The following is a 115,603-nucleotide window of genomic DNA, read 5'->3' as shown; positions in this document are numbered from 1 at the left end:
CCCACCAGTAATTTGAAAGTGTTGTTCACAGGGTTGAAATAAAACCCTCCAATCATAATCATGCCCTGATGGTGCAATGGTGGAAGGGTGAGATATTGCCTGGTTACGGGATTGCACACAAATTTTTTTTTAAAGGTTTCTTGTATAGCACACCATGCCATTGCTGCTGCGACCGAAATCGGTTGTCATGCCATTGCTGCAAGCAAAATCGGTAAAAGGTCCTGATGCAGGTGGCATTACCACTGGAAGGGTTTGATTCGAATATTTCCGAGTGAAATTCTTCTATACCCGAATAAAGGAGAAGCCAAAGAAACCGAAGATAGAGGAATCGATGAGCAATGCAATTGTGTCAGAAGGCAGGGTGGGGGAGAGAAAATGGATATGTGCAAATTCCTTGGTGCTGAGATGTTTTGCCAATGTTTTAAAAAATGCCGAGTCGAACCGGACTCGCCCGGTTCGATTCGGAAATCGTGAAAAGGGGACCGGATCGCCTAAAAAATCGGAAATCGTCCGGTTCTAGAGAGAACCGGACGATTCTGTACAATGAATCGCCGATTCACTGTACGGAATCGGCGAGTCCGAATAGTGAATCGGCGAGTCAGTACGTTTTTTTTTTTTTTTTTTGGTAATCCATGATAGATTTTTTTGTAATACATGATCGATTTTTTTGTAATCCATGATCGAATTGTTTTTGTTTTTTTGTAATCCATGATCGAATTTTTTGGTTTTTTGTAACCCATAATAGAATATTTTGTAATCCATGATCGAAATGTTTGTTTTCTTTTCTTGTAATCCATGATCGATTTTTTTGTTTTTTTTTGTTTTTTGTAACCCATGATAGAATTTTTTGTAATCCATGATCGAATGTTTTGTAATACATGATCGAAATGTTTGCTTTTTTTTTGTAATCCATGATCGAAATGTTTGTTTTTTTTTTTTGTAATCCATGATTGAATTCTTTGTTTTTTGCTTTTTTTGTAACCCATGATAGAGTTTTTTGTAATCCATGATTGAATTTTTTGTAATCCATGATCGAACTGTTTTTTTCTTTTTTTGTAATCCACGATTGAATTTTTTGTTTTTTTTTTTTTGTTTTTTTTTGTAATCCATGATCGAATTTTATGTAATCCATGATCGAATTTTATGTAATCCATGATTGAATTTTTTGAAAATTTTTGATTTTTTTTTTTTAATCCACGATCGAATTTTTTTTTGTAATCCATGATAGAATTTTTTGAAAATTTGTGATTTTTTTTTTAATCCATGATCGATTTTTTTGAAAATTTGTTTTTTTTTTTTTTTAATCCATATTATTCAAAGAGAAAATGAGAGAGATGATGATTCGGAGGCCACCCTATCCCAGCCATATTATTCACATATCGAGTCCCAACAGCAACAGTGTAGGGATGAGCACGAAATACTGTAAATTAAATGCTGAATGGCGGTTCTTGCAGAGAAAGAATATATCAATATTCGCATATTCATTCAAAAACATGAAAATTCTTAATAGAGTACCCTCATTTTTTATTGAATTCCTAAAAAACAATATTTATAATGAATTTTAATAATTTTTTCGAATTTTTTTTAAGCTTTATTCCGACCGATTCACCCGATTCTCAATCTGGATCGCCAATCCGGATCGGTTTTTTGAAGCCCGATCCGGATCACCGATCCTTTTTTTAAACCATTGGTTTTTGCCATGATTTACCCACACAATTTGAACCTCCATATTGATTCGACAGGGAGGGCCGACCGAATGCAGATCAATATCTCGTAAGGAATATGAGAAAAGCAAATTTGAGATGAACTTTTTCTCTTTCTAGATTTTCCTTCTACTTTTCCATGGTTGAAGGCTTACTTCTAGAATTTGCCATAGTTGATCTGGAAATTAATCTCGAAAGCGTAGAATTTACCCGGAGGAAGAAAGAAGAAAGGAAGTCAGAGAAAGAGAAAAGCAAGGTCCTGCTCTTTTGCTTGTGGTTTTCCCCTGGATGCCTGCAGAAATTCTCGGGTTAAGAAATCTCTGGTAGAGAATTTGTGTCTTCTGAAATGTCCTCTATATCAAAATCAAAAGGGGCTAGAATAGCCTGCCAAGGGAAATATTTGTTTTGAAATTAAGATTTTGACATCTTTTACATCTTTAGCTGCTTTACCATATGTTCTTAGTAAGAATTTTAGGTTAAATATATCACTTTCAAATTTCAAAACATACCTTTTTTTTTTTTTGTAGAGTAATTGTTTTAGGCATCTTTCCATGTTTTGGATATAAATCTTACCAATTGTTCTCTTTTTTAATCTTGCATTTTCTGTTTTAAGATTCCTCCAAATCCTATTTCAAGAGGTATCCGTTTCTATTATTTTAAAATATTCAGGGTGAGGAATTGCTAAACATGGTAATTCTTTTGCTTTTATTTTGATTTTTCGAACAGCTAAGGTATGTTCTTCCCCCATTCTTGTAAATTCTTTTTCAAACGATCATAAAGAATAGCACAATCTTTAGCAAGATTTTTGTAAAAATCAGCAATGTAATTAAGACTACCCAAAAATCGTTGAAGTTGAGTTTTGTCTTTGATTTCATCAGGGAAATGTTGGGCAAAGCTTATGGCTCTATCAATGGGAATAATTGACTAGTTGTGAATATTGTGTCCTAAAAATCGGATTTTTGTTTGAAATAATTGGATTTTCTTTCCGGACAGAACCAGTCCAGCGCTTTTTATTGCATGTAAAAAAATCGTTAGATGTTTCCAGTGCTCTTTTATATAAAACTGAATAAACTAATATATAATCAATGTAGACTATCATGAATTGAGTATATGGTGTAAAAATATCATTCATGATATGCTGAAACTCCGAAGGGGCATTTTTTAGCCGAATGTACGGTAAAGGAATAAGTTTGTCTTAATTACATTGTTGAAATATCCCATGTTTGTCTGGGATATTTCGGCTCTGATACCATTTCTAGAGTACGTCAATCCAGCAATCCAGGCAGTAGCTTTAAATATGAGGTTGTTCCTGTAGGTTGGCTAAGACTTGGCAGATTAACCTTAATTTTTATGATTTTAATGGTTTCGGGCACCAAGTCTTTAATATCGAAACTGTCCCACCATTTTATTTGTACAACTGTTTCAATGTGAGGGATAAAATCCCAACTTTCGTCATCCTCAGTTAAAAAATATGACCACCTAAGGATCCAAGGGATCTCCTATAAGGTAGTAAATCGAATTAGGATTTTCATTCTTGACCAATTCCTATTGGCTACTTGGAATTTTGACATATAACATTGTAATGGTTGAGGATAAATATCTGGGGCAGGGCCCCAATACAACATCAATTTTTTAAAACATGTGGGTATTTCTTCAAGGGCTCGATTAAGCCTGAACATAATGAATCAACTATGGGTATTCTGCTTATTTTGTAATAATAAAGCTTTCTCCCATGCTTCAATGTAGTCATAATAATTATAGCTCTTAATTTTAGAGTAGTTTATGAAATATCTGGGTTTGAGATGATTAAATCCCCAATCTTTATAAGTCAGGACTTTTTTAATCCTTATTTTAGAATAAGCAATAATGTCATGTCCTCTATATCTTCGGACAACTTCAACAGATCATGTTTATTTAAGAATTGTTTTGTAAAATATCTGAGATTTGAATTCATCTCTGGGACGCTTATGGTTAACTAAATAGACCTTCGCAATTTCTTCTGGATTAAGACGAAGATGGATACGATCAATTGGCAAAATTGGAAGATATGATTTTTCCCAATATTATGAATTTTCAGTAAACTGAATTAAGTCTTCAGATAAATTATGACTATTTTATCTGATATTGACTTGGCTTGAGGTCTCACAGTGGGATTTTGCTTGTGGTTTTCCCCTGGATGCCCTGCAGAAATTCTCGGGTGGTAGAGAATTAGTGTTTCCTGAACTAGAATAGCCTGCCGTCTGGCAAATATTTGTTTTGAAACTAAGATTTTGACATCTTTTTCTATTACATCTTTAGCTGCTTTGCAATATATTATTATTAAGAATTTTTTGTTAAATATATCACCTTCAAATTTTAAAATATAGCGGACAATAGGGATAATTTCTTTTCTTTATTGTAGAGTAATTTTTTTGAGCATCATTCCATTTTTTGGACATAAGACTTACTAATTGTTCTCTTTTTTAATCTGGCATTTTTTGTTTTAAGATTCCTCCAAATCTTATTTCAGAGGGCATTTGAATTTATAAATAAAAAATAAAAAAATAAAAAAATAAAAATCAAACACTATTGAACATTCGTGATCGTCAGATCGGCCCAGATTCAATCTAGGCCGTTGGGCTCATATGTTCATATGAGCTAGTGGGCTAACCCAGCTTTATATATATATATATATATATATATATATATATATATATATATATATATATATATATATATATATATATATATATATATATATATATATATATATATATATATATATATATATATGAAGGTACTACTGTTAGCCCAAGGGCTAATAGGAAGATATGAGCTTGACGGCCCAGATTCAAGCTGGGCCGATCTGACGTCACGACCTCATTTCGTGTTTGAATTTTAATTTTTTTTTCTACAAATCTAAATCACTTGAAATTTTAGACATAGTGTTCTTTTCATCAAGCCACACCTAATAATAATAAAAACAAATCCACAAAAATAAAATTAACCAAAATACCCTTGAAACTTTATAGGGGTATTTTTTCATGTAAAATATTATTTTGATATTTTTTCGAAGATTCATCTATTTTTTACGAATACACACCTAAAATTTAAAGTGATTTGATTTGTAGAAAAAATATTAAAATTCGAACACTATCAGGCATCAGTGATCATCAGATCAGCACAGATTCAATATGGGCAGTTGGGCTCATATCTTTCAGTTAGCCCTTGGGCTAACAGGAAGATTTTTCATATATATATATATATATATATATATATATATATATATATATATATATATATATATATATATATATATATAAATAAGAGAATCATTTCATGCAACTGTTGTATAATAAGTTTTTGTCATTTGTATAACCCCAAAAATTGCACAAACATTCTTTTCACCATCATAATCAATCCTACAAAGAAAAAAAAATCCAATTTGCATCCTAGATATGATCAACATTAGTACCCTACAACAATGAATTGCGACCGTCCATTTGGTGAATTTCAAGATCTAAGCCTTAACAAATTCAAAATCACTTTTTTTTATTTTTTAGCATTATTAATCTAATGATAATAACACTATATAAAAAATTCGAGAATAAAAGAATCATTTTGAGGCCTATATCTAACCATCTCACTAAAATGGATGGATTATATTAATTGGGCTAAAAACACTCTCTAAGGCTTTTTTTTTTAATTTTTATTTTTGTGATTGTTCTTTAGAATAAAAAGAGTGTACATTTAAAAACTCATGTCAAACAAATGTCTCTAACATGAGTTTTTAAGATTGTTTTATGGTACTATTATACAACTGTTGCATGAGTAATTTATAATTATACTCAACAATTTTAAATACTTCTATACCCTTGTTTTGTACATTGAGTATTTTTTTAATAAGGATATTTTGGTCAGTAGGAATATGTGATGTCATACACTTGAGATGTGGTATCACCTGCGTAAAGTACACTAATGACATTTAATGCTTCATGTGGGTGACGTCACACCTCATATAGATAACGTCACACAACTCTTAATTACAAAAAATGCCTTAACTTAAAAAAAACTACATATACAAAAAAAGGATATACGTGTATCCAAATTTTGTTGAGTATAAATAAACACTTATATTGAAAGAGAACATTGCATGAACACTTCCCTAGTCTAGGTTTAGGTTCACTCTCATCAACGCAATTAACTTTTTTGAGAAGCATTTGGCACGAGAATCTCTTCATCGGTTTAAGGATTAATGACATAAATAAAAGGTTGACGAATACTTTTCCATCTTTTTGCTTCAAATTTGTTAGTGATTGGAAGATAGATGGAGACAGGAGGTTGGGTTGGTTGCACATGCAAAGACACTGTTAGTGAAATGTGGTTTTATCTTCTTTTGTGGAATATTTCCATTTTTTTTAGCAGTATTGTTGTTCTCTTTGAGGTGAAGAATTAAAGTCTCATTTCATTAAATTTGAGAACTTTTGCTTGTTGAAGTTTCACCAATAAGACAGAAATGGTTGCTTCTTGTTTGGTTGGGAATACGATAAAGTGGCTTAGGTAGAGTGTTCTTTAAGTTTCACCATTAAGATATTGATACCTTCATGTTTCTATGGGGAAAAGATAAAAGTGTATAGTGCAGAGGAGCTTTTGTTACTTGCTACTAATGGGTCAAAAGATTAGGGAGATATATATGATCTTTTTCCACTTAAAAGTCGAAAGCCTAGAGAGAGAGTGTGTGAGAGAGATTCACAAAATTTTGATAATTTTGTTATTACATTTTTTGTGAAGTTTAGCTTTATATAAGTGGGATTGGAACTTTTGATGGACAAATGCAATTTTTATAGGAAAAAGTTTATATAAGGTTAACAATTTATATTAAAATTTAATGTGCACTTCAAAAATTTATTGAAAAAGGATATTTGCACATTGAAAACCATCTAATTGATCATTTCAATATCGCGATTTATGGATATAAAAAAAGAAAAAAAAAAAAAATTCAAGTCCTAAAAATAATACATATTGTGGTACATTATCTGAACTGTCTATTTTCAAGATTTTCATGTGTTTATAGATCTGCTTGATTTGAACTATGTTTGGATTTTAAACTTTTATATTTAAAGATAAAAATAGAGTCTCATGCTATCCTAATAATTTTTTACACCAAAATTGCATCTTATAACAAAGTTTGAGTGTGTGCCAATTTTAATTGATTAGGGTTGCAACCTTACCCAAACCACACCCATTTTCATATAAATTTGAGAAATTTACACTAATATATCGTTAAGTAGGATCATTAAAAAAAGGCATTCCCTAATATTTTATGTTTATATCCTTTTTCTCTTTCTTAGTGACCTAAATTAGGTAGTTTGATCTTTAGAAATATCAAACTGCCCATTTTTTTTCATACATATATAATTTTAATATAGCTCAATATTTCAAATATCGGACAACCCCATTTAATTCCACAATATGATAGGACGGTTCCATGTTTCCAATATCGAACTACCTCATACTTGGGTTCATCCAATATCTTGTCATCATACTACCTTGAAAACCACAAAAAATAATGCAGTTCGATATTTGCAACATTGAACCTAAGGAAAAATTGAAAAAACTAAAAAAAAAAAATACAAAAGAATGATCTCATGATAAAATATGTGAAAATATGGACCAAAGGGTATTTTTGTTAATTTTACCTAGCCTGAAGATAAATTTCTCTTGTTGAAATTTAGTTTCCTAGACAATCCATTTTAGTTATTTGTATATCATTAGAAGTGCATTGTTTTTTAACATGCAAAATTATGAATCTATGAAAGAGATGTATCTAGAGTGACTTAAGATGTATTTATCTGAAAGCCATTTGCAGTATGTATTTAATGAACTTGCTCAATCAACCAAATCAATGACCAAACCGGCTTGAGCAGGAGTTCCCTTATAGGGAAAAATTTCTATGTGACCCCAACAACATATAAGTTATATGTGACCCTATTTTTCAGCCGTTCGATTTAGATCGAATGGTTACGATTGTTCATACCACAATGTCACGTCAGTTTTATTTTTTATTTTTTCTATAAAATATTTTTTATGAAAATTTGGATGTCCCAACAGAAAAATAGGGGGAACCTCGAAAAAAATAAAACAAAAATATTTTATGTAAAAATAAATTATCAAAATTCCCCCTGCAATTTTCAATGGTATTTTGGTAATTTTTCATCACCAGAACTATTTTTTAAGTATTTTAATCATATGTGCAGATCTATGCATGTCCCAAATTTTGTTTCAAAATTATTTGTAGAATAAAAACAAAAAATAAAATACTATGATCTGTCTGATTAAGATTTGACGGTTAAGTACTAGCTTGTGACATTGTGACTCAAGTCATCTCAACCATCTCCTCAGATCTAATGGCTGAGGCCAGGGGTCACATATATTATATATGTGGGTGGGGTCACATAAAAAGCCCTCCCTATTTTGCATGGGAAGCATAAAAAAAGCTAAAAATATTTTTAAATGGGGGTGCATCTAAGTAGGATGCACCATGATTTTTCCCAATAAAAAACCTGTGGCGCAGTTAGTAATTGGAAGTTGGGGAATTTTTGGAATTTGGAAGTTGGATACCTAAAAATTCTAAATACTTGTTTGATAACCTATATAACGGTTCTCAGATATATAGAACATGCGTCATAGTGGTTTGTTACAAAGCTTCATAGAGAGAGACATAATAAAATAAGGAAAAAGGACAAAATAGAGAGAAGACAGGGTTAGAGAGGGAAAATAGTTAGAGACATTGACTTTAGATAAAAATGATATAATTGGAGATAAAAGAACTCAGAGCGTGAAATGACCTATTTAAAAAGAGAGTTGAATTTGGAGAAATGGTGTGGTAAGAGAGAGGATACTATTAGAGAAATAATAAAGTTATATATAAAAGTTATGATTAGATATAGAAAAGATTTAGAGAGAGATGATTTAAGAAGAAAGATAGTACGGTTAGAGAGAGAAAATAATTACAGAAAGAGTGCGAGAATGACTAAAGTTGGAGCGATGAGTCAAAGAGAGAGGCATTAGAGAGAGAGCAAACATGGAGAAAGAAAAGAGTTAAAGAGAGAATGGTAGGGAGAGAAAAGTATTAGAGAAATAACACATGAAGCGAAAAAAAAAAAAATACGAGTTACAAACTATAAATAAGACATCTTACGGATTCCATGTGGATGGAAGCTTTTTTTTTTATTCTATGTGGATGGAAGCTACATGCTCTTATTTTTTTTAGGTGAGTCAGTGGGGAGAGCTTTAGGTGAGTCAGTGGGATTGGGGAGAGGGCCCTTGCCTTTGGTAGGAATTGAGCTTAAGTTTCATTGTTGCAAATCTTTAAGAGCAAACCAATTAAGCGCGGGTTCTTTTCCTACATGTTTTTATTGCTCTTTTTTAGTAATGATTTCATGCAATCGTGCAATTTTTTCATACAACCATTGTATAATAATATGATGCAACAACCTTAAAAAACTATCTTATGGTTATTTGTTTGATCCAAATTTTGAAATATACACTATTTTCATTCTAATGAACAATCACAAAAAAAGAAAAAATTGAAAAGATAACCTATAAAGTATTTTTTTAACCCAATTAACATAGGCCGTTTATTTTGGTGAGATGCTCAGATCTAGGCCTTAGAAGGATTTGTTCATTTCTAATTTTTTTGGATGGCCTTATTATCATTAGATGAACAATGTTAAAAAATAAAAAAATGATTTGAATTTATAAAGGTTAATATCTTGAAATTCACAAAATGAATGGTTTAGATTTTTTTTTTGAGGGGACTCGTTTTGACCATATCTAATGTTCAAATTGAACTTTTTTTTTGAGAGATTGATTATTGAGATGAAGAGAGTACGTATATAAAATTTGAGGTCATACAAATACCACAAACATAAGTTTCTAAAAATATTATTGCATTATACTATGATACAACCGTTACATTGGATCAATGTTCTTTTTAATAACCCAAGACTTCCTAGAGCTACTTTTTTTGTAGCAGTTAACAAACAAGAAGCTTCGTCTTACAAGAAAACTCCATGTTAACAAACAAGAAAACGCTAAAGTAACCTAGAGCTTCGACCTATAAACCCTTGTGATCTTTTTATACATAGTCCCCCTAATAGTCATTTGTTCCCACTGTAAACCCTAATGTAACTTATCTTTACACTGGCCCCCTCTATCAAAATTTTAGTCAATTTGGACGGAAAAGAACCCCCCACAGTTAAACACAAAATGCTTTAAATTTAAGGCTGATTCAAACCTTGGGGAAACTTCTTTGAGCCGATGTTAGCCTTGCCCTTCTTGGGCCTTAGGAGCATTTTTTATCGTAAGATAATCTTTTTTTTTTTTAATTTAAATACAAAAAACAAAAGTCAAAGGATTTTCTACTTCAAGTTGGAGCATATTATCCATTTATTTTCTCAGGTAAAATTTATACTAAGAATATATTTTAGATCCCTAAAATTGGGGATATAATCTATAAAACGTAATAACCAACATAAGAATAAGAATAATAATAAATAAATAAATAAATATGACTCTAACTCTAATTCTATTATTACATGGCTTGACGCAACTGTCTTATTATAAAATTGTAAAATAATATGCTCTTCTTTTTTTTATAAATGAAAAATTCGGATACAAGACATTCTCCCCCACTGAATTACCCAAAAAATGGCATCTCAAGATTGCACTAGAACCATCGAATTTTTGGATGGAATAATTTAGATGTTCCAGAACTCAAAATCCAAATGTTTTCCTTTGAAAATAGTTATCTAGTTATAATTTTATGGATCCCAAATTTCAAATAAAAAAACTCTTAAACAAGTATTTTATCCAAGAAAGTAAATATATAGTATGCTCCAAAAGAGTACAATATAGCACTCAATAAAAAAGTAATAAAGTTTATTACGCCAATACACTAAATTATTATTTTTATGTCAATAAAAAATAAAAAGTATATAAAATAATATATTTTATTTTTAATATAAAAAAATCACAATCATCACCCGTCAGATTTTAAATTGAGTGGTTACAAATGTGTCGTTGACTAAATTCTATGTTCAAAAATAAAATTATCAAACTTCACGACATACCCCAAGCATCGAATTTAACATCTAAGGACAAGAAGTAATTATGTAATTATGACCTCTTTACATAAAAAATAAATAGTCTCGCACAATCCAATAAAAATCCGAGGGTTATTTCCACAAATTTTATTTTTCCACAAATTTTGTTTTTCCTTTTTTTTTTCTGTCGTTTTATGTGCGCTTGTGCGGTCATGTGTTCAAAACGAAACGAAGAATCCCTCTCTCTCAGAAACTGAAAAACTGGAAAATTGGATCTCTCATTAAAATAAGGATTCAGGAAAAAAGAAGAATTTTGCCCGGAATTTATTAGAAAGAGAATCAGCAGATTTCAGATCATTCTCTTTCGTTTTCATGAAAATTTGCTTTGACGATCTCATCAATTTACAGATCTTTGAGAAAGGCAGCGCCTTACATACACTCCAAAATATATATAGACTAGTTTTCAGTGTTAGGGTTAAATCTGAATTGTGACCCAAAATAGCAGTTCGGCTTTTTTTATGTGAGGATGCGGAGCTGGAGAGATCAGAGGAAGGTATTTGTACAGGCCCATCATTCTTCTTTTTTTTCTTATTTATTTGAAAAATTCAATCTTTTTTTGTTTTTCCAAAAACGCTGCATCCTTGTTGAAAAGTTCGTTATTGGGTATAGAGTTATTTCACTTTATGATTTTTATTTCCACCTGTTTTCCTTCTTTGGTGAATAATTTTTTGTATTGTCATAATGTTTGTGATCTGTGCGGAAAAGCTTAAATTTGGGTTTATAATTTCAATGTCCAGTGCTTATTTTGCATTATTTTGTTATTTATTGTTTGAAAATTTGGAGCTTAGGAATCGTAGAGCAATGCATATTTCTGGAAATACTGAAGAATATGGTTATGGGTTTGATTTTGTTGAACTTTTATGAGAGGTCTGGTTATAAAGTTGAAAATATGTTTTTTTCCTTATTGTGTATGATTCTTATGACAACCAGAAAATTTAATATTAATTGTCATAGTTGGATTCCTCCAACCTAAACTGTGATACCATATGTTCAGCTCACGAGTTTTGGTTTCAAATTGTTTCATAGTTCGGTAAAATTCATATTCAGTAAAACGGCATTTTTCACATTTTGTATTTTTGTGCAGGTCTTAACTCAAAGGTGAGGAACTGACTATCTATCATTTATGATATCGTCATCTATGTTTGGAGGTCATGTGACAATCTCCACTAATAGCCCCTTTCTCCGGCGGTCTAGTAGTAGACCTGTTGTTTCTGAACCAGGTAAAGATACAGTCATTTCAAATATTTATTTGGCTTGATGCGTATAGTTCACTGGGTGAAATTACAATTCTTTTGCATATTCATTTGGCTTTGATGCATATTCGTTTGGTAATTTAGCATATTCATTTGGCATTGATGCTTGATTTAATTTTGCACGTTATAAGAGCTATGGAACTTACTGAATTCCATATCATTGCTATAGGCTCAACTGAGAGACCTATTGATGTTGATGAAGTATTCTCCTTACCAATAGAAGCAAGTGAAATGAAGACGGGTGATACTTCAAAACACGGCGCAGCTATAATGCCATCTCCAATTTTTCTATGGAGATTCAAGGTTGTACTCTCCGTTCCATGCATTCAGAAAGTACCCTTATTAATTGGTTTACGAGTTTTGCATGTTACTAAATGCATTTTTGGAGAATATGGGAAATAGCTTATCAGAAAAGACAAAAAAAAAAAAAAAAAAAAAAAAAAAGGAATGCGGGAAAATGTGCTTTGCAATATCAAATATTTTTCTGACTGTGTTTTTGCTGTGGTATTGTGCTTAAAGGAACATGCTGCGTATCTTTCTTGCATTTGGCGTGCATGCTTATTTTTCTTGTCTTTCCAAAATTAAATGAGCAGTTATTGTTCACAAACATTTCTGCGTGATGCAAATTTTTTTCAAACTTGGGTTAACTCTACATGATGTAGGTATGCTTTTCTGTGTCCCCCTAATTTGTTGCTTGGATTTTTGGATGGGCCTCTGTCACTTCCCTGAATTTTTAGTTTCCTTTCTAAAATGGAGTGGTAGTAAATCTCTCTGATGGCTTCTTAAAAAGATAAATTGTATGGGCAATTATTTGGTGAGTTGTTAAAATGGCATAGAGGAGTTGGTCTGCACATGGATAAAATGCACACACGGTATCTAAATGAAGTGTACAAGTTCCTTGTTTTCTGTTCTTCATTCTCAAGATAAATAAATAAAACAGAAACTCGATATCCTGTCATTTTAATATTTATGCTCTATAGTATGTTTTCTGCAGGCCAAGAATCATTAGTTATCCCCTCTTGTTAGTATGTGTTAACCTGAAATTACTATGGTTCGTTGTGAATGTTGTTGAAAGGGAAGCACTCAAGTCTAGTTGATAGATTCAACATGTCTTTACATACCAAACTTTTAAAGAGTGTCTCAATTTTCATTTGGCATTTGGCTTTGTCTCCTATCCAAGAATTCGTCAATAAATACACATGATTGTTCCTCAATTTGTCTTTTGTATTTTCGGCAAATACTTACTCTTTTTTGGTTCAAACTGTCTATGGCGGGGAATTGAGATATGTTGGCATGCATATGGATTTTGATTATTTTGAGTAAGATGTGACTTGCATTGGTTACCAATCCAAGAAATTGGCATTCTTGATATATTTAGCATTGATTGTGCTGTAATGCCTCAAGTTGTTCCTTCCAACAGTCCTTCAAACGAATGAATAGATAAGGTATTTTGAGTAAGATGTTACCAATCCAAGAAATTGGCATTCTTGATATATCTAGCATTGATTGTGCTGTAATGCCTCAAGTTGTTCCTTCCAACAGTCCTTCAAACCAATGAATAAATGAGGCATTTTGTACTGCCAATGTCGTGGAGTTGAAGAATTTCTTCGATATGTCGCAGCATCTTTTCTGCTAATCTGCTTTATGTCTGAATATGAGGTTTTTGTTGGTAAGCACTGATCATATCTACCTGATGCTTTTTATTAGGTTCTGCTATTTTCCTTGTGGGGTTTTATCTGCTGCAAGGTGAGTGTCAGTTGTATCATTTCCTGGACTGGGTAGGATGCTTGGATTAATGCTTGAAAGTGTTTTGCGATTATATATGGTACTGCACAATTCATGCTTCCCTGAACTTGCAGATTGGCATCGATTCCGTTCTGCGAATGAATGCAGATTTACGAGATTTGTTTCTGTATGAAGCATTCTTATATTATAATCCTCTACTTCTTGTGGTGAGTTAGTAATTATGTATTGGGTATCATTGCAGTGACCAATTTTGTTGTTTTGTCTCTATTTCGTTGTCTGCTGCTCATTGGGCATACATAATTTTTACATGAAGCGTTGAATAGCATTGTCAAATGTTGCAGACTATGATGGTGTGGCTCTGGGGGATCAATCTTTGGGTTTTTGCACAATCATCTGTTAATTATGCAAAAATATTTGATCTTGATCAGACCCATCTTACTCACAGAGAAACATGGACGGTGAGTAACTCATTTATTACAAATTGTTGAAGCCTTTAATTTTCTCATTTCATGTTCGTTTCTTTTCAAAGGATTATTGTTTCATTTTCAATAGAGGTAGTTTTTACATGCATGTTATTTTGATGATGATATATATTAACCTTCAGTTTCTTATCCCATTCTGCTTTTGCTCGCTTGCAAAGTTCGATGTGTTTTTGGTGTACTAAAAAATATAAGCTGCATCTAGTAGCATGTAGTTATGGTACTCAGTTGGTGGATGTTGTATGGGTGTAGACATCATTATATTATTTACTTCCAGGGTTAGTATTTTATTGGAATATGTGTATATTTTTTATTTTTATCATTCTCTTTAGCACAGAGATAAAATTCCTGATTTTAGAAGAAATGGAGAAACTGGTTTTTCCTGGATCTTAACTATACTAGTTAGGAGTTGGACATTTTTCCATATTAATGGTGTTGCTTGTTCGTGTTTTCTAACGAGTTCTTGTTTTTCCTGTCCAATTCTGTTCATTCTCCTAGCATCATTCTTTTCCTTTCCTAATCTTTATGTTGTATCAATACCAGAACTCAGCATCCATTTAAATCTCGTGCAATCTGTGAGTGTCAAATGAGAAATTGAAGTGTTCATCCGTACAAAATGGAGTATACGATTTCTTATGTGTTGTCCATCTATATTTGGTTACTAGATAATCAGCTATGCTAAGAAACATTATTTATTGGAAGTTGCTGTATGTCTATGTTTAAACTTAGCTTTCTCTTTGCATACTGTTTAGTTTCCTCTCTCTTCATAGGCTGACAGTTACTCTCTTTTCCTACATGACATACATGCAGTGTGCCACATGGATGACTATAGTTGTGCCTTCAAGTATGACAGCATATCTCTATCTGTACTCTCATGGAGAAGTATCGTGGGCTGCATCACAACCAGTGTACTATCTGCCTCCTTTTCCATCAGAATAATTAGAATTAATTGAACAATTCATGCAACTGTGTACTGTTGCTACACTTTTTTGGTTCCTTCAATTTTTGTTTATCGCAGCACTTCCTTTCTCTTCATATTTTTCTTATTTTTTCTGTACATTGTTATCCTATATTTGTTTGTGACTTTTGTGCAAGATAACTTTGACTTGATGCATACCATTTCTATGGAATGCTTGTTGGGTTTTCTTTGGAAAAGTTTTAAATGCTTGTTCAGGTAATCATCAATCTACTGACTGATAGCTTTGAATGCAAGTCATGATGCATAATCGTTTGTTACTAGGTTGATCTCTTCTCAGAAATTCTGGACGGCTGAATAATGCAAACATTCAGATATTTTTATGATGAAAATATTTTGATCCTCAAAATTACAGATGTACTCTGGAGGTCAACAGATCACTAATATTCATACTGTTAATTGTAGTTAGCCATCACAACATTGCATAGTTGGCTATTTTTACTGACATCACTAACAGATTTGGAAGGTGGTGCTTGTTATCACAAGACCGATGCAACTTAAGATCGATCAGTAACCAATCTTCGATTACTAGATCCTAAAACATGTTTTCGAGAGCACTTTAAATTCAAATAAGGTTAAATATCTAAATAATCATCCACAAAACTGAATAACAAACTTGTGTTAATTAACATGCAATTACAAATTTGCTTGAGTGCATGGGCAATGGGTCCGTTATGGATTGACATCTGTCTTCAAATAAAATTAGTTAAATAAAGTTGATTCCAATCAAATTTAAAGCTAGCCTACAGCCCCGGAGAAGAAATGAGGGCATAGACTAACTCGAAATGAATTCCTGAGGATTGCCACAACTAGTTCTAGGGTTCTCAAATTAAGGGCGTGTAAAGAAATTAGGGTTTTGACTTTAGATGCGAAATTAGGGTCAAGGTTTCAAATTCTATTTTAGGTTAATTCTAGGAAGGACATATTGGTTACGTTTAGATTTTGGTGGATTTTAATTGGGGATTGTTTGCTGGTTTGGTGAAGGAGCAAAAAACAAAAATAAAAAAGGAAGAAAACAGGGAAAATAAGGGCAAAAGAAGAAAATTAAGAGAGGAGGAAGAATACTAAAGATTTCAAGGAAAGAAAAGGGAAGAAGGGAAAGAAAGGAAAGGACAAAGGAATTTAGGGGGGGGGGACTAGGATGAAAGGAGATGAAGAGAGTACAGGGGAAAGGAGAGTAGAAGAAATTAGAGATTACCTTTTAAGTGAGGGACCTTGGGATGAGCTATAAACCTTCTCTATGGTCTGCAATCAAAGTCCTCTAGATTTTTTTTCTCTCTTCACAAAGTTTTAAAAAATAAGCATCCTAGAGCCTTGACACCGTCTCTCCCCTTGTATGCAATTTGTCTTGACAATAAGCAATATCCCTAATTAAATAAATTGATCAGCTTCTAAAATACCCCTAAATCCTCCACAACTCTAGAAGGCATATGTACCTTAAGATATCAAAAATGAATTAAAACACCAAATAACCTTAGTTTCAATCTCTAAAACAGGAAAAGAAAAATTTAAAAACCTAATTCCATGATGTCCTCATCAATTCCCTCCGAGTTAAGAAGAACTCGACCCTGTACTACTCCATGGAGCGCTTATAAACATTCTCCTGCTCCATAATGCATGTTCATCAATTTTCAGACAATCAGTGAATGGGCGATTTCCCCAACAAACCAAGTATCTCCTGTATGAACCACAAGTATTGATGGTTCGAAGATCCATCATATCTTCATCCTCATAAGCTCTTGGTAGCTCCAGAGTCCCCAGCAAACCAACATCCAAGTAGGGCTTGCAATGGGCCAGGGAGCCCTGCCTGTTCGGCCCAACCTTCAAAACTAGCGCTTTGGTCCCAAAATATGGGCCGAGGTCCAGTCCTCGGCTTGGGCCATGGCTCTTTCCAGTCCGGTGATTCCCCTTAGTTTTCTTTTTTTTTTTTCTTTTGAAAATAATGTATTCCAGGTTGACCTTGTAGGGACCCAAATTGGGTTAAGTCCATAGCTGGGCCAGCCCGTTACGAGCCCTTGATCCAAGTGTATAAGTGGATCTCTACTTGAAACATGTAGAGATTGACAATTTTAAAGATCAGCTTGGTGTGATGTACTCATGAAAGTCTAGGAGAAACATTATCACCTGACTTCTTGAGAATCTTTTGGAGTACTTCTCCGATGTAACTTAATCGTAAGTACCAATTGGAAACCTCTCAAGCTTCAGATGTACCACGACAGAGTCTCCCACAGAATATAATTGGTCGCCTGGACGCTCATCTGCGGCCTTCTCATTCCTAGGGAGTTGGCTGATTGGCTTTGAACCTGTCAAGGACTTCCTTCTGTATTTCCTTGATGTATTGGGCATATTTGTCAGCTTCAGCACTGCTCCCTCCCACCCAAGGTAATGGAACATGGTCTAGCACGTGCGGAATGGAGTGACTGTACACTGTCTTGAACAGAGACTTCTCGGGCGATTGGTTTACCGAACTGTTACAAGCAAAATCTGCATAGAAAGGACTCAAACCCCACTGGCTCAGCATCTCAAAACCTAACTATGATTGATTGCCTCATTCTGCCCACCAATTTGAGGATGTTATGCATTGCTTAAATATTGAGTTGTACTTAGTTTTGACCATAGTCTTATCCGCAAATGACTCAGGGCTCCAATATCTTGATTCGAGATGATCGACATAGGTAGATGATGAAGGCGAATGACTTCTCTTAAGAAAAGTTTGCAACTTGAGATGCATCCTTTTGACAAATGAAATGGATCATTTTTTAAAATGGTCCATACAAACACAAAATTTTACCTCCTAGCGGTTCTAGGCAAACCTAACACAAAGTCCATGCTCACATCTTCCTAAGGAAAACCTGGGATAGGGAGTGGAGTGGAGCGTAGAGGTCAGTATTCTAAGACTGGCCTTTAAAACTTGACAAACATGGTAGCATTCTACATATCACTTCATGTTGCACCTCAACCTGTGCTGAAAATCTCTCTACTTTCCTGAAGTACTTAGCTCAACCAAATTGCTTGACAAGACCCATGCAATGCAATGTTCTCGTGAAGAGAACTCCCTAGTCGAATATGAATTTGGTGGTATGGTATCCATTCCTTGAGTCAATATTGAAGAAAATCAAGTGCCACTCAATATTTTCAGCATGTCATCAAGCCTAGATATGTGAAATCTATGCTCCATGGTAATCTTATTGAATGTGTGGTTATAAACACATGTTTTCTGTATACCATCGATTTTAGTGTTGAAAGTGTGGGGCCACCTAAGAACTCAAGCTTTATCCAATAAGTCCTCCAAGAGTGAGCTCAGTGTTTCAAAAAGCGGACTGCCCAGCGCTTGAGCGGCCGCCTAGGCGGATCTGGGGGCCTGGACGCATCGCCCAGGCCTAGGTGCCCCAAAAAAAGCGTAGGTTCTTGGGTGCCCAGGAAACCGCCTAGGCGGCTGCCCAGTGCCCAAACCTAGGCGGCCGCCCAGGTACAGCGCCTCGCCCAGAGGCGAAAAAAGGTTTTGGTGGGGGCTATTTTTGTCTATTTTTTTATACTAAGGGGCCAAAAATGAGGGTTTTAGATTCATTTGAAACCTAAAACTCATTACAGCCCATTTTAGAGATAGAAAGCCCCCAAAAAACTTTGTTTTGGTGATTTCTTTAGGATCGAAGGGTTTCTCTAAGTTATGAGAAATTGATCAAAACATCACCCATTGATATTAGATTTAATTTTTGACGTTTTATAAATCTATTGGGTTTTTTTTAAAAGATTTTGATTCTTTAGAAGCATCTATAAGGTGGAAGTTTGGAGATTGAGCAATCAAAGTAAGTGCTTTTTTTTTATTGCTTGTACAAGTTGTATTATTTAAGATGTCTTCTTCGGGAAATAATAGGAGTGGTGATCTCGGTTGGAAATATGGCTACAACCCAGATCCTAATGATAAAACTTGCATAAGATGCAAGTTTTGTGAGAAGGATACAAAAGGGGGCGTAAATCGGTTCAAGAAACATCTTGCCGTTATCAGGGGGATGTTGCCCCATGTAAAAATACTCTTGATGTTGTTAAAGAGGAAATAACCTATTTTTTGAGTATGGTAAAAATGAAAAAAGATGATAGATTTGCCTCCATAGTAGAGATTAAGTCTGGGGTTCAGGTTAATTATATGATGATGATGATAGTGATGAGGATGGTATTGGGGAGGGATGTCAATAGGTAAAACAATCCATTATTAGGGGGAAGGGAAGGGAGTGTAATTGCTTTTGGTTTTGGGAGTAAGAAGCCTCGGGTTAGAGGCCCTATGGATAGTTTTTTGCCTTGGCCTGACCTTGAAGTTGCTGGAGAGAGAACAAAGAAGCAAACCACCGTTGAAAATAGAATGAATAAGGAAGAGAGAGATAGAGCTGCTTATTATGTTGCTACATGATTTTATGAGGCGGGCATTCCATTCAATACTGCTCGCCTAAGCAGCTTCTATGCCGCGATAAAGGCAATTGGCCAATTTGGGCCTGGGATGAAACCCCCAACCCCATATGAGCTTTCAGAGCCTTTTTTGAAAACAGCAGTGAGTGTCACGAAGGAAGCTGTAGAAGTTAAGAAGGATGCATGGGCTCAGTATGTGGTTTCTATTATGACTGATGCTTGGAGTGATAGAAAGAGAAGAAGTCAAATGAATTTGCTTGTGAATTGTCCTTCAAGGACTATTTTTGTAGGTCTATTGATGCCTCTGATCATATCCATGATGCCCATTACATATTCCAAGTTATAGCGAAGGGAATCAAGGAAGCTGGGGAGCATCTTGTTGTACAGGTTGTCCCAGACAATGCTGCTCTTAATGTTGCTGCTTATCTTAGAATCTTTTGGACACCATGTGCAGCACATTGTGTAGACCTCATGCTTGAGGCTCTTGGCGGTTTAACCGAGATATCAGGTACAGTGAAGAACACAAAGTCAATTACTAATTTCATTTATAGCCACCATCTCACCCTCAAGAAGAAAGAGATTGTGAGGCCTGGGGTCACGAGATTTGCGACCTGGTACTTATGCCTAGATAGCATACATTCGAGGAGAGTGCAGTTGAGGCAGATGTTTACCTCGGATGATTGAAGAGCATGTAAGTGGTCCAAGGATCAGGTTGGGAAGAAGGTGAGTGATATTATCCTTTCTAAGGCTTTTTGGCGAGGGGTAAAGGGTGCTCTTAAGGTATTTTTTTCTCTTGTCAAAGTCCTTCGCATGATTGATAGTGACAAGACTTATATGGGCTGCATATATGAGGGTATGGAGAAATGCACAAGAAAGAGAACCCAAAATTTTGATGATGATAAGAACCGCTACAAGCCTGTTTGGGAGATTATTGATGAGAACTGGGATAGGCAGCTACATCGGTTATTGCATGCAGTTGGTTATTATTTGATCGCAGTTTTTTTTTTTATGTTGACAAGGATATACACACAAATGACACAATTATGACTGGATTTAAGAAGTTTGTAGATGTGCTAGTCCTTGATCCTAATATCCAGGATATTATATGCACTGATGAACTGATAAATTGCAAGTGCTCATTAAAGTCTTTTGGGAGTCCAATGGTGATGAGGCAAATGACAAAAAATGATCCATGTAGTAATAATATTCTTAAGTTCATCAAATTCAAGTAATCAAGTTTCATTTTTATAATTCTATCATTTATTTATGATTTTATTAAATATCCTTGCAGTCAATTGGTAGAGCCAACATGGGTGTAGTTCTCCTAATTTACAAAAATTGGCCATTCAGATCTTAAACCTAACCTCTTCTTCATCCGGTTGTGAGTGCAATTGGAGTACTTTTAAAGGGGTAAGGCCGTAAGGGTAATTTATATAATTGTATCAATAAGATATGAACAATAGATTTTAATTAGTTTCATTTGATTTTGTTGGACTCATACAAAGAGAAAGAACATGCTTGAATCAAAGAGGCTCAATGACCTAGTCTATGTCAAGTATAATCGATTCTTAAAGGACAGGTTTGCTAAGAAAGATAAGAGAGACCCCATCAGATCAAAAAATATGGACAATGCTATGGAGTGGTTAGTTGATGATGATGAGGTCGAGGGACATGAATGATTGACATGGGAAATCGTCATGGATGCTTTAGGGACATCAGCTGACCCTCCTAGGGCCACTAGATCTTCTGTACAGAGGACGAGGGTAGAGGAAGAGGAGGAAGAAGAGGCAGATTCAAAAGAGACGAAGGAAGACGACCAATATGTCGAGGAGGTTGAAGACTCCGATGGCAATGAATATGATGCAAATGCAGCTGACCCTACTTTTCCTGATGATGATTGATGGATGATAAATGTTGAATAATGATTAAACTTTGAACATTGATTGAACTATTGAAGATTCTTTTGAATCTTCAAGTATTACTTTCATTTTATTTTCTTCCTCATGGTTGAGTATTGTGGTCTTGTGGATAGTGGATTTGTATTTCTACTGGTTTGGTATTTGATAACTTTGGTTGGTAAAGTTTAAGTTTTAATTGGATATGGATCGACTTATGGTTATGCTTATGGAGTGTGTGCTACTTTGAATTTTGATGTGCCCTAAATACTTAATTATTATATTTTATACAATATATAGCTGTAGAATCCATTTTGGATTCAATTGGGCAGCCCAGGTTCTGGGTGCCCGCTTAGGCGCCGCCTAGCGTTGTTTGAAACTATGAGTGCGCTTTATATAGTGTTGTATATCTGTCATAGGTGGAAGGCTATTAGGAAGATCTTCTAGATGGTCTCCCTAAATTCCTTCAAGAGTAATTGAAACTCCTGTGCAATTGGTGGAGTCTCCTCATCTTTAGCCATAAGAGGTACAACTGTCTGTGTCTTCTTATTGTCCTCCTCAGATGAGGCTCTATTCAATCTAGGGATAGATCTGATCTTCTTTAGGATACTGCTTATTGGATCCCACTGTTTCAAAAAGCGGACCGCCCAGCGCCTAGGCGGATATCCCTGGGCACCCGCCTGAACCCGCCTAGGTTCTGCGCCCCACCAAGGGGTGGAAAAGTGCAGCTCCTTGAGGGCATTTTTGGGTCATTTTTTTAATACTGAAGGGGAAAAATTGTGGGTTTAGGTTCATTTGAAACCTAAAACTCATTAGAGGCTATTTTAAAGAGAGAAAACCCAAAAAAAAAAAAAAGTCCATTGGGCTGCTCAGGTTCTGGGCACCCGCTTAGGCGCTGGGCGGCCTGGACCCCCCCGACCGCCTAGGTTCCGCCTAGCACTTTTTGAAACACTGTTGGATCCTCATAAGAGTCATCTTAATACTCTCCATCTTTCTCATTTACTATTTGACTTCTCTTGAAAGCACACAAACTAACTTCTTCATGAGGCTTCTGTGGAGGATCAGGAGGAAGTGCCACCTTAACACCAACAGCATGCGCAATCTGCGTCAATTGCTTCCTGATTTGCTAGAGGGAGTCATGATGTTGATCAAGTCTTTGTGGGATGGATTGCTGCCAAACAACCTTTACCTGACCACACCCCTGGCTTGGCTACTGCCACAGGCCCTGCCATGAACTTGGATCACGTTGCCTTGAATTGTCATGGAAAGTGAACTAACCTAACCCTAATATGGACCTTTTTCTTTTGGACCTAAGGAAGGACACTTCCTGCACTCTAGATGGCCATTGGAACAACGTTCCTAACTTGGGAACTATATGGTAGCAACCAAAAGGCCTCAAGAACCCTCTATTACAACACCTAAAACACTACAAACACTATATCACCAAATAGAACAGCACCTAAGGGACATAACATCGGAGAGAACACCTTAAAGACCTAAGGGACACGTTAAAACTCTAGGACAAAACCTAAACAAATCAATTTTGGACCCTGATCCCTAGGACAGAACTTGCTTTTATACCAAATGTAACCTAGGATCAACCACTCAACAATCTTTGATTACAAGACCCTAAATGTGTTTGAAGAACATTTTAAATTCAAATAAAGTTAATTATCTACAGTTTCAGTAGATACTCTTCCATAAAACTAACAAACTTGTGTAAATAAAGCAATTTAGGAATTTGCTTCAATGACGGCGACATGGGATTTCAATTCCATAATGAAGTGGAATCTCTCTTTAAACAAAATTAGCTAAATCAAATTAAAAGCTAGCCTACAGTCCGGAGAGGGGAAAAGTTGTAGAATAATTTTCAAATTAATTCCGGACGGTTTCCATGACTAGTTATAGGGTAGTGAAGTTAGTGGTGTATAAGGAAATAAGGCTTTTTTGACATTTGATGTGAAATTACAGTTAAGGTTTTGAGGGATTTTATTTTGGGATAAATCTACGAAGGACAGATGTGGTACTTTTTCAGATTTTAGTGAATTTTTAAATGGGGAGTGTTTACTGGTTTGGAGGGCTGTAAATGAGCAAAAAAAGTTAAAGAAAGACAAGAGAAGAACGCAGAAAAAAAGGAGAAAGAGAAAAATTAAGAAAGAAGGAATAATACTGAGCACTTAAAGGAAAGAAAGGAAAGAAGAAATTGGATATTACCTTAAAGAGAAGGAACTCAGGAGTGCATCAAGCCTTCTCCATGGCCTTCAAACAAAGAATTCAAAAAGCCTGCTTCACAAAGTTCTCAAAAATAAACTTCCTAGGGGCTGGATCTCCCTTTCTCTCCTCATATACAATTTATTTCATCATAATGTCATAAAATACCATTAATTGAATAAATAATAAAAGACTAAACTACACCTGAGTTCTCTACAACTCTGAAAGGCATAAAGACCCTCAATTAACTAAAGTAATTTTAAGGACCAACCTTAGCTTTTACTCTCCAAAAATCAAAAAATTAAAATGCTAATACCTTAATGTCCTCATCAAGGACTCAGTGACCATTTGGAGCCTACAGAAATGATGCGTACATTCAAAGACTGGCATCTATTTAAGTTTGCAAATGTGATGATGTTTTGTTCAATAACAGATTTCAAAATCAATTACTAACGAGGTCTAGTTGTAGAAAGGCCTGACATGAGATATTCTCAATATTTTTTGTAAAGTTAGAGTTTTAGGAGATTCCCAGTTTGTCGTTCTTTATGTGAATTGGTTTGGGCATTCTTAGTTCCTAGTGTTCTAGATCTAGGAAACAAATTTGGATTGATTGTTCAACATTGTATATGGAGAAGTACTATAATGATCATTTTGGGCCTTTTATGTAAGTGCCTTTTCCTTTACGTGTCCATCCTTGGGAACTCCTTTGGGGGTTGGATTAGGAGTGGAACAACAAACAGTTTTTCTGCTAGGAATCACCATTAAGAGATCTTGTTTTATGGGGGTAGATTTAACCACATGCAAGTTTCCTGTAACTCTGCTCCATCCTGGTCTTGTTGTGTGGAGCTTATCTGCAAACGTGTTACATTGCATGTGTCTTTTGAATTGTCTTTGAAGGCTCTTAGCTTTGGAGGATTCAATACATATGGTTTGACAAGAAGGTGCTCAAGTTTGCTCAAGTCTGTGTTTTACTTCCTGATCCTAAAAGTAAGTCTTTCGCAGTGATTCCTTGGAGATTATCACAGAAAATCGTGTGCCCTGATCCCATGAAGATTTCCTCGGCATATTTGGCAGGTCCGAAATGACATTTTATATTGTCACAACATCCGTTTATGAATTATATGGTTGGAAATTCTTTCTTTGTGTTTGGGTGTGCAGATATGTGTTTATAAGTGAATCCTAATACTTGACATTATTTTTCATAAGTTTGATTATTTGTTGAGAAATTTATTTGTGAATTATTGAAGAAAAAATAAGTTGTCTCAACACATGATTGGCAGTAATATTGGGAGAAAATGAATTTATAAGTGTTAGAATATTCAATGTAAATTCATGTAGTGGAATCTTGTTTGTAATGATTGTAGCCATAGTTTAATGTATGTCATTAATCTTTTATCTTTTAGCTGGAATTCATTGGCTGTCTAATTATGAAAAGTTCCTTGGGTTTTGGGGAACTGTCGATTTTCTTTTAGTAGTTGTGAGGGCTATGTCACTGCATCTGTGAGTTTGGGTATGTAAAGCCTTTATCTAAATTGCTTATCAGTTAACAAAACTAAGCAGTAATTGGTGCTTTTAAATTCATTTGGTGATTTCACCATGGTACTTCTCTCCATCAAAATTCATGTGATGTGATCTGAAGGTGACTGTTGTGATCCTGTTAATTATGCTAGTGCTTGTGACTGCCATGGGCTTGTGACCTAGGAGTAACTATCCATAGGTTCTTGATGCTTCAAAATCGTGAATGTCGAAGGACTTAGGTAGGCTTGGAGTTGGCTAATGATGTTTTAAGAGCTTTTTGATACTTGGTATGAAAATTAGGGTTTCACGGAGTCAAGGGCAACACATGTGGAGAATTAGGCTAGCTAGTGTGGAAGCAATTATGGGAGAGTAGAACCTTGGGGGAAGCCAAGTGGCCGTGCTGATTGATTTATATAGCCTTGGACGATGAAAAACTTGAACTTTAGCTTGTGTTTTTTTTAACTACTTATTTTTTCACCAAAATGAATTCTGAGTTTGAACCTCATGGAATTGCAATTGAATCTTGATCTAGTGGACTGGAAGCAAACACCATAAGGCAGTGCCAAAGTTAGTGTCTTATTTGGTGGTATCTTGTTTTTTTATCTATTTCTCTGTTATTTTTGTTTGAGAGAGCATCCTATATATGATCATGTAATTATTGTGTGCGGCACACACATGTGGTGGTTTCTTTAGATTACTTGGATTCATTCACTCATTATGCAAAGTGCAAAATTGAAAGCATATTACATAAAGTATCAGATGCAGAGCTTGGAATGCATCTCCCACATGAAAAGATCTATTATTGTGGGCTTTCCATATACCCATAGGTTATCTTATGAAATTGAGTTCCAGGAACTTTGCCCCAGGCAGGAATCTGACCTTCTGCCACTTTGCATGCAATGAGGATATTTGTAGTACCGTGTTCCCAATATTTCGTTCTCTCAATGTTGCTTTGTTTGTATTTTTTGCTAGTTCTTGATGCTAACTTGAATAAATGGTTGAAATGCCTAATTTTATTAACAGAACAATTTGTTTTACCTCACAATATCTCTATGCTGATTTGGATGATATGGTTGTTTTAACATTTTCTCATCGTTGCAGGTGATTTTGTATGCCGTTGTTTTGATGGTTCTCATTTTCCCTTTTGATATTTTCTATTTATCCTCCCGTTATTACTTGTTAAAGACACTTTGGCGGATAGCATTTCCAATTCAGGTGAGTAGGTGTGGATAATTCAGCGATATGTTTCTATGTATATGCTTGCTGTGAATGCTAAATTTATTTTAGTATTGTTGTTGACTGCAGCCAATTACATTCTCTGACTTCTTTGTGGCTGATATTTTGACCTCAATGGCAAAGGTATGCATTTTATTGAGCCCCATTCGCTTCCGACTTCTTTTTATTGTTGCAACGTGTGAAGGGGTAGAAATTTGCAATGGGAATATATACTATCATCCAATGGAGTTCGCCATACCATTCTCCATGGGATCATGGTATATTTTGTCCTTTATGATTGGTAGGGTCACATGTTAAATCTCTTCTGCTGGATATCTTTCACAAGCATTAGCCATAGGTTCTTAATCCATGCCTTAACAAATGGGCCGCAGATCTCTCCTTTTCCAATTTTGGAGTCCACTTTTTTATTTAGTGATATGTAGCACTTTTTATCAGTTGTATTTTCTATGGAAAATCTGTTGTTATTGAGGTGCATTGTGTCGCACATGGTTTCATGGGCCCTGCTCATAATCCGAGTTGTTACTTTGAGCCATTCTATGTTGTCTACGAGTCTGTTATGACTGTCCTATGAGACTTTGTTGAAATTATTTATGAGTTTCTCTAGAATCTACGATGTACATATACTTAGAAATGGATATCTTATCAAATATCCAGTACTGTACACTTTGTTATCTATGTTTATTCTTCATATTCTAGTGGGGTTTCATTTTATTGGCACACTCCACAAGAATTATTGATTTATAAAGGGACTATTGTGTGTAATTTGCATCAAGTACTTTGCACAGTTTTTGGAAGTTAGGTACAAAGCATCCCATTATTATTGTCAAGCTATCATATTATCAGATTTCCCTATATCGATAGGGGTTAATAGTCTTATCATTACTTGTGCTTGAGATCACTACATTTTGCTTATCATGTGTGCATACCTTTGGTGCTGCTAATAACTAACTGTTTTGTAGGTATTCTCAGATTTGGAGCGCTCAGTCTGTCGTATGGTCCATCGGCAGGTCAGTGTTTGAAAATTGGGATGTATAAATAATGCAAGAACTTCTATTTTCTCAAAAACTAGTGCTAATGTTGCTTGATTCTCATTGGAATGGCTCTATGAAACTTCTCAATTGTAATTTATGTATCTGTCTAATTTATTTATACATATTTGACTCCTGGATCTGCAAATATTGAAACCTGGGAATTCTGATACATGTTTGTTCTTTCTGAGGTTTGGCTAATTTTAAGTATGATGAGTCATGGATTTGTCTCTTTAGTTGCAGTTGGCTGCATTTTCATTTTGTTTATTTTTTTGAAGCTTTTTAGGGTTCTGAGGTTGGTGTTAAGTATTATCTCATGTTAACTTGATCTTATTTTTGGAAATATAGATCATTTACAGTTTTACTTCCGTCAAAAAGAAAAATAAAACATTTGGGTCATCTGGGACCCTGTTGCCCATTCTTGCACTGCTTCTCACATCGCCTCTTTCTTAATCACAGTAACTCCCTCCAGGGTGTCACAATGGTCTCCCATGGAAATTTACAGCTGTTTACGGCCCAAATCCGACCTATCCAGGAGTGCCCTGTGGGAGGAACTTGACGACATATCCGTCCGCCCCCCCTTGAGAATGGTGCCTAGGTGGTGACTTCAACGTCACCAGATGGTATTTCCAAAGAAACTCCAACCTCCGTGTGTCCCAAGCCATGTTAGACTTCTCTAACTTCATCTCCCGTAGTGAAATCATCGATATCCCTACTGAAGGAGCCACCTTCACTTGGTCCAATCACTCCACCTCCTCTCCCTCTCTCTCAAAACTCGATCGCTACCTCTATAGCCCCAAGTGGGACTCCTCTTTCCTTGGCACCCACATATCTGCCCTCCCAAAAACTACCTCCAACCACAAACCCCTTCTCCTCGACACCTTGTCTGCATGTGGTGGGCCCAAGCCTTTCAGATTCGAACTCTCATGGCTCAAAGAACCAGGATTCCACTCCCTGGTCTCCTCAGAGACTCCCTGAAAGTCTGGAGTGGTCAGCTTCCAGGGAACTTCCAAACCTACAAGTCTGAACTCTTACACTCCATCCATGAGCTTGATCGCTCTGAGGACACCCACCCTGTTGACCCCCAGTGAACTTCTCCTTAGAACCCAACTCAAAAGCTGACTTCCACAGCTTGCTTAGGAAAGCAGAAATCTTCTGGGCCCTAAGGTCGAGAATTAAATGGTTGAAACAAGGAGATTTCAACACTGCCTTCTTTCATCGTTTTGCTAATGGTAGAAGAAGTGACAACACCATTACCCAGATCAAGGTCTAGAACTTGATCCTCGATCAACCTCAGTCAGTTGAGAGGGCAAGCTTAGACTTTTGTCAACAACTTTTCCAGGCCTAGGCCAGACCCACTCCCACAATGGCCGATTTATCCTTCCTCTATCCCCCCCTGATTGGGCTCTCTGGCTGGAATGCCCCTTTTCTGAGGATGAGATCCTCAAAGCCATCAATGACCATCGTCAGGACCGTGTCCTGGGTTCCTGACAGTTTCCTTATTGTCTTATTCAAACATTTCTAGGAACTCCTCCATCCTTCTTTGAAGAATTCCACGATAGAGGAGTGGTCCACCAAGGCATAAATGCTACCTTCATAGCCTCATTCCCAAAGTCAAAGGGTCTGATGAACTTAAAGACTTCAGACCCATCAGTCTGATCAACAACTCCCATAAAATCTTACCTGAGGTCCTAGCTCCAGACTCAAAGAAGTCTTACACTGGGTCATCTCCCCCCAACAAGTTGCCTTCTTTAAAGAGTGCCAGATCTTAGACAGCGCCCTCATCACCTACGTGTGTATCCACTCTAGATACATCTCCAAAATCTCTGGCCTCATCATTAACCTGGACTGAGAAAAGGCTTACGACCACGTCAATTGGTTTGTGTTGGAAGAAACCCAAGTCAGAATGGGCTTCAGAGCACATTGGAGGAAATGGATCAACGGAGGCATCCATCATCCTTTTTTCTCCATTCTCTTGAACGTCTCTCTTACCCCTCTTCCAGGGGCCTCCCCCAAGTATACCCCTTTCCCCCTTCCTTTCGCAATAGTGGCCGAGGTTCGCTCTCCAGAATGTGTCACCATGTCTGCTTGAAGGCTTCAGGATTAGCAATACTGGCCCCACTATTTTTCACATTCAATGTGCTGATGACACCCTACTTTTCTGGGTGCCTCAGAGTAGCAGGTGGATTCCCTACTTCTATTCCTAAAATGCTTTTAGTTGGCCACTGGCTTCAAGGTCAATTTGGCTAAATCAAAGATGATCGGCGTTGCCCTCGACCCACTCATCACTTAGAGTTTTGCCAATAGGTGGGGATGCATGGTGAACTCCCTCCCCTCTAAATACCTCAGCCTACCACTTTGTCTTGGCAAACCCAAACTGAGCCAATGGAGCCACATCATCAACAAGTTCGACCTCAAATTGGCCGAGTGGAAGGGGAGATTTCTCTCCTCTGCGAGCAGAATCACCCTTACCAAGGCCAGTATCTCAAACGTTCCCATTTTCCAAATGTCCCTCTTCCATATGCCCCCCTCTGTTGCCCGTCGCCTAGAACAATTGATACGAAACTTTCTTTGGTCGGGCTCAGGGGAATCTAAAAAGTACCACCTCATTTCTTGGCAAAGGGTTTGTCAACCCAAGGTCCAAGGGGGGTTGGGGATTCGGAGCCTCCAATCGAACAACTTGGCCCTACTCGACAAATGGTGGTGGCGCTTGGCCACTCAGTGTGATCACTTATGGCAACAGGTACGATGCCACAAGTACCACCTCCATAGCTCGCCTTGGGTGCCTTGCGCTAGAGCCAACAACAACTCTGGGGTTTGGAGGTCCATCCTTCACGGCCTCGCCCCCTTCAGATCCAGCATCTGCTTTCACCCTCATGTTGGCAACAAAGTCTAGTTCTGGTCCAATCTTTGGATTGGGCACGCCCCTTTAAGGGACTGTTTCTTTAACCTTTTTCACCTCACCAGAGACCCAAAAGCCTCAATTGTGGACCAATTTGAACCAGTCGGCCATGCTCTCTCCTGGACCCATGCCTCCACAGAACTCTGTGATAGCGAGGTTCAATCCTTTCTCGCACGTTCTGCCCTTCTCCACCCTCTCTACCTCCTCCCAAGGAGAGGACAATGATTTGGTCTCTTACTCCTTCCGAGGTATTCGCTGTGGCCTCTTTCTACCACTGTCTAGCCTCCTGACGCCCAGCGATTCCCCTGCCACAACCTATTGTTGCCAAATCGTGGATGACCTTCATTCCCCCCAAAATTCAAATATTCAACTGGATTTATCGGAGAGGGCCTTGACTGTAGACCAAATCCAAAGGAGAGGCATGATCACCCCCAACCTTCGTACCATGTGCAGGGCTAACAAGGAGACCGATTCACACCTCTTCATCCATGGCAGCTTTGTCCACTTGTTATGGGAAGATCTAGTTCGCCTCTTCAACTGGATTTGGGCCACCCCTAAGTCAGTCCCCCACCTTTTTCTGCAGTCACAATTCCTTCTGTGGCCTAAATCAAGCACCATGTTGTGGAGGGCCTCAATGGCAGACCAGTTGGAATGAGCACAATCGCAGAATCTTCCAAGGCCTCTCTTCTCCTGCCCGGGCCCTAAGGGACACCATCAAAACCACAGTGATCTTTTGGGGAAGCTATCACAGCAGGTTCAAGAGCCTCATCCTCAGACTTCCTTCTCAATTGGCAATCCATTCTTATCTTCAAGCCATAGCAAATTCCCCATACTTCTCTCTGGTGCTCCCTGGAACCCGGCCAAATCAAATTGAATTTTGACGGATGCTCCCTCAGCAACCCAGACCCAGCGGGAATAGTGGGTATCTTCAGAAACCACAAAGGCACAACCCTAATCGCCTTTGCCAAACCCACTGGCGGAGCGAACTCCACCTCGGCAGAAGCTCTCACCCTCTTGGAAGGCCTCAAACACTTCAATCCTTCTTGGAGCTCTTCTCTTGTGGTGGAGCTGTGGAGGGCGACTCCAACAATGTCATCACCTGGGCCATCCCCCCTTGGCGACTTGCACTAGTTTTTTACGAGATTTTCAAAGAACCATCAAGTAAAATAAGAGGCCACCCCCCGCCCCTATGAAGCCTTGCCTTACTTTGGGTTTTTTTCGCCTAAATTTTAAAAGAACCATGAAGTAGAATAAGAAGAGGAGCTTGAGTCAAATAGAAGTCATACCAAGCCATGCTTTACTTGTTTGGGTTTTCTTTTACCTAAATTTTGAGAGAACCAAACCAACTCTCCTCTTGATCCTGCGATAAGGTCTGATTTAGTGAAACCGGAACTGGAGTTCCAATGATTAAGAAATCGCCGATCCAACTTGGAGACTAATCCTTTCTTGGCGAGTATCAAGAACAACCCAATCTAGTGTTGGATCATCCCGTTCACTAATAGAACCGGGCAATCCAACTGACAAGAATTGCGGGCTTCGGTCAGAGTTGGACCGATTCCCTCAATTATTGTGATTTTGAACTTTTTTATTTTCAGTTTTCACTTTTATGGCTATATGCTGTTTTCATCGTCGTTTTTGATAAATTGTTGCCAAAATTATTGAGTTTTGGGCAATATTAAGCCCTGTTTTAGATCAAAATCATAGAGATTATCAGTTTTTTGAAAAAAAAAATAACTCAGTTTTTTGCCATTATTTGCCCAATCTGCCAAAAGATTGATTTCTTCCTCATTTCTAAACAAAAATCGCAAAAATGTGGTTTTAAATCACCGTGGCTTAAACCTCTACATAATCCACAAAGCAATTTGTTTGATCAAAATGTATTATTGAAGAGATATGCCCTGAACTATTTCGGATTGGGCATTCGACGTATATTGAATTAAAAATCTTTCAATTTTGCGGCCTTTTTTACCAATTTTGTTGGGGATATTTATTTTCAAAGGGTCGTATTCTACATTAGGTAAATATGTTTCAATTAATATTTTTGTTTTATTTTTTTGCTTGGGGTTGAGTGTTTTCCTGAAAAGTGGCTATGTTTTTTTAAAAAACCTTTTTTAGGGTGTTTGTTTGATAACTTGTTAGGAAGTATATATACTAATTATCTGATATCTTTATTTTTTGTTGCTTGGTTTTTTATTGTTAAAAAAAGCTTGGGTTTTTGAAATGAAACATTTCTTTTGATGATATATCATTACTCTTTTTCAGGGATTTAGTTTTAGAGGCTATTACAAAGGAGGAAGACTATTTTTTGCCGATTTTTCTCTGGTCTATGTTGTTTTTTTATCAGTTGTTTTCTGGAAAATTGTGTTTTTTGATAATAATTTTGTTATGAAGAAAATTAATGTTAATTACAAAAAAATAATTATTATTGATGAGTTATAGTGTATAAATAGAATAAATATCTTAATTGGTTAGCTCTTGACGATTTGCAACACTACGTCCTAGGCTCAATTCCTACTACGGCTAGGGGCCCTCTCTCCCCACTGACTCACCCAAAAAAAAATGGTTTTAAAGTCAGTATGTTTTCTCCTAGCTCTTATATAAATAGGCTTTTTTGTTAGGTTAGAAAGATATTTTTAGATATATTCCATTGTGGTTGTCTTTGTCTGTCTTGTAGCTAATTTGGAAATTAGGTTACATTGGTGCATTAAATCTTTGTGAGTGTCGAGTAATTTTATCATTGTGTGATTGCACAAGGACTCATTTGACATTCTAGCTTTGTGGCTTACTAACCTAATAATTGGCATGCAAATTTACCTTACTAGTTTGTTCTTGACATTCAAAGGTTGCAACTATCGCATGGTTTGAAGCTGACTCTATCTGTGGTAGTCATTCCGCTGCAATTCCTTTAGTGCTTGTATTACCTTATGTTTGGCGCTTCTTCCAATGCCTTCGGCAATATAAGGATACCAGGGAGAGAACATGCCTTTTGAATGGTGAGATATCTCAAACAATAGTTTTCTTTCTGAAAAATTGGTTTGCTTTAAGGAATTTGCATGATGGCATGGGAGCAAACAAATGCACAGGTTTTCATATACGCCTTAGCCTCTCCATTCTCATGTATGAGACTTTAATAGTGTTGCATTCTTCTTAAAAGGTTTCTTAGGCATGTAATGTATGTGATCATATCATTGTAAAAGGCTTCGGTCCTATTAGTATTTTTCCTGACTATTGTCAAATTTATTCAATCTGTTTTTGCAATGACCATTGTAGAAGGCTTTGGCTCTATCGCTAGTCCTAAATGTAAGCAAGTGTATTTTACTTACTCTGCTAGCTGCTTCGACCTTTTCCTGTCCCTATTTGCTACAAAGTTCAAGTCCTTGCATAAGTTGACAACCCAACTCGAGCAACATTAAAGAAGTATAAGAATCACATTGTTAGGAGAAGAATGTCAATCAGGATAGTCCCATAACAGAACAGTTACCGCCCAGAAACATGTATAAGATGCATCCTTCAGCAAGTCATCTTCACAACTTGTTCACATTTTCCCTTGTGAAGAGATGAGTTGTATTTTATACGTTTGCGTTGTTTCATCTGTTTTTGAATCAGGCTCTCTGTCTTAAACATGTGTGTGTGTGTGTCTGTGAACACTCTTTGGGACTTCTACATGGCTGTTCCTTTTTAGACCATATAATTTCGCACATTGATTGGAGGGAAAGCTCTTCCCTCAGATAGCCAGAGTTTCTATAAGCTTAGATGTGTTATCTACCACTTAACCATATCTTGTAATACACTCTGTTGTTTCTACCAGAATTGGAGCATGGGTGTAACTACTGCATTCAAGAATATTTCTAAACAATTATATGTGATAATGCATAGAAAAATCAGTCTTGTAGACCACTGTGCTACAAATGTGTGGTACATGATGAATTGTTGCACTAGATTTTGTGGTTATTGGGTCGAACCACATTTCTAGAGATTGACATATCCTTTTCTTTCAAATTCCAGCTTTAAAGTACTCAACTGCAGTCCCTGTTATTTTTCTTTCGGCATTGAAATACCATGTATTCCCCGATCAGTGGACCAACATCTATCGCCCTCTCTGGCTCCTCTCAAGTGTTGCGAATTCATTGTATTCATTTTATTGGGATGTCACCAGGGACTGGGACTTGAGGTATTCATTTTACTTGATAGAATTTGATATCTTTTTATCAGAAAAAAGGAAGCATAAAAGTTTTTGGATTTGACGTTTCATCTTCTTATAAAGATGAGAGAACTTATGTTCCATCCATTTTGCCTTTCCAGTGTTTTCTCCAGAATATTCAAATTCAAAACTCCACATCTATGCTCCAATGTGTTGTATGGACGACAATGGGTAAGATTCCTCAGTCTTGTGTTATTTTCTTTTGATTGGTTTCGGTTTTACACACTTCATTATGTCTTGCTGGGGAGCAAGCATTCTAGTCTGAGGTTTGGGATGAACTTTTTCTGGTAGTAACAAATATCTCTATTCTAATCTGCAAATTTCCTGAAAATGTTATAAAATTTTGAACAAAGAAAAGATGCTTTTGTTATCAGCAGATCCTTTTTTGAATGTCGGTATAAGTTTCTTATATAAGTTTGCAAGATTAATACAAATAAATTTCTGAAGACCACAAAAGAAGTTCGAGAAAGGGAAGTTTGCAATATGTTTATGAGCATGTGGTTTTGCACCCAAAGTCTTTTAAAAATATTTACCCGTTTTGAGCTTAGCAATGAAGCTCCCCAACAGTCAATTGTTGACAATGGACGGTCTTAACCCCTCCTCATATCCATGCATGATCTAAGAGGTACTATAATTTATATTACCTTAATAAAGATTAGCAGTAAAGTATGAGTAGAAGACTTTTTTTTGTCTTTTTGGTATATAGAAATTTACAATTACTAAGTTATAAAGAACAGTAATTTCTCAGCTGTTTCAGGTTTTCACATGTTTCGTATGTTCTTCCTTTTCTTTGAGGGTGTGGTTTGTATAAGGCCTCAGCCCTAAACTATCAAAATGAGGCACACCTTGAGTATTGAAATTATTTGTGATGGCCTGAAAAGTCATTTTCATCTCTAATTATAAAATTTAAAGCTTCTAAACTAGTGTAGATCAAGCAGATATATGCACTATTTCCAAAACTTTATATCCTTTTTTTCTAATTTTCATACATCTTGAGGCCGAGATGATCGATTTGAGGATTTTTGGACATCGAAACAACCTTTTCAGTGAATTTTTGAGGTGCGCCTTAATTTGATTGTTTAGGGCCTCACCTTATATAAGCTTTTTCCTTTCTTCAATATTTCCCGATGATTTCCCATGAATTCTCCCTCGAGAAAGAAAAAGTTTAAAAAGCTCTGAAGAAATTACCTCGCTGATAAACTTCAAAGACAATATTTTTGGGTACAGTCTTTCTTCGTCACACCATCAAAATATCTTTATTCCTTTCAACTTGCACCAAGCAAAGGATGCCATTCATCACAAGAATTTGTCTCGGCCAATCTATCACATTTTATATTTCACCATTATCATCATATCACCGCCATTCATTATCACCATCCTCTTGTCGTTCATCACAAGAATTTGTCTCGGCCAATCTATCACCATTTATATTTCACCATTATCATCATATTACCGCCATTCATTATCACCAGCCTCCTCACTCTCATTACTATTATTTGATAATTTGGTGTTTGCAGGTTTATTATTGGGCAATAGGAAGCAACTTGGTCCTCAGGTGCACATGGACATACAAGCTTTCAGCTCATCTCCGCCATAATTACCTTACTGTGTTTACAATTACGGCTCTTGAAATGCTTCGAAGGTTTCAGTGGATATTCTTCAGAGTAGAGAATGAATGGAACAAGATGACTCTTAAGCCAAGCTTGCAGGTCTCCATGAATGATATACCCCATGAAGAAGACAGATTACTACCCCCTATGAACAATGACCATGATGTATGATGATGATACCATGAGCTTCTTCTATCATTAAGCTTTTGAAACTTTTTTTTTCATTCGTTGAGGGATTTCATTTTTGATATAGAATGCTTCTTGGTATCATCTCAGACCTAATTTTCAGGTTTCCCATTTCATTTTGGGGATATAGTGAAGTTACAGCTGCAATTTTTAGAAAGAGAAAATGTCTGATGCAAATGAGATGCGCATTCCTGGAGGAGCAGATTTCGATCTGTTGTTATGAGAATGTTAATGGTTTGCTGTCTAAAATGTGAACGGTTTTAAACCATTCAAAAAATCCGAACTATGTTTCGATTTTATTGGTAAACTATTTCATAGGGCCAATAAAGAGCAGCACATATGCTGTGCTCCTTCAGGAGTATATCAGTTATTCCCTTGGGAACGAGACCTACTTGGGAGGGTTTCTTTCGATATGGAGTTTTTGTAACTGCCTAATAATGACTAGATGAATTATTTTCAAAATAAAAAAAATTAGGACTTGTGTTCTCTAATATTTGGATCTCAATGTCTAAAAATTGGATGATCTCTATTCAATCTTGAGATATTATATCTCTCAAGCTAATGGAATGCAATTGGGAAGTGTATTTTATTGAGATTAATCTATAAGTTGAAGGTTACATGAGCATATTTTGAAGTTCTAAAAGTACTTCTAGATTGAATTGTAACTGAGAGAGTAAATAGACAATATGCCCTTGCAGGAGCATAAAATCTTTTTGACTATACAAACATAAAATCTTTTAGGCCTGAATGTTATGTTTGGTATATGTTATGTTTGGTATATGTGAAAATATTTTCATATGAAAGAATTTAAGTGAAGTAGTTTTTTCGACATTAAATAGCTATGACTAGATAGGGGAGTTTTTTCACATCAAATGGCTTTAAATGGTGTGAAAAATGTGTTGGGATGTGAAAAATGTGTTGGGATCAGAAAAAACTTTACTTAGTAGCATGATGGAGTTTTTTCAAGTGAAAATATTTTCACATAAGCATTTTCACTCGTACCAAATGTGAAAATAAAATGGAAGTAATAAACCAACTGGAAGGATTCAAGAGCCCTTTATAATAAAAATTCCATTAACAATAAAAAACAGCCTAACAAAAACCTTGTTGAGAATATTAATTCTGTCAACATCTCCTCGTTAAAGAGCAGTAGTGTCCTCCAACTTCACTTCATCGGCAATAAAAGAAACTTGAATGAGACCATTTAATTTTGAATGGTGCGATCTTAGTGTTCTGACATTCAAAATTTAATTTTCCTTTTAAGAATAATAATGTGACTATCAAAATTATATATGTAAAAGAAAATGCTTTTATATATAAAGAAAAAAATATTGATCATTTTCTAATTGATCCTTTTCACCACAAGATGTATAGATAGAAAGAAAAAGAATGATGCCATGTCATAGAAATAATGCATCTTGTGATACGTTCGTTAGACCATTTATTTTTAAGATTTTTTAGTGTTTATAGATCTGCTTTATGTGTACTATTTTTAGATATTTAAATTTTATAATTAGATGTTCCGTTCAAAAAAAAATTCTAAAATTAGATGTAGCAATATATTTTTGGGCTAATTGTAGGAGTTTTCAGCACATGTATTATATTTGGAGCAATTAATCTTGACCATTGGATGTGAAATTTGATGGTTGCATTTATTCCATTGACCAAGCTCAAAGCTCAAAAGAAGTTTTTTTAAACTTTGTGATATACCCAACAATCAAACTGATGTAACTATGAATTCAATATAGAATCTATAATTAAAAGTAGGACCCGATTTCTATGTAGCCAAGCCCAAGCCCGAGAATGTAGAAATGCAAGCCTATTAATAAATCTATTTTTAAGATGGATTTAAAGACTTTATTTTTACGGACATATAAACTCTTAAGATGGAGATCATGAATATAAAAAAATAAATAAATTTTTAAAACTAAAAATAACAATTTTAAGAAAAAAACATTTGGACGGTTAGTTCCTATGCTTGCATCATCTTTAAGAGAGACGCTTTACACTTTTTGGACTGCATATGTAGAAATACGGTCTAGCTCGCATGAAACAATTTTCCTTAAAAGTATCACTCACTTTGATGGTATAAGGTTGAAGCACTGCATAATCTACACCCAAAAAAAACCAAAAGTCCATGCTTCTTACAGCAGAGATGGTAAATGTACAATATGATATCGTGGGAGCATAACCGCGCTCTTTTAATACTTTGTGTAAAAATAGCCCCCGGTCTTCTCACTTGCCACAAACCCTACGAAGCCAATAAAGGTGTGCCCTAATTTCCCCAAACCTGAAAACTCGAAACCTAAGCAATGGCTCAGAAGCGGGGCCCTGCGGCTTTACCAGGATCCGAATCTAACCCTAGCGATGGCATCGTGGCTAGGGTTTCGAACTCCATTGTTCAGTCTTCCCTCTTCAAGATGACGAAATCCGCAGCCTCAAAATCACAAGACGTTTCATGGAAGGTCTTGAAAAAGACCGGGAGCGCAATGTGGTTTGCGAGCACTGTGCTTTTGGTTCTCGTTGTTCCTTTGATTGTTGAGATAGATAAAGAGCAACAGATCAATGAGCAAGAGGCACAGAATGCTACGGTTTTTGGTACCCCTATGATGGCGCCCGCGAAATGAAATCGAGAAAGAGAGATTAGGGTTTTGATCTGGTGAATTCCGAGGTTGGCTCTGTTTTCCTTTCCTTTTTTTTGGGCTGACCATATCTGAAGATTAGGGTTTAGCAAGAGTTTAAGGGTAGGTTTGGGTTGTTTCTAGGTTTTTATTGTCTTGGTTGTATTTTGGAATTAGGTCTTGATTGTATTGATCTGGGTCTTAGATGTTCTGTGGCAGCTTGATTAATACAAAAGAAAATTAGGATTATGATATCGGAATGATGTCTATATATATATATATATATATTCCTGAGATATGAAATGAGGTTATGGATCGTTGGAATTTCTGTTTTGTTTTATTTTATTTTGAGGGAATGGATCTAATAGATTTATATCAGAAGATTTTATCCGTTTTACTTGAATTTCTTGTTCTTTTTTTGTAATGGTTTGAATCATTCAAAACAAAAATTGTTAGATGCTTTACAAAACTTCCCAGAAGAGAGCTCTGAAATTGAAAAGTAAGATTATCTTTCATGAATTAAGCTAAAATAATTCGTTTATAGAAGTTTATTGCATCAATTATACCAGTGAAATACTGACAATCTATGTAAAACTCATGTCACGACAATGAAAGTCGAAAACAATTATCAAAACTGATTGCTATCAAAGAAACTATTATGGTTACTGGTTTATTAAATATCACAGATTATTATAATCCTACAATCTAGAGAAAAGAACATTTTAATAGTTTATCTTGTTGTCTCTTTTTAACCCCAAAATCATCATTGCCTTCACTTGCATTGTGCAAGTGCAAATGCTTCTTTTATAACTTAAAACAAATTCTACATAAAAGTAAAATCCAATTTTATTATGTAGCAAAAGATTATAACAACCAAGTATTCACTAAGACTGTCTATGATTGGCACCCCAAAGTTTGTAGGGTAATTTACAGCCTCAGTGGTTTCATTAAGTACATAGCCACTAGATAAAGTAGCAATGAAGTCATTGACACCACAAAGTATTAAAGAGGTAGTTAGCTGAGTTTCGAACCTCCCTCTGGGATGAATAGTTACCATCCATTGTTGGTCTTGAGCCCAAGTGATGGTGTTAAGAAAACCATTCTCAACTATTGTTCATGGGTAGCAAAATCTCCAGTCTTGTCTCTCATCTCCTTTGTTTCCCTATTCTCTGTATTTCTCACCCCTCTTAACTGTACATTTTTGTATACTGAGCACCCAACTTATGGGATGCCGTCTTTTGTTCTCTGATGTAATACATTATTTTTATATATTTAGAGTTAACCATTTCCTCAAAAAAAGAGAACTTAATGGTTTGTCGATGTGCCATAGTGATTGTTTCAATGGGTATTGGCCTACTTACCTGCTCACAAGTTGCATTGTTGCTTCAAGCTTGCTCAAGCTCTGGCATGGTTTGGCTTGATTCTGATCATGCATTCCGTCTTTTGTTCTCTGATGTAATACATTATTTTTATATATGCAGAGTTAACCATTTCCTCAAAAAAAGAGAACCTAATGGTTTGTCGACATGCCATAGTGATTGTGTCAATGGGTATTGGCCTACTTACCTGCTCACAAGTTGCATTGTTGCTTCAAGCTCTGGCATGGCTTGGCTTGATTCTGATCATGCATTTAGAGTTCCTTCCACTCTCCCCTTAATGGCAGAAGATACTAATTTATGGTATTTATCTTGGTGAGTTTGATCGTTGTCGTCACTTTTCTCCGGAAGTCAATAATCTACGTTTAGGCATTTTTTTTAAGGCTTATTCAGATAAGACTTGTTTTTTTGCTATTTTCAAAAAAAAAAAAGACAGCTTTTTTGCATGGCATTGACTGAAGTACTTATTTCTCGGAAAAATTAAGTGAAATAGTTCTAGAGAAATGCACATTTATTGTCATTTTTTAAATTTTTCATGTTTCATGTGATGATAAGTTCTTGCCTAGAATACTCTTGAATCAAATGTGGTAGTAAGATAATAAGCTCAAAAGTGTAGAATATTGAGTATAATATTTTTTTACTGATGAATAACACCTAATTATTGAAATAAAAGAAAAAGTATTCCAAATTTGCTAATTTGATATTTTGGACAATGGACTTTAGAACTTGTTAAAAACGTGGGTAGTTTAGTCATTAGGATGAAGATGAATGCCATTTGCTTGTCTTTGTTTCCCAATTGGAATAAGGCTTCCTTATATAAGAATATCTGTTGATTTTTTTAACCCAAAAGACGTGAACGGTAGTTATGCCGTCCGAATTACTGCAAATTTTACCAAAATACTTTTGCTTGTTCAAGATTTTGGACCTAAAACAAAGATATTTTGGTTATTTGTTAAGAACATTTTGGGTATTTCGTAAGTTACGGTTTGAGAGGTTCTTTGTGCAATGATTTTTTTAAAGTAACTACTACTGCTGTGATAAATTAATTACAATGATTTTTTTAAGTGAATACGTTGGTGATAAATTGATTGTTTTAGACCACTGGAGTCATTTTCTTCAGGCCAAAAAGCTCCATTCTCCCAAGGGAGCATACTATCTATTTACTCCCTCAGGTAAAATCTAATCATGGCCTTATTTAAGGATACCAAAAAGTGGTGATGTGACATCGTCAATAGAAAAGTTCGACGCACACTCTCTATGTATTTTTTTTTTTTTTTTTTTTTTTTTTGTATTATCAAACTACACCTAGCTTTCAACTATTTAACATTTTACATTTTCTCTACTATTCCGACCCATTGATGCGCATTCTGAAATTAAATCAAAACGTATAGGTAGTTAATACCTTAAGGTGTATTTTGACAAACTTTCTAAAAAAAAATAACGTTTTGTGATTGATATGAGAGACTAAGGGTGAGATTTAAGTGTTAGAAACTTAAAATTCAAATTTTCTCTTTTGAAAATAAGAATCTAGTGATTCTTAGGTAGTTTCCAAAATTTTTAATTAAAAAAATACTCCCAACTAGGTTATCTGCCCGAGGGAGTAGATGGAAAGTGTGATCCTGCAAGAGAATATCGTATACACGATCTTTTGTAAGTTTGATGATTTCACATATAAACTTTGCCTTTATACATGCTAAATTTCTATTAATTTTGGGGGATTAGCTTGGTCAAATTACCGGTCATGCTTTTAAAGTTAAAATTGAGATTGGTTAAAAACTGATTAAAATTTAATCAGTTTTAGATTGGTTTAACTGGCACATTTTAACAGCTCAATCAGTATTACGAAATTTAGAAGGAAACCTACATAAGGTGCAATCTTAAACTAAATTGAAAAGGAAATCTACATCTTTACCTAAGACAATTTTCAATCATTTCCTCTCTCTTTCTCTTATGCTTTCTTTATATATTTATCTCCTTCTTCCTCCCCTAAATATGGAAACCTATCTCTTTGATTTGTTCCTCTCTCGTATGCTTTCTCTATACATGTATCTCCTTCTTCCTCACCCTAAATATGGAAACCTATCTCATTGATTTGTTCTTCACCTCTCTCAATTTCTGTCCTTCCGCCCCCTAAATATGGAAACCTATCTCTTTGATTTGTTCTTCATCTCTCTCAATTTCCTCTCCATGTACTAAATAATGCATAATTTTATTCTCTTTTCTCTTAAATATGGGAAATATGTCCTAAAATCGCAATATAAAAAGAACCCCTTCTTATTTTTGCGATACATGTCCATACCGTAACTCAGACAAAGCTTCAATGATTTTCTCTCTTATCTCCTTCTCTATTGTGCTCTCTCTATGTCTTCATCTCCTTCTTCCTCTCCCTAAATATGGAAACATGTTTATTTGATTTACTCTTCATCTCCTTCTTCCTCTCCCTAAATATGGAAACATGTTTATTTGATTTACTCTTCATCTCTCTCAATTTTGTCTCCACCTACTAAATGGGTGTCTCTCTCCTCCCCTAGAGATAAACAACGTGCCCTCCATTCTTTATAGAATTAGGGTCCCATCTTACTTTTGTCTGTTCATCCTTTAATTCTGGCTTAATATATGGAAAAATAAAGTCTAATAAATCAGAAACAATTACATCGATACATATCCAAAATTGCCCATATGCACGTCTCTTCTATAATATGTACTTCTACAAAAAAATAAAATAAAAATTGCTATTTCTTTAATCCGTTAAAGAAATAAAAAATACCTACAATTTTTAAGTAATATTTTCCTAACTAAAGTTAGTACCCAAAATGTTATGATGATTCCTAAGCAATATTTTCCTAACTAAAGTTAGTACCCAAAATGTTAGGATGATTCCTAAGCAATATTTTCCTAACTAAAGTTAGTACCCAAAATGTTATGATGATTCCTATCTTTCCCTACATGCTACTCCTCCCTTAGAACCAATTGCCATGAAATCTATTTATAACTTCTATCATGGGAGCTCCTACAAATGTGGCCCTTCAAAATACATTTATTTTCCTATTATTATGAAAACGCATGTCATCTTCTATTTTAATTGGAGTTCTCATGTCTCCTGATATACTAAAATTAGTATGGGCTAGGAATTAGATCCTCACATTAATTCTATTTTTTTAATTAAGGAAAAAGTTTAAGGGCAATGCTCTAAATAATCAAATTAAGACGAACCTCAAAAATTCATTATAAGAGGTTGTTTCAATGCTCAAAAACCCTCAAATCGATTATCTCAACCTCAAAATGTAGGGACATGTGAAAAATAGACTTTAAGTCTTGGAGTAGTGCATTATGTAATACATTTTTTGGACCGTTAATTTTTCAAGATTTTCAAGTGCTCATAGATCTACTCAATCTACACTATTTTTGAAGCTTTAAAGTCTACAATTAGATATAAAAATAAATGTTCAGGCCATCACAAATATTTTCAAAGCTGAAAAAATATATTTCACAAATTATTTGAAGGTGCACCATCCTTTGATGGTTTAGGGCCTCAACCTTATGCAAACCACACCTTAATGTTATGGTAATTTCTTTTTTTTTAATTGTTGCATGCTACTCCTCTCTTAAAACCGATTTGCCATGAATCTAGCTTTTTCTCCTTTCATCATTGGAGCTCGTATATCCTACCCTTCAAAATACATTTCCTTTCCTGTAATTATAGGAACTCGCATCATTTTCTATTTTAATGGGAGCTCCCATGTCTCTCCTAAAATATCTATGTGACCCTCTCTCTAAATCTAGAACCCTGACCTTAATCTTCTATGATGTCATCTTTGTAAGTCCTAAAAAAATGAATTCGATTATGTCATCTTTTTAAGTCCTACAAAATGAATTCGATTATTGAATTAGAGAGATACCTTATTTTAAAATTCCTGTATTTCTAGGGCATTTACCCAACTTTATCTCTTTGTATTGGATTTTATTTTATTCTTGCATCATATGTCCAACCCTTAACTACGGCTTAGTATTGTAGTGTAGATAATAGATAGATAGACAGATATTTTATTTTTAGAATATGTATCAAATTTTAATTTTTAATTATTCTTATAAATTAGATTAGAATACCTTTCCATGCTCCCAGGAGAGCATATTGTGGACTTACTCCCTTGGGAAGAAAACTAAATGGGGAAAATTTCATTTGATCCAAAATTTTGCGAGCCACCTAAAGAGTCAATTACCAAAATTTTGAATTTTAAGTTTTATCATTAAAAAAATTTGAAATTTTAAGTTCTCTAACACTTAGATTCCACCCTTCAAAAATTAGACCGTTTCTATTTAATCTCGAGGCTTTTTCTTTTTTCAAACCCATATAGAATGTAATCTGGAAAACAAAATATTTAATTGAACTTGGGTTGAAGAGAACACATCTCTAATTTGGGGTCTTAAAAGTACTCCTAGCTTGGGTTTTCCCAGAGTAAATATACTCCAGCTTGGGTTTTTCCCAAAGGAGTAAATATGCTCCATCGTGATCATGAAACCTTTCGGGTAAAGCTCAAAATTTGGTTGTTTGTACTTTTCACCAAATGTAAAAATACAAAGAGTAACAATTTAAATAAGGGAAATGTTTATATGGGTTGCAACCTTAAAATCTAGAACTACGGATGCACCTCAACAATCCATTGGAAAATATTATTTTAATGTTGAAGAATCCTCTAATTGAACATCTCGACATTGAGATGTATGATTATGAAAGAAAAAAGGATTTTGATACGAAATTTTGTACCTCTAATCCTCTATTAAACTCACACTAGCGAAAAATATAAAAAAAAATATTTCCAATAAAATAAAATGACTAATACCACGGAAAGTTTTTAGGGGTATTTTTGGTCATTATATTTTATTAAAAAATTATTTTTAATATTTCTTATAGGTGGGCTTCAATGAGAAAATGGCACGTACCAAATTTAATAGTGATCATTTGAGAGTCTTAATCATATGGGTGTGAGAAGGTCTCGTAGTGTCATTACTCTCTATCTCTCTCTCTCTATATATATATATATATATATACACACGAATATACTATCAAATGCCTATAGGCGAAAATGAACAATGATTTTGCCTACTTTCATCACCGTCCAAAGTTTATGGCACGGTCACGATTATCCGATAATATTTCATTTTAATTTTTTTTTTCTACAAATGAAAAATATAACATTACCGAACAATCGTAATCGTGCGATGAATTTTAGATGGTGATGAGGATAAACGAAATCACTGCTCATTTTCGGCTATAGGCGTTGGGAAGTCTTTTATATATATATATATAACAGCCAAATTGAATATGGGTCGATTTGTTTGTCACGATTTCATTTTGAAATATAATTTAAATATTTCTTTTTATAAATCCAAATCGCATGAAATTTTAAGCGTCCATTCTTTTTATTAATGTGTGCTTAATAAAAATATTAAAAAAAAAATCATAAAACAGAAATTGATTAAAATACTCCAAAATTTTTAGGGGTATTTTGATCAATTTATTTTTTTATATATTTTTTTTTAGCTTATCATATTTTAAAAAATAAGCGCTAAAAATTTCAAGTGATTTGAATTTTTATAAAAAATATTAAAATTCAAATACGAAATACAATCATAATCATTGGATCAGCCCAGATTCAATCTAGATTGTTAAAGTAACACTGTAACGTTAATTAGTGAGCTAACCTCAGCTTTTTCAAAAAAAAAATATATATATATATATATATATATATATATATAGATAAAAGCCTCCTAGACAGGTTTTCAGACATACCGTTAAGCAAATTTATACAACGTTAGCTTGCGGCTTAAAAAAACTAACGAAGGAAAAAATCCATGTTCATCTCAAACAACAAGCGCATTAAACAAAAATGATTTCTTTTTAGAGAAAACAATGAATATAATCCCTTTTTTTTTAAGAAAGATGGGCAGTAGATTGAGGCCTTGAGGGATTTGTCTGATGCAAAAAACTTTAAAGATTCTCATCGTCACCATATGAACTTTTAAAATAACCTAAAAAAATTTACAATTTTTTAGTTCTTTTAAAGGCTCAAGTCTTTGATGTTCATCAAAACTTCTTTATGAGAAATTTTAACATTTTAATTGATAGCCAATGATGCTGAAATTCGGAATTCGGACGGTGTTGCAAGGATTTCAACTTTTCAAAGAAAGGTGGTCTACTGAGCCTCGCGTGGAACTCTCTCAATGTGGTCGTCGTAGGCCTCCTCGAGGCTTACTGTCAATATGGGTTGAAATTCAACTTCTTTCTTTTTAGCACGTGTAAATTCTGCTGCGTACGGTCTCGCAAAATGTGGTCCAAGTATAGATGTGCTCTAGGTTTCTGAAGATTTGATTTTATGTTTCTGCTTTTTTTTTAATAAAATAAAGTTCGTCAAAAAAGAAATTCAATTTTGTAAAAAAAAATTAAATTGTTCCCCGCGTTTATGAAACTGTGTTCAGAGTTTCGGATAAAAAAAGTTCCAAGTTCCTTAGAAGTGAGTCTTTCTTAAGTTTTTTTTTTTTCACCCGTAAGCTAGTAATTATATAAATTAGCTCGACTAACAGTGTACAAGTTTGCCTACCCCGAATTTGTGGTGTTGAAAGCACCTTTTTTAGGGTCAGTTTTTGCACAAACATCGTTTGGCCTTTCCAATGAAAAGGTTTTTTCAGAAAAATATGAAAACTTGAATTTTGAAAGAGTGAATATATCTCATACCGTGCATATTTTGGTGTATGCTAGGCACTTAAAACCAATTTTCAAAGAAAATATTCTTTTAATATTTTCAGAATCTTTTGTAAAAAGAAAATGCATAATAAGATCATTGACCTTTCTTAGAAGGTCACTATTACTCTTCATCGTTCACAGGATTTAAAATCCAGAAGCTTTGTCTTGTTGGTCCGGCTCAAAACCCAACAAAAATTTTGAAATTTTGTTGCACCCCCCAAATTGTCAGCTTTTGGGATTGGCAATGGACCAGGAGTCGACCCTTAAAAACTAGGTCCTGCATTTTTACCCCTTTTTTTTTTTGGCCTATTTTTTTGTTTTCTTGAGGTTGGAATCCGTCCAACCCGGACTAGGCCAGAGCTGGACATGATGCAGGGCCACTTCAGCCCGGGAAGAACCTCAAGGGGCCCAGTTCTGCCCTACAGGGACCCAGGCCCAGCTCGGACCACGACTTGCCCAGCCCAGGCCCATTGCCTCACTAAATGCAGAAGATAATTGATCTCGTTGTATATAATCCCTTGAAAGATTACAAGCACCACCCAAAATAGGAAAGCCAGGCAAACTCATACAAGGATAACATACCAGTTAATGTAAGCATTTCGCGCTATAATACACATTTATAAAATCATTCCACCACCTGGATCTCCTGCTTTGTGAAATCAATAGCAGGAACTCTTCGTAGAGTCAAAGCACGGTTAATCATAACATTATCAACCAGGAATAACATAACATCCAAGGTTAGTATAAGCTCTAGGGAAAACAAGGAGAAACCCAACCACACTCTCATTTAAGTCCCAAGTACCCGTGGAGTCTAAAACTTGTGATGTTCCAGCTCATTTCCACCTTAAATACAGTACAAGGGGCAGAACTTGTACGTTCTAAGTCCATAATCGCAGTTGCAAACTACAGGGTGCTCTGCCAAAGTGGGAGAACACGTGAAATTGCTCTGCAAAATTCTAAGTGTACAAGCAATTTACACAAGGAATAATTATAGACTTTAATAACACCGAATGACCAAAAATTCAGATTAGCCAAAATGTATCAAGATGACTTTTTTTATCTCTCCTAAAACTCTGACCTGTGGCCGTATTTGGCATGGAAAGTAGAGAACGGAGCTCAATCAGTCGTTTGTGTCTTCTTCAGTTCCAGCAGGAGGCAAACCAAGTATGCGCAAGTTCCTGTCCTGTGTACCCACGGCCAAGTAGTTTGCGTCGGGACCAAATTTGGCACAGGTAACTTTCCCTGCAGTCACAGAGAACAAATCCCACCTTAAAATTCCTCAGAGTGCAGTGTTTCTCTGGTCCTCTTCACAATGGCCATGCCAATTACAAAATCAAAATATTCTTTGCAAATGTGAGGAGAGAGAGTAAGAGACAATCGGTCCGAAGGCATCAACCTAGTTTGCATGACTGGAGTATTTCATGCAAACCAAGAGAACTAACCTAAATGAGAGAAAGAGAGAGAGAAGCAATGCCCAGTCCAACAGATAAATACATGTGCAAGCATGAATGTGCAAGAATGAGAGAGAGATAGAGAGAGAGAGGCAATGCCAAGTCCAATAGCAAAACACATGTTCAAGCATGAGAGCAAGAGAGATTCAGTCCAGATGTCACGCCTAGTTTGATGAGCAGGGTCGAGAGATTGGACCTTAAATTGTCCCTCATGGAAGCCAAGATAACCTACCACAGTGAGAGAAAGAGAGAGAGAGAGAGACAGAGAGGGGGAGGGAGGGAGGGAGGGAGACCTGTGCCTGACAAATCTGGAAATGTTTTGATAAGCTCCCATTCAAGCTTCACATTTGAAACTTGGTGCACTCTGAAACAAGGTGCACACAGTTCAGCACATCTCAGGATAAAGATAAACCACATAACCTCCATATTTTGCAGCTCAACCCAATGCTCGCATCCAAAGAATACACTATACTAACCTCACATCTGAACCAGCAATAGCAAGGTAACTCCCACTATGATCGAACTCAACTACAAAAGACAAAAAAACCAATCTGATGAAATATCTGCAATTAACTTTGACAGGAAATTGAACATTTCCCATAATCATCTAAAAAGATTACAAAAGCAGTGAGAGATCTCATTCTTGAGAATTTGTCCGACTTCATTCCTCTGAAGATCTCCAAAAACTTCAAGCCAAGCATCCAAAAATATATGGTATTTGTTCAATCTTCGGACATTATTTTTCTCAGGCACATATGCAGGGTGCGTGATTCTTTTTTTGAGGTTGATCGCCAGATTGACAATGTTGTATCCCTATAAGCGGCGGTCCTCAAAATACTCTTATTATTTTTTTAGATGTTGGTCGCTACGTCGAGGAGGTTACATAATAAAATTTTGGGGTCCTAAAAATACTCTCAAGTAGGGTTGCACCTGAGGGAGTGAATAAAGAATATGCTCCAGCAGGAGCAAATCTTTTTGCCAATGCAAACCATCAGGAAACAAGAAGAGAAACAAGGGGAACAATTTACCAAAAATATCTTAAAGTGGATGGGGTTGAAAACAATATTTGCTGACGCTCTATACAAACTTATTTCTTTTTCAAAAATAACACAAAAGCCAAAGAAAGCAACAGTCTCATGGTTTCCTGTAAAACAATTGTTTTAAAAGATCTCATATTGCTGTGCTATTTATGTTGAATAAATGATATTTGTCACGGTGGAACACAAAAAACCAGCTAGATAAATTGAGTAATAATAATATTAATTTAAGATAAAGAATTGAAACCTGAGTTTGTTGGTGTCTGTGAATCATAGGGTGAGATGGATCGGAAGTTCCTTAACTTCCGTAAATCCCAGAGCTTCACGCCATCATCAGCCGCAGTCTGAGTGCCACAAAAAATTTCTTCTACTCGTAAATTTTGAAGCATCAAAAGTTTTGGTTATAACCTCAAATATATTTTCACCCCAAACACCATAAGAACACAGAAATGAACTCACCGCTAGGAAGTACCCATTCTCCGAGAAAGATATGGAATTGACAGGCCCATCGTGTCCAGCAAAGTTTGCAACATTTGACTACATGTGCATAGCATATATCAAGCAAGACAATATTATAGCGAGAGAGAGAGAGAGATGCTGCATGTGTGTGTATCAGAGAGAGAAACCAGCACAAAGGGAAGGTACACCATAGCCGAATGGACTGTAGAACGACAGCCTGGGTCATTACCACCAGATAAAATGATGGATGGTGATGGAGAGCACATGAGACACCAACAACTGGGATCATATAACTGGGTGGATCCTATCCATTCTCCATCACCATCCATCTCTCTGTTGGACTACGGTGGGTTTACTCAGTGTTCCCTTCATTGAGTTAAACAAATGAGATGCATGTCCAATAAGGTGAGATAAGCTCTCTATGGCTATTTCCAATAATTAAAACAAAGATATCCCCATGAAAATGAACTGTATACCTGACTCTTCACATCCCAAATCCTTACACAAGCTTCTAATGTCCCAACCCCTAAGATGAGACCATCAGGATGAAAAGCTGCTGATGTATAGCCACCTTTCTTACCAGAAAACTCATCAGCTGATGCCTGCAAAACTCAGAATCTTAGTCACAAAGCATATTTCATTTCAAGGTAGTTTCTCGAGGGACTTGCCCAAGAAAAAGCCAAAACAAAAATAAGAAGGGCTTCTCGAGGGACTTTCAAAAGCTTGGTTTCATGGGTTTCAAGAGAATCTTAGGGAAAATTCAAAAGAATTACAAGAAGCAAAAAATATGCTAAACATATTTTGAAGAGGAAATAAATTAGAACATTGGTTCCCTTAGAGACTTCACAAAACTAGCAGGGGAAAGTTCTAAAACCAAAGAGAAGTGGCCATGCAATATGAAGCATATCAAATTTGAAAAATCTTGTGGTATGTTTGTGATACCTTCCAAAAACGGAAAGGAGTGATATTTTTCACGATAGTGGGGACTAGTGAGGTGAGGGGAGGAGACAATTTACCTTTGTAAGATCCACCTGGGTAAGACATAACCCAGAAGCGAGATCATAAAAACACCACGTGTCATCCAACGATGCAGTCACAAAATAATTATGTGTGGCATGTATTGTGACAGCTTGCACCTGACAACATAACAGAACCATTATTTCCAGATGATAGGCAATAATAACTTGAATAACTTGAGATGGCATCAAAGGGGGACACGCATGCGCACGCATACAAACACAGAGGTATGCATAGGTGCGTGTGTTTGCGTGCGCTGAAATCAACCTCTGCAGTATGATCCCTCAGTATGTGCCGACAATTGTAGTTCCCATCTTCAGCCCCTTGCCACACACGAACAGTCTGCAGAAGATATGTTAGAAAAATTTAGAGTCAAAACCATAACATTGAGTAACTGAATATGAAAATACGATTATTCTTTTTAGATTCCATAAAACGCAAACAAATAACATATTCACATCATAACCAAGTAAGTCCTCGTGGATGAATTCAACCAAGTATAGCATGGATTTATGAAGTATGAACTTATTAAAATTTTATATAAAATATCTAGCAGCACAATACACTCATAAAATTACCAGCCTAAATCTTCCACCTTGCAGAGAAACACATTGAGGATAACGATGATTGAGTTTATTAGCATTCGGGTGCACTACAGTTAAGCTTAAATTAAAAGAACAATGCCGCAAAAAAGTAACAAACAATTGCAACTATATTAGAATAATGAGAGCACATATGCCTGTCTTGTGTAAATTTAAACAGCTCAAATTCATTGAAGATATGATACATATTTGCATTTTACTGGTGCAATGAATGAAATTGTAAAAACAAAGTAACAAACTATTTCTAAAACTTCTAAAGAAATAAACCAAGGGGGGCCATAAAATAACTCAAAGATTATACATACTTTTCAAGGATGAAAATATCACCTAATCAAAAAAAAAAAAAAAACTCAAAACTAACAAATATTTTGTTCTTGAGTAATCAAAATATTAGTTTACATAAAATTTCAAAAAGTTAGGTTCGATTATGCATAATTAAGAATTTAGTACTTCTAAAAATAATAAAATAGAGGTAATACTCATGATGCCTGATCCAAAAAAAGCCCATGTAAAACAAATAATGAGAAATAAAACTTACAAATTGAAGCTAAGCTCGAGTTTGTTACTGCCTCTAAATACATAAGCTACTTCATCAAAAAATGGCAAATCTCGGTTAACGCCCTCTCAGCTCATCAACTTCAATTATAGTGAGGGAAATATGCTTCTGTATCTAAAACAGTACAATAGACAATAAATCCTACAACCTTGTCGATTAGAAAGTCCTAGACTATCTTCTAGGAGGGATGGGATCTGGGGACAAATTGATGAGACATAAGGTAGTAACTATTGTTCTGGCCTGTTTCTCGCACTTATTGAACTAGAGTGCCAAAGGGTATTTTCGTTGAGGTGATGTGATTGATTTTTTTATTTTTTATTTTACTTTATTTTTTTTTGAGAGAGAGAGAGAAGGCTCAATGTATTTATAGAGTTTTGGTACAAATCCCTAATATGGCAACCCACAAAAGCCGGGTGCTCAATACAAAAAAAGGTTATAGAGATCAAAGAAAATAAGCAATAAACCAGAAAATACAAAATCATTAGTCCACAAGAGGTAAGGTGCAAGAAAACCAATAGGTAGAGCCCTGTAGAGTATAATTTGGGACATGGTGAGAATGGAACACTAGATGTCACGTTGTCACACATAATTCCCTGACCACCTCAGCCTAGCGCCCATTCTCAAGGTAGAGAAATGCACTATATACTTTCCCATTTACAATTATAGTAGACAAATATTTAAAAATTCAGCCGCCTGGCAGCCTAGGCTTCCGAGAAGCCAAAACACCTAGGCAGGTCCCAGGCGGTCCACCTAGGCACTGTGCATTCTCCCAATCCCCAAAACCCCTCTTGTGAATCCTAGAGATAGAAAAACTCAAACAAACTTGGGATTTGAGATTTTTTGCAAGATCGAAAAAAATTCAACTTTTTCGATTTCTTAGTAAAATAAAAGAAATACTTTGAGATAGTTTTTGGAGCTTGGAGTGGTCGCATAAGAGAACTTTTGGTGACCAAAGATCACGGATTTGGGCCAATATCGGTTTCACGTAGAAAGGTTAGTGCATTGCAATATTTGAATTAGAATCATTTGATATTTTTTACTTCTCTTTTTCTTTTATGATATTTTTACACGTTTGTAGTTGAAAGCTTGAATGTTTTGGGAATATTTCACAGTTTAGAACCACATCAAATTCATTTTGAAAAGCTTAGGGCAATACAGAATTTGGATTGGTATTTGATATTTACCTGTTTAAGCTTTTATTTTGTCAATAGTTTGAAACTTTGAATTAAACTGATATTTTGTTAATATATTGCTAAACCAATTCTTATGGAAATTATGTTATATGAAATTATGCGATTATTATTTTAGAATGATATCATATTATGTGATTTTTGATTGGTTTCTAGTTTCCACATATTTTTAGTGGTCCATTTCCTTCATAGTCTTCATGTAAAACTTGAATCTTTTTTCAAGATTTTATTCTTAATAGTTAATACTTACATCTTGCATATTTTTCAGGTTTTTTTATTAGGTGAGTTGTGAGTTGTGTTAAAGTCAGGTTGGAAGTACGGATTTTCTTGAATTAATGTCTCTGCTAGTTGTGTTAAAGTCGCCAGCCGTGACAATGTCTTGAACTAGATGAAGTAAGCAAAGTAATCCGGTTGGAAGTACGGATTTTGTTTAAATCCCTTCGACAAGAATAGGGTGGAGAGTAAGTTATGCAACATATGATGCCCTTTTTTTTTTTGTTTGGGGGGGGGGGAGGGGGTGTGTGTGTCGGAGTGGGGGAGGGGGTGTGTGTGTCGGAGTGGGGGAGGGGGTGTGTGTGTCGAAGTGGGGGAGGGGGGGTGTGTGTCGGAGTGGGGTAGAGGGTACATGTCCTTGTTCATGGGCACCCGCCTAGGCGGCCAGGCCCCCAAACCGCCTTGCATCTGACTTTTTGGACATTAATAGTAGAAATAAAGCTTCATCCAACAACGGATAGAGTCTCCTCTGCTGGTCTACCTGAAGGCCTCCAAGCGAGTGGGCCAGGAGGGGTCATGATAACCCACCTCTACTATGCCTCTAGTATGCTGATGACATATTGGAGTGCCAGAACATCCTTGACTTGGCTTAACAGCAAATACATTAGCAAACAAAAATTGGGTACTAATTCAATTTTCATCCAAAAAATAGTCAATAGAAGGGGTCGAAAAGAAAGCTAGAACCTACTTGAATGAAAATAAAGGCTTTGACTATAAACAAGAGTTTAACAAGTGGTTGTATGTGTGTCTCTGTGCAGGAAGGAAGAAATTTAATGCTCAAGTAAAACAAATAAAATTGGATTCAGTTTTGGCGTGGCCACAGCACTCCAAAACACCATGCATCCCTTCCACAAAAAACCCATCCATGGATTAAGGACCCAAAATTCCTCCTAAACACCCACAAATCCATTTCAGTCCTAAAAAATTGGATTTAGAGCTCCTAAAATGGTGCAAATATGATCCACTTAGGGGGGTGCATTGAATGGACAGTCTGAATCTGATGTTTAGATAGCTCAAGATGGAGCATTTTTATGGGAGCTGCAAATCAAATTTTCTTTCATGATCTTGATCTTGGAGGTCAAGAGGATGGATCTGCAAGATTCTGGGCCCTCCATCCATCTTTTGACTGGATTGCAGGGAGGAGGGGGGAGGGGCCAATGGGGTGGTGCAGCAGGGGAAGGACCAATACTTTTCCAATACAATCTCAGTTGACAGTGTCAGAAATCAAATATTTAACCAATATAAGTATCTTTTTGGTGCTCAAAGGGAGTCGTATAACTTAAGCCTTGATAGAAAGACTAAAATAACAAGGAAGAAAGACTAAAATAACAAGGAAGAAGATTTTAAGGCAAACACTTGTTTCTTTAAATTTTTCTTTCAGATAATAAATGCTGCAGCACTCCGTTTCCTCAAAAAAGAACCAGTTGTTTAAGAATGAAAATCATTCCTTAAAAAAAAGCGAGTTACGGCCTTGCCAACTACAACCAAGATGCTTAACATGTTGGCCACATTCAGTTTTGTGGGAGGTGATCCTAGCAACCCTTTTAGGTGGCACCTTTTTTGGGTATTTGACTCTTAAAAATTCCTTCCCATACCCCTTTAGGTTGTCATGAAACCTAGCTTCCCAATTAATGCTTTCCATGAGAAGACTGAGGGTTTTAGAGGAGCTCTTCTTGCCCAGTTTTGATGACGATTAGAGAGGGTGGAGTTAAGGCAGGTTCTCTAATACATGTTAATGAGTTTGAACCACACAATTTCTCCTGAGCGCCTAGTTTGAGAGGAGCCATCTCCCACAAAAGAACATGCTTTCCACTGGCCTCCCACAAAAGAACATGCTTTCCACTGGTTGGCCTCTGTAGATAAGATTAGTAATATGGACCAGCAAGCACCAAATGCAAATACATATAAAGTGCATCTTAAAAGAAGCAAACAATGGACCACCACCCCATTAATTATACGGCTGATCTTCCATGTGACCACCCCTAAAGGAAAAACTGAATGTCCTAGGCAAAGCCTAGATCTGTGGCTGGCTGATGACTAGACGGAGTTCAGCCCTTACTGAGCAAGGGTGCAAATTTTTTGGAAACTCTACACTTGATATTTCATGCGATGTTTGGAAAGAGAGGAACAAAAAGATTTTTCAAGTGCAGAGGCCTGTGATGGAGTTGTTTACAAAAGGAATCTTTAGAAAGGTGATTTCCTTGCAGTTTATATGTTCATGATCCAGAGCATTAAGATAGCAGATTTAGTGTGCAATTTGAGACTGGTGGTATAATCGAACCATCCTGACCAAGCTCTCCAATGCCAGTTGTTAAAAAGCAAAGACCATCTATCACATACATTAGATATCAATGGGTTTATTTTTTCAATTGGAATATCAATGGGTTATTTCTCCCCTTTTTTTATAGTGAATCTGATTGGTTATTTTAATCTTTTCTTTTATATTGATATTCATGGGTTCTGCAAGGCAATCCGGGTTCGGCAATTGGTGTCCAAGACCCCTCAAGGGCGACATCAATGCCCTTCCACATCAAGTGGGTTTGTGTGATGCAACAGTAGCTGATATTACAGTACTTATGTGTATTAGAATTGCAACATTATATTCCATGTTCACATTCCATTCTTGGATCCTCTCCATGCAAAAAATTCTCCACATGTGAACAACAAGGCCGGAGGAAGCAGGCCTCCAATCTATGGTAGTGTTGTCACATTCACTTTTCTTCGGCCAAAGAGGCCAAAGCCTGTGCATTTTAAGCCCAGACCGAAGCGAAGTGAAGCCTGGTGTTGTCACTTCTGTCAGATTCGAGCCACTTTGATCAGATTCGAGTATACTTCAGGCCAATTCGGTCGAAGCCAGTGTTTCAAAAAGCGGACCTCCAAGTGTCTAGGTGGCTGCCTACGCAGATCTAGGGTCCCAGGCGGATCGCCCAAGCCTAGGCACCCAAAAAAGCAGTGGTTACTGGGCGACCGCTTAGGAAACCGCCTAGGCGGCCGCCCACGTCCAGCGTCACGCCCAGAGGCAGAAATAGCTTTCGGTGGGGGCATTTTTTGTCCATTCTTTTTAATACTAAAGGGCCAAAAATGGGGGTTTTAGGTTCATTTGAAACCTAAAACTTATTGGAGCCCATTTTAGAGAGAGAGCCCCCAAAAAAATAGGTGTTGGTGATTTCTTTAGGATCAAAGGGTGTTATTGAAAAATTGATCAAAACATCACCCATTGACATTAGATTTCACTTTTGATGTTTTATAAATCTAATTGGGGGGCTAGGGGGGGTTTAGAAGATTTTGAGTCCTTAGAAGCATCTTTGAGGTGAAAGTTTGGAGATTGAGCAATCAAACTCAAAGTGATTTTTTTTTATTGCTTGTATAAATTCCATTATCTTGAGATGTCTTCTTCAGGATCTAATAGGAGTGGTCATCCCGGTTGGAAATATGGCTGCAACCCAAATTCTAATAACAAAAATTGCATAAAATGCAAGTTTTGTGAGAAGGATACAAAAGGGGGAATAAACTGGTTCAAGAAACATCTTGCCGGTACCAGGGGGGATGTTGCCCCATGTAAAAAAACTCTTGATGTTGTTAAAGAGAAAATAACCAATTTTTTTAATATGGTAAAAATGAAAAAAGATAAGAGATTTGCCTCCATAGCAGATATTAGGTCTGGGGTTCGGGTCAATTATGATGATGATGATAGTGATGAAGATGGGATTGGGGAGGAATGTCAAGAGGTAGAACAGTCCATTATTAGGGAAAAGGGAAAGGAGTTATAATTGCTTCTGGTTCTGGGCATAAAAAGCCTCGGGTTAGAGGCCCTATGGATAGCTTTTTGCCTCGGCCTGATCCTGAGGTTACAGGAGAGAAAACAAAGAAGCAAACCACCATTGAAAATAGAATGAAGAAGGAAGAGAGAGATAGAGTTACTTATTATGTTGCTACATGGTTTTATGAGGCGACCATTCCTTTCAATACCACTCGCTTAAGCAGCTTCTACACCGCGGTAGAGGCAATTGGCCAATTTGGGCCTAGGATGAAACCCCCAACCCCATATGAGCTTTCAAAGCCTCTTTTGAAAAAGGCGGTGAGTGTCATGAAGGAAGCTATAGAAGTTAAGAAGGATGCATGGGCTCTGTATAAGGTTTCTATTATGACTGATGCTTGGAGTGATAGGAAGAGAAGAAGTCAGATGAATTTGCTTGCGAATTGTCCTTTAGGGACTGTTTTTTTGAGGTCTATTGATGCCTCTGATCATATCCATGATGCCCATTACATATTCCAAGTTATAGAGAAGGGAATCAAGGAGGTTGGGGAGCATCATATTGTACAGGTTGTTACAGACAATGCTGCTTCTAATGTTGTTGCAGCTAATTTGTTGTGCATAGCTTATCCTATAATCTTTTGGACAACATGTGGACCTCATGCTTGAGGTTCTTGGCGGTTAAACCGAAATATCAAGTGCAGTGAATAAGGCAAAATCAGTTACGAATTTCATTTATGGCCACCAACTCACCCTTAGCATGATGCATAAATTTACAAAGAAGAAAGAGATTGTGAGGCATGGGACCACGAGATTTACGACCTAGTACTTATGCCTAGATAGCATACATTCGAGGAGAGTGCAGTTGAGGCAGGTGTTTACCTCGGACGACTAAAAAGCATGCAAGTGGTCTAAGGATCAGGTGGGGAAGAAGGTGAGAGATATTATCTTTTCTAAGGCTTTTTGGCGAGGGGTGAAGGGCGCTCTTAACGTATTTTTTCCTCTTGTCTAAGTCCTTCACATGGTTGATAGTGACAATCCTTCTATGGGCTATATATATGAGGCTATGGAGAAATGCAAAAGAGAGAGCCCAAAATTTTGATGATGATGAGAACCGCTACAAGCCTGTTTGGGAGATTATTGATGAGAAGTGGGATAGGCAGCTACATCGGCTATTGCATGCAGCTGGCTATTATTTGAACCCAGTTTGTTTTATGTTGACAAGGATATACACACAAATGGCACAATTATGAATGGATTTAATAAGTGTGTAGATGTGTTGGTCCCTGATCCTAATATCCAAGATATCATAGGCATTGATGCTCTCATTAAAGTCTTTTGGGAGTCAAATGGCGATGAGGCAAATGACCTAAATTGATCCAAGTAGTAATAATATTCTTAAGTTCATCAAGTTCAAGTAATCAAGTTTCATTTTTATAATTTTATTATTTGTTTATGAATTTATTCTATATCTTTGCATCCAATTGATGGAGCCAACATGAGTGTCGTTCTTCAGATTTACAAAAGTTTTTTTTTTTTTGATAGAAGTTGACTTAACATTAAGAAATAAGTAAGTTACATCGACAGAGTTGGGTCCACTACTCGTGGTCCTCAGTAGAGTCATAGTCCCTGAAATGAGGACCAGACGATACAGGCTCAGACACACAGACAGCCGAAACGGCTAACAAGACTAATAGAAACACCTGTTACTATAGCAAAAAAGAGAAAAGCAAGGAAGGGGCTTATAAATATGGCCCTTTACAACAACTATTACAAGGGGTGAAGAAAACCACACATGTCATCTGTTAGCAGTTAGGAGTGGTGCCGAGTAGCTTCTTTAGTGAGTGCGTCCCCTGTCTCGTTTGCGGTTCTTCGGGTGTGCTCCAAGTGACTTCGAGATCCCTCCAAATGTACAAAAGTTAGACATTCGAATCTTAAACATAAACACTTCCTCATCCGGTTGTGAGCGCAATTGGAGTACTTTTGAAGAGGTAAGGGTAGTTCTAATTTGCATAATTGTATTAATAATACATGAACCATAGATTATAATTAGTGTCATTTGATTTTGTTAGATTCATACAAAGGAAAGGAACAAGCTTGAATCAAAGAGGCTTAATGACCTAGTCAATGTTAGGCATAATCGATTCTTGAAGAATAGGTTTGCTAAGAGAGACCCCATCAGATCAAAAAATATGGACAATACTATGGAGTGGTTAGTTGATGATGATGAGGTCGAGGGGGCATGAAGGACTGTCATGGGACATGGTCATGGATGCTTTAGGGACATCAGCTAACCCTTCTAAGGCCATTAGATCTTCTGCACAGAGAACGAGGGTAGAGGAAGAGGAGGAAGAAGAGGCAGATTCAGAAAAGACGGAGGAGGACGACCAATATGTCGAGGGTGACGACTCTGATGAATATGCGTCAATGCAGCTGACCCTACTTTTTTTTATGATGAATGATGAATGTTGAATACTTATTAAACTTTGAACTTTAATTGAACTATTGAAGATTCTTTTGAGCCTTCAAGTATTACTTTCGTTTTTGTTTTCTTCCTCATGGTGGTGTATTGTGATTTGTGGATAGTGGATTTGTAGTTCTACTGGCTTGGTATTATTCGGTAACTTTGGTTTGGTAATTTGGTTAGTTGGTAAATTTTAAGTTTTAATTGGACATAGACCGACTTATGGCTATGCTTATGGAGTGTGTGCTAATGTGTAGTATACTTTAAATTTTGATGTGCCCTAAATACCTAATTCTTATATTTTATACAATATATAACTGTAGAAACCTTTTTGGATTCAACTAGGCGGTCCAAGTTCTGGGCGCCCGCCTAGGCACCGGGCGACCTGGACCCCCCAGGCCGCTTAGGATCTGCCTAGCGCTTTTTGAAACACCAGTCGAAGCTTCGTCCTAAGCAAAGACATATCTATATAAGTTTTTTTTTTTAAAAAAAAAAAAAAATTAATTTTCATTATTTTTATATATGATTAATATCTAATTTATTTATATTAAATTTAAAAAGAAATCCAAAGTCTTTTGCCAAATCAGCCAAAGCACCGAATTGCTTCATTTTTCTCACCAAACTGAAGAAGACTCTGAAGCAAATCTGACAACATTGATCTATGGTTATTTTATCATCAACATTTGTCATTCCTCGCAGTTGTCCCCTCAATATCTCGATGAGGGTTGCATTTCATCTTATGCTTGTCAATTGCAATCCTATTAAACGCATGTCACAAGTATTTTGGGTTGCTTTTTACGTGAGCCTAGAATATGTGTTCACGGCTTCTATGGAAGCCACTTTTTATGTCCTCTTTAAGGTGACTTGTCCACATAAGTACGGCTGCCACCTTGTTTATGAAAAGAAAAAAGAAATTACAAGTTTTAACACTAAACGCAAAAGCAGCCCTTTCACGGAACTCAAAACAGAAACTGACATAAGCAAGTGCAACAGCCGGATAAGCAATTAATAGTATTTTTTAAAGCATAGCATAAAATAGATACCGAGGCCTGCTGGTCTGTAGATCTAAATCATCAAGGCCTAGCTGCCTGATTGGCTAAGATTTAAGATCAATGTTTTGAAAGGCATCTTCCTCAAGCGCTGCACAGCACTTAAGGAGGGGAGGGGTAACATTTGCCTCACCTAGCCCAAGCAAGCCTGCCTCAAGCAGGCCAGCCTTGGGCGGGCACCCAGCAGCTCATTCCCAGGCACCCACCTTGGCCTCCCTATGCCCGCGGGCATAAAATGTCCTCAGGACATGGGTATTTTCAACATTTCCACAATATTAAAGGGGCGGGGGGGGGGGGGGGGAAGACATTGGAGGGATATCTCAACCCCCCATTGCTCCCTAAACCTATCTTCTATTTTAAAACAATTCAAAATATTCATTTTTTTATGTTTTCCAAGATAGGAAAATGGAAAACTCTTTGAACAATCAAAACAAATCCAAGCTTTTCAGATTTGATTCTTTGTAAAATAGCAAAAGAGGTTACAACTTAGAAAGGGATAATTGGGTCCATTTCTAAATATGTTGGACTATGTAATTGAATCATTGAGGCTACAAACATGCAGCCATTAGTCATATGCCATTGGGAATGATATTTTGTGGTTGTGTTACATGTGTTACGTGAAATGTGACTCAATACCTACCTAACTACTTTTCAATTAGCACTTCAATGGGAATGATATGTTGTGGTTGTGTTACATGTGTTATGTGAAATGTGACTCAATACTTACCTAATTCCTTTTCAATTGGCATTTCGATTAACTACACATATACTTTATAGAAAGTATCTAATTAATTACATGCCTCATGTAACAAGTATATGATTTTCATCACATTGACAAAAGAATATAAATGTCATATATGCACATGTGTGTGCATGTGTGTGCAAGTGCATGCGCCTGTGCCTGTCCCTGCATGCTGTGCGCTGTCTATCGTGTGCGTGTATGTGTCTGCTGGGGCACCTCAAGACTGATGTGTGCCCTTAGGAAGCCTGATCACACCTAAGCAGCCAGCCACCCCAGCCACCTAGGGGCCACCTACAACGTTTTAGTACATTGTTTACAATTTAAATTTAAACTAGCACATTGCCTAAATTTTTATGTCGATGTGAAACAATAGACATAGTTTGAGAAAAAAATAAGGGAAGTTTTGAGTATGGGCACAATTAGAGTTACAATTTTTATTGTGGGCAATCTCGTCCTAAAACCTTACACAGGTACCCCTCCAAACCTGTGCTAAGTAGTAATGGATTACCATTCTTGAGAAAGAAAAAACAATTAGAATATTACGAATATACAATAATAAGATTACATAATTCTTTACATGAACAGAAGGAAAAATAAACTGAACAGTTTTATATCATTATCATATACATTTTGGTAATTTTTTCTTCTTAAAATGTTGAAATACTATTATTATATCTTAATGAATATAACTAGAGCAATAAAATATATTAAGCTTGACCAATATCTATGACTCATTAGGTCACAAAACACAAGGAGAATGGCGATTATCCAAAAACATGTTTAATCTCGACATGCTTTGTTTTATATTTACTCCATCCAATTAAGGATAACAAATATCTGTTGCATATTAAGCGAGAGGATCACCTTGCTTATTATTGTGCCAAGTGTCCTTTTCTCTTCCTATTTCATCCTTTTGTTAGTTAAGTAATTCCTACCTTATTCATCGTCATTTTCTTTAATGAGTCTCACCTATTTATTATTATAACTCTCTCCTATTTCAAGATAACTCACTCTCCTATTAATTAGTACATATCCATCTGTTATCTCCTACTCTCAATGTCCCTCTCAACCTTAAATAACTATTTGTTCTCTCTCGCTCTACTTTGGACTGACCCTTTTTATTGTCCTCCCTTGAAGTCCCTTTCCTATTTCCTTGGTTTAAAAGAATTGACAAAGACTATTAAGTTACGTTAATCTATCTCTTTCCTTTTCTCCCATATCTTAAAGTTTTAAACATATCTAATATGGAAACCATATATATTTAAAGGGAAAATATCTCCGCACCCCTTGTTTTTAGGTTTCATTTATCAATAGACTCAAGGTTTCAAAACATATCTTGGGGCATAGAGATCCCATGTATTATATCTTCTATACCCTGGGCCAACTTTACCCATTTTGACCCTCTTTTTTTAGCCCAAACAAATCTTAAAAAGACATGCCCTTTGTAAATCCCATCCTCTCTCTCTCTTCATGTGATTCTCTCAAGATTCTCTCTTTCTCTCTCTCTCCACACAAGATTGGGTATTGTCCAATGCTAAAAGTCTTTCACAACCCTCAGCACAAGATTCGGTATTGCCAACAGTGCCCAGACAAGGTTCAATGGCCGTCTCGTCTTAGTGACCCACCTTCTCTCTATTTCCATGCCAGTATGTTCATCTTTGAGCCCAGCAAGCTCACCTATGAGCTTACCTATGAAAACCTTCTCCAAACTCTGCAGGTCACTCCACCCACACCATTTGCTAAACAGGTGCCTCTCTTTAAATTCTACAGCTTTTGGGGTGTGTTTCTCTCCCTAAGTTATTCTACAATTTTGGGGTGTGTTTCTCTCTCTAGGTTTGATTGAAGGTGTTAATGGGCTGTGTTGGTATAATTTTTTTTAGGACTTCTTGAACATGTTCTTCAAGGATGTTTAAAGCCGACTCCTTTGGTTTACAATCTGGTCATGGCCATGTTGTGTGGCGCCATCCCAAAAACGTGGAGCTGGAGAAGGTCAAGGTCGTTCACTACTGTGCAGCAATAAGTCTCTCTCTCAATTTGCAAATGCTCAATCCCCCCTCTTCTCTCTAAACGATTGTGGTGTTTGTTGGAACAGGGTTCGAAGCCATGGAGGTACACCGGCAAGGAAGAGAAGAGAGAAGATATAAAGATGCTAGTTAAGAAATGGAGGGACATCTACAACGACGAGTCCCTCGATTTCAAGCGAGAACTCGTCTTGGCCCCAAATTTACAGCAGCCCCAGCAACAAACGGGCTATCCTCTCTATGGGGCAACCATGGTGGAGGCTGCCCCTGTTCAGTTCATCCCAGCCCCCTCGGCTGCGTTCTGAGAGAAAAAGCAAAGACAGAAAGAGACTTGTGTTGTGCATATTGCCGATGTTATATGAAAAGGGGTGGATGCTTGCATGCTTGCAGACATAGTTAAAGAGTTCATCATAGCCCTTTTAATAGTGCGGAGCTGATGGCTGGCTTTTGCATGGAGCGAGATATAGGTTGGGGAAACACAGGGAGGGGGAGAGAGAGAGAGACAGGGGTTTGAGGAAACGGGTTTGAGGAAACACAGGGGGAAAGTGAGTGAGACACGGGGGGAGAGAGAGAGAGAGAGAGAGAGAGAGAGAGAGAGAGAGTTGGGGAAATACGGAGAGAGTGAGAGTTGGGGGAAAACGAAGAGAGAGAGAGAGAGAGAGAGAAAAAGACACTTGGGAAAATACGGAGGGAGCGAGAAGTTTTAGGAGAATCACGTCAAGAGAGAGAGGATAGGGTTTACAAAGGGCATGTCTTTTTAAGATTTGTTAGAGCTGGTCGAAGTGGGTAAAGTTGGTCCAGGGGATTAGAAGATATAATGTATGGTATCTTCATGACCCTAAGAAATATTTTGAAAGCTTGGGTCTATTGAGAAATGAAACCTAAAAACAGAGGGTATGGAGATATTTCACCATATTTAAAACCCATATTAATAACCACATGGAAGGAGATAATTAAAAAGACAAAAGTCTCTCCAATTTGAAACTTATTAAGCAAAACAAATTAGATATATCACATGCTTTATACATCAAATTTATTATGTAATTGAAACAAAACATGAAAACCACTCCCAAAGAGGATCCTTCCGAAGAGGAAACATTAGAGTTCTCCACTCTATCGGCTGCTCTTCACCCGGTGTTCTTACCTTTATCTGGGAGTGATTCTTTGGTATGGACACTATCTCCATCTGGTAACTTTTCAGTAGCATCTTTCTATAAGCTTCTTATCCAGCCTCATACTTTCCCTCTAAATCCCATCGCTCCCTTCTTCAATGTGTTGAATACAATAGCTCCTCCAAAAGTTCAGTCTTTCAATTGGATTGCTGGCTGTCATAGGGCCCTCACTCTTGATCAGCTCCAAACAAGAGGCCTGCCACTCCCAAATAGATGTGTAATGTGTATGACAGAGGAGGAGTCTAACCCCCACCTCTTTCTACACTGCAGTGTGGCTTAAGAGCTTTGGACACTGATCCTAAAATTCTTTAGTCTCAATTGGGTCCTCTCTCATTCGGTAAAAGACTTATTTCTTCTTTATTCTAGAGGTCCTTGGCCCAAAGCAGGTAGAACCTTGTGGAGGGCAGGTATCGCTGCTATAGTATGGGTTTTATGGCTTGAAAGAAATGAGAGGGTCTTTTAAGGGCACAGAAATGAAGTTTCAGGGCTGTTTCATAAGGTTACATCACTTGTAACCTTTTGGGCCTCCACCCATATGACCTTTGGTGGGATTCCTATGAGTTCTTTCCTCAGACATTGGGACAATATTATCCGAATTCAGCCTCTCAAGCTAAGGTGACCTCACAACTGGTTACCTCCTCCAGAAACTACCATTAAACTAAACTTCGATGGTTGTTCCATTGGAAACCCGGGCCCTTTAGGAGTAAGGGGAGTTTTCCATGACCACAATCGAAATGTTCTCTTGACATACTCAGAATTTCTCGGACATGGAGATTCACAATTCGCCAAAGCCTTGGCACTCTTAACAGGCCTAAAAAATTTTAATCCATCTTGGGGCCAATCCTTAGTGGTGGAAGGAGAAGCAAACAACATTCTTTCATGGGCAGCAGGCACCACCACCCCTCCTTGGTACCTTTCTAGAATATTTGATGAAATTTACCACTTATGCAGGGATACCAACGTCTGTTGGAGGCAATCTTGGAGGACGTCGAACGAGTTCGCCGACTTTCTCGCCAAAGATGGTGCGCAACGACGACCACACTTAGAAGACAATGAATGGTCCACCTCCTTTTTTGCACTGGACCTTCAAGATCTCCTAGGACACTAGTTTTTTTATTGTACATTTCTGTAACAGGCATCCCTATAAGCCCAATTTTTTGTATCCTCCTTTTTGGTTACGGCCGCTTCAAAAGGTTATAGATTGTATAGGGTTCTTGGCTTAATTTTTAGACTGAGATACCTGTCTCGTAGGTATTCTCGGTGCTCTCCTCCCTCTTTCTGCTGTATTCTTCAACTTTTATAGTAATACAAGGTTAACATTATAAAAAAAAACAAAAACAAAACATGAAAACCAATTACAAGAAGGTATAATTTACTTTTTTTTGTTTGATATTTTCAAGTTTTTATGTTCTCCTTTATCTTTTCTGCATGGGATGATCTTAAGGTTTAATTTTTGCTATGCCTCATACTTGGAGCAACTGTTTTCTCGTCTTTTTTTCTCATTTTGTTGTGGATAGTATCTTTGCTTTGCTTATCACTTTATATTTCCTAATATTTCATATGTTTAGTGGTGGATTTATCATACGATCAAGGAGGTCAGCTTGGCTTCAATTGCGAAGACCATCTTATTCTAATTTAACTCTTTCACATCATTGTTGTAGTTTGGGTTTCCTTTCTAATGTAAATTTTGGAGTGCAATTGTTATAACTTTCAATATGGCACCCCTACTTTTGTATCTTTAGTAGGACTAGGAAGTAATAGATGTAGTGATACCAACTCACGTTATTTTACTATATTATGTTGGAAGAAGATACAGTGAAAACAATTCAAACATTATTTATATTAGAACGTGTTATAATTTTTTATTTATTTTTTTCTAATTTTAGAACAAGGTTTAGAGTAGTCTAGAACAAGGTTTAGAACAAGGTTTAGAGTAAGTTTAATAATATAGGAAGCTTGCCTTTGGTAAGGTAAGTAGTTATTCCCTAAATCTCATATCATATCAATATTGTTAAAATAAAAAATATAACACACGCTTCGCATGTGCATGATACTAGTCTCCCTTTATATGGATTAAAATCATGATAGGATGGAATTGGAAAGGATCGTAAATTGTTGAAGCTCTACAAAAAAAATAAACTTGTTGATTCGATATATCCTGTCATTTATATAAGTTCATCCCACAAAAAACAAAATGCATACCTATGCCTCATAATAGGAAGTTTAACCCAAATGGAAGATTTATGAACATGGAGTATGGACATCACCTTACAGCATACACCACTATTTTATAACCCAAATACCCATTTCAAATGGAAGACCCAAATGGTTGGTGATAAACTTTCAAGGTAAAGAGCAGAATTTTTTGTTATGGTTTTCAAGATAGAGAAAACACATTCTTACAACAGATATGTGCTTCACTTGGTCTAGTCATGCACAACAGCCCATCGTGATGGTTCATCTCAATACCACAAAATAGTTAATGGTTAATGCCTAACTTGAAAAATACACCAGTTGACAAGGGGACTGTTACATCATATTATCTCACTTTTGCAGACCTAGGTCTCTTTAGAATGGATTTTTGATACTTTAAAGCTACAAAGTTATTGGAAACTGTCATGCCCACTCTTGTCACACAGACATAACATACTGTTAAATCCTTGGAACACACTATTTTTTTGGCCATAGCATATACTTGCCCCTGAATGAGTTGCAAGGCAACCTGGCATGCCCCTGAATGGGTTGCAAGGCAACCTGGCATGCCACTATTCACAGTGCAACTTAAGGATAGGAACCTGCTTATTGGCAAAATGTCACAGATAACAGTGTTTTACCCTCACGATAGAAGGAAAAGAAACATCTTTTATCATATCATCAAAATTTTGGACATTGCTCCACTTAGTAATGGTCATTAAAGCCAACTAAAGGTAGACTTTGGTTATGGCTATCAGGACACAAACAAGGCCTAGGGCCGTGTGTGTAGCTTCTCTCATCTTCAAATACAAATGAAGAGGGGTGGTCGTGATATTGTCAAAAGTGACAAGTTCTCTAAGCTCAGTTTCAATATGACCTCATAAGCTTCAAGGTGCACATCAGATAATATGCCCACTAAAATAAGCAAGAGAGTACCTAAGAACTGGAGCCAATATTCTAGTGAACTTGCCATATACTCCGTAACATGATTTGCGACATATCCATCAAAAATAAATGAATAATAACAAATGGATATCCCAGCTCGTCAATAAGAGAGAAATAGAAGATAGAAATACCACAAGAAAAGATGAAATTGACTGACCTTATCAGCTGAAGCACTCACAAAGAACTCATCTCGAGGAACAAATTTGACACTTGTGACCTTATTAAATGCAATGAATCTCATTAGAAAGGGCTTTCAAACAACTATGCAAAAAAAAACAATAGAAACCCTGCGATCGAACATTCAAAGGGAGAAAAAGAAAAAGAAAAAGAATTCCTTGAAATCCAAATGAAACAAACCTTTTTCGAGTGCCCCGAAAGAGTAGAAAGGATCTGCCCAGATGATCGATCAAAGAGAACAGCATTTGCATCGACCCCTCCAGTTGCAATAACATCCTGTCCAAGAGAATGTCAAAATCATCGCAATTAAAAAGAGACTTCTTTTTAAGCAAACATCCCCACAAACCATGATTAAGCTCATAAAAAAGTTACAATAACTTTCTTATCACAAGAAACTAAAGCAAAATAAATCTAAATGAAACTTAGTACCAAATTGACATCGGTCACACATCTACAGGGTTATAACAAATGAAACAAAACAAGGAACCCAGTAGATGCTCGTACCTTCGAGGGATGGATATCGACTGATAAAATGCCTGGCCTGTTAGTTTTGTGTAATGGATGACTTGAGACCTGAGTGTATCTCTCAAAAGCCTCCTTTGGAGCCAGTGTTGTTGATATCTAAAAATTCACCAAAAGGAAAAGCTGGTAAGGATGAAAATTGGGTATTTCCCTTAAGCAAGCAATCCATACCTCAAGATATGCAGTTGAAACTCCAAAGAAGTCAAAAGTGAAACAGAGAGTGCAACTAAAAAGAATGTGTTGAGCAATACCGTAGTCCATTTGAGAAATAGAAAAACTCTTCTCAGAATTGGATCTTGCTCAGTTTGTAACCATGAACTATTGAAAGGGACCAAATTAAGACAATAAATCAAGTTTCGAGAAATGCCTGCCGTTTCTTGCGTTGCCCAGAAAGTGTTGTATTGCACTCTGTAAGTTCAGCAATGATCTCAGCGGAGATACCTGGACGTATTCTCTTAGCACCATGACCAAACTCCTCATCTTCAGCAACTGCCAGAACAAATAAATCCACAACTGTGTCATGAACAAAGAGAGAAAAAAGGCTCTAACTACAACTTTCTTAATAACCCAATACTAAAAATGAAGGAACCTCTTTTTCCATTGCTGACAACTGCAGTATGCATTGAAGCAGCATCTGAGGCAGTCGTGGGAATCTGTCTCTCTGCCTGGGCTAACAGAGCCCTTGCTTCATCCCTTTCCTTCTTAAGTCTTGCTATGACACGACATGCAGCATCATGCTGGAACCGAAATACCAGCATGGTTAATGCACAAAGCAACAGTGGCTCCCCAATCCTCCACCGCTCCCCAAAAAAAAACACCAAAAAAAAAAATTTGGAAATACAGGCAAATAAAAGCATATTCTCAAGGAAGCGTCCAGCCCCCTACTCCACAATTAATATAGGAAAAATAGAATGATATACATATGCAGTAGGAAATATAGGCACATAACAACAAATTCACAATGAAGCCTAAAGTCCAATATTCAAGGAACAAGATATGGAAACAATATCACAGACTGTTTTTCATGTGAACAAACAGATTCAAAAACATTTGATAGAGCAGCTGAGGAGAACTCCCTTCAATGAAACTGGCAATTCTCAAAGTGACTTTAACTTTCTTTTATTTTGCTTCCTCAAAAAACTGAATTTTCTAATCATAATATTCTACTTATAACTGTTTCCTTTATAAACAAGATTGATTTAGTACCTGATATAGAGCATGACTTAGCTCTTGCCTTGCCGTATGTAGTTGCTGCTCCAATGCAAAATTTGATAACATTAGTGCATCCCACTCCTGGCAAATCGACAATAATAAAATCAGTGTCAAGACTTATAAATTTGAAAGCTTACTAGAAACCATTTGACAAGGGCTTTTCACCCTTTCTAATAATTACATTTGACAAGTTGTCCAAGAACATAAAATACAGTACATATTTCTAAAAGAAATTCAATAACTAAATTTCAATTAGTCAGGAAAAGAGACAGCATGTGACCATTACAGACTGCTGAAGCATAAAATAGTAATAAGAATTTCATTAAAATTAGCAGACCCCAATCAGTTGGGAAAAGGGTATGATGATGATGATGAATAATTTCATTAATATAATATTTACTATTATGATAAGTAAAATATCAATTTATTTAAACATTTCAAAAAAAATATCAAATTATTTAAGCATGGTATAATAAGAAATATGGAACTTGATTAATGTATTATAGGAATTTATTTATCAAGAATAACTACCAAAGGGATATAACAATGAGCCTAGTGTGAATAGGGTTCTAATTTCAAATAAAGTTCACATGACTAACATTTTTGCATAACAGGAGAAAAAAGCCTGAGCCTCCAAAGCGCCTCATGCGCAGTTCATATTCAGGATTATATGATTTTCTCCTACAAGTTCATTAAGCCAGGATCTGATGAAACCCCCTTGGTATGTAAGTTAAATAAATAAAAATTGAAGAGATAGATTGCCTGTTACACTTGAGCACAAGTATAAGAAAGACTAACCAATTCAAAACAATCGATGGGGATGAGTAACACTCCCTCACTTGCTTTCTTCACAAAAATACTAAGATGCTTCTTCATATTTACCTAATCAAACCTACAACCATTATTACTATGCCATCACACACATGTTGAAGTAGTCAACTTCCGAACGAAGTAACCTGCCACCTGTATGTCCTTAATTGATCTGTGATCTATGACTACCATTTCTATTAATTTTTCCTAATATGGATGTTGCAGGATCACAGTCTTAGCACGAAGCCTGGAGGGAAAAAATAGTGATGAACTTTAGGTCCAATTAAGCTTTTAATTTAACTACTAGTCCAAGGTCAATTTTAATGTAAATATTTTAAGTTTATTTATTTTCATGCCTTTGTTGTCCAAGTTTCCTTAATAGGAATGGGAATCTTGGTTTCTTATTTCTGTGAGTATCCTTTATATTATTAGAGCCATGGTCAAGTTTAGGAAGACTTGTAGGCACCCAAAAGCTCTTTAAACACATGTACTAGCCCTCTGGCTAGACTATGAAAAATAAAGATGTCTTTCAAGCCTAGATGGAGTTAAATCCATCTATGAGGCGTTGATGCCTCAGCCTTCCACATGGTGTTCATGCCATGAAATAGTTTTGCATAGTTTCATTGGATGCAAATCTAGCCCTAGCCTTAGATTTGTTTAATGTTGATTCCAAACCAACTGTTACTAACCCAGCAATTACTATGCATAGTAAAATATTTAAAATTGTTTTACATGGGAAAAGATTAGGATACATATGCTGGTTTTGAGTTGAGATTTTTTAAATAGGGGTTGAGTGGGTAGGAAGGACAAGGACGTGGTTCTCCCGATAAATAAGGACTTGAAATTCAAGTGAAGGGCAAATATTTTATTGGGCTAAAAATTATAAACAAGAGAGTTAGATATGTAGACACTGAAAGAACTTGGTTAAGTCTTGATTGGAGGTTGATCAGCCCATTTTTTATGAAAAACTGCCCCCTCAAAGAGGCATATATCTAATAAAACCATTATTTTCAGTACTTTATTATTTTGATATGGGATCATTTGAAGTAGTATCAGAGCAATTTCATGGGATCTCACACGCACAAATTAATAATATAGAACAAGATATATTGAATATCGAGGAGAACTTCGCTAACCAATCAAGTATTATGTCATAAATCCAGTCGATGCTCGTAGCCCTTAATCAAAAGAAGAATCTTATGATGTGAGGGATGGAAGTCTTAGACCTTCCTTGCATGAGGAGATCTCTCCACTTTCTTCTGTAGAGGTCTCTCTCCTTCCCTCGTTTGAGGAAATCGCTCCACTCCCCTCCATGAAGATCTCTCCCCTTCCCTCACTCACCCCACTCCACTACATGACGATCATGTCCCTTCCCTAGCTCACATGAAGAGATCCCTACACTCCCCTCAATGAACATCTCACCCTTCCCTCACATGCAGAAATCTCCTCCTTTCCCTCTCATGAACATGTCTCTCCACTTCCCACCTAGGAGTTTCTTTCCAAAATCTTGAAGAAGAGGGCAGCTTGATCAAAATCGCTTAGAAAAATATAGGCAATGAAGAAGAGGGTAACAAGATCAAAATTGCAGAATAAACAAAGAAGAAGCAAGTGAGGAAGCCCATAGATAGAGTTGGTAAGGATAAGTGGTCAAAAAGCTACAAGGTGCACGAGAAGCCGAAGACCCAACAATCAAAGCAGCTTTTAAAAATGTGAAGATGAGGAGAGAAAAGTGTATCCAAAATTCAACCTCGAAGGAAAAGTTGGTTTCGAGATGGGGTGCAATGTTCCCAACCTAGCAAATAGGATGATATTTTAAATAGGAAAAGAACTGAAAAACTTTTAAAATAGTAAAGATTAGGATAGGCACGTTGTGGTTGAGTTGGGTTTCTATTTTGATTAAGTGTTGATTAGCAATTTTGATTCGGGGTTGATTAGGTAGGAATAGTGATTCAAAAAGCGGACCGCCCAACGCCTTGGAGACCGCCTAGGTGGTCTAGAAGGCCTGGGCGATGAAACCAATCTGGGCGGTCGATCCCTAGGCGGTACGGAACCCGCCTAGCCAGGCACCCAGCCTTGGGTGGCTGCTCAGGGGCAAAAAAATTTGGTGAGGGCATTTTTTGTTTTTTTTGTTTTTGTTTTTAAGGGACAAAAATTAGGGTTTTAGGTTCATTTGAAACCTAAAACTTATTGGAGCCAAATTTAGAGAGAGAAAGCCCCCAAAAAATCTAGATTGTGGTGAATTTTTTAGGATCGAAGGGTTACTCAAAGTTAACAAAAATTGATCAAAACATCACCCATTGGTATTATATTTACTTTTTGATGTTTTGCAAAGTTATTAAGTGGATTTTTTAGAAGATTTTGAGTATTTAGAAGCATCTTTGAGGTGGAAGTTTGAAGATTAAGCAATCAAACTCAAAGTGATTATTTTTATTGCTTTAGTAATTTGCATTATTTGTTAGATGTCTTCTTCGGGATCTAATAGGAGTGGTGATCCCAATTAGAAATGTGGCTATAACTGATACTGACATAACTGCAGAATGCCAGAATCCTTATTTGGATTCAATTGGGCCGCCCAAGTTCTGGGCGCTCGCCTAGGCGCTAGGCGGCCTGGACCGCCCAAGCCGCCCAGGACCCGCCTAGCGCTTTTTGAAACTATGGGTAGGAAGGAAGGATGGCTCCTTGGCTTCTCTTTTAATATAAATTTGGAAGATACAGGGCTACCATTTAGTAAGCTAGAGCTGATAAACATCGGAGTTATGGGATATATAGAAGAGAGAAGAATATACTTAAAGTCTTGAATGGAGATTGGCCTCCACAAATTGGCCATTGGCTTCATTTGTCCATAAACTGGTTTCATGTGCCCCTAGTTATGGTCTAGCATTTGTTGAAAGCTTCCATTTGAAATAAGCTTTTCTAGAGGATTGCCCTTGAAGAGGCAAATGTGTGAAAACATTATTATTTCAAACTGTTTATGATTCTAGTGTGGGATCATTAGACAAACCTGGGTCTCCTTATACGTGTATAGTGTTGAATCCATACATATTTTAGGCTTGTTTCCTTCTTTTCCTTCTTCGTCCATCCCTCCATCCCTAACTCATCTTCTCTATCCTACACACCCTACGGCCTCTTCCAACTAAATCCTAACAATAATCCTAGCAGCCCATGTTTTCAAACACAGACTCGTCCCAAGAGCCCCAAGGCGAGTTGACTAATCCCCAAGCCAGACCAGTGAGTCTAATGGTATAAATTCAGGTATTCATAAGCACAATTGTTGAATTTTTTATAAGACATGGCTAAGACGTGGACAAAATGGGATAATACCGAGACGTGTCCTTCAAAACTTGGCAAGTTTCTTCATTTTTTTGTAAAGTACCCGCTCATAACACTCCAAATCAAGTTCCTAAACCCTTGTCCTAGTTTCCCCCAAACCCCTTGATTCGAACTCAACAAGCATAACGCACAGAAAACCCTAATACCATATCTGTAGGATTATTCATATAGATTTTTTTATTCGAACTCAACAAGCATAACGCACAGAAAACCCTACTAGCAGTTTCCATTGCCTTGGTCCAGGAATTGTTCCCTGGATTCAAGCGGGGTTGACCATTTAACTTCCCTCATAGGGTAAATACCAAAGCACCCTCTCAGAATTCTCTTTTCAATACAGGCAATACGATATAATATGATGTGTCACACATTCGTCCTTGCAGAAAATGCATTACATAGTCAGAGCTTGCCATCATCTTTTTCCCTTTTTAAGCTTGCCATCGTGGCTGGTCTATTGGATAAGCAACCTCCAACCAACCACAAGAGGATACTTTACACTCTTCTAATACCAAATGCACACAACTCTTTAGAACACATCAAACCCTCATTGGCTCTTTTCCAAATCCATGGCAATTCTAATTAAAGGATGATTTAGAAACTAAGGTTTTTAAATTTCTCTTTATTTAATAAGCTGATTGTTCAGTAATTTAGATTCTACTTTATCTAAACAAGCATGCAGAAAGATGATCCTTTTTTGCAAGATCAAAAGACTCAAAAACCCAAGCAAAGTAATAATAAATGATTGTACATGTGTTCATTGCCTTTAAAAGGATTTTTTTTTTTTTTTTTTCTGATGACTGCCATTGAAAGGAAGGCCTTCAGAGGATTAAGGAAGATAAACACTGCCCTTGTCATCTTGGACCATGCTATGTAGTGGCCCTCACAATTAAAACAAATCATTGTGGATTTTAATATTCAGGGGAAGGCTGGTCCACTATTGCCACACATAAGGATGGTGACAACATCAAATACTTGTTGTATGTACGCTTTTAGGTATTGGACAAAGATACAGTACCCACCTCCACCTCTGATTTCCAAAATATCAGAGCAGGATAAATACTTCAGGTGAGGCTTTCATATTCTTCAAGATGCTAAACACACATGGTTAAATAAAAAGGTTTTACTCAAGTTAACAGTCAATAAACCAGTTTTGTTATCCAAAGGGACTTCATCCCTGAATAGGGAATTTTAGTATTCAGGGGAAGGCTAACTTGCCACACATATGGATGGCGATAGTATCAAATGCTTGTCCCTGTATATGCACTTTTAAGTATTGTACAAACTACAAAGATATTGCACCCATCTCCATCTCTGATTTCCAAAATATCTACGCAGGGTAAGTCTTTCGGAGAAGGCTTTCAGATTCTTCAAGATGCTAAACCCACATGGTTAAATAGAAAGATTTTAATCATTTAACATTCAAAGAACCAGAATTTTGTTATCCAAGGGGACTTCAGACCTGAATAGGTTAGGAAGGAGGAAGGAGGGGCCCACATTGGTGTTCATAGGGTAGAGCAGTAATGCTGTAATAGGCTATGAGTAAGAATTCAGAACATTCAATGCAACTTTGTTATCTCTATTCCAAAAATCAGTAGGGATCAATATGATTGGAGATGACACACATCATAACTTGGTTGGTGGAATTTGTAAAATCATGCATGGAGTTCTTTTCTTCTTTTTTTTTTTTTTATATCACAATTCTTAACATATCATAATATGACAAATACGAGGATGGTGCCTTACAAAGGAGGCTTTTAGCAAAGGGTGCGGTTTGCATAGAACCTAGGCTCTAAACAATCGAATTAGAGCCTACCTTCAAATAGTGTCGAGAAATGTGGTTTCAATACTGGAAATCTTTGTGATAGCCTTAAAATATATTTTCATCTTTATTTATAAAGTTTAAAGCTTAAAAAATAGTGTACATCAACAAATCAATGAAAACTTGAAAATCTTGAAAATTGACGGTCCAAAACTGCGTTACAAAGTACACTATTTCCAAAACTTGAAATCCATTTTTTTCTCATGTCCAGACATGTTGATGTCAAGATGATCAATTTGAGGATATTTGGGCATCAAAACAACCTCTTCTAGTGAAATTTTTGAGGTAGGCTACAATTTGATTGTTTAGAGCCTCGGCTCTATATAAACTTTTCCCTTTAGAAAATATCCTTTGAACAAATGTGTACACTTATCTTCTAGGACTCTCATGTTCATATCATTACCAAAAAGGATATACTGCAAATCGATTCATCGGCAAAGTTATGTTTCAGTTAAGCTGTAACTAGTGCAATCATTTAGATAAAGGCCAACATGCCACAAATATATAAAGGTATAGGCAGAGAAAGATACTTGTATCTTAGCAACTACATGTTACAAGAAGTCATTGTAAAATACATCATAGAATTAGGGTTATAGAAACATCACATAATTACTGAAGAAGATATTATGCACATTCTGAATAATTATTATGTGAATCAAAAAAAAAAATTTATTATGCACATGTGCGAGTCCCAAGATAATAGTCATATGAAGCTGCAGTACTAAAAACACTATAGAGCCAAAGAAGAAGAAGGACACATGATAATGAAACCATGAAACCAGTGGTGGAAGACTGGATTTCTATTATCACCCGAACCATCACCACATATTAATTCAGATATCATACGACTTACTCTTACCAGCCATCCCAAACTTCAGCTTAATGTTGTCCATAAACCATTCACAAATAATATGTAAACACTACACAGATTATTTATTTTTTTAAATCATTAACAGACGTTTATTTATTCACATTAGACAGAAAAGGGCCAACAAGTAGAACGAGAGAGAGAGAGAGAGCCACTAGACAAATTTCTGAAGTAGATTGTTCATATTGGTAGAAGAAAGTCATCCAGATCTACCAATATGAACAATCTACTTACGGAGCTTTCATAAATCATATGTTTATAACCTACTTATCTCTCGTAGTACCACAACTGGATAACCTACAACCGCAATAGTATTAAGTGCATCTTCCATGACATCAATCCATTAAATTCATGATTGTAAGTTCTGAAACATCTTGGAGCCAAAATTTTGATATTAATCCAAAAAAGGAAGATGCATAATACGGTTTTGACAGAAATCAAAAAATCTTTGATGATGTCCATGTTGTCACGGTCGTCAGCTAGATTTAGTTAGGTATGATATCTCAGTGATGGCTTCCAAATGGATACATCTGAACAATACCAAACAGGAAGATAAAAATAACAATAAGACTTGCAAAATCCTCACCATATTGCACTAAGTAGTAGGCTAGTAGCAGCATGAAATTAACAGAAAAAAAAATATGCTATACAATAGTAGAAAGAGGAAGTTCTTTTTTATAGTACAAATGGAAAGGAAAATAATTGAGTTCTCCAATTGCTTACATTTTGAAACAATCCCAGCATTCCCGGGATGCTCGCAGCTTGTAGAGGTCTCGGCTTCACAGCCTGAGCAACACGAATCCTCGATAAGACACTCAATAGCGTTCATTTTATTGGTGAATGGTAACCATGAAAATTGAGATGGAAGGCATGTTTAAAGAGAAGAAAACCTTATTGGTCTTGACAGAAACAATATCATCCATTGTTAGAGGCTCTCCAGTGACAGGGCATTTCCCATAGTCCTAACAAAAAGAAGAAAAACAAAGAAAACCATAAACCCCAAATCTCTTGAATCAAATAACGCCAAAGAACTTAATAATCTGAACAAGATAGTGTCATGCCAAACTTAGTTACAGCAGGTTAGTTGCACTATTAAGTATACTAATAATGTGGAGGACAACAACATGATGAAATTTGAACCAAATTTTTTATCGAATGCTAATTTCATACTAGAGAAAAAATTCCACCAATGGTCAATTTACAATAAAAAGATAAAGAAACATGACATTGCTAGTCAAAGAACGAGATTTATAAGGGGGACAAGCAGGTGACTTCAAGATATATAATTAAATCAGCATTCGGTGCATACCAATATGTGCCTCTCTATCAATCTCTTCTCAAAAAGAAGTCCTGACTTCTTCGAAACTACGGGATCCTCCGGTGTGACACCGGAAACTGAAAAAAAAAAAAAAAATCAATGGCAGTCTTTTATCAACCACAAAATAAGAGGAAAAAGGACAGCACATTTCAAACTAAGATAACAGTAACAGCTTATCATGGTTATCCGTACTAACACAGTCAAAGCTCTGTAAGACAAAAATAAATCAAACAAATGACTACACGATATCCAAATGAGAAAAACAACAAAAATATGATTGTCTGAAAATGAGAATAAAGTAAAACCGCATTAATGAATAAAATAAAGTAAGGACTGAGTAGTAAAGCTATACCTGCGCAGAACATTGTGGTTCGAAGATTTTAAAGGCCCCCTAAAACACTGTTACTCGATTACCTGATAAGAGCGAACATACGAGAGTTTGAGAAAGAAAAATCAGAATAAGAGATCAAATAAGCAACATTAATGAAAAATAGAAGGTATATAAAAGAGAGAGAAAGAGAGAGAGAGAGAGAGATAAATAAAGAGAAAGAGAGCTAGGGCAAAGAAAAAGGAAAAATAATTGAAATAACAGGAAAAAAATGGAATATCGGATTACCTTGTTATGAGAAAGGGGCATCATGGAATGCAGGGTATGGATTGTGGAGAGAGAGACGCTCTGGAAGTAAGACGCGCGCCACTAATAAGAGAGGCCGCCATGGGAGCCGAGCAAGGTTTTGTGATCTAAAACCCAATAAGCTGAATGCCTAAAAATGCCCTTTCCATTTCAGAATATGATTATCTAGCGGGTGTGGTTTCTATGAGGTTGCGACCTTAAAAAAACAGTTAAGGCGCACCTCCAATTTTTATTATAACATGTAATTTGGTGTAAGAAATTTTTAAGATTATTTGAAAATCTATTTTTATATCTAACTATAAAATTTTAAACTTCATAAATGGTTAAAATCAAGTAGATCTATGAATAAATGAAAATCATGAAAATTAATGGTCTATATAATGTGTTCCAAGATGTATTATTTCCAAGGCTCAAAATCCTTTTTTTTTTTTTTATATATTCATATATCTCAAAGTTGAGATGACCAATTAGAAGGTTTTTCAACATTAAAATAACATTTGCTGATTTTTGAAGTGCATTTATAATTTTACATTGTAAAGTTACAAAAGGAAAAAGTTTATATAAGTGCGAGGTTGTAAACAATCAAATTAGTGTGCACTTCAAAAAATTCACTAGAGGAGATTGTTTCAATGCCCAAATATCCTCAAACTGATCATGTCGACTTCAAGATATATGGACATTAAAAAAATAGATTTCAAGGTTTGGAAATAGTGCATCTTGAAATGTATTTTTGGACCGCAAATTTTCAAGATTTTCAAGTTTTCATAAATCTGCTCGATCTACATTGTTTTTTAAGCTTTAAATTTTATAATGGACATGGTTTCTACGAGTCTATGTAGAAATGAGTCACCTATTAAAAAATATATTTTTGAGATGGATTTTTAAACTTAATTTTTAAGGAGATGCAATATCTAACATGGAGATCATGAATATAAACAAATAAATAAAAATTAAAAATAATAATTCTATTAATAAAACACTTGAAGTGTTAGTTTCGATTGTTTTTAAATGGACCACCTATTTGCATCCATCTTTAAGATAGATGCTTAATACATTGGGATTGCATATTGTCTAAATACGGTCCAAATGGACGAAACAAATTTCTTTTTATAATTAGAGATTAAAATATATTTTAAGGCTATCACAAAGATTTCCAATATTGAACCATATTTTTATACACTATTTGAAAGTGCACTTTACTGTGATTGTTTAGAGCCTCGGCACCCATTGTAGAATCGCCACAAAGTTTTATTGGTCATACTATGCTAGCAGCCCAGTTTTGGACAAGTGTACCGGCTAACTTCTGAACCTTTGATGTAGCATCCGACGGTGAAGCATGTCTATGTATCTAACCATGTCTTTTATTGCTACCATCCAAAAGCATGGATGGCATCGTAGAACTTGGCAAGGTTAAAAATAGTGGTGAGAAAATATCATCAAAGGACTCAAGTGATTTTTATATATATTGACAAAGCGCTAAAAAATCTCAATCAAATTTGTAATTGTAATTGTACTTCTTAAGGTTTTTTTTTTTTTTTTTAGTATTCTCTTAACCTTCACAACGTGACACTTATTAATTTAAAAAACAAAAAAATTGTTTGTTTTACCCTTGTTCATTTGACACCTATTATTATTATTATTTTAAAAATAAATTGTTTGTTCTACCCTTGTTCAATATTGGGATAATTTTAGTAACTTCACCCACGAAAGTGGCTAGGGATGGTACAAAAACATCCATGAGTCGTCAATGTTGGGAACACGAAACTTTAATTTATGAAAATTCCCTAGCCTTGTATTATTGATTATAGACAACTTTATCATATTGGTCATTTATTAGTTTAATTTTCGTAAAACCATAGGTGTTTTGTAATGGAAAGAGTTTATATAAGGTTGCGACCCTAAAATGTAGAATTACAAATGTACTTAAAAATCTATCAAAAAAAATTGTTTTAATGTTGTAAAACCTCTAGTTGATCATCTCGACAACGAGATGTATGAATACGAAAAAAAAAAAAAAACTGAATCCCAAAAATAATGCATCTTGCAACACATTATCTAGATCGTCCATTTTCAAGATTTTAATATGTTTATAGATCTACTTGATTTTAACCATTTTGGAGTTTAAAATTTTATAATTAGATATGAAAATAGATTTTAGGATAATTCTAAGAATGTTCTACACCAAAATTACATATTATGATAAAATTTAGAGGTGCGCCTTATTGGATTATTTAATATTGCAATCTTATATAAATCGCACCCTTTTGTAATTTGGCTCAAGCTGGATTTTTGGATTATTTAATAATGCAATCTTACATAAACCGCACCCTTTTGTAATTTGGCTCAAGCTAGATTTTTTTTTTTTTTGGGTAAATTCAGTGGGTATGATGAGCTCCTAACCGTTTAAAGTGGTATTTCAATTGGGATTTGGGCCCTTGCCCGAATGGAGTCGGAGACCTCTCGATAGGGCTCGGTAATACTACCGCCAAAACCCCATGCCACTTAAGTGAGCCAAAATACTATGTTGTTCATTAATCTCGATTTTTAAGAGGGGTAATTGTAAACTTTTAAAGAAGTACCTTTATGAAATTGAATTAAATATTTTGAGCTATTTAAAGACATTGTGTTTGGAAAAATTACATACGGACAGGGTTTGAATGCCTTTAATACAATATGGGTAAACAAAATTCAAAAATTATGCGGAGATCACCTGTACTTGCAAGCTCCCTTTTTCTTTTTCAGACTTGCTACACTTATCTAATATTTCAATACCAAAGATGTGGAAAACCACCCCTACTAGTAATCGCTTGTTTTAAACTACCATTGTCCGATGTTTGTAATACCTAACCACCCAACTTGTTAAAAATTTCTCACACTCAAGCCGAAATCTCTTCCACCACAATGTTTTTGTATGTACTCCTTATTTGTTTAGTAAAGGCCAATGATCCAAAACATTAGGGCCATGAAGGGTCATTGCCATCCATTCGATTGGTTGGATGGTGATGCAAGAGTTGAATGTGCAAGTGAATCAATATCATGCTTCACCGCCATTACTACTAAGCGTAGCGTCCTTAAAAGAATATAAATATACTACGATAAAAATTAATCAATTGGGTTTCCATAGCATAGTGGCAGTGCGTACGTTTCATAACCGGAAAGGTCTGGAGATCGCGACCCTCGCTGGGGGAGCTAATTGCCCACTTCAGTTAAATTTTTGTCCGTTCGATTTTATGCCTACTTTCATCAGTTAAATTTACTGTCCGTACGATTTTACGTCTTTCAAAGACTGTCCGTACGTTTTCCCCAAAATGACCGCGTACAAATTTGTATTCGCTCTTCCGACAAGGGAAGTACAAAATGAGAATGAGTACCTCACATCAATCTTGACCATTGGATGTGAAAGTGGATGGTTATAATTATTCTATTGACCAAGATCAAATTTCAAAGTAAATTTTTTGAAATTTTGTGACACAACATCTAAGCCATCAAATTATTCAGTGGTTGTAAAGAATTGTGACTACTTTATATCAAAAGTAAATGATCTCATTATGTACAATATTTTTTTCATAAATATATTAAGATTTGTTTTAAGTTTTCGAAAAACATGTCCAAAATTCTCGGGATGATCGATGATAAGTTAGAGGACTTTTCTATATTTTCTATTCAATAACTGGTTCACTTTATTTCTTAATATTTTTTTGAAAATTTTGTTTTCTAATTTTTTTAAAAAAAGTTTTATTTGTGGGTCCATTAGATTGGATTGCCTATTCAGACCACTGAACTACCAATCCAAACCAGTTTTCCAAAGGGCAATGTAGATCATCTAACCATTTTTTAAATCTTGGTTCAACTAATTTTTATTTGCCTTCTTGTAAATTTGTTTGCATTTCAATGTTTTAGTACTTGAATCGGTTTTGGTTTGGTAGTCCAATGAACTGGTCCGAATAGACCAAGCAAGAAAAAATAAAAAGAAAAAAATCAATGAGACTCTAGCAATTCCAAAGCCATGGTTCTAAATTGCCCACCCAATGAATTAGATTTGAACAATTCAGCAATTATTTTCTAAATTGCAATTTTTTAAAAAAATTGGTATTTTAAAACCCAATGATCTGGATCAAGAACAACCAACTTGGATTGAGAATTGGGCAAGACCGGACTGGTTCTAATAAGCTATAGGTCTCGGCCCGCTCTTACCCTTAAAAACCCTCTTCAAATTATTTTATTTTATTTTTAAGCTTATGTGACATTTTTTTAGTCCCCTTAAATCCTCATGCCATATATCTCTATTTCAATTTTAATTTTTTGCTTTTAGTTTTTAATAATTTTGGATCGCCAATTTGGACCGATCAAGACAGATCCAAATCATCAACCCAACAATCCAAAACAAACCTGTGTGGTGGGAGATCCACCCAAGAGTTATAGGTTTTAAAATATTATTTAACTCATACTTGGCTATTTACTCATTATTGTTTGTACCAATGGTTTAAAAAGCGGATCGGTGATCCGGATCGGGCACCTAAAAAACCGATCCAGATCAGCAAATCGACGATTGGGATTCGGAATCAGGTGAATCGGTCAGATTAAAGCTTCAAAAAAATCCGAAAAAATTATTAAAATTCAATATTGTTTTTTAGGAATTCAATAAAAAATGAGAGTACTCCATTAAGAATTTTTATTTCTTTGCATGACTACGCGAATATTGATATTTTCTTTCCCTGTATGAACTACTATTTACCATTTAATTTACGTCACACAAAAGGATAAACATAGAATTATCATGGAATAAGTATATCAACATACATATACTACAATAAAGCATACAATTAATAACATACGATCTAAAAATAAAATGACAGACGACGTCGTTCTTCTTCTTGGTTACGCTGGTGCCATTGATTGAATTCGTTTGACAATTCATTGATTCGATCTAAAAACGAATCATCGATATTAGCAGGCGTCTGACTATATCCAAATCCCTAAGTGTTCTGTTGTGTTCCCAATCCAAAATCCCCGAAGCTTGTCCATCCTTCATGCTCACCTACACTGTCGTGCTCATTTCTACTCTGTTGATGTTGGGACTCGATATGTGAATAATATGGCTAGGATAGGGTGGCCTCGGAATCATCATTTCTCTCATTTTCCCTTAGACCCCCTTCCCACTCTCCCTCATTAGGTGCAATATCACCAACATCTCTAACGAAATGTGTAGTGATAATATGTTGGGGTAGTTCATGTTATCATATTTGTCGTTATTTATTATTACAAAATACCTCTATTGACAATAATATTTTCGTACATATCAATTACAAACATACACGATAATATAATACAAAATGCAAGCTCCAAACATGGCTACAACTCAATTATCAAGAACATACATTTTTTGCATTACAAAATTAATAATAAATTTGAAAAAATGCAGGATAATTTAATTGTCATAGATGCCACGATTTTTTTACAATGATATTCACTTTAATTCCACACAATAATATAATTTAACAACATGTATTTCTTGCGTTCAAAATTTTAAAAATTGAAAATACATTTTTAATGCAAAATTACATAAAAAAATATAATACAGTTTTGCATTAGAAATATAATAACATGTATGTTTTTTGTATAAATATTCTATCAACATGCAATTTTTTCAACAAAAACTTTAACAATAAAAATTAAAAATATGGTTTAATACTTCATGATAATCAAAACCTGGTCACTATTTTCACATATTTTCAGAAAATCACGATTTTTAAAATAAAATCCATCATGTAAAAAAAAAACACAAATAAAAACAATTCTTCATAGAGCCACCTAACATAAGTTATTTCAACTCAAAAATGCATTAACAACAGATTAAAAAAATATAGTTTTGCATTAAAAATATAATAACATGCATTTTTTTGCATAAATAATCTATCAACATACATTTTTTTCAACAAAAACTTTAGCAATCAAAATTTAAAATATGGTTTAATACCTCATGATATTCTAAACCTTGTCACAATTTTCACATATTTTCGGAAAATCATCATTTTTCAAAAAATTCGATCATGGATAAAAAAAAAAAAAAAAGTACAACAAAATTTCATAAAATTCGATCATGGATTACAAAAAAAAAATAGATCGTGGATTAAAAAAAAAATCACAAATTTTCAAAAAATTCGATCATGGATTACAAAAAATTTGATCATGGATTACAAAAACAAAAAATTCGATAAAGGATTACAAAAAAATAAAAAATAAAAAATTATGTTCTTCACAGAGCCATCTTACATAAGCCATTTTAACTAAAAATTCCACCTCCAAGCAAATAAATTACATCTAATTGAGTACATTTTCTGATAAACAACAATATAAGGAATCAAAACCCTAAATTTTGAACACATTATCATCTATAAATCAAATCAAATCGATTAAAATGAGCAAAAAAAAACAAAAAACGCAATTCTTCACAAACAACAGTTATTGAATCTAAAAAATGAAGCTCAAATTGAATAAATCAAATCAAAATGAGTACATATGATTATAAACAAGACTATAATGATTAAAAACCTTAGAAATCTAACACATTAATTGTAATATATCATGAACAAAAAATCAAAAGGCGAAAAAAAAAAAAAAAACAGCAGAATATTTTTTTCACAGACATCACTGTGTTCATCTAAAAAATCAGGCTGTAATTGAGCAAATTAAACAAAATTGAATATGTTACATGATAAAAGACACAATAACGATTAAAAACCCTACAAATGTAACTCATTATTTTCAAAATATGCAGTGAAATTGATCATATGGCTTAAAAAAAAAAAAACCTTAAGTTTCTTACCTGGTTTCGTGAACCTGAGCCTTCAATCTTCAAATTACTCTGTTTTTCTCAACGATTCTCACAAATTCGTAACAGAATATTTTGATGAACAACTTTACGATTAAAATGACTACAAATATTCACAGATTCATGCCCTATTTGGCATGAAACACAAGGAAAGGCGAAAACCCTAAAAACCCAATTTTCATGATAAAAAAAACGAAATTTCTCCACCATTTAATCCATGAAAAGGTTGAAAAAATTTGTATAAAGCCTGCATATTCGATCACAGGGTAAAAAAACAAAAAAAATGATAAAAAAATGACAAATTTTGAAGAATCCTGTGAAGAACACTGTACAGCCCGTGTTCTTCACGAGACTCGCAGATTTCGTACAGTGAATTGGCGAGTCACTGTACAGAATCGCCCCGTTCTCTCTAGAACCGGGCGATTCCGTGTTTTTTGACTGATTCGGTACGTCCAATGCCGATTCTCAAGTCGAACCGAGCGAGCTGTTCGACTTGGCGTTTTTTTAATCACTAGTTTGTACATTGAAAGCCAAATGACGAAAAGTGTCTTGATAGGGTTGCAACCCCATGAAAATATATCAAGCCTCGAGTTTTGTCATGGTCCTTTTATTATGATTTCAAGCTCTAAAAATAATATATATTTTAATATATTAATTAGACCATCGATTTCACTTTAAATATAAATATTGAAGAATTTAAAAGTTGGGTTTTATTTTTTGAACTCGTGGAAATAGATTTCTATAAATTATGCCTTTGGAACTCTTATTTTTCAAAATTGGGCAAAATTGTATTTGAGTTAAAGCCATGGGTAAATCTCGACCTTTTATAGCCTTTCCCTTCCAGGGTACACTGTACACAGCTTATCCAAAACAAGAGCGAGCAATAAATACAGTAGGCAACGAACGGTGCCATATCAAAATGGCTCTCTCTCTCCTCTCTGCATCTCTTCTCTCTCCTCCATCGTCTCTTCTCTCTCTTCCTTCTTCTTTTCTCTCTTCATCACGTGCAGTTCCCTTCACATTCTTATCAGGTATGTACTTAACTTCATATTATGCAAATCAGTAAGCTCAATGCTTCAATATTATGTGTTTTCTTGCTTCCTCTCTCTTACACACTCACTCCCCTGTGTTTGGATTCAGCCCTTCTTTCTGAAAGTTTTTCTAAATTTTTATACATTTATCATCTATGTTTCCATCATAAAAACTGGCTCAATGCTTCTACATTATGTCTTTTTGCATTTCCTCTCTCTCTTTCTCTCTCTCTCCCCCCTGAAATGTTACTCTTCCTTCTACATATGGGTTTTCTTTATTTCTTTGCGCTTATTTTCTACATGTCAATCTACTCTCTCTTTCACTCTCTCCCTCTTTCTCTATCTCTTTCTCGGGCGTGCCATGTGTTTATGATTTTGTGTGTATGTGTCTGTTTCTTTGGATTATAACCCACCCCTCTGTATGCGGGTTTTTCTTTAATTTCTTTGTAATCCTCTTCTACCTGTCAATCTAATCCAATTGGGTTATATTTTCTTTTATTTGGTACCTCCGTATTTTACCTAATTTTCCCTTCTCATTTTCTTTCTTTAAATGTTCCACCCCCTTCTTCATACAATGGGTTTTTTTAATATCTGTCCATTGTATTTTACATGTAAAAGTTAGTCCCAATGGACTATACTTCATTTCTCTGTGTATATACTTGTTTATACATTAATGCCAATATTGTTATTTGGTAAATTCATCTCAAATAAATTTTTTTCTTTTTTCACCAGCCTCTAGGTTTCAAGGAAGAGAACCCAATTTGCAATTCCAAGTTGTTAATGGAGTTGGCATCTCTAGACCTTTTAGGAGTCTGGAAGTTCGGGCCTCTTCGGGGTTAGATGGGGAAGTTTCTGAGGGTGATAATGAGCCTGAGAAGAGCTCAGAAGAGAGTGTATCAGTGGAGAATTTGCCATTGGAGTCTAAGTTACAGGAGAAACTTGCAGCTAAATTGAGAATGAAATTGGCCAAGAAGATAAGACTGAGGAGGAAAAGGCTTCTTCGAAAACGAAGGTTGAGAAAGAAGGGGCGATGGCCTCCGTCAAAGATGAAGAAGCTAAAGAATGTATGACTTAGTTCAAATTGTTTTGTCTTCAGTAAGAATGTATGAATTATTTTCGGTACGCTTTTATGCATTTTATCTCATTTTTGTTTGATAAGTGAAAGGAGGGGTTCGAAAGGGGTTGGGGCATGAGGACTGTGGAGGTGGTCGGCCACCCATCCTAACCATAATGTATGATCTAATTCAAACAGTTTTCTGCTTTTATGCATTTTGTATTTCTAATTTGCAGATTGCAATGAAATCTTCATTTATTTCCTCTCATTTAATAATTCTTGTTATTGGGTTTTTATTTAAATTATGAATTTTGTGTCCTCTTTTGTGGTGATTGGGGTAACTGAGCTTGCCTAAAGAGCCTTTGGTCATCTCTTTCTTCTTCACAAGGGGGTGAGGGATGGGCATGCCTCTCTATGTTTGTTTGTGGGCATTTATGTCTTAACGTGATGGTGTCTAAAAAATTTTAGCATAAAACCCTTCATATGCTGCATTCTTGTTGGGAGACTCACGTCGAAAGTGTGTCTTTAGTGCATACACTCAAATAATTTCATACAGTTGCTCATGTATGAACAATCAAAAGAGAAAAATAGAGGCACCAACATATGTATTGATGGATGTTTTATGTGCTTGGGTATATTTGATTTGTTGCATATTTATAGATCAATACCCCAATGCTTTGATCAATCTTTTCATAGGCATGGATGAGTGAATTTGGATTGTGGTTTGTTGGTTGTAAGCTAGAGATCCATACCACCGACCTTTATATGTGTGACAAAATAAGTGGCTACTTTGTGGTTTCAGTTTGTTGCTTTAGTGAGTCTCCATATTTTTATTTGTTGAATGATTCTATATTTGTGTTTTGTACTAGAATTGATTACATTTATGATTCAACATTGTGAGATTCAACATTGTGATCATAATTGATATTTAGATGCTTTGTCTTGTACTTACATGTGTTTGAACAAAAATAATAAATGGGAATTTCTAATAAAGCTGCTTTGGCAACTGACAACTTATAATATTTCCAACTTCATGGTTATTTAGATGGAACCAATTAGAATTGTAATTATCTATTTGGTTTTATGCCCGGAAATTCAACAATTGTGGCTCTTTTCCGCTTGTTTCATACCTCCACGTCTGCGCGCAACCCTTGTGCACTTGTTTCGTATCTGCGTCTGCGTGCAACCCTTGTGCACTTGTTTCGTATCTGCGTCTGCGTGCAACCCTTGTGCACTTGCTTGGTACCTGCGCTTCTCTGCGCAACCTTTGTGCACTCGTTCCATACCCGCCTGTCTATGCGCAATCTTCGTGCACCCGTTTCCACGTGCAACCCTAATATCTGGCTCATATCTGTGCCTCTACGCGCAACTCTTCACTACCCCCACGCGTGCCTGTGTCTTCATGTGCAACCCTCCACAACACGTTGCGCATATGCATCTCTGTGCACGCTATCTACCTTTTACTGATCATGTGTTTGACTAAGTGCACCTTAGAGTTACTCTAAGAGTCTTAATGCTCTGGTTGCGACTCTAACTTCCATTTCGTACAATCGAGTTGAGTTGTATGAGACCTAGATTCTCTCGCCTCGCTCACTCGAGTGGAGTTATCCTAGGTTGGTCTTCTAGAGAGTTCTGACTCTTTAGGTGCTCTGATGGTCGAGTCTTGCCACACCCAAGGGGTGAAAGAACCACTGCCCCCCTTTTTCCTTCATTCCCTATTTTCCAGCCATCACCACTCAAGTTAACTATCATAGAGGAGTGCCATCTGAATTCACATTGCAAATTTCAAGATAGAGGAGCGAGATGATGTGTTGAAGCTTGAGGAGAGTTCGTGTCCCAACCGCACCTGCATGCATGCTGGACGAAAGAAGAGAGAGAAACGGGCCGCGGGCTAGACGCGGCTCCGGGCACTTTCGGGCACAACATTGAGATATGAGAGAAGAGAGGAAAAGGAGACGGGGCTGCGGGCAGTAGTGGCTCCAAGTTGCTGTGCAGAAAGAATAAGGTAGAGAGAGAAAGAAGAGAGAAAGAGAAGAAAGGGAGGAGAGAGATTGGGTACGGGGTGTGATCTAGCCTAGGTGCAATACCTCTGGACCCCTTTGCTTACACGTGAGAGAGAGAAGTGTTAGACTGGGGTCAAGGCTAATGCGTATGGACCGTGGTGTGGACTAGGGTGTACGGTGTGGTGTATGGACTAGGGGTAGTTTCTCTCTCTACAAAAGTTTTCTCTCTCCTCGTCGCTGAATCCAAGAGTTAGAGGTAGAGCAAGCTTAATGTCTCGATTTCATTAATGAATGATCCAACTTTTTTACAATTGACCCAATTTTGCTTATAGAGTGTAACCACAAAACATGGGTGGATGCTCCAAACTAGGCCAAATTATGGAAAAATACAATTAAGTGGAATTAAAATAAAATCCTGTTTTTGGATACAATGACCAAAACACCCCTTAAATCTTTTGAGCTAATGACAAAACAATCCCTCCCTAAAGGGCCTCTTGCCATTGCTAGACTTCGGGAGCTTTTTCGGACCCTTGTGCCAGTGATTCGGACGATCCATCATCGCAGAACTAATGCTTGATCCATCATGAACATTTTGATGTCCTTTGATCGTCTTGAAACGGACATTTCCTGAAGGTAAAATCCGGCCAAGTCCATAAGCTTTGACCAACATTGCAGTGCAATCCATGATGTTATGAGTCCTCATTTTAATCACAAATTAAAGACCACGCACACGCTTAAACGCCCAAGCGCATGGTACCTTTGCGGTTGTTTGAGAGAGGGTTTTCCCCTCGTTGACACGTCGTCGCGTGCGAAGCGAAAATCAGGCCCCGACCATTTGCACTCTAGGGTATTTTTTTCATTTTGCACCCAAGGGGATTATGTTTATTTTGTCATCCCTAGAAATATGGGGCAGCACAAATCACTCAGGATTAACCATGAGCGAAAGGAGAAATATAGAGTCTACACATATGGGTATTTTTGTCATTTTGCAGCCAAGGGCATTTTGGTCATTTCTCCATCCCATGAAATAAGGGTCATTACCTATCACTCAGGATTAACCCCGAGTGTAAGAAGAAAAGTAGCTTACCATTTGAATTTTGGAAAGAAATTTCTCACTTACTAATTTTAATTTCCAAAAGGAATCAGTATTTGACTGAAACCTGAATAAGGTAATTTAGTTGGAATTTTCTAAAGATAAATGTATATTGCAACATACATAAGCTGCCTTAGAAAGAGCAAGTGCATGTTCAAGACTTGAATGCTTATTTATTTTTATATGCAATAGTAACAACCTACTTAAAAAGCATCTCAAAAGTTCAAAATTTATGTTAATGTTCTAATATTCTCTTTGAAACCCGCTTCATTCTTGTCTGGGAGGGGAAGTCACTCTATTGGCCACTTTGGTGGCATTTTTGATGTTTGCTTCAGATGGCCTGCTTCGATTTGGATGAGGAAGGGAAGCACTTCAGATCTCAGCTGCTTCAGGGGAGTCTTTGTATTTTTAATAGAATTATACATCAGACTTAGAAAAAAGAAAATAGAAAATGCAGTTTTTTTTCTAAAATTACTTTTCATGTAATTATTGGCTCAATCATTTCACATGTCTTCCTTTTCCATGTAATTTTTGGCTCAATAAGTTCTTGTCTGGCAATTCTCACATATGTTCATCATCTAAGCTTTCTAATCACAACTCATGTAAGAACTTAAAATATATTGATAAATCCCCAAAAAACCAGCAAAGTTGATGTTTATTTGATAAATTAAACTTTTGCTTATCAATCAAACAATCACAACTCATGTAAGAACTAAAAATATATTGATAAATCCCCATAAAACCAGCAAAGTTGATGTTTTATATGATAAATTAAACTTATGCTTATCAATCAAACAATTCTGGAGTTTATATCCTGAAATAATCAATATACCTTAGTTTGTCGCATTCATCAACAAATATCAACTGGGAAAATAAGATACATCTTTTTAGATATATAATAAGACGAAGTGTTTTTCTTATTCAACAAAATTAGGTAACTGTTCTGTCACCTTACCAACTCTTTTTTTTGTCCGTCCGAGTCCTCCCAAAAAAAAGGAGAAATTTAGAAAAAATTCCAAAAAGGGAAAATATGTAAATTGAGGAAAAGTGTTTTTGTTGAAAGATCGATAGACTTACACAGAGATTTAATCGTGACACATTTTTAGTTTTAACTGATATTTTCTACAATTTTTTGGAAGAAAGTAGTTCTTGATAACAATTAGATGATTGACTTCTTGTTGGACACAACAAAGAGTGTGCAGTTATGCTTCGGATGCTTCGCCATAGAATAGATCGACCCGGTTCCTGTTCTTTTCCGGTGACTCGCTTTGTATCTCCGACACACAAGGAAGGACGTGGTGGGAAGGAAGCAGCCCTAGCCTCTGTTCGGTCGATCATTCTGCTGGCATCTTGCATTCACGCCCCCGTTTGACTGTACTCTTGGAAAGAGATAATATCACCGCGTGAACATAACAAAAAGTTACGAATGTAACTCCCGAAAGCGAGTGAAGTGCGTAAGCACGGAGTGAGCCAAAGAGCTCATGAGGTCTATTCCACTTGCTACACATCTTTTCGCTCGATGCTCGTTGGCTACACATCAAAGCAAGCACTCGCTCCCCTAGGTAGCCAAGTCTTGTCAAAGCCCTCGTTGTTGAAGCGAAGAAAGCTACACCAAGCAACGGAAGAGCGCGCTAGTGCGAAAGCCTTTGCGCTGTAGCGCATACGTTTTCTTCAACAATTGAATGATGAACCCTTGAATGTGTTTTTTGTGGTTGGACTTTTACTTCATCCAGGGATCTTACAGACTTTCAGGAACTCAAAACCACAAATTCTAAATCTCTCATATCCCTTTTTTTTATTCAAACATTTATAACAAATCTATTATAGTAGTATGATAGAGGGCTGAAAAATAGCCCTAAACCCTTCTTTTGGGGGTTCATTCCCCTCTTACCGGCTGTAAGAACTGAAGTGCCAATTTGTTTTCTGCTATGGGTATGCAGGGAAAAGAATTACGATTTGTCAAGTTTGTGTGGACCGGGGAGGGACTCACGAACTTAGGCCAGTCTGGCATGGAACTGCTTGGTCGCAGCAATAAACTCGGCAGTTTATAACCAGTCCCCTGGGTCAACCTGGTTTTGGTCCTATCTGGATCTAATAGGCTGCCAGGTTTGGTCAGCTTGCACGAGTCTTTGCTCGAGTAGGCGAGTTTTATATTATTGCTCTTAACCACCCTCATCATCATCATTGTCATTATTATTATCATTATTGTCATCATTATTATTATTGCTATTATTATTATTAATTCATTATTATTTGGCTTATAATTGCCCACTGGAATTTTGAGCCAAAGATTGTGTTTTGGCAAAATAAGCAGATGAATCTCACTTAAGGCCTTCAATTGAAACACATTGAAGTATCCTCTGAATTGAGTGTTGGTTTTCTTCAAGGAGGTATTGAAGTCCTCTCATTTCTTGCTGGTGGATTTGTGATGCAAGATTTGTCGAACACCATTATTATTTTTATTTGGGGGTTTTTGTGTTGGGGGGGTGGGAGTTGGGGTTGGGATGTGTATTGGCGTAGTTACAGGTTACTAAGTGTACCTTGTAGCAAGGATCTATGCTGGAAAGTTTTGTACATATTTGTAAAGACTCATAGCAGATAGCTTATTCGTACACCTTAAATTTGTATGCTAAACCATGATTGCTAAGACATGTGTTAAGCCTTTGTCCAGTGTTGGGTAACTGAGATAATTAGTATGATTCTTGTTCTTGCATAAAACCCTACTATGAACCATAGTTAGCAAATCGTCGATTTAAGCGCTATTTTTTCAAAATTTGAAGTTTTTTTTTCGAATGTTTTAAAACTATGAACTTTCAAAAAATGGGGAAAAAATCCGACTTAATAAGGAAAACACTTTAAACGTGTTTTATTGATTTAAAAAAGAAACGGTGCCAAGAAAACGGTACCAAAAATGGAAAAAGGTTTAAAATTTGAAACTTCTACTTTCAAAAAACATCATTTTTTTTTTGAAAGGTCGATACCCTTTTTTTAAGGAAAGCTTTACATGTGACCCCATCCATACAAAGTATGTGTGACCCTTTTTCTCAGATGTCAGATCTGAATAGATGGCTGGGATGGTTTGAGTCACAATGTCACAGGTTAGCTCTCAAGCATCCGATCTTGATTAGACAGATCAGAGGGTTTTATTTTTAGTCTTTATTCTATAAATCATTTTGTAGTGAAATTTAGGCCATGTATACGTCTCTGACATGGGTACACTTGATAAAAATAATAATAAAATATTTCCCTTGATGAAAATTTATCAGAATACCCTTGAAAAGTTTGGGAGAATTTTGGTCATTTTTTGTCTGAGAAATATATTTTAAAGTTTTTTTCTAGGTGCTCCTCAATAGGGATGGGAAGCTCCAAATGTCACTCAAAAAGGTTTTGTAGAAAAAATTTAAAATCAAACAAATGTTTTTGCGTAGCATTGTGACACGAGCAATCCTAGCTGTTCAATTAGATCGAACAACCAAGAAATGGAGTCACATATATTTTATATGTAGATGCCGTCACATAGAAAGCTTTCCCTTTTTTTAACATTGATTTTTCAATCCCCAAATATTAGGTTTATCTATGCAAATTTTTTATTTTTTACAATTTCAATTTTTTTAAAATATCTGATTTTTTCACTCTGATTTTTTAAGCCTAATCTGATATATTTGCGCTATTTTTATATACAGTATTTTTGTCAATCCATATTTTTACCCCTAATTTTTACATCCAACTTTTTGGACCAAAACCGATTTAGTTCCAATTTTATGGTGAGCTAACATATTGATTTTTTCCGACGTGTTAACTATTCTGGAACATGTACTTGAGTTTGAAGGGGACGTAAGAGAATTATGATTATATGCATGCACCAATGTTCTTGTTATTGGATTAGCTCCTTTTGATCACAATTCAATGTAATGTAGGTTTACACACCAATCTATGCACTTAAATGGTCTTACGTGGATTTAAATTGGTTACTTGCAATCTAGGTCCCACATTCAATTAGAAGGTCATGTAGATTGCTATTTGGATACTCTTTTATGACTAGTGATTACCTTAGTCGAGTCAACGGGTACTTTTATTAGGATGGCCCTATTTTAGGAACTGCTTGTCTAATTGTAAGTAGGTGGTTCCATCCAATGTTATTGAGACATACCAATTAGTCAGTTGGACCGGGAATAGGCTTGAAACTGGTTTGGTCAGAGCAATGAACCAGTCTTGTTCTTCATTTACTCCATTAAGCTTGGCTTTGATAGTTGGTCTTTAGGCAACCCTGGACCAGCTGGCATTGGTGGCCTCTTTCGGAACCAAAAAGGTACAATTCTCGCATCATATTCGAAACATATTGGTCACTTCGACTCCCACTCGGCGGAGGTCTTAGCTCTCCTCGAAGGCTTTAGACTCTTCGATCGTAATTGATCCTCAATCCTGATCATAGAAGGCGACTCAAAAAATGTCATATGCTGGGCCTCCGGCACCGTCAACTACCCCTGGTCTCTCACGCATATTTCGTAAAAGTTTCTCACCTTTGCAGGGGTTTGTTGGTGTCTTGGAGATACGTGTGGCGCAAAAACAACTCTCATGCTGATTCACTCACAAAAGAAGGCGCTACAATTCTAGTAAATGACTAATTTTCTGCAGTCTCAGTCTATTCCGTTCTCAAGAGGATTGTATCCCACCCTTTCCCGATTCCCTTTTCTAACCCCCTCTCTTCTATTGTCCTACCCCCTCGGGGTCTTTTTGTACAATGGTCCCTTTTGAGGGGAGCCAATTTTTGGTGTACATAGCTCCTGAACCTCGGGCAGCATATTTTTGTACTATTCTCTTACATTAATACACAGTTCACTTTCTCAAAAAAAAAAAAAAGTCTTGTACTTCATTTGTTCTAATTTAGTAACCAATTATCACTTTATCAAACAAGGAAAATTTATCAAGATATCCATAAGAGATGAACAAGTTAACATTTTACTTATGTTTTTTTTTTTTCTAATTTCAAGATACCCTTAACATGGTCTTGAGTTGTTATAGTTGCAAATAGGTAAAATGTTGAACAGTTCATCTCTTATCAGTAGTATAAGAAGAAAAAAAGGTGCCTTCTTGTCAACTTAGCTACGATTGCTTTAGGTGCTGAGGATTGGGAATCTCCTATGTTATCACTTAGGCGTGGAACCTTGTCCCCAACAGTTGACCATATACTGAGGGTTCCGTGCTTGGGGGTATCTTGATCATGCAATAAAGTGTGAAAAGAGTATGTTGGGCTGAGATACCCATTTCTTTCCACCATCTGCCCCCCTCAAAAAAGAGAAAGAAAACACACTCTTTGAGTTCATTTATTTGCACTAACATGATATGAAACAAAAAATTGAGAACTCTGGCAATCTTTTTGGATTGTCTTTCCTTCATCAAAATTGAGACAACTATTGAAATTTCAAAATTATGTTAGTCTTTGATTGACTAGATTTGGGATGGCCTACTGTATGATCCCCGTCTTAACTTCATGTGTAAGGGCTAAATAACGTATCCGGGAACCTTCCTCTGGTGATGGAACAAATTGGAAATGACCAGTAGGTCTTGTGCTGACTTATGCGATTTGGACCAAATTGCTACCTCTTGTGGTGGGGAACTTTCATGAGGCAACAAAACTATATGCAGGATGTTGGCTGCTCCAAGATATCCCACTCTTGTGCTAGTGCTAGCAAAGCCTCAATGGGCAAGCACACATGAGAAAGGACTGGCTAAGATATGAAAGCATTAAGGTGATGCTTTGAACTGGATGGTACAAGAACGAGGCTTGTTGGTGGGACTTGAAGGGCCACCAAAATTGATGGGCACATCGCTTATGAGGTCTATGAAGAATGCCGAGCATGACCTATGATGGGCCAGTGTAGCAATGGGTGTTAATGGCAGGCGCACCCATGCGTAGGGACATGGCTTGTTGGGCACCTGAGCTGGGGAAGTCCAATGATGAGCAACGACTAAGTGTGGGTTCAAATTGTATAATTGCCATACACATCAGCAAATGTACAACTATATGCCATTTGTGAATGGGTGAGTACACATTGAATGACCTTCTGAGGCTTAATTGCTTGTCACGCCCATGCATGGTTGAACAAATGTCAGCCGACCATTTGTGGTGTATTAATGACCTAACGAGTGGCTGATGGATTTTCAATAGCGTTCCTAAATGAACAAACTTGTCAAGGTTGGGCTATCGATGGGAGGGCCAGATTTGGTAACTATAAGGCATGGTGGTGGGGAGTGATGGCTAGTTAATGGCCACGTAAGGTTGGATCTGCCGATACATGCTTTAGGCTATATAAACCCATTGCTCAGACCCTTGAGGGCATGCAATGTTGGACATGGATCAAGTTTGTAGTGATAAAGAGGCCTTAACCTTTTTGGATCCATGTGCGGTTGTGTGCTTACTTGGCTCCATTTCTCTTGTTTTTTGGAAAGCTGACCTAACCCCTGTCCAAGTTCAACTTGGTCTATGTGCCACATAGTTTGGTTCCAGGAGATGTTACCCCTGTGACGCATATCACCTTGGGTATCTTGAAACATCAGTCTAACAAAAAGATAACAATGTCAAATAATCATAGGAAAAGCAAAGAGCATGAAAAAAAACAAGATATGTGTTCACTTTCAGAGAGGCAACTATGTATGCAGGCGACATAAGCTTTTGACTTTTTTTTATCAAGCCCAAACTAAGCTCGACTCTAAAGTCCTAAGCTCCACTCCAAAGTCCAAACAATTAACCATGGATCTCTCTATCTCTCTCAAGGCTGGCAATGGACTGGGCCGCCTGGCCCAATCGGCCTAGCTCTAAAAAAAAGTAGGGCCTGGGTCACAAACTGAGATCAGAGCTGACTCACTTCGGTCTGGTCTGGCCTCATTGTTTTTTATATTTTTGACACAGTCCAGCCTCGAGCGGATCTGGGTTGGCCATATAGGGCCAGGGCCTGGGTCACAAACTGAGATCAGAGCTGACTCACTTCGGTCTGGTCTGGCCTCATTGTTTTTTATATTTTTGACACAGTCCAGCCTCGAGCGGATCTGGGTTGGCCATATAGGGCCAGGGCCAGGGCCCAGGGCTCAGGGCCAGGGCCTGGCCCTGGCCAAGTTTAACGCTATCCCAAATTAGAACTAAAACTAGAGAAAATTTATTTGTAAAACCCTAATCGGATATCAAAATACAGTTCTTTTTTCCTTCAAGGAGAGACCAGCTTCGTGAGAGTGGTTTCCTCCTACTCACAATCATGGTTTAGCTCTGAACTAATCACGATATACTTGCACACAATAAAGGATGCATGTCATTGTAGAAAAAGTGTCCCAAGAGCTTAATCCTTGTGCTTGTCACACCAACACCAACATTGTGGGTGCTACGCCTTGAATTATGTCACTTAGATGGGCAATAGTATTCTAGATCCTACATTTTACAGCAAATTGATTTGTAACTCTTTGTAAATCATAGTTACTTGTCTATGTATTAGATGTTCAATATTACATGTGTTCGTGCCTATGTCATCTGGTTGTAAGTTACATGATTATTCACTACACCAGGCTTTTTTATTATTTATGTTCTAATATGCAATAACCTCTAATACTGCATCAAAGGTTGTGGGATCCTATGCCATTCCCTTGTCAACAATTTTTTAATTTCTAGTATTTTATATAAAATTGTAAAATGCAGTAAAGATAGAATTTCTATTAGTTTATTTGTACATTTCTTAAATTGTGCAGAATAAGAAACACGGCTAAAGAAGAAATAAATTGGTAGACATTATGTATTTGTGGTTGGAAAGGGATAAAATGTAATGAATATCGTATTAGAAGGGATAAAATGTTCCCGAATAGTGACACTCCTACATGGAGAAGAGAATTGGTTTCAAACCACTACGAAGTCTAGGGTAGTAATGAGATGGTTGTTGTTAGAAGGTTGGTCAAAGAAAGGAGCTCTCTCTCTCTCTCTCACCTGCTCTCTATTTTTGCAAAGTTACATGGCTTCATTGCCCCTATAGTTAGTATCTATTAAATAATCATCATATTAACAGGAAAACTAAATGACACGTGGTTGCAAATTCATGCTCTTATTATTTTTTTATAACTTCCTTGGAGTGTCGGTTGGTAAAGAGATTCTCTCTAACCTTTAGTCATTTGTGAAATCATCTCTACCTAGAATATAAATTATTAAGAGTCTGCCATTTGATGGGTCGTGGGGCAGTTGTCGCCTTATGGCATTAGAGATCCCTATCAATCGCGCCAGTCAGATTCTGATTCATCATATTTCATTGATTCACTACAATCTACAACAGGATACATTTACTAGAAAGAAACAGATCTACTACAGGATATTGTGCTTAGCCCGGGCACTTCTTTTGTTTTATGGAAACCCATAGAATATTATTTTCTTCCAAGTTATTTTATAGAAAGGCTTTGTCCACAAATAACATATAGCAGGCCAGGGGGCCTGCATGTCTGCCATGAAGTGAAGTCAATACCACTTATCATATACTTATGTGGCACCTAATTCAGGTTGATACACATTTTGTGTTCTATACGAGTATCTTTGTGATTATGATGGTAATGCTAGAAATAGAAAGTGACGTTCCTTGTTTTTGGGAATTTTACATTCGACTTGTGCTGTCCATTTTGATTGAAATAACTAAGCAGGATTTGGCAAAATTTGTAGACATGACTTGCATGTGGTGGCTTTATTAAATTCATAGAGCCCTTTTTTGGGCAATCTGATTATAGATTGGGATAATTATTGTAACTTAGTGAACAAGGTGATGCAAGACAAGATGTGTCTTATTTTTGAATTTTTCTTAGTAAAATTTAAGGATGCATTTTTGGAATTTTCAGGGTTATGTTTTTTGGGGTTTTAAGTTCTTTTAGGGATTCTAGGATTTTTTTTATAGTTTTTAAGATTTTAGGAGATGTTTAGAAAAGTGGTAATAATAATTATGGAGTACTTGTTTTATTAGGGGTAAAAGTGTCACTACGAAATTCTATTGTAAGTGAAGGGACTATTAGGTATTTTTATAATGTTTTAACTTAAGTGTGGGTAGTATTGGTCTTTTTTTATCATAATATAATAAAATGACAGGGAGTGTTAGGGTTTTTAACGCTTTTTGGCATGAATAGTAAAAACAGACAATGATTAATGTGTACAATGAAAGCTAGATTCACTCAAATATGGCCTGTTTTGATTGTTATTGAACTGTTTTTGGCTTCTTTTATCTATTTTTCTACATCAAATTGGTATCAGAGCCTGACGATCTATATGGATGGCACGTTATTGTAGCACAGTATTGTAGCATCGATTTTTGTGACAAAGCCTAAATCTTGTTGATTTAGCAAGTTTTTGTTGATCATCTGCCTAGAGCTTGTGATTTCGGCAATCCTATGGTGCCAAGGGGCCCTACAAGGGGGTTTCATAGATCTACTCCATAATCCCAGAGATAAGAGAATTGAGGAACTTGAAAAGCTAGTTTAGCAGCTGATGCAGCAGTCCGCGAGCCTCAATAATGGACAAGACGGTGATCTTTCAACACAGGAGGATCTCGAATACAAGCCTTTTTCACTTTTGCGCTCCGTGTGAGGGGTCGAGTGATGAGAATAGTGACAGAAGACGTGAATGTTGGGAACATAACTTTAATGGTTTTCGATTTGAAGGATGAGATTTTTTGATTTTGACACAGATAAGCAAGTTGTAGATTGAGATGCACTATCAATTTTCAACATATACTCTGATGAACAATAGGATCATTTTGGGGATTCGATCTATGATAAGGATTGAGATGATGATGGAGATATTATCGAAGAGGGTGAAGAATATGGGGAGAAGACAGAAGGAAGACTGATCCAAATAATGGCCTTTGATGATCCTATTAATATCGAAGCGACAGAGCATTCAATAAATTTAGGGAATTGGAATCAGTGTTGCTCAAATGAAATGTGGTTAACTCATAAGCCGCGAATTGTGGCCTTGATTTTAAAAAGTAATGAAATAGATGCAGAGAAAACCTCTAAAGACTAGAAAATTGGGTTTGAAGTTTCCTACATGATTTTTAGTGGGAGTTCAAGGATAGTTGTATTTGATAAATTTACATTAATTCTTCAATATACATATCAGGATCCGTTTCTTAAGGAATTATTTTTACCCTGAATAATCCTTGAGCCAACAAAAAGGAAGAGGATTGAAGAAAGTAATTTGATGTTGAGTTCATCTTTAGCACACTTCTAAACTCTTGGATGAGTTTTCTCCAACTAAGGGAGAATGATGTAGGACATAATTAATTTAATTTTTAATTTTTATTTAATTTCAAGAGACTTATATTTTAATTTTAATCTTACGATTTAGTTTAAGGGTTTTTAAGTTTTCTAGGGATTCTAGGGTCTTTTATATTTTATATTTATTCTTCATGGGTAATGTTCACATGTTACTGTTCACACGTTGCTGTTCACTGGGGTATTTATGGAATTTTAGTATTTTTAAGGCTATTTTAGAGTCTTAAATATTTACTTAGATCTTTAGTTAATTTTAGGGTTTCATAGGCTTATAAAAGATTGGATGTCACATTATCGGAGGTAGTCATGGTTTTTTCATAACTGAAAGAAAGAAAAAAAGCTTAAGATTTTGTAACCCTAGCTTGGGTGTGAGAAGAAACCCTAAGTTTCTTTGAATTATGCTTGTGTTTGGCTTTTGTTCTTGTTGTTTTTATTCTTCTTCAAGTTTTCTATATCAAATGGAGAAAAGCGACAAAAAACAATTCAATAACCATCAAAATAGGCCAAATCTGAGTGGATCTGGCTTTTCTTGCACAAAAAAGTGACCCCAAAACCCTAGTTCTGGCACTATTCACCGTTTGCTTTCACCGTTCACGGGGCACAAGTATTAGAACCCTAATACCCCATGTCCTTTTATTACATTATGATAAAAAGACCAAAACTGCTCCCACGTAAGTGAAAACGTTATAAAAGTGACCTAAAAGTCCCTTCATTTAAAATAAAATTTGTAGTGACACTTTGACCCCTAATAAAACAAGTAACTCCATAATTATTCTGACCACTTTTCTAAACATCTCTTAAAATCCTAAAAACTATAAAAACTCTTAAAATCTTAAAAAAACATAAAACCCCTAAAAAATAACCCTAGAAAATTGCAAAAATACATTTTTAAAATTTATTAAGAAAGATTAAAAAATAAGGCACATCTTGTCATGCATCATTCTCCTTTGATTGGAGCAAACTCGTCCTCGAGTTTTGAAATAAGCTAACATGAATTTTACATTAGTCTTGTAACCTCCTTCAATCTGAATACTGAAAACACAATCCTGGGGCTTGTGAGTTGTTGGACTAATCAAAATACAATGGTTATGCATTGAAACTGAGTCTTTGCAATGAGTTGACATCCATAGACACTTTTGAGAATCCCTCAAGGAAAGGGTCATTTATATGTCGATGGAACAATGTGATATGTACACTTGGTTCAGTTAAATTAACCAGCTGAAATTGCATAAATACAGCCATCAAACTGTGCTCAAATTGCCTTAGTTCAGCCCTCGAATAGACCAAGGGAGCATCTTGGAGATGATTATCTCCAACCCGTACTTCACTAACCAAATCAACAACTTCCTCTTCTAAAACTTCTTCATCTTCATCTCAACCGTTGTCATCTTCCGTGTTTTCACATGGTTCTTGATAAAAAATTAGATCGCTACCTTCTTCATCTGAGCACTCATCGAAGACCAGTGGAGAGTCCCAATCAAAGTCTTATCTTTAAAAGTCACGACCCTACATCCTTTCTAAGGATAGGGTCCCTTTTTATTCTTGCGATACGTGTCCATCTCTTAACTCAAACTTAATAATGTATTATGGATAAGAGATAATTATCTATCTTGATGGTACGTCCTTATGTGTTATGAAACGCAACAAAACGATGGGTCTTACTATTCCTACATGTGTCTAAAGTCTTATCTTTAAAAGTCACGTGCCCTACATCCTTACTAAGGCTAGGGTCTCCCTTTATTCTTGCGACATGTATCCATCCTTAACTTTGGTTTAATAATGTAGTATAGATATTATATTTAAAAGATAAAGTCCGATAGATTCCTGGTAACAAAGAGACAACAGGTAATATCACAATAAAATTCTAAATAAGAATATTGTTACTAAGTTACAGACCAAACATTGTGCCTTTTTCCTTTTACAGCAATGCGTTTTTGCACATTCTTAATTGAGGATAGCATGATTTACCTATGGTGCCATTACTTCTATGCGCTGTGGTGTCTTTTATTAAGTTCATACATAGATTAGTTGCCAAAAAATTGCATGGAAGACCTTATCACCTATGGTCACCTAGTGCTTTAAATTTCACAGATTTGGTATGGCAGATTTGTTATACATGACTTTGTGCACAAAGTTGAAATAGAATGCTTGGCTTTGTATGCATGCTAGATGCATCACATACGTGTATGTGTAAGAATACAGTTATCTATGCGTCTGCTTGCGCGTTGTGTAGTCACCTTTTATTAGGCATGGAAATTGGACTTGTTTGTTTGAGTATCTAGATGCAAGGAATGTTTGTGTTGAGTTTGTGGCCGTTTATTAGGCATGGAAATTGGACTTGTGTGTTTGAGTATCTAGATGCAGAGAATATTTGTGTCAAATTTGTGGTGTTTCTCTATTTATATGGAATTGCAAAAAATATGTTTTGTGTGTCCATGTGTGCGCACAAGTCCTTGTGTATATGTTTGTGTCAGGGAGAGAGTGCGTGGGGTTTCTGGTTGGGGGGGGGTGGTTAGGGGGTTGGTGGGCTGCATGTGTTTTCTTAAGAGTGGAAACATACTTATGGGGTTGAGAATTTGGACATCTCTTGTGGTAAGTACAAAGTAAAAGATGGAGACCAAAATCAGTGAGCATATATTTATTATGTATAGGAGATGGATTAATAGAAACTGTTTACCTGCACTTTCTGGTCTGCAGGCATAATACAAACAAGAAGGAATCTGTTGCTTTTTAGACTTTCTTTACAATGAGCGAAATTTATGTAAATCAAGAGGAATTCTGTCACCTATATCAACATGGAGGTTTTCCGCTCAAAGAAGTTGGGTGATTTGGTACCGGAAAATCAAAAGAATCTAACAGAATGCTGTTGGGGAAGTGGAGGGAAGTCGATAGGCTGGGTGTTACTAACATGTGGAACAAACTGATTTTGGTTAGGATCCCAAAAGGCCTTTAGAAGGAACTTCACAACAAATTAGTATTGTGAATTATGCACTTTAATGGGAGTGTATGTTGGTTGGCTAACCTAGGTTGGATGGTTTATAGCCTAGGTCATTGTCCAAAACCCTTTCCCTGAGAATAGACATTACCGTTGAGGGTTTTTTGGATGGTCATCTTTTGTAAAGGTCAAAGAGATGCCTAAGGATAATGTTTGTAAATTATCCATAAAAGGATGATGTTTGTAGGCCAGGAGAGCTTCATGGTCTTGTGTGCGGTTGTAGCCTTGTGAGAGTGAGGGCCAAATCCTCAACAAACTTTTGTACGGCATATACATATGACACCACATTCTTGGAGGCAACCCTATAGAGGGATACGTGTACATGCCCATAGAGTGACTCCCTTGCACTATAAAAATATGTATATTTGACTTACTCCTAGGAGGAACCTATAATCCACATACTAGGATCGTGGTTCCACTATTTATTGGCTAGCTTTGATAGACCAATCACGAGCCCTTGCGTATGATTGTTGGTTATGTTGGTTTGCGAGGATACATGTGGATCACAGTTTCTAGGAGTGCCTTAATATTAATTTTTCTTAACCAATTGATACCAATCCACTTCTAGAGTTATTTTTGAATGTATTAAAACTTTTTAAGAACCTCAAAAATATTGTTTTCAGCCTCTTATGTTTCTATGATTTTTGGATATTTTTCAGAATAATTTTTAAAAATTAAATCTACGCATTAAAACTTTGAAAAGGGCATATTTGAAATTTTAAAAGTTTGTAGGGATGTTGTTTCAAGGTGGACCCGTGTGCAGGTACTGTGGACCCACCCAGGAGGATTCTACATAAGGAAGATGTGGGGCCCACAAGGGTGTCACTTCCCCCTTAAGGAGCACGCCACCTTTATGGGAGATCTCCCACATATGGGGGAAATCTTTCATGAAAGAGTTTTAAGGGATTTTTTTTTGTTTCAAGATTTGAAATATTCAGGTGGCAAATCATGGAAACATCTTTGCAGAAGATTTCGTGAGAATATTTTGTGGAGTAGAGAATATTTTGTGCTTTGGAAAATATCCCTTTTTTTGACTTTGAAAATTGACCAAGAGTCTTTGAATTTGAATTTCTACAAAGTTTTTGTGAGAGAAAAAAATTATAACCAAAATAGAAGATGGGATTTGACTCGTCTTATTTTGTTTAATTAAAAGTGGATATGGGTCAAAGATTCAGGGGATACGGTTCTTAAATTCCTCCGTAAGTCATGATGGTTAACTTCAGGAATGGATGGCTTTGATTTGTTTCTCTCTCATCTCACAAATTACGAGGAAGTATTTTGGTTAAATTGAATCATAATTGAGATAGGAATAACCTAGGGCACCTATATAAAGAGCGGTCCTCCCCTTATTCTCAACACCTGGACCTCTCTTTCTCTCTCCCCTCTACGCCACCTCTCTCTTTAGGTTGGCATCCCCCACCCATAAAGACCTAGGGGTGGTACGCACCACCTAGGGCATAGAGAGGGGGCACGCACCACATAGGGCATAGAGAGGGGGCACGCCCCACCTCCCTTGGCTAAGGGGAATTGCCATGTAGTGACATGTTCCAAAGGTTAAAAAGGGGTATAAAGAACCCTAATTATAGTAACCTATCTTCTCAACCCCATAGTTTTGTTATAGGGTGTTCCTATGGTGCTTCCCAGTTCAAAGATTCAGTAGGACCAAAGGATCAAAGCGTGCCATCGGTTTGATAATAGGGTGTGAGGTGTGTTGATTCCTATGGTGTTAACCCTAGGAAAAGTTTCAGTAAGTCTTCCCAATTTTATTTAGCAACTTATTTTAGTTCGTGATTTAATTTTTTGTTTTAGAAGTCCTAATCATATTAGGAGTTCTATTTAGATTAGAATTCCTACTTAGACTATGACTACCACTTAGATTAGAATTCCTAAATTGCATTATAGTTCATATAATAAGTTTGAATTCATTTTTTGAATAAAGTTTTATTTCAGTAGTAAGAATTAAAGATCCTCGATTATAGTAGGTTTATTCTGCATTATATGGCAATTGTAAGTAAAAATTGTAATTATTAATAAAAAGAAAGTGTTTTGAACTTATACCTTGGAATTCTACATAGTCACTCCTTTCAAGAACCCTAAGAATAGAGATCAAGGTCCCAAAATTTTAGAAATCGAGGTCCCTGGAGCGGGGTCGCCACTTATGGAAGATCCCAGCAACAATGAAGTGATCCTCACATGGGACCACCTACATCTTTAAGGGTTTGCGGACACTTAAAGCGTGTTTCATGTGTTAAGAAGACTCCAAGTTTGTAAGCCCCTCTTGCTCCATTGCTGATAAGTAAGAGCAGTTTGCTACCCACATTGGAGATACTTTGGGGGTGAACTGGTTAATCCCTGACCTAGTGGGTGCTCTCATTACTAGTTTGTTCTCTTTCCAGCGTACAATCCATTGTTCTATTCACTGGAAACTTAAGCATCTTAATGGCCTGTTGGCGCATATGGAGGCAACAGAATGAGAAATACTTTGGAGGAATCATGGCAAACATTCAAGTCCTTGAAGAGCATGAAATGAATTTTAGGATTTTATGAGCAGGAGTTGCAGGAACAGTTTGTGGCATTAGGACCACTGACCTCATCTAGGTTAAAAAAAGGATCACTTTACTCTTGGCTTTTTTTCAGGGACACAGCTAGCAATGGAGTTTTGTGCCATAACAATCATAATGACAGCGCTCTTGTCAAACCCTGGATCAGGTTGGTTTGGGCGGAATTATGAGGGACAATATTTGTTCTATTATCCATGCCTTTTCAGTCCTAGAATTTGGGACTTCATGAAAGCGGACGCCTGAGAACTGTGGCTGGTGCATAGTTGTTGGAGGCAAGAGTGGGTATGGTAGAGGGATCGGTTCAGGGAACATTGAATGCCATAGGGTGGAAGATCCCTAGGGTTAGGATCAGCATTTGTACATTCAAAAAAGTTAAAGAACTAGATCTTAGGATACCTGGGGGTGAGATCCCATGTCACTTGGTCGTGGTTTTGGCTTATAGGGATCTAAGCTCTACTATATATAAAATAAGATCAATTAATAATATATGATAAAATTAGGATCGAGCCGATGCCCACATGATCTATTATCACCAGTGTTCGCAAAATCAAACCGGAACGGTTAACCGGACAAGGGCCCAAAAGTAGTTTAACTGGCCTAACCGGTAAACTGGCCGATTCAACCGTTCTAACCGGGCAAATCCCCGGCAGTCAAAAAAGTGTTGAAAAAATAAAAAAGATACAAAAAAAAATCTACTAAAATATGAAAAGCATATAAAAATGATTAAAACTAAACACATTCAAATGAAGTTGAAAATTAATGAAAAAAAAGAGATTTTAACGAATTGATTTTTGAATTTAAGTGAGTATTAACGACAAAAACAATTTGTAATCTTTACCATAATGTAAAGAATATTAAAAAATGTATTACAAGCTAAATTCCTTATTTTTGGGAATTTATATATATATTTTTTGAATTTTTTTTTAAATACCGGTCGATCACCAAAACCACCCAAAGCCAGAACCGGCTACTGGCCGGTTCTGATCTAACTTGGTGATTAGCGGTTAGATCGCCCGGTTTTTCTGACAATGATTGTCACGCACCTTACCAATGCCATAGTTCCACTACTCTAATTTACTACAAGAATACAATTTAATAATATCATAAATTGGCTTTACTATGATATTAAGCTGTGGTTTTTAAATACCATAATTCTAATAGACCAGGATACGATATGCACCACAGTTTAACATATTCTAAAGAATAATATATCTATAATACCAAGGAGATGATTACTAGTTTAATTAATAGTATCGCTCCTCTCCTTGGAGGGATCCTACAAGCATGTAGACTGAAATCCCCTTTTATAAGGAGTGAGATCCATATTTCTCTCAACCCAGCACCCTCCATGATCCTTTAGAGGAACCATGGGATCGAGTTCCTAAGGTGGCCTTACCCCCAAGGTTCCCGAAATTATGGCCTGCTAATGGTTTTAAATTTTCTTCTAGTTTGTCAAACTTGACATATTTTTGGACGATGACTCTGAGAATGTGAATGGTGAGACACCTTTTTGGTTGATGTTCCTTCAGCTGTAGAGCTGTACTAGTGGGACCACAATGATGAGAGATATCATTCGGAGTTGTCTTGTGACTACCATAGCTGTGATGTGTTTTTCTGTAGCATCTTTCCGATTTACACCTTGTCAGTGGACTACTACCCAAACCCTTTTCTGAAGCATCATATTTTTGTTTTTGTTGAGTTGGTAACTAGAACTGAAATTTAATGTCTTAAAACATAGCCTGGTGCACTTGATCGTTCCTGGTTTTGACCTTTAAGGTCTTAAAGATCATGGGTCAGTTTCATGGTATTAGCCGTCTCTTTTCATTTTCTGCTGGTTTTGTTGTTTTATGATGTATGGCTTTGCTGCTTGAGGCTGTACAAGGTCTCAAATGTCGTAGAAATTTTGATATCAGGGAACATAATATGTTTGTGCCCATGTTTGCCACTTCTTGCTAGCATGCCTTTCAACCAGTATATTGTTATTCAATTTAAGTGATTATAGCTCAGACTGCTCTATAGCAGCAAAGTGTTGTGTTCGTCATGGAAAATCATGAGTATGACACGTGTTTCTGGGGACATATGCTGAAAATATTCATTGGACTTGTGGAAACTGGAAAATACGCACGCACACACACATATTATTCTAGTTCTGAAGAACCACTTGTCTTTTTTTATTTATTTAAATATGAAATTACTTGGATTTTAATATAAATTTTTCCAATTAATAATAAGTATAATACATAGATTGATTCACTGGTAGACCGATGATATACTTTTGGTTTACCTGCCAGGTATGTAATACAGTCATTGATACCTATTTATTGCATGATGTATACAACTTTTCGTTAATTATATGTTGATGAACATATGCATCATTTTAAGGATAAAAAGAATGTTGAGAAGCTCTCTTGAGGAGATCACAAAGCACATCCACATCCAACATCCATCTCAACATCCACATCTCCGCTACATTCATTCTATAGGTATATTGTTTTTTGACCGCCCAACATTCCACCCCATAGAGTGAAGCTGATCTCACATCTATCCTATATATTTTGCCCTTTAGCTTCATTGGTATGTGGTGATTACATAAAATTCCGGTTGCACATCTGTACTTCGTCCACTTAGCTGTAATTCTATGTGCGATATCTTCTTCAACCTCTCCATTTTCTAGATTATCGATCCAAGATATCGAAAGTGCGCTCTTTTTGGTAATTCTTAGAAGTCAATATTAACTATTTCTTCATCTCTACTCCTATTATTACTAAACTTGCATTTCATAGACTCTGTCTTAGTCTTGCTAATTTTAAAACATTTGTATTATAGAGCATCCCTCCAAAGTTCTAACTTTGTATTGACGCCGTTCGGGTCTCATCGATCAAAACTATGTCATCTACAAAGAACATGCACCACAATACCTCATTTTGTAGGTGCCTAGTTAAGTCGCCCATAACTAACACAAAGAGGTATAGATTCAATGTTGACTCTTGATGTAGACATATTATCACTAAAAACTCACTCATCTCTCCACTAGTTCATACACTAGTTAGCGCTCCATCGTATATATTTCTCACCAAGTCGATGTAGTGTCTAGAGACTCATTTCTTTTGTAACACCCACCAAATCAAATATCAAGATACTCTATCATACGCTTTCTCTAAATCAATAAAGACCATGTGGGGCTCTTTTTCCTTTGCCCTATACTTCTCAATCAATTGCATAAGTAGTAAAATAACCTCAGTTGTTGACCTCCTTGGTATAAAGCCGAATTGATTTTCTAATACACTCGTTTCATGCCTTAGTCATTGCTCAATCACTCTCTCCCAAAGCTTCATAGTGTGGCTCATAAGTTTGATCCCTCGATAGTTGTTGGTCTTGTCCTAGAGCTTTGTGGCTCATAGGTTTAATCATCAACGAAAATATTAATATTATTATCTTAGTGTCAACAAGTTCATCTCTCGAAATTCTCATGGCCTTGGCTAATTGGGAAAACAATGCATAATTGCATAGCCACAATGTGTAATTTGGGAGGGACCAATCTCTATTTAGTAACACATTGTCTATAAGTGTACATTTTCTTGTACGCATTTCTCATCGCAGGATACTAGTTCAAGCTAAAAGTTAAATATAAATGCTTATATTGATTCTTGAGTTATACTATTTTCCAGTTTTACTCATTCGATGCTTAAGATGAAACATTGACATGCACAAACGATTGCACATGCATACAAAAAGAACAAAAGAACACTCATACATGGCCCCACAGTGCTCATTTTTTCGTCTTTGTGTCTTACAGGCCTCTCTCAGTATATATGTTCATGCACATGTATTTATCAATTTTGATAGTGTATTGAAAGATAGACATCCAGGCCATGTGCATTTTACTATCTCCAATGTCTTATTTTTGCCCCAAAAAGAGTTATGGTTCGATTCAAATTGCATTTGAGACATTCAATAATTAGATCGATTAAAATATTTGACTTAGATTGATTAAAATATTTTATTTATTTGTTGATTTTTAAAATTCATTTTTAGGGATGTAGATAGGCTTTTTATCTTTTATTTATTGGGGTTAATTTTTTGGAATTAAACATGAAGGGGTTAAAAGAGAGTTTGATTAATTGTGTCAGGTAGTTGGGACGTTTCCTATTTTTAGGATTAACACCGGTCATTTTTAAAGATTTTGTTAGTTGGAAAGATTCCTTTGGTAGAGGGTATATCCACATATGTCACATTGATGCTTATGGCTTATGTGGGGGTGCAAGATTATAGGAGAGAAAGAGAAGATAAGGAAGGAGTGCATGAGGGAATGAATGTAGTCCTAGTTATATGGGAATAGGAGGGGTGTGTGTTTATTATGTGGAGAGAGAGAGAGAGAGAGAGAGAGAGAGAGAGAGAGAGAGAGAGAGAGAGAGATCAACATGGGGTAGAGAGAGTGTGTTTTAATTACAGAGAGAGAGAGTTCAACATGGGATAGAGTGTGTGTGTGTTAATTTTTTTGGCATTCTAATTTGCATTTAAAAGAAGGGAGATTCCCTTTGGAACTTGCACTTCAGTAATTTTTTTTTGTGTGAGATTTTATGAAAGAAGAAAAGGGCAATTCCCTTTGGAACTTGGACTTCGGTAAGTTTTTTTTGTGTGAGATTTTCTTTATGAAAGAAGAAAAGAGCATTTTCTTCATCCTTGACTTGATTTTCAGCTATTGTTTTCTTTCTCCACAATTGCAGAATTTACCTCCTTAGGATTGTAAGAAGACTGGATTTAATTTACCGTGCTTGTTTCGCATCATTCAGGATAAGAGTGAGGACTAAAATGACTGGTCATGGAGGTCGTGGCTGTGAAAATGCCAAGTTATATTGAGGCTCGACAACTTGCTAGAGATGGTTGAAAAGTATGTTGCATAAACAAAGATGGCAATAATGTACATCAAATAGGATGAGATCTATAGTGTTAAATCGATATTGTGCGAGTTTTTGTGGAGATTGACGTAAATTGGAGCACGAGTCTGAGTGGGAACAACCCGATGTTATGCTCGGTTACTATTATGGGTTTGAGGCATGATGGCATTGACGAGAGCATGAATGCCAGAAAGAGTTGGGTAGTTGACTACCCAGAGCCGATGTAATTAGCATCGGGGAGTAGACTGAGGTAATTGTACAGATGAGCAGAGAATGAATTTTACAACATACATATCCAAGCATGATCATCCCAGGCATGGAGACCGACTCTTCCAACTTGCGGAGTTGCTATTCCTACAATAAATCTGCGACACGAGTATCACAGAAGTATATTGACAAAGGTATGTGATTTCTTGACTAAAGAAAATCCTAGATTTGTCATTGGAGAGGTTGATGGCATTGATAGATACAAAATGCTCTATCCAATGAGAAAAAGGTAGATGTATTTGTAGACCAACCTACTAAAAAAGTAGACATAATTGGGGATATGTCTAACATTTGTATTAATGAAAGTATGGATAATTCTAAATCTAATCATGAACAAATTCCGAGTTCTTTATGGGCTAAGGTTGCTCATTCGTAAGTAGCCATTCCCACATCCCGCCTTGGAAGAGATGCTTTCAAGTCAAGAAAATTGCAAAATTTACGGAAGATTTGTTGTTTCGGAAGTTCCATCCGTCCCACGAGTGATCCATAGAAGTGTGTTGCAATGGTCGAAAGGAGTAGCGTATTCCAAGATTGAATTGCCCCTACTATCATTCCAAAGACCTTAATGATTGGAAAACTTCGTTGATGTGTTGGATCAACCTAATGGCATTTCAAAACCCTTCGTGCTCGGGTGGGACCATGTTCATGGTAGATCGAACATTGACATGACACTCATAGTACTGCGTCTTTCGAATAACGACACCATTAGCGTTGTCTGGGAGGCCCTTTTCCAGGTCAACACGCAGATCCTTGCATAGTTTTTATTCCATTGCCTATCCTGTGGTGGCTCATGAAGTAGACAACGAGAACATTGTGTCAAGCAAAAGGAAATTTTAACTTTTAACTTCATTTATATTGAAGACGATATTGTATTTGCAAGTGACTCACTCCTAGTGAGCAAGGAAGAGCAACCCATAACTATGGTCAAAAGGGATTTTGGATTGGATGCGAAAACAAAGGCAACAGTTTCTGATCAGAGCAAAGTGTTGATTGTCAGATATGAACTATCTTTATTGTTGTTGAGTGAGGACGTCCCCCACCCTAGTCTTGCAAAGAGGAGGGTGTGAGTCAATTCTCAATCTGATAACCCATAGAGGAAAGTAATGTTGATGATAGTGGTAGTAAGAGTGATGTTTTTCTCAATGATTGTGAGTATGACCCTTTATGCAGTATAATGAAAGAAAGTTGACCCCAAATAGTTGGAATAAAGCTTGGATGATGATGATGATTTATTTTTACAAATGACATTCAGGGATGTGGGTTGACTTTTTTTTATCTTTTATTGGGGTTAATTTTTAGGAATTAAACATGAAGGGGTTAAAAAGGAGTTTAATTAATTTGTTGGGTAGTTGGGAGGCTTCCTATTTTAGGACTAACATTTTTTTTCTTTTCCTTTTTATTTTATTTTATAAGATTTTGTTAGTTAGCTAGTTGGAATAGCCACATGTGAGGGTGCAAGATTACAGGAAAGAAAGAAGAGGATAAGGAAGGAGTGCATGAGGGAATGAATGGAGTCCTAGTTACATGGAAAAGAAGGGGCATGTGTTATTAAGTGGTTAGAGAGAGGGAGAGATTAATGTGGGATAGGGAGAGAGGGAGAGGGTGCATGTGATTATTTTTTGGGGGGGTTCTAATAAAGGACTTTGGTATTTTTTTGTGTGAGAATTTTTTTATGAAAGAAGAAAAGTGTGTTTCCTTCATCCTTGGGTTGATTTTCAACTATCGTTATCTTTCTCCATAGTTGCAGAGTTTACGTGTTTCATGATTGAAAGAAGACTGGATTTAAGTTCCTGAGTTTTTTTTACATCATGGTGATTGATTTTCAAAGAAAGCACAAGTCTTTCTCGCTGTTTAACTCACAGAATTAGCAATAACTATGAATCTCTTTCAATAATCTAAAACTCCCCTAATTATTCATGAGGAAAATTATACCATACACACCTAATGTATGACAGAGAACACTAAAAAGGCGCAACCTCAAAATGGTACAGTGATAAGTGAAGAAGCGTATGTATGGAGTGAATGTCATTCATTAGAACTATTAGTCATCCCACCACTGGCCTTGAGAATGGATAGAGTTGTGAATAGTATAGTTCCTAGGCTTGTTTCGATGTACTTGCTATAAAGTTGAATCTTTTTTTTTTTTTGACTAGAGTATGAAATTTCATTAATAACAATGTGTTACAATGAGAGTTCAAGAAACAATATCCAAACAATGTCAAACAACAGATAATTCATTGTCATGATTAAATTTATTTTATTTATTTTTATTTTATTGTTCAATAAAGTTAATCTTGACAATGATGCATCTATTGCTTGACAGTGTCCCTTATAAAATTATACGAGATAAACTTATAGGTAGTTTTGCATAGAAATATCTTTGAAAAGTTGTTTATACTTTATTCAAAGTAATTTGTTGAAAATCACATTTTTTAGCTAGAAATAACTAAAATTTTCTGAATGCCAAAAGGTAAAATAATTAAATAATACTATATATAATATCAGGTATGTATCAAACAACTAGCAAAATAATATTATGCAGAGTACAACAATTCAGATGGTCTACTCTTGATAAAATTAAGTATCATCTAGACCTGCCCAAATTGTCTATAATGAGACTATTGCCTTTTGTACAAATAGGTAACGAAAAATCCTAAGCCGTCAGACTTGAAACCTGATGGGCTGGAGTTCACAAAAATCCAAAAAATAATCTCCGATTTTGTGGATGGTCAATGGTATATCCCTCTGGAACATTTCACATCTAATGGCTTAGGAATGCGAATTACCATGTTGTACAAAAAGCAACGGTCTCATTGGATAGTTCCCTATAATAAAAATATAATTTTTTTAGTTCTTTTAGTTTCAAGAAACTACCAAACTCTTATAATGTGTACTAAGGCATATTTGATATTCAAACTGTTTCTTACTTATTGAGAGGCTCTCCAAGTTTTGGGGATTCTGCAGAAAATTGTAGAATTGGCTGAGCTCTAACAAGCATTCCAAAAGAGTTGAACCCGAGAATGTTACTAGTAGGATTGTCTTAAATAAAGAGCTTCATGAATGCTTAAGGGCTGAGGAAGTAGACAAAGGCCTAAAGAAGGAGACTTGAATATTAAGTTTTTCCATGCCGTTGCAAATTCTAAGAAGGGTGTTAATAGTATTCAAGGTTCGAAAAATACAAGAGGAGGCTATTGAAGAGTATTATAGAAAAGCTTTTTTTGCAATACCAACCCTGGACACTGATTTTAGTGATGTTCGTATCTCCTTTTCTCTTCACAATTATGGCAGAAGGTTTTAGTGTGATTTTGAGAGTTGTTGAAAGTGCAGGGCCGTTGAATGGTTTCAGTGTGACAAATGGATGAACTATAGTATCACATCTACAGTGTGCAGATAACACACTAGTTTTATGCGGTGCTAAAGAGGATAAAACAGTTAGTCTTCTAAAGATTCCTGAGATGTCTTGAGGTAGTAACTGGTTTGAGGGCTAATTTACAGAAAACAAAATTGGTGGGTGTGGGATGTGAAGTTGAAGAGTTAGGAAAATTTGCAGGAGTTATCGGGTGGAACAGTTTCCCATTAAATATTTAGGAGTGCCCTCGACTAATGCTAAGATGGGGAGATCACTTTGGGATCCAGTTATACAAAGGATGCAATACAAGTTATATCTATGGAAGTCTAAAATTTTATCTTTGGGAGGTAGATTGACTTCAATTAAAGTTACATTGTTGAATCTGCCAGTGTAT

The 115,603-nt window shown here is 36.3% G+C and overlaps 3 protein-coding genes, 1 long non-coding RNA gene and 1 pseudogene across 10 annotated transcripts; 4 read left to right on the top strand and 1 right to left on the bottom strand.

Annotated features, from left to right (window-relative positions):
- Positions 1-11,131: 11,131 nt before the first annotated feature.
- On the top strand, positions 11,132-36,982 carry LOC18444191 (EXS (ERD1/XPR1/SYG1) family protein). Of its 3 annotated transcripts, none has more exons than XR_016059999.1 (14): positions 11,132-11,342; positions 11,934-12,069; positions 12,272-12,405; positions 13,810-13,848; positions 13,962-14,054; positions 14,190-14,306; positions 15,138-15,233; positions 26,430-26,543; positions 26,634-26,687; positions 27,534-27,571; positions 33,337-33,487; positions 34,500-34,665; positions 34,797-34,866; positions 36,213-36,982. XR_016059999.1 is itself a non-coding variant. In XM_006854367.4 (14 exons), exons 2-14 carry the CDS (start codon positions 11,973-11,975, stop codon positions 36,474-36,476), a joined length of 1,443 nt encoding a protein of 480 aa, XP_006854429.2. In that variant the 5' UTR covers positions 11,132-11,342; positions 11,934-11,972; the 3' UTR covers positions 36,477-36,982. The 3 variants fall into 3 exon arrangements, 2 of the variants coding, with proteins under 2 accessions (XP_006854429.2, XP_088728990.1); XM_006854367.4 differs by having other exon boundaries at positions 27,524-27,571; XM_088872864.1 differs by lacking the exons at positions 11,132-11,342; positions 11,934-12,069; positions 12,272-12,405; ... (1 more) ...; positions 13,962-14,054; positions 14,190-14,306 and adding an exon at positions 24,813-24,884 and having other exon boundaries at positions 15,180-15,235; positions 27,524-27,571.
- A 1,805-nt stretch (positions 36,983-38,787) lies between these two features.
- On the top strand, positions 38,788-40,992 carry LOC105421413 (uncharacterized). 2 transcript variants are annotated; one of them, XR_016059998.1, is made up of 2 exons: positions 38,788-39,162; positions 40,594-40,992. It is a non-coding gene; the product is annotated as an uncharacterized LOC105421413 (long non-coding RNA). The 2 variants fall into 2 exon arrangements; XR_016059997.1 differs by having other exon boundaries at positions 40,389-40,992.
- Positions 40,993-47,911: 6,919 nt separating this feature from the next.
- Positions 47,912-78,917, bottom strand: LOC18444192 (pre-mRNA-processing factor 19). 3 transcript variants are annotated; one of them, XM_006854368.4, is made up of 20 exons: positions 78,825-78,917; positions 78,561-78,622; positions 78,200-78,285; positions 77,781-77,852; positions 77,614-77,676; positions 70,061-70,147; positions 69,444-69,591; positions 69,222-69,343; positions 68,837-68,953; positions 68,513-68,608; positions 68,313-68,372; positions 51,462-51,536; positions 51,194-51,313; positions 50,654-50,779; positions 50,178-50,255; positions 49,966-50,062; positions 49,158-49,209; positions 48,975-49,045; positions 48,309-48,472; positions 47,912-48,186 (listed from the first exon to the last, which is right to left on the bottom strand). In XM_006854368.4, the coding sequence occupies exons 2-19, from the start codon at positions 78,571-78,573 to the stop codon at positions 48,351-48,353; spliced, it is 1,605 nt and encodes a 534-aa protein (XP_006854430.1). In that variant the 5' UTR covers positions 78,574-78,622; positions 78,825-78,917; the 3' UTR covers positions 47,912-48,186; positions 48,309-48,350. The 3 variants fall into 3 exon arrangements, with proteins under 3 accessions (XP_006854430.1, XP_020529248.1, XP_011627058.1); XM_020673589.2 differs by having other exon boundaries at positions 47,912-48,176; XM_011628756.3 differs by having other exon boundaries at positions 47,912-48,472.
- On the top strand, positions 63,473-64,150 carry LOC110008100 (galactinol synthase 1 pseudogene; annotated as a pseudogene).
- A 7,613-nt stretch (positions 78,918-86,530) lies between the features above and the next one.
- Positions 86,531-113,056, top strand: PSRP5 (plastid-specific 50S ribosomal protein 5). 2 transcript variants are annotated; one of them, XM_020673447.2, is made up of 3 exons: positions 86,531-86,705; positions 87,438-87,769; positions 91,191-92,908. In XM_020673447.2, exons 1-3 carry the CDS (start codon positions 86,594-86,596, stop codon positions 91,287-91,289), a joined length of 543 nt encoding a protein of 180 aa, XP_020529106.1. In that variant the 5' UTR covers positions 86,531-86,593; the 3' UTR covers positions 91,290-92,908. The 2 variants fall into 2 exon arrangements, with proteins under 2 accessions (XP_020529106.1, XP_006854431.2); XM_006854369.4 differs by lacking the exon at positions 91,191-92,908 and adding an exon at positions 111,489-113,056 and having other exon boundaries at positions 86,533-86,705.
- Positions 113,057-115,603: the final 2,547 nt, after the last annotated feature.

The sequence above is a fragment of the Amborella trichopoda genome, chromosome 7, assembly GCF_054954075.1.
Source record: "Amborella trichopoda isolate Santa Cruz 75 chromosome 7, AtrichopodaSantaCruz75HAP2 v2.0, whole genome shotgun sequence".
Classification (NCBI taxonomy): Eukaryota; Viridiplantae; Streptophyta; class Magnoliopsida; order Amborellales; family Amborellaceae; genus Amborella; species Amborella trichopoda.
This window is presented reverse-complemented; position numbering and strand designations above follow the sequence as displayed.

Coding starts and splice junctions, on each gene's coding strand:
- LOC18444191 (XM_006854367.4), top strand. CDS start 11,973: ATGATATCGTCATCTATGTTTGGAGGTCATGTGACAATCTCCACTAAT. Junction 14,055..14,189: donor ATAATCCTCTACTTCTTGTG/GTGAGTTAGTAA, acceptor CAAATGTTGCAG/ACTATGATGGTGTGGCTCTG. Junction 34,666..34,796: donor ACCAGGGACTGGGACTTGAG/GTATTCATTTTA, acceptor TTGCCTTTCCAG/TGTTTTCTCCAGAATATTCA.
- LOC18444192 (XM_011628756.3), bottom strand. Junction 51,314..51,461: donor TGAGGGATCATACTGCAGAG/GTTGATTTCAGC, acceptor TTATGTTGTCAG/GTGCAAGCTGTCACAATACA. Junction 50,780..51,193: donor CCCAGGTGGATCTTACAAAG/GTAAATTGTCTC, acceptor TGAGTTTTGCAG/GCATCAGCTGATGAGTTTTC.
- PSRP5 (XM_020673447.2), top strand. CDS start 86,594: ATGGCTCTCTCTCTCCTCTCTGCATCTCTTCTCTCTCCTCCATCGTCT. Junction 86,706..87,437: donor TCCCTTCACATTCTTATCAG/GTATGTACTTAA, acceptor TTTTTTCACCAG/CCTCTAGGTTTCAAGGAAGA. Junction 87,770..91,190: donor AGATGAAGAAGCTAAAGAAT/GTATGACTTAGT, acceptor TGTTTGCTTCAG/ATGGCCTGCTTCGATTTGGA.